Source organism: Seriola dumerili, unplaced genomic scaffold (assembly GCF_002260705.1).
Source record: "Seriola dumerili isolate Sdu_G_001 unplaced genomic scaffold, Sdu_1.0 BDQW01000091.1, whole genome shotgun sequence".
NCBI classification, from domain to species: domain Eukaryota; kingdom Metazoa; phylum Chordata; class Actinopteri; order Carangiformes; family Carangidae; genus Seriola; species Seriola dumerili.
In genome coordinates, this window is record NW_019174346.1 from 6,440,981 (window position 1) to 6,549,472 (window position 108,492).

At 40.6% G+C, this 108,492-nt stretch overlaps 3 protein-coding genes across 4 annotated transcripts; 1 reads left to right on the top strand and 2 right to left on the bottom strand.

The window, feature by feature from the left end:
• The first annotated feature begins 3,737 nt into the window (after positions 1–3,737).
• Positions 3,738–20,309, top strand: fez1 (fasciculation and elongation protein zeta 1). Of its 2 annotated transcripts, none has more exons than XM_022745870.1 (10): positions 3,738–4,029; positions 7,381–7,745; positions 11,858–11,945; positions 13,817–13,909; positions 16,023–16,188; positions 17,590–17,903; positions 18,655–18,735; positions 19,291–19,366; positions 19,452–19,517; positions 19,730–20,309. In XM_022745870.1, exons 2-10 carry the CDS (start codon positions 7,411–7,413, stop codon positions 19,744–19,746), a joined length of 1,236 nt encoding a protein of 411 aa, XP_022601591.1. In that variant the 5' UTR covers positions 3,738–4,029; positions 7,381–7,410; the 3' UTR covers positions 19,747–20,309. The 2 variants fall into 2 exon arrangements, with proteins under 2 accessions (XP_022601591.1, XP_022601592.1); XM_022745871.1 differs by having other exon boundaries at positions 13,817–13,903.
• A 2,221-nt stretch (positions 20,310–22,530) lies between these two features.
• On the bottom strand, positions 22,531–82,475 carry LOC111222294 (endothelial cell-selective adhesion molecule-like). The gene is made up of 7 exons (XM_022745979.1): positions 82,024–82,475; positions 29,358–29,509; positions 27,391–27,592; positions 27,135–27,290; positions 26,203–26,325; positions 25,913–26,045; positions 22,531–25,149 (listed from the first exon to the last, which is right to left on the bottom strand). The coding sequence occupies exons 1-7, from the start codon at positions 82,088–82,090 to the stop codon at positions 24,615–24,617; spliced, it is 1,368 nt and encodes a 455-aa protein (XP_022601700.1). The 5' UTR covers positions 82,091–82,475; the 3' UTR covers positions 22,531–24,614.
• Positions 82,476–86,954: 4,479 nt separating this feature from the next.
• msantd2 (Myb/SANT DNA binding domain containing 2) lies at positions 86,955–92,930 on the bottom strand. Its single transcript, XM_022745968.1, has 4 exons — positions 92,477–92,930; positions 89,770–90,025; positions 89,615–89,678; positions 86,955–88,820 (listed from the first exon to the last, which is right to left on the bottom strand). Exons 1-4 carry the CDS (start codon positions 92,906–92,908, stop codon positions 87,899–87,901), a joined length of 1,674 nt encoding a protein of 557 aa, XP_022601689.1. The 5' UTR covers positions 92,909–92,930; the 3' UTR covers positions 86,955–87,898.
• Positions 92,931–108,492: the final 15,562 nt, after the last annotated feature.

Genomic DNA, 108,492 nt, shown 5'->3' on the forward strand with positions numbered 1-108,492 from the left:
AATATTATACATTTGCCTTGAGATAATGTATTTTATGATTTCGTGCTAAAATGATTTAAATAAATGAATAGAACTCAATTGAATGGAGTTGTTTTAGAAGGGTCTCCCACAGCAGATATATAATGTTTTATAGGAGAAAGGTAGATTTGGAGTTAAATCAACTCATTATGTCGTGTGTGTCGTCGCCCCCCCCCCCCCCCCCCCGTGCAAATATACAAGTTAAAAAATAATAAATTCCCTAGTTACTCCATTCAGGTGTATGGTACAACGATTAGCAGACAATAGGGGAAAAGCTGGTGACGTGCAAGTACAAGGTAGGCAGATGTGCTACCTTGCAAAAAGAACCTCCATCCCCCAAACCTCCTGCCCTCCTCCTCCTCCTCTCCTCCTCCTCCTCTCTTCTCTCATGAATATTGGGGAATTAATGCGTGCAGGGAGGGAGGGAGGCAGGGACAAAGGAGACAGAGAGGATAGTGAAGGAAGAAAGGAGGAGGGAGGAGGGGGGAGCTGATATCGTCAGAGGCCTGGCAGTGCGCAGGCTCCGTGTGAGCTGGGCTGGATGTCTATTGATTGGAAACAACGGGCTGTGGGAGGACAGGACAGACAAGGGTGGCTGTGGGCTAACGGGTGAGGGACGGGATACAGACCAAGCTCAGACCACGCTGCCATCTTTACTTCCCCCTCATATTTTTTTCTCTCTCTATTCACTGGAATGAATGTAACTGCTGCTGCTCATCTGTCCGCTGGAAGGAAGGCACAGATTCTCCTGGTCTAAGAAGATCCTGCCTACCACACCGCAGCCATAACAAACAGCGGCTCGTCCACTGCAGGTAAACCGTCTTCTTACTCTAACCTGTCATCCTGCCGTTCATTCTTCCATACCGAGCTCAGTCATGACCCCTCTGAGGGTCCTACAGCTGAGCATGATCTCCCCTCCAATCCTGCCTTGTAAACATGGTTTCCTCCATCCCTCCGTCCTCCGTCCTCTCTCCTCACTGCTCTTTTCTCCTCCCCACACATCCTCTTTTTCTTCCGCTAATGAGCTGATGACCTGGACCTGCTGATTGAATGATTTCCATTTCTGCCTGAATGTTTGATTTGAGTCAAACGTGCTTCACATAGGACAAAAAACTGAATTGTTTAAAAAGGTATTTTCATTTAGAATATGAATAAATACCTGCTATGTGACACTGAGCCAGCTAAAGGCCATATCAGATATGAGCAATAATTTAATTTTCATATCGCTGATACACATCAGGCTTGAATTTAAATAGCATTTGGCATGTGTTGACAGTTGTTCTTCTCCAAAATATTAATATTAAACCACTGTCTGCATGTGACAGCCATGATCATGTCACAGACAAAATAAAAAAAATGCTTTAATAATCAAATTGATTTGTTGTTTGTATGATAGTTGTAGTCATCCCTCCTCCCCATAGTAAAAACGGGGCAAGAGATTTGGCTCCATTGCATTAAATGACCTCAATCTCTTGTGAATGGCTCTTTTTCATACCTGTATCCTTGTGGAGGAGGAGGGCATACACCTGAGACCACCACCACTCTGTGAAGGTCACATACAAAAAAGGCTGACACACATCCTGACTATGCAGACATTCAGTATGTACAGTGTGCACCTGCACATCACCTCCGCACACCCCTACTGCTTCATACTGCTTCAGCTCTAATGTAGATGCTGTGATTTCACACCTCACTTATGTTTGAATAAAATATTCCAGCGTTTTCCACATCCGCCTTGCTAAATGGACATGGCAGTAAACAGAAAGGCTACAGGATGACTGGAAAGTGCTATTAGGAAATTGAATTTTGTGATTTTTCTACGATGCCAACTTTTCAAGCAGCAGTGCATCACTACATCCTGCAAAGAGTCCCTGTGGCAAGGTTAGAATCAGCTGCTAATTTCCATGTTGTGTTGTAGACCTAACGGCCTTGAGTCAATGATCTATTGACAGACACAAGTTGTCAGTCACTGTCATGTAAAGGAGGCAGGAGTACTTCCATTTTCTCTGCTACCAAATTAAGAAATACTGAGTTTTAAAGCCAATAATGAATGCAGCTGAAAAACACTAATAAAGAAAACACACCAGAGGGACAGACAGAGGGAAAACAAAGCTAGAGAGACAGAGAGAGGATGAGATTGTGGAAAACAATATCCGGCTGTAGACGGAGCAGCACTTTGGCTGAGGTGGTGTGGTGGGAGGAGGAGAGGCTTGCACAAGCTTGTTCCTCTGTGCTCACCCACTTAGGCCAGGCCACGGTCCAGCAAAGCACAAAGGATGAAATTTAGGTCTCAATACTGTAATTACTCTGCGTTGGACGGCCTGACCGCAGCACAACTTCTTTGAAAAGTCTGACTGCAGCAATTACGTCCGCCATGAGAATGAGTGATGCTTCTCTTTTGCTGGACTGCACCCTTTACACACATAACGGTCAAGTAAAAAGATCACCAGCGTCATTTTTCTACAGTTACAGTGATTTGAGTTCTCTTGTATATTCTGCGAAAACCTAAAGATAATTTGATGAATTCTAGTAGGAACAAGTGAGCACTAACTACAGGAGACAATGAACCCCATGTTTCCTGACTGTCCCTGCTCTGATGAGAGTGAAACAATAAGCAGTTTTTGTTGTCGCTGTCAGATTGTGAGGTTCACTCTTTGTCGTAATTTTTGACATATTAGAAAAATATTTGTAATGAAAGAGTAGGACAACTGGAAAATAAGGAATACTGTATTGTTATATATAGGCCTACCACTTTCCAAAACACAGGAGACTTCCTGGTATTCCAAACCATGTGATATATGTCTCCGATAGAACATAACACACACCAACAACTTGATTTTAGTATTTAGTAGTATATTTTTATAATGCAACACTTTTAAAGAGCAGTGTTCTGGAGGAAGTATAATGGTTTCCAAACTCTACTCCAGTTGATTGAGGCATTAGAAGGTATAGAGTGTATCTTATTATTATTATTATTATTATTATTATTATTATTAGTAGTAGTAGTATTTGGTTCTGCTATTGTTGCTGCTGCTGTTATTATTAATAGCATTAACACACCTAAGTATCACTATTATCATCAGTCTGACAGTGCTTGAATACAACAGTATATACAGCTGTTCCTGGTCTCCTTCTCTTTTCTATTATACACAGTATATATATATATATATATATATAATTGCCTTGAGATAATGTATTTTATGATTGCGTGCTAAAAATGATTTAAATAAATGAATAGAACTCAATTGAATGGAGTTGTTTTAGAAGGGTCTCCCACAGCAGATATATAATGTTTATAGGAGAAAGGTAGATTGAGTTAAATCAACTCATTATGTCGTGTGTGTCGTCGCCGCCCCCCCCCGCCCCCCCCCCCCCCCCCCCCCGTGCAAATATACAAGTTAAAAATAATAAATTCCCTAGTTACTCCATTCAGGTGTATGGTACAACGATTAGCAGACAATAGGGGAAAAGCTGGTGACGTGCAAGTACAAGGTAGGCAGATGTGCTACCTTGCAAAAGAACCTCCATCCCCCAAACCTCCTGCCCCTCCTCCTCCTCCTCCTCCTCCTCCTCCTTCTCTTCTCATGAATATTGGGGAATTAATGCGTGCAGGGAGGGAGGGAGGCAGGGACAAAGGGAGACAGAGAGGATAGTGAAGGAAGAAAGGAGGAGGGAGGGAGGGGGGAGCTGATATCGTCAGAGGCCTGGCAGTGCGCAGGCTCCGTGTGAGCTGGGCTGGATGTCTATTGATTGGAAAACAACGGGCTGTGGGAGGACAGGACAGACAAGGGTGGCTGTGGGCTAACGGGTGAGGGACGGGATACAGACCAAAGCTCAGACCACGCTGCCATCTTTACTTCCCCCTCATATTTTTTCTCTCTCTTCCACACTGGAATGAATGTAACTGCTGCTGCTCATCTGTCGCTGCGAAGGAAGGCACAGATTCTCCTGGTCTAAGAAGATCCTGCCTACACACCGCAGCCATAACAAACAGCGGCTCGTCCACTGCAGGTAAACCGTCTTCTTACTCTACCTGTCATCCTGCCGTTCATTCTTCCATACCCGAGCTCAGTCATGACCCCTCTGAGGTCCTACAGCTGAGCATGATCTCCCCTCCATCCCTGCCTTGTAACCATGGTTTCCTCCATCCCTCCGTCCTCCGTCCTCTCTCCTCACTGCTCTTTTCTCCCTCCCCCACACTCCTCTTTTTTCTTCCGCTAATGAGCTGATGACCTGGACCTGCTGATTGAATGATTTCCATTTCTGCCTGAATGTTGATTTGAGTCAAACGTGCTTCACATAGGACAAAAACTGAATTGTTTAAAAGGTATTTTCATTTAGAATATGAATAAATACCTGCTATGTGACACTGAGCCAGCTAAAGGCCATATCAGATATGAGCAATAATTTAATTTCATATCGCTGATACACATCAGGCTTGAATTTAATAGCATTTGGCATGTGTTGACATTGTTCTTCTCCAAAATATTAAATATTAAACCACTGTCTGCATGTGACAGCCATGATCATGTCACAGACAAAATAAAAAAAATGCTTTAATAATCAAATTGATTTGTTGTTTGGTATGATAGTTGTAGTCATCCCTCCTCCCCATAGTAAAAACGGGGCAAGAGATTTGGCTCCATTGCATTAAATGACCTCATCTCTTGTGAATGGCTCTTTTTCATACCTGTATCCTTGTGGAGGAGGAGGGGCATACACCTGAGACCACCACCACTCTGTGAAGGTCACATACAAAAAAAGGCTGACACACATCCTGAACTATGCAGACATTCAGTATGTACAGTGTGCACCTGCACATCACCTCCGCACACCCCCTACTGCTTCATACTGCTTCAGCTCTAATGTAGATGCTGTGATTTCACACCTCACTTATGTTTGAATAAAAATATTCCAGCGTTTTCCACATCCGCCTTGCTAAATGGACATGGCAGTAAACAGAAAGGCTACAGGATGACTGGAAAGTGCTATTAGGAAATTGAATTTGTGATTTTTCACGATGCCAACTTTTCAAGCAGCAGTGCATCACTACATCCTGCAAAGAGTCCCTGTGGCAAGGTTAGAATCAGCTGCTAATTTCCATGTTTGTGTTGTAGACCTAACGGCCTTGAGTCAATGATCTATTGACAGACACAAGTTGTCAGTCACTGTCATGTAAAGGAGGCAAGGAGTACTTCATTTCTCTGCTACCAAATTAGAAATACTGAGTTTTAAGCCAATAATGAATGCAGCTGAAAAACACTAATAAAGAAAAACACACCAGAGGGACAGACAGAGGGAAAACACAGCTAGAGAGACAGAGAGAGGATGAGATTGTGGAAAACAATATCCGGCTGTAGACGGAGCAGCACTTTGCTGAGTGGTGTGGTGAGGAGGAAGAGGCTTGCACAAGCTTGTTCCTCTGTGCTCACCCACTTAGGCCAGGCCACGGTCCAGCAAAGCACAAAGGATGAAATTTAGGTCTCAATACTGTAATTACTCTGCGTTGGACGGCCTGACCGCAGCACAACTTCTTTGAAAAGTCTGACTGCAGCATTACGTCCGCCATGAGAATGAGTGATGCTTCTTTTTGCTGGACTGCACCCTTTACACACATAACGGTCAAGTAAAAAGATCACCAGCGTCATTTTTCTACAGTTACAGTGATTTGAGTTCTCTTAGTATATTCTGCGAAACCTAAAGATAATTTGATGAATTCTAGTAGGAACAAGTGAGCACTAACTACAGGAGACATGAACCCCATGTTTCCTGACTGCTCCCTGCTCTGATGAGAGTGAACAATAAGCAGTTTTTGTTGTCGCTGTCAGATTGTGAGGTTCACTCTTTGTCGTAATTTTGACATATTAAAAAATATTTGTAATGAAAGAGTAGGACAACTGGGAAATAAGGAATACTGTATTGTTATATATAGGCCTACCACTTTCCAAAACACAGAGACTTCCTGGTATTCCCAAACCATGTGATAATATGTCCCGATAGAACATAACACACACCAACAACTTGATTTAGTATATTAGTAGTATATTTTTATAATGCAACACTTTAAAGAGCAGTGTTTCTGGGAGGAAGTATAATGGTTTTCCAAACTCTACTCCAGTTGATTGAGGCATTAGAAGGTATAGAGTGTATCCTCACTCCAAACGGTCTGGTGTTAACTGTTTGTAAGAGGAGTTAAACAATAAATTGCAATGTTTCACTGGTAAATATAGAGATTAGGTAAATCAGTCTTGCCATGGAACAGCATGTGCATGTGCTTAAGACCTTAATTATAAAATAGCAGAGTGGATGAACTCTTTCCTCTCCTCTGTGGGAAAGAAAAACCAGTGAACAAAGGAAACGGAGAATGAAAACTTAATAGGGACTTGAACTTGATAACTTGACATATTTTTTTTGTCTTAATTTTAAAAGGGAATATTTGAATATATTCTTGTGAGCACCAAGGTTTGATTATGTTTTCCTCAGTGGTGAATCGAGTTGCCTTATTTTACAGCTTAAACCAAATACACAAGGGATGTAATAAAATGAAAACAAAAGACCAAAAATACAACCATGGAACTCCCATGGCCTCCTGATTCCCTGTATCTTTGGAAGATGCTATATTTGACCTAAGATTTCTTACCTCTCCAAATATATTTTGAGGTAACTTTCTGAAGTCTGTCTCAGAAACGCAGAGGTGGTCAGAAAGGTGTGATAGTGCTGTAAAATGTACCCATGTTTAAAACTGATATAGATGGTTGCATTGACATTGAATGATGAGTAGAAGAAACGGTTCTCAGAGCAGCATTATAATTATCTGACACATTTTACGACACGATTTGTTAAAGTAAATACATCTTTACACCAGATATTTAGCATCTAAACCCCTAAAGAAACCCGTTCCCATCACTGTAAAATAGCCTTACTGTAATACATGATGTACTTTGACAAATCCTCCTCTAATTTCATGTCCCAGAATCTTGGAAACCTCATCACTTCAGTCCCAGTAGAACTACTTAATTAACTGTGGTTTACCAGTAAAGCCAACTGGTTGGGTTTTCCTTTGGGACCTGGTCCCCTTCTGGCACATCAACCTCCATCCCTCCTTTGTCTAGACTACATGGTGCCAGTCCACCTGAGGTGAGGCAGGCGTGATTTAGGAGACGCCATATAAATCCTTCTGGGATGTTGGTAAATCCACCAGATGGGGACAGATAGAGTCTGATCTGGTCTTTGCCTTAAACACATTTGCTGCAGTGATCTTAAGAGAAACTGACAGCATCAGTTTTTATAAGCGGTGCTGATTTAGCAAACTTGATGCATTAAACACTGTTAAACACTGCACTACCGCTGTGTTTTGTTCAGGGCTCGGACATTAACCGTACGGGGGACACCATGGAAGCCCCTCTCGTGTGTTTGGATGAGGAGTTTGAGGATCTCCGGCCCTGTCAGATGGATGAGCTGGACCATCCAGCACTGGATCACTCCCCTTACTCCCCGCCCCCCACCACCACCACTGTTCCCCTGGCCCCCATCACCCGGGAGGACTTCTCTGAGCTGGAGAACTTCTCTGAGATGATGAGCTTCAAGTCGATGGAGGACCTGGTCAACGAGTTCGACGAGAAACTCAACGTCTGTTTCCACAATTACAACACCAAGACGGAGGGTCTGGCGCCCATACGCAACCAGTCACACAGCCAGGAGGATGAGGAGCGACTGCAGGACGAAGAGTGAGTGACCACTTTTAATATTGTGTAATGAACTGTTATGAGGCCCAGTTGTCTGGGGCTTTTAGCCCTCATGAGCAGCCATCTGTTAATATCCGTTTTCAAGCCTGCTATGTGCACAACTTGGTTGTAATGGAGGCTGAATTATTATAAGTTGTACTTATAACACTTAAAATCCCAAAAAAAACTTTAAAAAGCATTTTCATCAGTATTTTGTGATTTTTATTTATTTATTTTTAGGGCTAGATATTTGAGCAGAGACAGGAAACATACATATTACATCACAGACGAACAACAACAACCAAAACTTACTTCTAATATCCTGTACTTATCAGCGATTCCAGTGTTGTAACAAAATGGGTTTTTGTGATACCTGGTTATGGATTCAAGGTTGGGATGACACAGCATGTTTTGTGCATGTGTATAGATGTGTGAGTGAGAGATCATTACACTTGTATCTGGGTTAGAACGGTGGGTTTGCTGGAGGGAGAAAAAGAGAGAACAAACATACTTTTGCTATCAATATCATCTTTAATTTTTATTTAAAATGAGCTTTGGGATGCCCCCAGACCCTCAGGAGGGTCCTGGCCCATCGCAGGTCTAAACCATGATGGCCTGGTCATTAGGGATAGGCACATATGTTAAGATGAGGCCGAATTCAAGTGAGTTAGGTGGAGTTCTTCTCCAGGTCATCATTAATCCAAAGAAGGTGATGGAGGAGGTGGAGCAGTGTTAGCAGCGCTAAAATAGAAAGATACAACAGCAATAGACAACTAGAAAAAAAAGTAAAAAAAAAAAAACAATTAAAGAGCTCAAGAGAGAAATAAATGGAAGAATAATTAAAGATGCAAAGAAAAATAAATAATAGTATTTTAGGATTCTTTGGGGAGAAGCTGCAAAGTTGGAAATAACAATGAGCAGCTTTGTTAACATACAGAAAATATCTTTATGTTTTTCAGCTCCATTGACTCATAGACTTCAGATAACTGAACTAAAAACTTATTTACTGTATTTTCTTGACTATTTGAACTCTTTAACAAAATGCTGTATTTTGTAGCATTTGGGCTTCATGATGCACCCTGCAGGGCGATCAGGATAATATTAAAGGAACACAAATATAGGAACATAATGAAATACAACAGCCAGACTCTCAGCACACATAAAACAGAACCTACTCCTCCAGCCCTTTATGTTAATCACACACTGGCATACTCAATATGCTGCCATTCTTGCCACCTACAACACAGACTCATGGCCAAAACAGCGGCTCGGCAGCCCAGCGCGACACACATGACAACAGCCAAAATATTTCCACACATAGACCACAACATCCCAAACAACCAGTCAATCAACAGCGTGACCCCACCCTCCCCAGCTTCACCAGTCAGGCTGCGTGCTGAATTATTCATTGTGCAGTTTTGTATGCATCAGTTGGCTTTGGCTCTGTGGGTCTGTCTCTGCCTCTCCACCAGCTGACTGCCAGATCCTCCTCCTTTAGCTCGCAGGCTCTGAGGTGGAAACACAGACGTCCTCACACTGTGTGGATATGAATCAGGCTAAAAATAGCCTGATCGTAGGTGTAAGAGAGGAGAGCTTTTGGAAAGGAAGCACATGATTTTTCAGACGATACTAAATTGCTGGTAAAAATGGGTCTGTATTCCTGTTCTGATATGGGACTGTGGGTGGTTAGAGTTTGACAGTACTACACTAATCTGCATGTTAAGACCAAGACATAAACCTAATTCCTTACACTGATTTGTTATGGCGTCCATAAGGAAACCAGTACAGAAATATTATTCCAGTCAAACCAACTGGTCCAGTCTCCTCTGGATTCTTTGTCCCATTAACAATGTCTCATTGTTCCTTCTTCTTCATAACAATTCTTGCATCAACAATCCATGCTGTGATTTCACAGGAAGTGAGTCTCATCCACTCAATATTTATTCACTACTCACACACAAGTATAAAGCAAGACCATACTGATGTTTATAACACTGAGGACCTTCTGTTTTCTTATGGAATATAAGAAAAATCATCTGTATTCAGTGAAGGATGGAGTCCGATTCAAAGCTAAATCTGCTGTTTGGTTGAAAACAGTCTGTCGTACATTTTGGCTTAATCCCTGCAGTTGCCTGATTAGAAACCCAGATATGAGTGAGTCCAACAAGCTGATGATGGAGAACTAGAATATTAAACAGAATGATTTCTCCTCGGTGGCTGCAGGCCAACAAACACAGCAGGACAGTTTTGTAACATGGAGTTCCAATTCCTGCCGTCCAGATGACCAAACCGTTTCCCTGTGCTATGCAGGCAGTATGTGCTCCTCATGTGTTGTTATGGTTTGACTTATGTGTTTTGGTTTTTTCATTTGAAGAAAAAAAATGACATTTTTGGAAGTACACGTATTTCTTTACACCTAGTTCTTGAGTTGTAACAATAATGGTAGAAATAGAGACTCACAGGAAGAGGGTTGGGTTCAAACAGTCTTTACTGATAATCAAAAAGGTCTTTACACAGGTAGGCAGTCCAAACAAAGCAGGCAATGCATAGGCCTTAAACCAGGGAACCAAGTAAAGTCAAAAACCGAAAGAGATAACACAAGGAAAAAATGGTAGAGAGGTATGAACAAAGGAAGGAACAAAGAACGTCTGGCAAAGGGGCATGGGAAAACAGGGAAGTATACGGGGTTGACTACTAAAACAGCAGGGGCAGGTAAGTGATTGGAGACAGGTGTGGCTGATCAAGGGCGGGAAACAAGTATTTCAAAATAAAACAGGAAATAATGCAAGACACAAGAGAAGATGTTACAACCCTAATGCCTGTCCATTATCTATGAAGCTATATACAGCTAGCTGCCGGTTAGCTTAGCTTAGTATAAAGACTGGAAACAGGAGGAAACAGCTGGCCTAGCTCTGTCCAAAGGAAACAAAATCCACCTAGCAGCAACTCTAAAGCTGGCCTCACATTATGCCCAGCACAACCCTTCAGTCTGATCACAGCTCTAATCATCCAGAAGACGTGAAAACACACAGGTGTGCAGGGCCTTTAAAGATGTAATGATTCTATTATCAGCTGTGTTGTGTATTACATACAATCATTTTTTGATATATCCTTGAGTAATGTAAACTTTGTTTTAATGCTGCTAAATATATGAATCTTCAAACTCAGCAGCACATAAATGCAGTTAAAACAGAAAATCAAGCAATTCATACCAGCGTCTGCATCTCCCAGTAATCTTAGTGTTATCTGCCAACTGTTTTCAATGTGTCTGCCCTCCCTTTGAATACATGGTGGCCAAACAATAGTCTGTTCACAGAGGATTGTAGTCAGTTTTAGCACAAAATTAAATCTAAATATATTGGTATACATTTCCTTTAGTTCATTTTTTAAAATAAAGTTCATTTTATATTTTCATTCAAGTTATTTTTTATTACTTAGTTTTCATTTTAGGGTTAAGTGTATTGAAACTTTGTGCTGTTGTGCACCCATGGCACGCGGACTTGGCTGGTGAGGTAAGCTGCGAGCTCAATGGCGTCCACTGTGTGACTGGGTGTGGGCAGTGCCACTGGGAGCAGGGCAGCAGGCCTGAACCAACCTCTGACTGGAGGAGGAAAAAACACAAAGGCTCTGGGACAAAGGACACTTCTCTTCCAGTTTTATGTCATTCCTACTCAGACAGACACTTGCTCCGGCTGCAGTCAGAGACCACTGGCACAATGATGTGAGAAGCTTTATCTAAATCTCTGCTAAGGATACCTTTTCACGAGTAGTAAGCTGTGCTTTTTTTCTGTTGTGCATTGTTCCTCTGCAGCCTCCAGCTCTGCACATTGACCACCATCATTAACTTGTCACATTGAAATATTGACTGAGTTGCAGGCTGCTGAAGACAGGGCTGAGTAGACCGCCTTTATAAACAGGGAGATAAAACACACTGAACTCTAGTCTAATGCTGTTATATAACTGTCTAATTGCATCATGTGTGGATACACCAACTGAAAACAGACGACAGACTTTAAAGCGTAGTGGAGTTTTGTTTTTGCTTTTCTTTTTTTGTTATACTTGAAAGTTGCCTTACTTACATGTTTGCATGTATGTGTTTGTGTGTAATTTCACAGTGTGTGGGACGCTTTAACTGACAACTACATCTCCACCTGGGACGGCCCTGACTCAGAGGGACTGAACGGCAATCTGTCTGACCAGGAGGTACATGTCATCCACATATTTCTATGTGCTTTAAATCTGGGAAATGTAGAATATAGGCATGTAAAAAACAATATAATATATAATATATCATAAGTAAACTTTCTTTTTGATTTTGTGAATTTAATTGCCTTCCTAAAACTGTCAACTACATGTTTTAAAATTTCTCTCTTATTGAAATTCCTGTTTATTCCTTGTTCCAACTAACTTATATCTTATATGTGATCTACATTGTTTTTAGATGGCCTTAGGAGTAGTAGATTAGTACCATTGCTATACAAACCATATGAACGTTGAATTAACATTATGTACAATTTGTTCTTATTTAGTTGGCATCAAACTGCCTCAAAAGCATTAACCATGAATGGATTCTGAGCTCTACTGTGATGTTTATTTACCACTTGCATGGTGAAATGAGTGTGGTTTTATTAAAACTAATACCAGGTCTGAACCTGACAACAGGCTCACCACCCCAGAAATTTGCTCTTGCAATACTTGTTGAATAATCTTCACTTCTGTCTATTCCTCTAGTTTTAAAGACAAAACATGTTATGGTTTTAGAAATTTGTAAATGTAAGGACCAAAACAATTTGCCATTGTGTTTCATGTCGAGGTGGCAAACTGAGCAGCTAACTGGTTCATTCTGTCTGAGGCTTAATCTCACTCTGACACTTGAAGACATGCTTGACCAACCTTGACTGGTCTGCCATTCAGCAGAGGCCTCCCTCTTCCTCCCCTCCCTTAATTGGCTGTCACATACAACTGGACACCAGCAGCAGGCACTTAGCAGTCTAGGCCATGTTTGGGCCGGTCAAGGCCAGAGCAGACAATTTTGCTCCAGAGGGAGAATGTTGTTGTGACACATTCAGTTCTCATATTTTAACTCCAATTTAATTCTAGTTGTTGGAATTTTCACAAATGACATTACCTCTTCAGACCAGTCAGATCAAGCAATTTTCATTTTTTTCTGTAGGCCTAGATATTGTATAAGTGCTCACATCGTCACATTGCCCTGAACTATCTGTTCTAACGAGGTTATTCTATTTATTTCTAAGATACCAGACCCACAAAATATGTCTGCCTGCTGCAAGCTTTGGATATTTCAGCAAATAGCAGATTGCAAATATTTGATAAACTGTCACACTGTCCCAAGCCCTGTCAGAATCCACAGCCATGCTAGCAGCTCTGTGAGGCTGTAATTTGAAATAAAGGTCCTTTGAACTGAATGCAAACAGCAGAATGCTAACATGCCCACAATGATAGAGGTAACATGCTGATGTTTAGCAGGTATAATTTATAACCATGCTCATCATATTAGTTTAGGAAATTAGGATGCTAACATTTGCTAATTAGCACTAAACACAGTAGAGCTGAGGCTGATGGGAAGTACTGGACAAACTGAACTTTTGACCTCATGATGGCACCAGATTAATGTCAGAGGATCAGGAACATAGTGATTTTAATTCATATTGAATTTCTTGGCAATCCCTCCAATGGAGGAGTTGTTGAGATTTTTCAGTCTGGACTGGCCAATTGACATTGCCATCCCTACAATTAACTTGAATATCAAGTATAACTCTATATGAAAGTCAAATATTGCAAATAAGTACATAAATGAAGTATAAACTATTTAAACAATTTTAAGAAATGCTAAATAATGTAAAACCATTCAAATAATTTAAGCATGAGACTACAAAATAAGACTGATCTCTCCTTTTCACACACTAATGTGGGACACTTGTCTGAAGTTTAGCACAGATTTATATTATCATTCCAATGCAGAAAGGCAGCTTGGACTCTTGTTAGCTTTATTTTCTTAGTAAGACATACTGTAGTAGCCATTTCTTTGTTGTTGAGTTCTCATGTTTCTGCAGATCCACGAAAAAGAGGAGGAAGAGATGAACGAGAAGAATGACAACGCCAAATGCCTGAATGAGGAGCCTCTCATCACAGCTGATCAGGTGTGTGTGAGTATTTAAGATCCAACAGTAGTTTGTCTGTGTCCTGCATTCGATCATTAGAAAAAGAAGAGGCAACATGAGCCTTGTCTGAGAGTGTTGTTTGGGTCCTTTGTATCTTGTCACTTTTCACACATTGGAGCATTTTTGTTTACAATAATTTTGTCTGTGGGGTCACCTGATAGTTGAATGGTTAGGGCCACATACCATGTCGGTACAATTGCCGACTCCGGGCCAGCCAGACCATTTGCTGTGTCATTCCCTCCTCTCACTCCAGTCAATCTACACTACGAGCATCCAATAAAGGCGTAAAAGGACCAAAAATAATAAGTTTGTTTGTCGGATTTACTATAATTACCCTTTTAGATATTTGTGAAGTATATAAATCTGCCTTTTTCATTCAGATTCTTACATTTTTGTTGCTCAGCAAGTGGTGTATAGAGTGAAAAGGTCAATAATGTACGATGGGTCAGAGCCTTTAAGACAAACAGTAAAATTTTGAAGTCGACTCCAAAATGCCACAGGTTACCAGTGCAGGGAGGTCAGAATGGTGAAAATATGCTCAATCTGTCTAGACCTTGTTAGAGCTGCTGTATTTTGTACGAGCTGGAGGCAGATTTCTGGGGCAGGGAGTTCTGGTAATTTAGATGGCTGTAGACAAAGACATGAAAAAGGGTTTATCCATCACAGAATGAATGAAAAGATCTAATCTGGGCAATGCTCTCAAGCTGAGAGACACCTGACGTACTGTTATAATGTTTGGAGAAATTCAAGTCAGAGACTCCTTACACAGTGCAACCCAAATAGACTATAGAGCAATGACTCTAGATAAAGACAACTCCAGCTGTAAAAAAAATTAAGCCAAAATAACCCATCTTGTGTTGGTGACGTCATTTGGAGTCTGCGCTGTAGTGAGTGCGTAGTGGAGCCATGGTATCCAATCCGACCCAATCAGGAGTCAATCACACTCAATCACTTTTAGGGAGCTGTCATGTCATCCGTCTTTATGTAAAATCAATGCTATAGAAGCTCTTTGATTTAGGATCAATCACCATCACTTCTGTTTTATCAGCGCTAAACATGAAAAAGTTACCAGCCATCCAAGGCTTAATGTGTGCAGGACATAAAGTGCACATGTATCTGTGTATCATAGGCATAACAGTCAAAACAACTGCTGGTAGAATAGCATGCGCAGTAGATTGAAAACAGTAAAGGACCATGAATTGACCCCTGTGGAACTCCACAGACAATCTTTGCATTGTTGGTTGTGGCTATTTCACTTTGATAGGTCATAGTCTTGCAGTCAGGTAATCTTTACATGGATTAACAATGTGGATTCATGTGTATGTTTACCACATGTCCCAAACCACTGTATGTATTGTTGCAGTCTTTGTTTCTTACAATCTGGTTTAGGAAAGGCTCTTAATTGAGACTTGAGACTCTCCCTGTTTCCTACCATGAGTCAATGTTGTTGTTTCCACAATCCTTCCCTAACCTTAACCATGTGTTCACTATTGTAACCATGACGATGTAGGTCTCCTAACCTCAACAAAGCAGCACTGTAATTTGAAAACCTTAACCAAACCTTAACTGTAACATTGTACAATCATAAAACTGATTTATTTTTCCTGAGTTGTAATAGCTTTGGAAGGCAAAGACATTAATCTTGTCCTGCTTATAGAGGCGTCAGATCAGAAACCACTTCTATGTGTCGTTCTAGGGAAGAAATGGACCTATGATGTATTTTGTTGCTTAGTTTGGAGGAGTTATTTTCCTTATCATGTCCATCAAATCTATTCATGTCATGTATGACAGTGTGGATTGTTGGAATCCTCTCACATCATGCTAGTAACAGATGCTAAAATCCAACTTAAGCTGGCCTTCACTGCTGCAGCGAGTGAAGACATCAATAATGGATCTAAGTATGATATGGCTTTTGTTTACTCTACTGACAAATGGATGGTTATGGATATGTGTGTTCTTAGCCCTGTCTCCTGATCACTTTCCTGTCCATCCACCTGTCTCCCCATATCCTTCCATCTAACTCTCTCTCTCTCTCTCTCTCTCTCTCTCTCTTTCTCTCTCTCTCCTCTCTCTCTCTCTCTCTCTCTCTCTCACCAAGGTCATTGAGGAGATAGTTGAGATGATGGAGAACTCTCCGGATCCTGGCGAAACTGAGGAGGAGGATGAGGAGGAGAGCAGCCACTGCTCCTCCAGGACTAGCCCCTCGTTGCTGGAGGAGATCAGACAGCTGTCACAGGCCTCCAACAACAACTGCTCCTACGAAGGTAAAACTGGAAATGTATATTTTTTATTTTTTATTAATGCAACTTCCCAACTGACTGACACTTGGTCAGCAGCTGAGTAACTTGTTCAGGAGTTTCTCAGCTGGTCTGGGATGTGAACAGGCAACATTCTTATCAAAACACTGATCCATGTAGTCTTGCTTATGTAAAAGTGAATCTTTTGTGGCCAAAGAAACTGCTTGATTTGCTAGTAGGATGATCAGTCTTTCGCTGCCTTTTAGGTTACAATTAAGCATGTCACTAGCAGCGATAAAATACCAAAGCTGAGACCTTCCTGAGATAGTGAGACATTACAACACATCATATTCCCTGTTTATGGAAGACCTAACATAAAGGCCAGTTATAATGAGTGCATGGACACTATGACAACAATCATGCACAAACTGCATTAATTATGCATTTTATGCAACAAGTTATTTACTTTACGCTCTCTCTCCCTAAATCTTGTTTTTGGGGAGAAATTGGAGAGGATGCCCCCCTATAAACACACACATACACACACACATCAGGTTTTGATTTAGTAATCCCCATGGTTAGATTAGTCACATCATTTCAGCAGGTCCATAGGTCAAGATGAGGCAGTGTTCCCTGCCATAAGGCAGCCCTTTGCTGAACAGATTGGAGATCCATGTGGTTCCTCTGAGCATTCATTTGTCCTGGCCACTGTGGGAACAACATGACTAAACATTGCAGAACACACACACCCGTGTAAATACTTTGATTTGTCCAATGTTGGCGTGTATAACGTCACACATGATTTTCATTCTGATGTACCTCTGGCTTCATTTTCACTCATGGATTGTTGAGTAAGGACTTAACTGGTTAACTAAGTTTGATTATATAAAAAGAATTATGCAGCAAGTTGTCATCATTACATTATGATCGTCAGTGGTTGCCTGCTAAAACAATATGCACAGTTCTTAGGTTTTTCTCAAATTTTTGATGACTCAAATTATTCAAATGAAACAATCTGCAAGGGGAAAATATTCTGTGATTTTACTGCCCACAATTTAACATACAAAGATACCATGTTCTGTTTAGGGGTAAAAAACAACAAAGAGTTGGGATTGGGAACCACTGATATTGTGAAAAAGAAAAGGGATCCAGCTTCTTTATCTTTGTAATTTAATGATATTAACACAGTGTCACAGAAACCAAACAGTCTTACAATAAATGTTGAGTTTTTTGATGGAGTCCTGCTTGAGTCTGACTGATTCTCACTTTTGCTCTGTTGCTTAAAATGAACTACCTACAGTGATTAGCTTAGTATATCATACAGTCTGTATATGTTTAGCATTCTGTCTGAACCTCTGGGTAAAGAAATACGTAATACTTCATGCAAAATAATGCCCAACTGTCTCTCCACATTCATCTGTTGTACAGGCCTGAGCCTGATGCCCAGCTCAGCACTGGTGGAGCTGCTGCACCGGGTGGAGGCTGCCATCCGCGAGTACTCAGAGGAGCTGGTCAGCCAGCTGGCCCGGCGCGACGAGCTGGAGTTTGAGAAAGAGGTAAAGAACACGTTCATCACGGCCCTGATGGAAGTGCAAAACAGGCAGAAGGAGCAACGGGAAAGCAGCAAACGCCGACGCCGGGACAAGGCCCTGAGCCTGCAGGGGGGTGGGACGCAACCTGTGAACGGAGGGAACACAGGCTCCATGGCACGCACGGAGAAGACAGGGAGCATGCCTGTCAAGGTGAGAGTGAGTGATGGAAGGATGGCCTTATATGCTTTATATACACTGTAATTATTTACATTATATGAGTGTATGCGTGTGTGTGTGTGTGTGTTGCTTGTGCTCTCACCAGTGTCACTACACCAGAGTTAACTATGCCAAAATGTACATATCTGCCTCCATTAGGATTTACTTATGAATATACATGTCCATGTTTAATCCTTCCAGTGTAAATTAGAGAAAGGTGAAACCACAGTTCCTGACAGCTCTCCCTCCTCCCTTCCTCTGACTGTTAGCATAATGGATCTTGGGTCCATTAGCCTCTAAAGTATCTTCCAGGAAAGATCCTAAAGTGGAGGTGACCCATTGTCTTCATACAGTAAGAGCCCAGTCCAGTCTGCTCCTGTCCAGTAACAGAGAAACAACCTAATGGATTTTCCCTCCATGTGAACACAGCAGCAGCGTTGATGACTCCTGGGTACCTGAGGCTGCTTCACTTAAGCAATGTAAATGTACAGATGACATAATGATGCAGGTGCAATAAAAACAGGTAGACTAATTGTATCTCACAGTGACTGAGTGTTGATCACCAGTATGGTTTGTGAGTGATGCCAAAAGGTCCGTATTGGATTTGAACTAAATAATGACTTATCCTCAGATTTCAGTCTGTTATTTCAATTAAGGCACTAATTATCAGATGATCAATACCTTATAATAATGTTCTCTCTTTCTGTGTGTGTGTGTGTGTGTGTGTGTGTATCGTGACCTGCAGCGTTTCAGCATGGAGGGACTGTCCAGCATCCTGCAGACAGGAATCAGACAGACATTTGGAAGCACAGGGAATGAGAAACAGGTAAGGTCAAAAGTCAAAAATGGTGTAGTTCTAAAACAAATGTGATCTAAATGTACAAATATGTCCTGACACATTACAAGGACCACACCTCGCTTTGTTGAGTGAAACCACAGTAGCTTAGCAACCTTATCCTCCACCACTTTTCTGAAATCCGATTTTGTGTTTAAAAGGCATTTTGGACACTGTGCTGCTTGCTGCACTTAGCTAACACAAAAACACAAACATAACTGTCACAAGATGACACTAGACATTGGACAGCAGTGTACACAAATTATTTAATTAGTTAAACAGTTCATTTGTTCATAATATATGACATACACAACATACATGTAACATATAGACATCAGAAAATATGTTTGCAGCTTTATAGTGATGGGCAAGATAGCAAATAGGTTTATTTCACATAATGCTGTAATATTGCTTTTAGTCCTTTGTTTCAGTTCTGTTATCACCAGTGATAGAAAGCTGCTTTAACACCAGATCATTACATGTTAACTTGAATGTTAAATGTCCAAGTTTCCTTTTAAACCCACTGAACCTTGACTTTGTTTTCAGTATCTAAACACAGTAATTCCATATGAGAAGAAAAGCGACCCTCCATCTGTTGAGGACCTGCAGATGCTGACAAAAAGTAAGTGTCCAGCACGGAAATAATTATGACCGGCAAATAAAAGTGTATATCCACAGCTGACACATTTTGTATTTCTTCCTTGTAGTTCTTTATGCCATGAAGGAGGACAGTGAGAAGGTGCCTACACTGCTAACTGACTACATATTGAAAGGTAAACACAACAACACGGGGGAAGATTTAAGCAAGAATTAAACAAACACACAAGGTTATGTTCTCTAACTAGAATATAAATAGTATATTCAGTTAATGTGAAAACGAACTTTCTCATTTTCCAGTGAGAGTCACTATAGTAAAGTAACTTTGTTATACAGTATCTTGTCTCACAGTAACTTAACATTACTCTCCACTGTTTCTCCTCTCCAGTCTTGTGTCCTACCTAAAGCACCAGCATGCCAGGGGCCACAACGTGATGGAGACATCTTCCCCCGAGGGCCTTTCCAACCCTCCTCGCCTCTGGCCCCAAGCTGCATGACATCCCCTGTTTTACCATTATCAACCATGGATCCTCACCATCGACATTATCGTATTCACCTCGACTATGACTACTGCCTTTTGCTGAGCTCACCCTCTCCCTCCCTGCACATTACATTCAGGTCTAGACCCACATCTTAATACTTAAACAAGTGGGATGGGCAATCCCATTTTAAAGGACTTCACTAATGGAGCATGACATGTTGTTAACGATCACAACACCACTTTGGTACAGGGATACGATGTTATCACTGCTTTCTTTTCTTTAATTTCTTTCCTTTTTTTGTTTTTCTTTTTTCTTTCTTTCCTCTAACAGAATTTCAGTGTTGCCAAGTTTTGAGTCTTATTCATACACTGATCTCTTAACCACAGTTGTTTATTCATTGATTCATGAGGACTACACAGTGAGAGAAATGAAATGCCATCCTGCATCCACAACCGATCATCCTCCTGTACTGTTTCAGATGAAAAACAAAAGCCATGCACCTTTTTCTGCCAACTTAGTACTGTAGCTCCATGCGAACAAAAAGAAACAACTATTACGGGTGCAGTGCATTACTAAGCAGTTTTTTTTTGTTTCTTTTACTTTTTGTCTTATATCTTCTGACTTTTTTGTAATTTCTTTTCATTTGTATCTAAATATTTGATATAAACTGTGTTGCTGATTTTCTATTTTATTTACCGTCATCAGAGCAACAGGCTTCTGTGCATCCCACCCTGTTTAGCCACGTGCAGGTGTATCACCGAGTTTCCTTGGATATATCATCCCCTGATGAGATGAGCTCATTCCAATAAAGGCGTGCATATTTGCATATTAGCATATTTATGACTTCCTTTGCGCCATGTAGGTGAATGTTACATCGCTAATCGCAAATTCTAATAAACATTCAACCCAAATCATGTGTGCTTGTGCCTCTTTTACACTTTTATTGGGTAACATGATCATCACTGATCACCAATGATAAGATATATGAATTATCTTTTCTTGGAGAAAATATATTCTTCAATCAATTTTTTGAAAGATGTTGGTATTCTGATAGTGTATTAATAAAAAATGCATCGTAATTTTTTCTTGCCTCAGGGCAACAATGTGGATATAAAAATACCAAGACAAATCTGTAGAATAGTGAGTAGGTGAAAACAAATATGTTCAGCTTGAACATGCACATGCTCCCTTGTTCAATATTTCTCTACTTTTCAAATGTATTTAAAGAATCCCTCAGACATGTTTCAGGTCATATATATATTAGGGGCGGCAGTGGCTCAGGAGGTAGCATGGTTTGTCCATTAATCAGAAGGTTGGTGGTTTGATCCCCAGCTCCTCCAGTCGGCATATCGAAGTGCTGGAGGTATAGTAAAAGTGCTATATGCTTGTGTGAGTGAACGGGTGTGGCTTGTACTGTAAAGCATTTTGAGAGTGCAGCCGGTTTACCATAAAAATAATCAGTTGGAATAATTAATTGTGTATTTTTGCCACAAAAAAAAGTTCAATTGATGAGTTAAATTTTTTTTAATGACATCTACTCCTTCTCAATGAAAAACCCAGAATCTATGAATATACAAACATTGTTTTGCAATTTGAAAGTTTGTACAAACAAGTTGTCTCCTACTTCACTGTGAAGTCCATTCTCAGTGTGTGTGACCTGGAGGCTTCAGGTTTCCAGATAACGCTTTGTCACAAGTTATACAGTATATTGGACCATGACTGGCTCCACAATTGGCACTTGTGATGTCCCATAATCCTACATACGTCCACATGTTAAACTGAGACATAAGGTTAGTACAGAGAAACTTCAGCAGATGAATTTGAAAACAGCTTCTAGTTAGATGGATCTATGGTGCATATTTCTCCTAACAAGTAGACTTAACACAACTTTAGTTTGAGTCAACACAAGAAAAACATAATAAATGAATAAATAAAAATATGTCCCTGAATAATCAGTTATTTTTCTTATGAGATTCATGCACACACTTTTATTTTTTATTTTTTCCGGCAAGTTAAAATTGTTAAAAAGTCACACTTATCTTGTCCTTTTGCGGTATGGTGCTGGATGCAGTCTGCTGTCTGAAAAGGTGCTCCTCATAATCTCCTTCAACTCTTCAGGTATTATCAAGTGTAAAACATAATATTAATTACTAGGATTGTCAGAAAAACCACCTGTTGCATCAGAGAAGTGGTTTTCAGTAGAGGGTTCAGTTTAACAGTGACTCAATATTCCGATTTGTTCATTTTCTTGTCTCTCTGCCTGTCTTTCCTAAATAGAGCGATGTTGCTGCCCTCTGGTGGCTGAGTTGCAATGTTAAGATGATGAATAAACCTTCAGTAGTGACTGACTGACCTACAGAAACAGATTGAATTCAGTGTCACCATTGATTAGGTTGTGCACTATCACATCTAATTAAAAAAATTAATGTAGTGGAGGAAGCTACACAAATAGTTCATTAAATATTTGTTACAGTGAATATGAATGGCAATATTCTTGGCTACGTTTACTGGCTCATTATGGCCAAGTTTGATTTCTGATAAATAGACACATTGATTATAAACTCCAGAAATAAGAAACTGAGTCAGTGCACCTCTAAGCTGTGAATCTGACAGACATAATTACTTTAAACAGACATTTTAGAAAATACACACACACACACACTCACACACACACACACATACACACATACACACATAAACACATACACACCTGATCATTTGTAATTTAATTGAAAATATTATACAAAGCATTTTCCATGAACATAAATATGGAGGATACAAGTGCACACTGCACATTAATGTCCACAGTTTAGGCCTACTGTATGAATAAGCACGTTTGGCCACCAGTTAGTCCACAGTAGTTATACAATCCATCAAGGTTCATAAGTCACTGACAGTGAGCCAGATCATAAAACTTTCAACATTTATTATTTATAAATTCTGCTCATGTGCTCTCATACTTTACTGTATAAAAATAAAGGTTTGTCTTGAATACATTTTAATATTCATAATGTACACTTTTTCAATGACCCATCCACAAGTTAACAGTGAGCTGTAACAACCCCTACCCGTCAAAATTATTTCCTCAACACTTTCTTCTTTCCCTTTTTTCTCTACTGCATTCATAACAATACAAACCCTTCACAGCTTCAAGATACAACTACATTTTGCTATCATCGTCCTGCCAAGCTTGTGTCAAACAGATGATATTCAGAATGAGTCTGTAAAGGAAGCTCAAACCTTTTCTTTTAACATCAAAAAACAAACATTACTCCAGTGTAATGACAATCCAGCATATGATGGGGATGTAGATCACTATCATGATACATATATATATATATATGTGTGTGTGTACTTTTTTTTCTTTTCAGACACAAATGATATTCAATGGGTATTTGTGTGACTTTAAAGTGGCCAGATCTCAATGCCCAAGTTGTGTAATAAAATTGATTTGTTCATGTTACGCTCTGGAAACATTCAAAGTAAATGTGTTCAGGCTGGAGCCATTCGGTTGCATTAGGGCTCTGCAATAAAGATCTCACCCCAGTGTGTCTCCCCCATCCTCTCATGACAGGAAATGGTACAAGATCACTAACTAACTAGGCACCTTCACGTTAGTCTTCTCATATCAGCTTTTTGTTGTCAATCAAATGGGAGAGAAGCTTTGTCTAAAAAGCAGAGAGCCTGTAGGTTATGGCAGTGAAAAAACGCTTGTGTCCCTACTGACCCTTGAAAACAAACTACAACATATAAAGAGAGCATGTTGACATAATGAAGTGATACATCCTGTATGTCTTTGGTTCAGTATCCAGTGTTGCAGGCAGACATATCACCTTTATCACATGTTCCATAAAAGCTGTGGGCAACAATATGCTCTGCTGTCTCATACACATTTAACAGAAAATAAATATCATATTTACAATTTCAATGCTGCAGGCAACTTTTAAATTATTACAACCCAGAGTTGTGGACGTATTAGCAAAGTCGTCACACTGCAGTTCTGAATAGTGCTCAATATTATAAGAAGCTTTTGCTAATCTGCGTTTGAAGAATTGAGTCTAAGAGCATTTTATAAGCTGAACCACTGACAGAAATGAAGCCAAAAAAGGATTAGGATATTTTTGAAATGCCAAACTTTTTCATTATATGTATAATGTTGTCTTATCTTTCTTTCCAAAAGTCTGCTCCAGAAACATAGCCATTAGAACATAGATCTTCATATATTACACCCAATTTAACTAACTTCCCTTTGTGCTTGCTCCTATTTTGGTCTTGATGAGTCCTCCTTTAGGTAGTTGTAGAAGTAGAGATGACAGCGCACAGCAGACCTGCATCACCAAGCCTCCAGTGATGATTCGGTTGCTGCTCACTCTGTGTCATTAGTATGGCAGGAGGAAAACAATAAGGTTTCTGGATGAAACATTTTAAAAGATACATTTGAAAAAAATAAACATTAGAAATGCATTGATAAAGTAGAAAAAAGGATACTGGACAGATGTATGAAAATCATGTCTATACACAGTTTGCAATGTATACAGTGCATACAGAATATAAAAGATTTAAATATACTTAAAGCAAGTAAACAGTCTGTGTCTGAAAGTCTTGCCATGAAAGCTTCTTGATTCAAAAGCATAAGTGAATTTGACATTTTCATCTATTGTATTTCTTTGCTAAATAGAAGTTAATGTGTTCCCTTAAAAAAAAATCAGCAGCTGACCCTTTCAGAGAGTAAAGGGACAGTATTCACTGTTCTTTTTGTCAACAGCACTGTTTTGCAAACACTGGCTGGCATTACACCAGAGATCCAGCCTGGTTCTGTGCAGGCACCATAATGGGCACCCCTCCCATACGGGTGATGTTGGAGGTGGTTACACCGGAGGTGGGCAGCAGTGGTGGGGAGGGAGTGGCCTGGAGCTGTAGCTGAGGCTGGCTGTAGGTCTGTGGCAGCGCCTGGGCCTGGGGCAGCTGGGTGTAGCGCTCTGGTCTGGGTAGGGAGCTCCCATTGGTGCTGGCCTCGGAGGAGACGGTCTGTCCGCGTGGCAGGGTGGTATTGTTGTTGTAGCTGTAGTGGGTGGGGGTGGAGGCTCCGTGATGACGGGACGGCCGGTAGCCGGCCATGCTGCCGGTGGCAGTGATGATGGAGGCGGTGTCTGAGGGTGGGCGTTGGGGGTACTGCTGCAGGTGGTGGTGGTTGTTGTGGTTGTGGGAGGGCTCTTTGTGGTGTGGGCTGGAGGCGATAGATGACAGGGTGCCGTTCTTGGAGATGATGTCCGAACCCATGCCACTCTTAGCCCAGGACACACGCTTGGGTGCCTGAGCGTCCTCCCTGGGGGTAGAGAGGACACAGGAGTTTAGCTATAGAAATGCATTAATTAAATCTGAAAGGCTCCCTTGGTCATTTTGCAAACACAGTCCCTAACTTCAGGCTTCAATATCAGATCATGAGATAAAACTTTTAGCCTTTAGCTTATTTATTAACATGTCAAATCTGCTCCTGTTCACACCGTAGAGACAACAAGCAGCCGGATAACTTTGATAACTGGACAAAAAAATCTGAATCTGATGCCTGTGAGCCAAGATCTGAGCTCATAATGAACCTGTTAGGGCCTTCTTCTATTATTTCTCCAGGGATTTATGGACGGCAGAGATCCAGCCACCACTATACGTGAGTGCATACATGAATTTCCCCTAGGGGATAAATAAAGTATCTATCTATCTATCTATCTATCTATCTATCTATCTATCTATCTATCTATCTATCTATCTATCTATCTATCTATCTATCTATCTATCTATCTATCTATCTATCCATCCATCTATCTATATACAAATAATGTACAGTACTGGTTGAAAACCCTAATATGAAACACAATTCACTGTTTAAGAACTTATACTGTCCCGTATACAGCTCTGATTTATAATTTGTACAAGATGTAAATCCTGTAAATTGATAATGGCTTCAAGAAAACTAAACCAACAGTCAACCACAGAACTTACAAACATCTCTGTTCAAGCTCATTTAGCCACCAGAGCATAACCACAGTTAATGTCATTTTAGCTTTATAGCTGCTGTGACCACATGAACTCACTTGATTTCGTTGGCGATGTCGTCCTCGCTGTCCCGTCGCCTCTTCACCACGAAAACGAGGCAGATGAGGAGGAGGAAGATGAAGCCGATCACTGAGCCCACTGTCGCTCCAGCGATCATACCAGCATTGGTGGCTGTTATCAGAGAACACACAAGGATTACATGTCACCAAAAGCACAAGCTGCAAATCTACATAACATTCAAACTGTATTGTTATTGGGGATGGCAAACAATATAACTTCCTGATTTTTATGAACACGATAGTTGTTTGTGTTGTTGCGTGGTACATACAGCTGATGATCTCCAGGTTGATGAAGCAGCTCTCTGAGCCGGCCGAGTTGCTGGCTGTGCACACGTACTTCCCCGACATGTTGCTGCTCAGGTTGCTCAGCTTCAGAGTGCCAGTCTTCTCATCTAGAACAGCATTGAACATGGAGGACTACAGTCAAGGACACAATCTACAACACAATGAAGTGTGCAAAAAGCGAAGGGTTCTGAATACTTCCTGAAACCACTGTACATGCACACTGTGTGGGCAATTTACTCCGTTATCAGTGTTTCTGCTTGCATTTGGGTGCATGCACAAACTACTGATGCTTCCATTTCTTTGACACATTAGACTGTGGACATTGCATATACTTTGTTTTATCTTTTTTATAGAATTATATCTTCCCATCTTCTTCTTTTAGTGTTGGTTTTGATGTCATCCAAAGGACTATGAACAAGACTATGTCAACTATGTGAGAGTCCCTGGAGGAACAGTCTCCAATAAGCTGTCTTAGTATCTAACTTTATTAAGTAGGTAATTTAACCAATCTCAATTTTGTATGCATGGAAATGAACTTAAATGTGAGCTATGTGATTGATGATGCCAAATATATTTTCACAAAGGCAGAAGGAGATGTGTTATATTATTATATATGTATTTTATTATATATTATTCAGCACTGCATTGAAAAATGAAAGAAACATGAAGTTTGGGAACACAATAAACAAGTACTGAAATATAAATAAAAAAAGAACACTAGTTTTTACTTAATATTACAAGCCATATCTTGTATAACACACATCAAAGGAGCACACACACACACACACACACACACACACACACACACACACACACACAAAACAAAAAAACAAAAACAAAAAACAATTCCTTTAAAATTAGCCTATACCCTTTTGAGATGGACCAAATCTTCCAAGTGAAGATTTTTTTTACTCACTGAGCATGGGTGAAAAGAAGACCTCAGACGTGGGACTGGTTTTCCTCCACTTGTACATGGGAAGGGGTTTCCCAGAGCTGGACTTGCAGCTCAGAGTCACATTTCCTTTCAGCACCGGCTTTCCTGATAGAGAGCACTTAGGAACAGAAGGAGGGACTGAAGGGAGGTGAGAGGATTATAAAATGTTAATTTTGTTAGATCATACAACATATTGTGTGTAATTTAGTCTTTGTCATAAGCAGAATCTTTATCTTACCCTTTACATCCAGACTGAGCTCGGCAGTGAGGCCGGGGCCATCAGGAATGATGACCTGGCAGAGGTAGCGACCTGAGTCAGACTCCCGTGTGTTGTTGATGTACAGTGACACGTCCCGTGAAGGCATGCTGGTGGTGAAACCAACCCGGCCCTTAAAATGGAAACTCCCCACACTCATGGTACCTTTGGTGTAGGCGATGATCTGGACGAGAGAAAAGGGAGCCAGTGTCAGACGTAAAGAAACAGAAAATAAAAGCACAAAACTTTAACAACAAGAAGAGGAACCAGTTTCATTGAGATTCATGTCAATATGATTGCATTTGCCAGTTATCCTGGGTCAAAAGAATCAGAGGGATTTTAAATCCTAACATCTCTTGTCCAGGAAATTGTGATTGGCATTTCTCGAACATTTGGACTGATAAAGTCTTCTCACAGAATCCATCGACCTGGGATTTAAAAGACTTGTACTGTATTACCCGTTTTAGGTTGGATTTTAGGAAGATGTGATGTGACACAATGTGACACTGATGTGATGCTGGATCAGGGTTTAGGCAGAAAATAAATGCAAACTAGTGAGATCTCATACTTGTGATTGTTTTTTGAATATTTACTCTCATACACACTGCAGTCGTTAGTCCCCTGAATACTAACCAGCAGCTGAGGCAAATCCCATAGAGGTTTTTATTTCAAATGTGTATTAATCATAGACTGTATATATAGATGGACGTAACCTCTGTGACATCACCCATAGGTTTCTGAAGAGCAGGTTTTGAAGCTCAGAGTGGGCTGCTCCGTCATCACCATCTTGGCAGTGTCTGACTCCACCCCTAACTCCCAAAATAGGCAAAGAGGTGGGGCGTTTAAAGTTGGACATTTTAACATGAGAGTTTAAGGGGATTGACTCACTTTTGGAGTCAGCCTCAAGTGGTGATTTGAGGAACTGCAGCTTTTTGCACTTAAGTGTTGGCTTCATTTTTCAGCCCCAAAGGTTGCCACTTGGTATTAATCCACAGCTGAAAGTAGTCCCCAACAAATGCAGTATTTCCACCAGTTTTTTGTGATGTCTGCTAAAAACAGTGCCCATTTGACTTAGAAAATTATTTAGCTTTCATAAAAAAAACTATGATTTTCTCCATATTAGTAAGTACCATTGAACAGACCTCAAACTTGGACGTGATTACCTCACATTAGGTGCTGAACTGTGTACCATACTTATCTGGCTGTACTCTCTACAGAGATTGTGGGAGAGCTTTGAAGCAGGGAGATTTTGTTCTTTTTATTTGTCTCTTTGGCTCCGAATTAAGGTGAAGCAGAGTGAGACAGTGGACGGCTGTCCAGGCAAAAAAAAAAAGCCTCACTTTTAATCAACTGTGTCTTTTCCAACTCTCTGAGTTCTCTGTTCCCCTGTTTTCTTTTTGATTGTGATCCTCTTTTGGGTCGTCCATCTGTACAGCTCAATAATCTGACCCAGGCAGATACGTAAACTGAGCCACAGCCAGGTCCCCAGACAACGTGTAAAAACACAATATAGGAGGGGTTGAGGTTGAGGAGGGGGCTGTTCAGCTGGGCTTGTTATGCAAAATTCCTCTGCTTCATTTAATGTTTTACTGCAACAGCGATTTCACAAATAATCTGATTTGTAAAGCACATCTACCCTAGCCTTAATGTTATAAAACAAACACATGCACAGTTGCTAGAGTAAAGCAGTAAAGAAATATTACAGTGCTTGTATGAAAGCTTTAAGCCTTGTTTGTCTTGGATTAATTTCTAAGGGTTTACAAAAGAAGAGCTTTGCCAGATTAACAGTATAAGAACAAGCAAACATCCTTCATAACGGTAATCCCAGATATCATAGCCACAGATGGCTAAGTAAAAAGATTTTACTGGTGTGCTGTAGATATACTGTAGATATCACTTCAATGGTTCCATATATGACTGTTAGTAGGGTCCCCCCCTCACTTCCTCACCAGCTGGGTGCTGTTAGAGACAAAGTTCCACAGAATAGTGTTGGTGCTCAGGTCAGTGCCTGGCTGTGTGCTGTATGAGGCCCTCAGCACCACTATCTGACCCTTGATCACATCCATACTGGTCTGGGGCATCTGGATCTGGGCTAAAATGCCTGAGTAGAGAAAGGTGGAGAAAAGAAAACTGTCAGTATGAGCCTTCTGCAAACCTGACCATCTTATTGTCCACTTTTATGAAAGAACGGCACTGAAAACTTGCAAAGCCGACACGGTATATACTGTATGTGGCTTTCAATAACACTAGACACTTTATAGGTCATGCAAAATTGTCCCAAACACACATATAGATAAGTATATGACCTGTAAAAATGAACAGTGGTAAGGACATTTGACAAGCCACAACTGATAACAACATCATCCATATCCAAACACAATTCTCTCTACTTAGCACTGAAACTCTTGCAGGAATAATCCAAACACAAAGCTGAGTGTGAAATGCACAACATAAAACACACATAACAATTAACATTTTTCAACAATTGTCTTTGAAAGGAATTGGGGGAAAAAGATCTTAAGCTTATTTGTCATTATGAAATTCTTTCCTGACTCTGCTCCTACCAACCAGAGTTTGGAGAACATCCATGCAGACATTTTTTAGTACACATCTTCTGAGACGCCGTTACTGACCGGCCGAGCAATGAGCTCTCTGTACAACAGCTTTTTTTTTTTTTCCATCTCTAAAACATTTGATCTGAGGGAATTATAAGTGACGTTGATATGTGACGCTGATACGAGAGCAAAAATTTTAAAAAAAGATAAGAACTCATTTGGGGCTCAAATGCAAATGTAAAAAAGGCAAAGACAAAGGGAAATATCTGAGGTGGTGATGCTGTTAACTGATATTAACCGTTGCAGAGATGATTAAGGGTCAAAATAATCACCTCTCTATTTATTTACCTCACTACAGGCACAGTAGAAATGACCTTAACGGTGGGTCGCACAAATTTCTCATGAAGCATGTTATCACACATCATAGTAATAGACAAGGTGTAATAGTAGTATCTCCTTATGGATGTGATCTTCTTCTTTATCACTGGTCCATTGATCATAGGGAAAACCAATAAGGAATAATGGATTCAGCTCATTAGTATCTCTAATAACATGAACACTGAGTTGATTTCTGCATTCAGCACCTCAGTTCAAGGTTAAACTATAAGCTAAATAAAATAAAGAACAAAGAAGAAGCTTGTGGACTCATCTTATCTGTAGTGGCCTGAAATGAACTACTAAGGGCTCATTGGCAGACGAGAATGTAGTGTGTATTTATGACCAGAAGGGGGCAGCAGAGTCAAAACAGATCGGCTCTGTGGGAACATATGTGAAATACATTTTTTTTTCATGTTTCTGTTAACATTTTTTTTTCTGTTATAGCCACTTTCAAATGATGTCGAAAGTACTGCACATGTTAGACAGAGACAGTGTTTGTTAAATCTCATTTACTTCATTTCTGTTTACCCAAATAAATACCTAAGATGAAGTGGATCATGTTTTAAGTCAACAGAAAATACACATCTCCCCTTTTACTTATGTCCATTGCAGCAAACATGAGAGACAGAGATAGTATAGAAGAAGATGAATATCGCAGGGAGGTGATACACACACTCACTCTCCCCTGATGTCCCCATATTCTCTCTCATCTACAACCTCTCCACCTCTCCTCCAGACAGGATTTCTCTTTGTCTGTCAGTCTCTTCCCCTCTAATTATATTCCTTATGAACAAATCCAACATGGAGGAAAGGTGTACCTGAGTAGTGTTTGATGAGTGTCATGTACCTTTTGGTTAAGTGTGTATGCATGTGGGTGTGTGTTCATCAGAAATATGGCAGGTGAAGGCCTACGTTTTAAAAATTGATGGTACATTTACCCAAACACTTCACTGATTACATTGCACTTCAAAAATAGAGTAAATCTGCACACTAACTATGCACCATGCATACTGCATTAGCCTGCTTCAGCATGACATTCCTACTAATTAGTACCATTGTTTGGGTGCCACAATTGTCACTAACTAGAATATTTCCCCATGCACAGGAAGTGATGCAATTAAATGTAAGTGAAAAGTCAAACCCAAAATTGAGCGAATGTTCTGTCCGGAGTAATCTGTGACAGCTGAACCTCTTCACTACCTCTGCATCTGCTGGACTCCTGCTACAAAAAAGAAACTTGGTCTAACTAATCTCATGGTGCATGACTTCTGGGTATTGAAGTCCCCAGCATTCAAATAGTTGCCTCAGGCTTGCTGTCATTTGGGGCCACCAACTTGGAAAGTTCCCTGGTGCAGATTCAAAGTCACATTTTTAGAAGTGTCCTGCTTGTTTAATCCGTTTTTCCCTCTGAAACTGAATGTTTGTTTTGGTGATTTCAAACACTTTAATTATAACAAAACGAAGAAATAAAGTGAACTACAAAACACATTATTATAGAGCATGTATTTTCTTTTTGTGCATTTTTGCATTTTGCAAAAAATTGCATTTGCAGTTGCATTTTAAATCTTCCATATATGAAAACAGTGAACCTGTAGAACATCAGATAAAGATAGTGGTGATATAAAGCTCTTACTGATTTTAGTTGAGTTTTTATTTACAGCTCCTGTTAGAGTGGACATTATGTCACATTTAAAAAATAAATAAGTATATACATCCTACAACTAAATTTGAGGCAGATTCCCTGAAACAAGATGATTAGCTTTGGAAATAAAGATAGGTTGAAAAAATCTGCTCCCCGATTTTAAAGGTCCCACATTGTATAAAGTGAGATTTCCATGTGTTTTTTAATTATAAAGCAGGTCTAGCTTCTATATTAATACTGTGAAACTAACAAAGCATTAAGTCCACAGAGAAATGCATACAGCCTGTATTCAGACACCAAGCATTAAAACAAGCCGCCAGGACTTTTGTTACTTTGTGATGTCACAACAAAGCAGTCACTGCTCTCAGCCATGCCCCAAACCCCGCCCATCTGGACCCACAATCCAACCTTTCAGGATTTGGTTTCTCTAAGTGTTTAACTGAAATCTGCTATATTATTATTTGATCACTCAGAAAACAGTGGGCCAATCAGAAGAGAGGGTTAGAGCCTCCTCTCTTTTGATTGGCTCATCGACCTGTTGTTACTAGAGCTCCAGAGAGAAGCCTGAGAGAGGAGATGTAAAACTACAGTGAGATGATTTTTGGCTTTTAAAACCACAAATATATCTCCTTATGGATCAACACTTCAAATAAAACACAGAAAAGTGTAAAATATAGAACCTTTAAGTAAAATCCTAGAGTCAATATCAAATGAATGATGTTATTTCTAATGAACACCTCTTATGTTTTCTTGGCACAGGTGAAATTACAACTGCAACAATGCACCATGTAAAGCGATCCCTGCAGAGGGAGGCATAGATATCAGTTTCTCTGTCACCGTGGAGACGGATGGGGCAAATAGGTGACAGAGAGAGACAGAGAACATGTAGGCTTCACTCCTTTGGGAATACTGTTGCTAACAAAGAGTCGAGCTAATGAAGTCATTATGATATGGACAGGTTTAAGAGAGGAAAGGAATCAAGGAATCTTAGTGAAGAAGGAGAGAAATATGAAACAAGAGGAGAGATAGAGGAGAAGAGAACAACATGAAGAGAGAGTCATTGTGTCAGTTGCTCTTTAGACCCTAAGAAGATTTGCTGAAGCAGAGAGAGCCAGACCTCTTGTTGGAGAGGTCCTGACTGATGGGTGGATGTGAGGGCGTAGGTTTGGCTTTATCTTTAGTAGGGACATTTTTTGCCAGATGGTCAAAATAATATGTTCAAATAATATGTTCATTTTCTCTCTGTCTCTCTTGTGAACGCATGCACATAAAGAGCCTGACTCTACAGAAAGTCTACTTGAATGTTGAAATTGGACTTGACTTGTAATCACATTTTTTTTTCTCTGATTTCAAACAGACATTTTAGATCTTTTTAATTAATAGAATGATATGGCATGATAAAAATAAATATAGTAGACAGTAGCAGCGCGCACAACCCCAAATACTCCAGCGATGTATCAGGTGCACGATCATTGCTATCTAAACAGAACAAAAGGATAAATAGTCTTTTTGTTTGATGTGGGGCAAAGACCGAATGCGTTTCTGCTATAGGCCATCACAACCGTCAAGAAAAAAATAATAGAAAATAACAATAAAGGAAAATAAAAGTTTAAAACCGTGCAGGTGCTGGTGAGCTCGTCTATCTGCTGTGAGCCATGTTCAAATTCATGAAAGTTTCATCACAGAACCACAACCATGCTCGATCTCATGCTCTCAATTATATTAAAAAACTATTATAATTCATTGGGGCTAATGCATTGGGGCTAATGCAGCAACACAGACTGACAAACTGTGCTCGCTCTGTGTTGCTGTGTTGCTGCATTCAGAAGAAAATGACGCCTGACATTCACGAACAAATCAGCTGGACGAGCTGTGGCTAATTTACTTGTCTTGATGTCTTAATGACTCATATGCAGTCAGAACTCACGGGAAAAGGAGGAGGGAGGCAATAAACAGTAAATATCTCTACAACTAATTTCAAAAATACATGTTTGACATTGTTAGTGACGGCTGACCTCAGCTGTTACCAACAACTAATGATCATTTTGTCTAGTGAGGATGTTTTCAAGAGGGACATCAGAGGCTCAGCTGTTTCTGGTGAGTCCAGCTTTGCGTGGATATGGTGCTTACTCACTACTCTGGAAAGGAAAATGTATTTTGTTCTTAACCTGCAGTTCAGGACCTGTAGTGACTTCCCACCCAGCCACCAGCATTTCATTGGAGAAAATGGGGCCAAATCTTCAGCTCCTCATTAGTGTGGATGGGCTGCTCTTCATGATTTAGTCTGATCAGATTGGCATTTTTTTTTTTTATATATAAAAATCTTGCCAAGTGCTGCTTTAAGGAGATTTTCTGAAAGAAATCCGATGAGAGTGCACCGGAGAGATGGAAAATAGAGGGATAAATAGAGAAAAGAACAAAGCCATGGGGATCACATTCATAACATTCACTCTTCACTCTTAATTTGGTCAGTGAGGCTTAATCTTTCCCGTTGTGGCAGGTCTGAAATCCAGCCTGCAGGCTCCAGGACGATTGGCTTTAAATATTCCATGGTGACTGATGGCGAGGCAGATGGGAGCGAGTTCGCACAGTGTGAAGAGAATAAAGTTAGTAATGAGGTCTGGATGTGCCACACTGGAGGAAAAAGGGGAATTTCTTTCTGATTCAACAAGGTGTTTCATGGTTAGGTAGGTGCACAAGCTTTTATTCATCTTTCTGTCTGTATAGGTGAGTGTGCACTTGTATCAGGACCTGCTGGTGCAACTTCAAGAAAACATCAGAGTAGGATTAAGGTAAAAACTTGATATAGGAAAGTGGCATTCACTGAAGGTAGTAATCAGGGACATACAGTACGAGTTAAACATGTAAAACAACAGGGACAAGATTTGGCAGTGGATGGTAGTGAAGTGATTACGATTCTGACTGGCACATACAAACAAACCCCCCAAAAGTTTGTTTCTAAACTGTATAACTGTTTAAATTCATTATATGCTTATATGCTAAATAGAAAATGGGAAGCAGAACTGAATATTAAACCATCAGAGGGTGTTTGGCATTCACACAACAATCTTCAACTAGTTCTAAAAGATGGTGAGAATTTGGCTGGAAAAATCTCATTCGCTTTTTCACCACACCTCATATAAAAAGTAAACAAAACGAAAACAGCAGCCATGTTGGAGATTGAGCAGGCACATGAGCCAATCCCTCACATATCTTTTGGTCATGTGCAAAAATACAAACATTTTGGGACAGTGTCACTCAGAGAATGGAAGAAATTTTAAACTACAAAATTCCTGGTGATGTTATAGAAAAGAAGGACACCTATCTCTTTAAAAGTAAAAAGGTCATCACTAGGAACTGGTTGAAATGGGATCCCCTAGGGCCAAGACAATGGCTGGACATTGTAGACAAAATATACTCCACTTTTCACCTGTAAGCTAGAGCGGGGACCTTCAAACAAATGACAAACAACAACAACAACAACAACAATAATAAAAAAAGAACAATAGGGTTGTGTCTAGTTTCACTTGGTGGGGCTAAAACTCAAAATACTGATCTGCGTGGGTTTACAGTCATCTCAGCTACTCAGCAACATCATCATAGTTTCACAGAACTTTATCAGTAATGTTTTAGGTCACCACTGTGTCATTTACGGATGGGTGCTGGCAGAGGACTGAGGAGAAACTCTTACTTCATGAGCCTAAAGAATGACAAAATGACTCCACTCCGTCTTAGTCTCTGATTTCATTAAAGCCTCTGAAAACTTTTTCACTTTTTTCTCAATCAGCTACTAACAATGAGCAACAAGCTCCTACAAGACAGACACAGGTTTCTGCCTCATTTCGATTGGTTTTAGTTGTCATAAGAGGTTACTGTATTTATGTTGTTGACTGTGCTCTCTTCACTGGTTTGAAGTGGGTGGGGCTCCATTGGAAAAAGGTGATGTCACAAACTTCCGTGTACCAATCATGATAGAGCAAAGTATGTAAATTGTGGGTGTAGAAGCAGATTGGCTGAGATTCTGACTGTTCAAATTTTAACAGATTGTAACTACTCACTTACTCTAAGTCATAAAAATGTAACATTTACACTTTAAGTGGTTTATTTAAGCAACACTAATTCAATGGGCATAAAAATCAACTTAAACGTACATTTTTCTACTGATTAGTAAAGTTTGCTACTGAGTATTCAGCAAGATTGCATAAAAAATGAAAACAGAATGAATGAAACAAAAACAAAACTGCACTTGTTCACTTTATAATATTCATGTTGGCACTATGAACATATTGTACACCTCCACCAACCAGAAATGTTGCAGGAAATATGGTCACAATCTCCCTTTATGTTCCTGAGTTACAGCATTGAATAATGACCAGAGGTGTTTCTGCAGAACATTATGATGTCACAGTGAAGTTGCCCTTTGACCTTTTATGATATAAAATGTCATCACTTCATCATTTCATCCTAATAGAACTTTGTGTTAAATTGTGTCATAATTAGCGGATGAATTGGTGAGTTACTTTCAAAAACATGTTTTGTGAGATCACAGTGACCTTTGACCTTTGACCACCAAAATCTAATCAGTTCATCCTTTGTGCCAAATTTGAAGAAGTTCCTCAGGGAGTTACTGAGATAGCATGTTCACAAGAATGGGGCGAACAGACTGACGGATGGGCGGATGGAAACATAACGCCTCCGGCCCTGGCTAGAGTAAGGTATTCAGTTTAAATTTATCATTATCAAATTATCAATTCTATTGTATTTCGTTTTCTGAAAGCTGTTGGGGAAAAAGTTTTCCACAACAATTCTGTTAAACAGGCCAGGATATTACGTACAATTCTACTTTAACTCTTTCAATGTAATGTTCTTCAGTCACAGTAAACTATTTCCTGGTAGCGAAACAATGAGATTGGCTCATAACGTCCCATCACTGAGAGCAACAATAAAGTCCGGCTGTTTCATTGTTATTGAGAGCGGCAGTAAAAACCGAGCTTTGGAAAACAACCAAAGAGGACGACACTGGCCACACATTATTCATGCGTCAGTATGTGTTAAATTCACCCAGTCTCAGTTATGTGTATGATGTGTATGTAGTTGTAATACAGCTAAGGACTCGCAATACGGTGCAAGTATACGGATAGGACATGAGCCAACATCAGATGAAGCTGTCATCACATTCCTCGGTTTCGGCGTGTGAACCTCAGAGCCAAGTGTGTATTGTACATATGAGTCTGTTGGCATTCCTCTGTGCGCTAAGGAGGCTGTTCTTTCCCTTGATGATAGTTTGCTGTGTGTGTGTTTCTGTATGTCCAAATCTCCTAATTACAGGAAACACTTTAAATTGAGGCTGTTTACTTCTACAGGCCTCACTGTAGATAAAGCAGAAGCTTGGCAGCCTTTGATGAGGGTGACCTTAACTAGCGTCTTTCATGTTAAAAAGACAGGCGGGGTGGGTTAGTCGCTTCCTCTGAGAGTGTTATCAGCTACTTTGAGTAAACTTCTATGGTGAGCGAGGTGGAGAGGAAGATGGAAAATACATCTCATCATGGTCTTATATGTGAAGAAGAAGCTTCAGGAAAAAAATCTAATGACTAACTACAACAGCCTCATTAAAGAAGGAGAGTGAAGATATGAAAAGATGACAGGAAGAGAACAAGAGTGATTAAAGACAGAGAGAGAGAGAGAGAGAGAGAGAGAAAGAGAGAGAGAGAGAGAGAGAGAGAGAGAGAGAGAGGAGGAAGAAAGATTACATATGATCTGGATGATCTGCAGTGAGAAGTAGTTCAGTTTGAAAAGATGTCCCCATGGAGGGCGACTGCATCCTCTCTCTGGAGGCTGGGTGGAGATGTGATGCTATGCTCTCTCATGGAGATAAACCACTGAACCAAGTCAACCCAAATATCACCAGATCTAACTTTGGATTACAGGGTCCCTCTGTCATCAAAGCAGGAGCAAGTACGTATGAGGGGTTAGCTCAAATGACAAAATTATGCCATGTTACTGATGTTAAGATGAACGTCTGCATGTAGCAGTTTCATGTCAGGAAGCTGTGGTGACTCTGAGGTGTCACAGAAGCTTTCAGGCGGATGGAAAAGGTTCAGAAACTCAGTTTGAGAGACAGACTAGTGTACTTGTTTGTTTGCCTCAGAAAGCTGCAGCTCTACTTCCGTCCTCGGACAGGTCACAGGTGGTGTCAGATGTGTGTATACACTGTCTTAGCAAAAGTGTGGTTCCTTGTACTGTATGTATTATTAAATGTAAAGTGAGGACAGTGTGAGTGAGACGTCTGTGTGGTGTGGTTCGACTGAGTGGTGTGACGTTTGTGACAAACTGTGTCAACTGGATCTGTGGGGAAATATTACTGAATAATGTATTCATATTCATTCATACATCCCTAGTACTCAAAACTGCTAATGCAAATTAAAATGTGAATTTCCCGGCTCGCTGATTTACTTCCCTTTTGTTTTAATGCACACACAGTTTCCAACCACGCCTGACATATATTACGCACAGCAGTGCTTTATGTAGTGTGCATTAGTTAAGCATTCACATTAACAGAAATAACTTTTATATTCGACACTGAATTATTTAGTCACATCCATAACACCACACTTTTCACTGCTGAAACACAAAGAGAAAGTAGCTACTTTAACTTTCACCCATCACCTCTAACATGGAAAAATGTGAATACACAGTGTATGAATACTTAAGTACTGTAATGATGTGATCTAATTAGGTAATAAACCTTTAATTTCATTTGTCTTCAATGCAAATTTTCAGATTTATAGTTAATACTGTTTAGAGAAGTGACCTACATTGTTGTGCCTGGTTATAAGCTGCAACACACTCACTCAGACAGAAAAGATTGACTTTGTAGCACAGGTTGGTTCCACTAAGATTCAGGGATTTTAGTCAAGCGCAACATTAGCAGCACATTTACACACAGACAGAACAAAAACACTTCATCATGAATAATTGATGGCAGAAAAGTGAGCGCGGAGAAAAAAAGACACACTGAAACATTGGCCCAGTCTGCATGCAATCAAATCAAGTCCAAACGTCTGCTTTAAAGTCAGTCAGAGCAAAAGCTGAAAGCTGGAAACTGCGAAGAGAATTCAGGCTGGCACGAAAAATGTAAATCAAGTGCCCATGTATGATAAGAACAGGTGGTGAACACAAGCCTGTGGGCCCCATTATTGACCCACCTTCCCTCCCAATCAATGGCCACGCTCTACTGACTCCTCACATATCCAGAAATTAACCAGAATTCCTCTCTGTACCGTGAGAAAAAAAAAAAAATCACTTGAATCTTACTATAGTTGTGTGAACATTTGGTTCAAGAGTACTCAAACGCACACACACACACACACACACACACACACACACACACACACACAGACACACACATCACACACACACACACACACACACACACTGAGCTTCTCAGTCACACAGAGGACTCAGGGCTGGAGAGCGAGGCAGAGCTCATCATCTGATAACCGAGCGAGCGCCGGTCTTTTCAGTATAATTAAAGCATAGACACAGCGGTGAGACTCTCAGAGAGAAAGAATGTGTCATCTCTGTCCTCGAGCTGCTAAACTACCAGCCACTCATCAGCTGGGCACACCAAGCGAGCAAGAGAGAGAGAGAGAGAGAGAAGAGGAGGATAGAAACATCTGCTTAATTGGCGGAGCAGAGATAGTGTGAGGGCAGGAGGGTCAGCAGTGTGTGTGTTTGTTGCTGTAGAAATCTGCATGTGTGTTCATATGTTTATGTATATACCTACAATACGCAACTCCACTGCTGGACTCCCCCTCGACAGCTGCAAATGTGTCTTGGGTTGCATACTGAATACTTCAGCATCTGAATTCACGCTGCACTCTGACTGCTAAAATGATACGTAGAGTCTGCTGTGCTGTGTGGAAGGTCCTGTTGTCCTTGCACATTGTCCGATACTATGTTCAGTATTTATCATAGTCACCATGGTCAATGTTTACATGCACATAATAATGTGGCGATGCAATGAGTGACCTTCATTACTGTTTACATGTGGCCTGCACTAATTATAGTTTCTTTAACATTAGATTTTGAAAATTACTATTAAGCTAAATACATGTTTAATTGAAGAATGAGTTAATTTCTTGAGGAGCTGAGTGATTAGAGAAACTTGACTCTGATGTAGAGGGTCAGCCTGTTTGCCAGTGAGGAAAAACTTTCATCACCATTGACCATTAGACAATCAGATGTTCCATGTTTCCCTAGTGTAATCATTTGATTTAATATACAATGATTCTGAGTGTAAAATGAAAAATGGATCAGATGTTAATTGCTGCAACTCACAGCTTCCCAGATCTCTTAAATTTTTGTTAGCAGCACAGGGATGTTAATGTCTGCCGGCCAGTCCACCACTTTGGACCAGACTGAGTTAGCTCGATGATTAGAAGATGAATTGCCATGAAATTTGGTACAGACAGCCGTGGTGCCCAGAGGATGAATCCTACTAACTTTGTGATCGCCTGACTTCTCTTTTAGCACCACCAGCAAGTCCAAATCTTTACTTTTCCAGTGTCATATCTCAATATCTACTTGATGGATGGGCTCGAGTGCAGGGGGTTTCACTGTGAGCTCCCCTTCATAAAATAATCCAGTCAAGTGCCTTGACCACCTCCATTAGCTGTGTGTCACAGTTACCGATGCAGCAACTGCTAATCCTATTGGTAAGCAGGTCAAACTATAATAGTTAACTTCCTGTTTTCAGAACACCACCATGAACCTGCCCCTTTCACCTCACGCAGTGTTTTATCCTCACATCTTTCCCCTCTGCATCCCACCCTTCATATCTCCAGTGCCACCTTGGGGAGGCGGGGCATGCCTCACAGTTTGATAACCTCTGCTCACCACCAGGTTGCCATTTGTGGTTTCGAGGTAAATATCTCACTAACTATTGGATAGACTGCCATTAAATATATTCTGACATTCATGTCAGAATAAATTGTCAGAACTTTGTTGATTCTCTGACTTTTCTTTTCGCACCATCAGAAGGTTCATCCTGTTTATGATCATTTATGGCCAAATACCTGCCAAACTAAAAAATATCCCATCAGCTCTTCTGTGTTTAGTGTTAATTAGCAAACGTTAGTACGCTAACATGCTAAGCTAAGACAATGAACATGATAAATATTATTCCAGCTAAACATCAGCGTGTTAGCATTGTTGCTGTGAGCATGTTAGCATGCTGACACTGTGCCACTAGCATGGCTGCAGACTCTTAGTCTTGTTATTATAAAGACAACAGAAGTCATGACGTTATGTTGGGGCTAGCCTCTGTGCCACCAGCTTCTGTGACTCAGTCTCATACAATCTCTCATTTCTTCCATCAGTCTCTCTGAAAACAGGAAGCTTGTTCCTGGAGTTTATGTTCCTTCTGTGCATCAGTTGATATGAAGCTGAAGAAGTGATTTTAACAAAGTTCAACAACAATCACTACCTCTCCCATGAAAAAACTACAACCTTGGTTTTATTGATGTCAAACTGTGTAAAACTCATCAATGCCTCTTTGTCATTTGTCAACTTTCTAGATGTAATCTCTGCTACTTAGTTCAGTCCTCTTTGTCCTGCTGTTATTACAGACCACAACCCCTTAACTCCATAATCACCTCACCTCCTCTGATTTTTGGCCTGTGAACATCTAGGGCTTATGGGAAATGGTATTCCACAAAGTATTTTCCAGAAAATATTAAAATAAAAAACAAATTTCTTAGAGACTGGAAAACAGTTCAATTCATTCTTGTAGTTGAGGGTACTCAGACAAAGTTTCCTCATTGTTCAATTGAATGCTTATGTGATCAAAATCACAAAAAACATAATCGTATTGTGTTTACATGAATCCTGCCTTAGTTGCAATATTGTCTTGATTCCATTACAGTCGTGCCTTCTGTGAAAAACATGCTCATGCTGAGAAAGAAGATACAATAGCTCCTTATTCCTGCACGTTTTTGTGCTTGACAGATTCTTATACTCACATCTCTGTTCTCATATTCTTACGCAGCAGTATTCATGTGCCAGGCCGATGTGCAGGTTTCGATAGCAGTTTGAGCTTTTAGCAAGAACAGAAAGTGCTTTGGTTAATTGGATCCGAATTCCATCTGATGGAGACATCATGGGAACTGCTAGAGAGGACAAATTACTAAAAATCTGTCAATTGACAGAGCTTGAAGCTCTTATTAAACACATGCAGATAAAGACCCAACCACGTTCTTCTGACGCGATCAGTCTTATCAGGTGACCGACACAATGGAACATCAATTCTAATTCAGCTTTAGACCAAAAAAAACTTAACGGCAAAAGTCTAAAACTGCTCTGCTTTTGTTGATTAGAAATTGGTCTGGAAAAAAAGAAAAGAAAAAAGCAGCAAAAGTTCACATTGTCTACAAAAAATCAAAGACATCCTCTACACACACACACATACACACTTCCTCTGCATTGTGTGGATGATGGCAGGGAGGAAAAAGCTGGGCGTCCTGATAGCACCGTAATGGAGCTTTATTCCAGGATTAGCCTGTTTGTACTGGTAGGAAGTGTTAAAGTGAAGTTCAGTAGTTGGGGTCAGACAGGAAGTAGCCCCACACTGAGACACCAATAGCCCTTAACACAGTATCTGCTTATTGCCTACTCCCACATTTGAACACTGACTCACTAACCTTTATTTAAACCTGCAGTGCACATCTTTTGTCTCCCCCTTCTGGCAGTGAGAGTAATCATACAAACAGCGCACTCCAAGGAGGAAAAGCCACACCAGTGGTAATCCGTGTTTGTCCTCGCCATCAATCGCTTTCCTTTTTAGACTGTAATCCTTCCCCTGAATCCTCTGACTTTCATCAGAAACTTTTCTTGGGCGCTTCCAAGGTTTCTCTGTCACAGGCTCCGCCATACTCCGCATACAAGTTGCTGTAGCCTACTCCGTCTCTGTCGCTACAGTTGCTCCCCTCTTCAGCTCTGGCAAACCAATTGTCACTGGCTGATATTAAACACATTGCTGCCAGTGGGCCAGCGTGGGAATGTCACCACAGACGCCAGATTTAAAACTCAGGGAGAAATACAGAAATATTTAACTGATGCTGATAGACTTAATTAGCATTGTGTGAACTCGTTTGACAAACTTGACCTTAACGTTCATTTAGATGTAAAAGTCCCACACTCCAGCTTTAAGGTAGTAATGTTATCATCAATATCTTACAATGAATAAAAAGCTAATACCATAAAATAAATTGAACATTTCCTCTAAGCCTACTGTTGCTACTGATGCTATTGCATTTTGTCCTTTGTTACTCTATGACTTCAGTGATGAAAATGACATATAGACAGAATGAGGGTAAAATATAGATTTGAAATAATTCTAGGCCTCTTTCAGTACAGAGTACACCATGTTCTATCTTGTGTCTTTAGGAGTTTAACCTGGAAGTAGGACAACAGTAGGTTCGTCAACATCAACAGCTCAGCCAGGCTCTGGCGATTACACTTACTCTGACTTTACATAATCTCAACTCAAGGGTCCCTTTAACTATCTTTAACCATCTCTTTTAGTGCTTCACAACAAGATGAAGTCAACAGGTACACATCTGTTATACTCACTTTAGATGTAAGATTTAATATCATAAGGTGGGTTTTCCACTTATGGTCCATGCACTTTCCCAATAACTAATATCAAGAAACTTTCCCAGTCCACTTACGTATCAAAAGCACGATGGTGGCCTTTCATTGATATGGTTGTATAATGTCCTCCCTTACAAAAATGGACATCAAAACCTGGACTTTGTCGTTGGTCCATTAGTCATAAAATCTCTTGGGCTGCCCCATCCTGATTATTGTCAGTTTTCAGTTGCACACTTTACAAAATGCTGGGTGTGAAACAATGCTGCAGATAAAGCTACCTTATTTAACCAATCAGCGACAATCACAGCTGCAAGTCCCACACTGAATGTTCCTGAACCTTCAGAAGGTACGACTCACCCAGCAGAGACTTTATTGGGGGTAAAACTATCTTCCCAGAAATTAATTTAGATCATGGTTCCTCCTGCAGGTAGGGGGGCTGTGTTCTTCAAAAGGTTTCCGTTTCCTTGTGAAAGTTCCTGTCGTTGAAACACACCTATACACTACTGTTTGTTTTTATTCATTTTACTTGAAGTGAGGTGACATCTGTACTTTTAAAGAGGCAAAAGTTCACAGAGGCAGCATTATTGTACAATGTTAGCTGTCCAATGAAGACATAAACCTTAATATTATTACTAGCTATGATACTTAGTAATAACAAGCAAGCAATCACAGCTACCAAAGCACAACACAATAACTTTCTTTATGTGCTCCATAAATCTATTTGGAATTCATGCAGTACTCAACAAAGCAGGCGTAGTATGTCATGCCCCACAGAAGCTGCCATCTGGACCAATCAGTGATAAATATGCTTCCATGGTTTGGCCAGTAACTGCAGCGACACCCTGGGTTAATGAGTGTCGGGTTGAAAAACACAGAAGTGTGAGGCAGCATTTCCTGCTTTTATTCAAGATCTGAGTACAGCAGCAAACAGTGAGGGTGGGATAGCTGGATATGACTGTATGGTGTCATACCACTGAACATTCACACATGTGCAAAGATACAGTAAAGACTTGATTTTTTTTTTCCTCAAAACATCTTGCTAATGCACTATCCCCTTTGCTGTGGGGTTATCCTATTTGTCCAGGGAGTCAGTGCCAGCTCTGGAGATCAATGTGTACAATATAGAGAGATGACAGGTGACATGATCTTCTAAGGACACCATTGCATCATGTTGAATTCAGCCAACGGTTATTTTACCCTACTCCCCTCCTCCCACTACAATATGACCTGACATGAGAGAGAACCACTGTGTTGACATACAGCGGGGGATCACTTTCCTATTCACTTCTATGGGTAAACGGTCTCAGACTTTTGGACCCTACTCTAGAAACCCAGCGGCCTTCAATCTGGGAGTCTGGGTATCGTTTCTCCACTTTAATCAAAAGACGGGAAACATCACAAAATGACGTGACTCTGTTGTGTCAAGGAAGATGGACGGAGATGTGCTCTCACCAGTGGCAGGCTCTGTGTGTGTGTGTGTGTGTGTGTCAGTGGATGCCATTAAAGAGATGTGGTGGCATGGTTGGAGGTTGACAGGCGGTTAAGTGAAACAGGAGAGATGGGATTCTGCTAGAGATGAGTGAAGTATGAGCAGCTATGTGATTGCTGTGTCGAACAGGGAGGCCACAGAAATTTTCCCAGTGGGTAATAAACTCGCGACAACTCTGATGTGTTGTCTCCACCAGACATTTCACAAGAAAAGACATGTCGTCTTAGTATCTGTAGATTAGAAATGTTACCTCCAGATGCTGCCACTTTCATCGGACAGATTGCCTCATTATTTATATCAGGTTACTTTTTGGCATTTGGGTTTAAAGCATGCAACACAAGCAGCACAGTTACAGCTGTGAGCCTTTGGCTACAGTTAGCAGAAGGCTAAACTAATAGCAACATTCAACAAAACCACTCATCGCCTGCTTTCATGGTAAATCTACCCACACAACCAACCACTTACAACACGTTTATTAGCCTGTTACCTGTCCAGAGACGTATAGCATGTTCTCTCTGAAACCCTTCACTGATGTTTGACACGTGTCCATCTGAAGGGATGTGAACATGCATATGCATTTGTAGAGCAGCCAATAGGAACGCTCTCCCATCACAGGCTAGATTTTCTAAAACAGAGCCAAGAGGAGGTGCAGACGGGTAGTTTGCTCTCAGATATATATGATAAAAAGGCGATTACCCCAACTTTAAATCTGAAATTGCCAAATGGGCACTTTTGCTTTTCGCTTTGAAACAAAATCCTCTGCCTTTGTCTTGTCAGTCAACTCTCCTCTATTCCACTCCTCTGTGATGGGACTCTGCTCTGCTACCCCGATACGTGAAAATGATTCAAATGGGTTTAGGTCTATAAAAAAATGGAAAAAAGCTAGTGGGGCCAGTGGACATTTATGTAATCGGACACCGATTACCGTGTTAGCACTAGTGTAAAACTGTGTATCTCTAATATCTCTAATATCTGTATCTCTAATACATGCTAGCTCATGTAGAGCATGTGTTGTGTGTTGCTGTGTTATCTTGGCCTCATATTTGAACTATAATGCTTGTGTTGCTGCCGGCTGAATACAGAGCTCTGAGCCACCACAAAGCCAGGATGAGGTAAAGCTGATTAGGTACGGTGATCATCAACGTAAACTTTCATTTTAACTCAACCAATTGTCTGATAAAACGCTTTCATATCCCCCCCCCCAAAAAAAAAGCACAGCAAGTCAACCGATCCTTGGGGAAGAGCACGCTGTGTAGAAATATGCTTTAAAGACACAAGAGCAGAAGAAAGAGGTTTTTGGGGAGATGAAAGCGGTTTGTCTGGCACTGAAGGAGCGGACAAGGTCCATGATGACGCCATTTGGTCCTCTCATGGTGCAATGCACACCATGCGCTTGGTCCGCCTCCTCTCTCTCAGAACTAGAAGCAGCACAGCAGATGTTGATGTTTGGATGGTAAGCCCAGTGTGTGTGTGTGTGTGTGTGTGTGTGTGTGTGTGTGAGACGCAAATTCATCTGCCTTATTAGGAAGAAAGACCCCAAGAATCAGTTGTGTGAATGTACACTCAAGACACAGATTCCTCATCATAGTCTGTTTCCAACGGTTTTGATTGGCTTTTTCCGCCAAGTTTATTTAATTTCCCAAAGGATGTTAAGATTCTGACGCCTTCCTCTGATTAGGATTTATAGCTTCCGTCTTATTTTAGGTGTGTTATTTAGTGTCACATATGTTCAAACGTGTAACTCTTTGTTGTTCAAAAATGGGTTTCTCCATAATTAAGGGCCTCGTCTTGCATACCCTTGAAAATGACGAGCAAGGAGAGAGGAGGAAGATGCTTGGGATCAGAGATAAGGGCTCTGCAGTCAGAGAGGGAGAGGCATTCATCTTGTTTTGACACAAAGACTGATAACATATAGCGTCGGGGGGGGTGTGCAGGAGGAGCGAGGATGAGGTTGTCTGCCGTGTAGCGATGCTAATTGAAGATGTCGAACATCTCAACATGCTAATTTGACCTGAAATGCCAGTGATGAAAGTGTGTGGGGGAAACTTTCTCTCTCTTCTTTTCGTAGTTGGAACGTGATCATATATTGCTATGTGATGGTTTCTAACCAACACAGTAGCTTTTTTTTCACAGGGTACTTTCTAGATTATATCACCGCTGGTGGAGCAGTGGTGGACAACAGATGGTGGAAATGACACAGAGCATGGGACAGGCCTACAGGATTATAATACATTCTCAGCAACACATGGCTATCCCATGCCATGTGTGTCAACACTGGAGTGACACGCTTGGTAAACACACTTCCACAGCCACAAAACACACACACACACACACACACACACACACACACACACTGGAATATAAGGCTCAAGCATCTTAAAGAGGATTACGAGTGAAATTTAGACAAGAAAGAGAAATAGCAAACGCCCCTTAACGTTGAGCTAACTTAAGGCCCTTTTAAAAACCTGCTACGATCCGCTAACATCAGGCTTTTGCGGGCGATGGAAAAGGGAACAATCGACATTCACATCCGGGTCAAATTTCTCTGCAGTAGACACAGGGTTTTTATCGTCTCAGTGATGTAAACACAACACCCGGGTCAACACTCTTCCGAGCTGTTTCGTCTGAGCTCAAACACTGTAAACAGACCTGTCACCTGGCAGCTAACAGCTCACTCTTTCAACCTGTAACTGCATGTGATGACATTGTTCCCTGCAGTTGTGTATGTCCTCTTAGGGAAATTTGGCTGGCAGTGTAAAAAGAATCAATCACTTTACCCGCGTTCAAAAAAAACAATAAAAATCTAAAAATATTCCATGTGAATCTGAGAAGACAAAATCTTTTTTTTCCCATCTCAAGATCAGCTGATTAAATTATCAAAATGTTGATAGTAGAGGTAGGGGTTTATTTTTCTGTTTGAATAATGGCACATTTACATTTCCCTATGTGATACCACTCTATAAAACAAAACAGCACTCATATAGTCAACGCAGCAGCTTTGACAAGAGAAATTTGACTCTTGCGTCTCAGTCTGGGAGATATAAACAGGACTACCAGAGCTGACGTGACAAACATTCAATCAGTTGTTTAACTGTACATCTGTCGTGTCGCCATACTGCACTAGGCGCCCTCAGCATCCTCTGATAACATCCTGTCTTTCCTTCTTACAGAATATGTTGCATATCCTAATTAGCAAACTCACAATCCCAGAGAGAGCATGTGGGGGTGGGGGCATCAAAAACAAACAAAACAGCTCTTGGAGGCGGGAAGTGGCAGGCAAAGTTCACTGTCTCCAGAGGAAATGATTATTTTGCTGTTTGGACCCTGATATCCCCTGCAGCCTGAGTGCAGGGGGAAACCGTCCTTTTCTTGTCCGCGGTGGAGAGACTCATCCTCAAAAGAAAAAAAAAAAAAAAAAAAAAAAAAAAACACCTGAAGATTGAGCCACTAAATCAGCATGGCTGGGATACTGTATTTACTGAGCATTAGCCTCAAGAGACAGCAAGAAAACAGAGGAGAAACAGTCCCTTGTGTATTACTGACAAGCTATCAAAGAGTTACTTGAAGATGGATTATTCAGAGGCACATCCATCTCTGATAAAGCTAAATGTCTGAACTGTTTACGGAAAAAATACCACATTGCTCAGTGTCAGCTTTCTGTTGGCGGAGGGCCAGGAGTGACGACTTAGACCAAAGATAGAAATGTCAGAGGGTCAATATTAAAGAAAAATGCAAATGGCTAAAGTGTATGTGGTTCCCTTTATGAAAAAAACATGCTTTTATATTGCAGCTTGGTTACACGTTCAAGATGGTTTAGCTCTCGTTAGATTCCCATAAGAAGCATACAAGCAAAAGAAGGCACTGTATCGTTGTCCATGAAGATCATTTTCTCTCAGCAAGCAACTGTCTGGTTTTTCTGTATTTCCAACTTCCAAAGACTAAAAATACAAGCCTTAAAACTGAGATAAAAGTGGTCTTCATTTGCATGTTAATGTACCTGTGGCTTTGGAAGTGACAGTTAAGAGCTAAAGGAGAAGCCTTTAATCTATGAGCACATGCATCAAGTACTCAGCAGGAAAACCTGACCTGACATGTTCCTCACTCAGAGGATTTAGCACCAAATTCATCTTCAGGCCACAGGTGCAAAGTTCACTTTACTCCAATGTATACACTATACTGACACCAACATGCTTTATGACCAGCAGCTGCAAAGGTAATAGCTGGACAGTGGTGTTAAGTAACTAAACATATTCACCCAAGTTACTTGGGTAAATTTTGAAGTAATTGTACTTGAGTATTTTCATTTTTATTCTCCTTTATACTACCTCACTACATTTCAGACTTTTTGTACATTTGTACATTTTGGATTTTTATTTATTTATATGAAATCAGACCCTGAGTTGACCGTCCCTGTCTATTCCCGTGGCGGGGGTCTCGGCTACTGTCCTGTCTGTTCCTGAGCCCGTTCCTGAGCCGACCGACCCCCCCCCCCCCCCCCCCCCCCCCCCCCCGAGTTTGCCATCCCAGCTGACATCTCAGAGTCGACTGTACTGGCCGACGTCTGTTCCCAGGGCTGCTCCTGAGTCGGTTCCTGGTTCCTGGTTGGTGGCTCGGTTGACACAGCTCACAGCCTTGCCGACACACTGCCAGACTTTCCGGACCATCAGTTGGCCGTCGAGCCTATTCCCAACGCCGCTGCCGCAGCTGAACACAAACGAGGCAGATCATCAGGCCGATTGCCGCATGTTCCAGTTTCCAGCCTTAATTGCATCTGGTTCTCGGCTTCACCTGTCAGCCAGTCCCGGCCTCCTGTCATTGGCCGCCTCCTCTGGACCCCAGTATCCTGCTCTGCCTCCGGAAGGGCTCTGCCTTCACTGTGGGCCTCCAGCTCGACTACCCAAGCTCCACCTGTCTCCGGCCTCTGAGCCGTCCGCCTGAGGTCTCCTGCTCCACCTCTGACCTGCCCCCAGGTCATCCCCCTGAGGCCTTTTGCTCTGTCCCTGCCCAGCCCTTAGGCTGTTTGCCTGAGATGCCATGCTCGAACTTCAGTTCCCTGCTCACTTTGGCCCTTGCCTGCCTCACCATCCCATAAGCCTTTATTTTAAATAAAATCACTAAACTGCATGAGCTCTGCCTCGGTGTCTGTGTTTGGGTCCTATCCTCTATGTATTTGTTACTCCTCTTGCACCAGTTGTAACAGTGTTAATGCAACAATGATTTTATTTTATGAAAATATAAAAGTGACAGTGTGAATATATAAGGAGCCAGAATATTTCATGACACCTGCCTGTCTTATTTATAAGGAGTAAATCAGACTCATAAAAATCATAAGACACTCTAAATTCACTTTTGCTGCTCTCTGTCTCAGTCTGTCTGCAGTTTACTGCAGTTTACTGATGTTATCACTGTGTCCAGGGGATTTTGTGGTTGTCACAAATAATTTTGGCAATAAATATAAAGCTGAACTGTGACTGTATAATGTTTGGAGTCAAGAGCAAAAACACAGTTTGTCCTCCAGTGACTGAGTTCAGGGATGAGGTATGGCACATGTGTCATACTGTGTGTTCATGGCATAAATTGTTCAAAATGTATTATAATAATAGCAATTGTGCCATGCAATTACATGGTTGCTGTAGATGGTGTGGCCCGCAGGAGGGTTTGGGTCAGAATGGTTATAACTGGTGTGTGTGAATACAGTGTAGAAAGAAGGGGTGACAGAACCTATATTTATGAGGTAATTGTTGTTGTTGCTGGAGATAATTATCCCGTCACCACACTATAGGTGATATACAAAATAGTAGTAGTTCCAACATTTTATCCCCTGATTTCTTCTTGTTGCTCTCAGTGAATGTAAAGGAATATTAAGAGTATATCATCCCTCTTTTGATTTGATTTACAATCTCCAAACACCGAACTCAAGTTTTTTACCCTTTAAAAGGTTTTAAACACTATATACCTCTGAGTGGGAAAGTAGAATGTCTTATGACTCTGTAATGACCATCAGAGCTCATCTTTAAATGCCAAGATTATGGCATAATCACGAAATTTAATCACGTTTGCTGCAAGTTTGCAAGTCTTTTACTGAGAATGTGGTTTTTCATTGTCATAAATTCATAGGTCATAAAATGTCTGAATGCATTTGTTCCAGTTTATGTCCAGCCACAGACTCAACTGAATATTTGGAGAAAGTTTAAGAAAAACGTACAGCACACACACTGTATACCCTTGCTATAACAATATGTGCAATTCTATGTGTCCTGCTCTTCCATAAATTTGTATAAATTGTGTTTGTACAAGAATTTTTTAGAGGCTCTTTGGATTTGATAATGCTTTGATACAACTTGTCTTATTGATAACTGTTGTACTTTTTGAATTATTATATGAATCATCAAAGTGTAATGCTCAGTATTGATCACATTTACATCAGCTTGTCATGATGACGTACAGTTTACAGTTAATTATGTTGCATACATCTCATCCAGTACATTAACGTCAATGAGTGTAAATCATTTCAAAGTAGCACCTTTGAGTATACTACCCAGTGTATACAAGATACAGATAAATGCCATCTGCTACCTTTGCTGTGTTAGCTGACCTGTAGCAACTGAAGTCTGATAGAGGCTCCTGCTGTATAAACACTTTATCCAAGTACGTCATGTTTTTCCAAAATAAACAGAGCCTGGACTTCCAGGGTCATGACTCACAAATGTCAACAGCATAAATGCAACCTATAAATTAAACCAATGATATAAAATATGTCTGTTATCCTATAATACCTGTCCAGTATTCATGTTACACACACATACACACAGCTGTATATCACTTCACAGACACGTGACAGTATATTGATGTTGGCAATGTGAATCCAACAAATTCATTCATGTATATTTCATTTTAAACACAGTCATGCTTTCAACTTTAGTTTGTCTAGATGAAGCAAAAACATGACTCGATTTGACAGAGAACAGAACTCAGATGTTTTCCTCTGAGCATATAGAGTGCGAATATGCTCCATATTTTCTGAGAGGATACAACATAAAAGTGTGTGGACAGAGGTGTTGGCATGGTACCTCTTCCTCTCATCTCCGCTGCACTCAGAGTTGATTGGGTTAGATGGCGAGGCGGCGAGGACTCTGTGCTAAGCCTCAACACTCCTAATCCTATCAGTGTTCAAAGGCAGCGCTAAAGGTAAGGCTCCCCAAAGAGACAAGCACATCTGGTGCTGTGGTGGAGGGATGGTAGCAGCAGACAGAACGAGAGTCAGACGCATACATATACAGTATGTATACGGCGACACTGAACCATGCGCTGACATCCACCTGCTAACACACGAAGCTGATGAAACCACCAGCTACAGTGTCTGACAGTAAACATGTCACTGATGGAAATCAAACTCACAGTGAGAAATATTAGCAGCTGATGCCACAGCGTAGACCAACACACAGCTGTCAAGTGTTATCAATCATCAAGCAAGCCGTCAACCTGTCATCAGGAGATATACTTTTAATGAGATAAACTGAGATTAAATGTACCAAGGTGGATGAATGATATTTTTTTCTGAAAATGGAAAAAAAACAGAAGGGGAATGAAATGATGAAGCGCTTAGTGAGCGCTAAGCATAACGACCATCTGTTATCATTAATTAAAGCTACACAAGCTTTCTTTTCATAAATAAATCAGTCAAACCAGCTTATACTTAAAGCGTCTAATCCACCACAGGTAATATTTTGTAGACTTTTCCAGATGTGTCCAAATGAAACCGTATTGGATATGTTGGTGTCATGTCCTTTTCAAAAAAAAAGAAAAGAAAAAAAAGAAATATCTTCATGTGACTGACATGGTTTTTTTTGTACCACAGTACTGAAACCTCAGAGATAATGATTGTCAGTATAATTCACCAGTGCATGTTTAAATGGGAACAGTCATTTCAGTCAGTTTCTCAGGTTTACCATGTTTATCGTAGTTTAGCTAACATTTGCTAATTAGCACCAAACACCGGGAACGTCATTAGTTTTACAGGTATCAGTTCATAAACCAAATTAAAATTTTGAGTTGATGATGGCGCTGGATGTTATTACAATTAATCCTAAAGGCAACATGAATATCTGTATCAAAACATTACAGATATTCCAGTCTGAACCAAAGTGGTGGCTGAATGACAGACTGACATTGTCATCCAGAGAACTAGTATGGCAGCGAAATCTGAAAAGATATGATTATGCACCACAGACAGCTGAGTGTCAGGCAGTATTTGAAGTGTGTGATTTTGGTAGGTACATCAAAGCCATCAGCTTTTATCTCAGTTGTCTATACAGTATTGTTGTCCATGCTAACCAAGTTCATAGCATCAAAGAGAATGCTTGATGGCTGTAATCACTGTCCTTGTATGAGCCATACATCAATCAGCAACGCTAAGGCAATCCTAAGTGGTTTTGTGTGGCCCTTGAGGTAAAGTTAAAACGTGCTATGAAATCCAAAGACGTAAAAAAAATAATTTTTTCAAGAAGAGATGAATGTGAAGAACCAACACCTGTTCTGGAGACAAAAAGTGCAGCATAAAAAATGACATTGAACATGTCTGCTGGAGGAGGTCTTATGAGGTCATGAAAAACTAAAATAGATATGGTATCCAAGGACACAAGGGTAAAGGTCAGAGATGAATAAAAAAAAAACCCTGCTTTAAAATCATAGTAACATCAAGTGAACCCTGAGACCAACAGGTAACCCATGAGGTTGTGGGAGAATTGTTGTGATGTGATCTGTTCTGTCAGCCTCAGTAGACGTCGCGTCTGCTGTGTCCTAACACACAAGAGCCAAGAACACAGAGCTGTAAGAGGCAAAATGTGAATGACTTCCCTCACTTTGCTAAACGAGAACAGGTTGGAGAAGGTGCTTTTTACAATGAAACAAGACTACAATTTATATCTCAGGATAAAAGTGAAATTTCACTATATTGGTCAATAACAAATAAATAAATAAATAATTGTGTTGTGTTCATTGATGCGTTTCCATGTGATGAGACACAGGAAACCTCCCTGTTGGTTCAGGGTGTATAATCAGCTATTAGGATTTTGTAATTTAGTCAGAGTTCTGAATTTTAATACACCTGTTTTAAGTTAAGACAGCTGACACGGTTTGTGTGATTAATGGGTAGTGCAGAACTTAAATAGGTCATAAATGTTTCAGTGTGTGACTTGGTGACAGATAAGAAGTCAGGCTGAAGTCATCCGGCATGTACAGCATTTAATGTCTTCATTTTCATACAACCTGTCCAAAGATTTCTTACGGAAAATAGCCTTTTGGCTATTGATTAACATCGATATGATGTAAATCTGACTAATTAATCTATTAAATTCATCTGTTTTCCTGGATGAATAAAGCTAGAGCTAACTTTTGCTGGTAGCCTGGGTTTATAATTGCTAGTAGCTGCAGATTCTCACAGGAATTTCATGTGCCACATTAGCTATAGTTAACAGATATATTTGTCAACACGAGGAGTGCAGTGAAGTTCAGGAGATGCAAATCTAACTATAAAAAGTAATTCTACTGGTTTCGAGGAAGTGGCTTCATCTGAATACTAAAAAATGTCCATAAGCCAACATGACATCTTTGTCCCCCAGCTATGCACACATCTGTAATAGTTTGTGAATGGGAAACACGTCTTTCTGATTTGTCAGTTCTCTGCTGTCAGCGGCGTTGCAGTCAGTACAATTGTGTCTCTGTGTGAAAGGATTAATCCCTGAGGTTGTCCATATAAAGTTGTGCTGGGGTGGATTTTTTCATTTATTGCATGTGTTATGTTATGAACATTTGTTGTTTTTTTGTTCAAGAGAATCTATTAATTGCCCAAATGTGATTAATTGAAATCAGTTTCCAGTACCATTACAAGCTCATCCTTGGCATTTGTGAATCAGTTTATAAAAAGATCACAACAATCAATTCACGTTAAATGTCAGGAAAGTAGTTTCATGGCTTGAAAGTCTGTCCTATATGCAGGTAATGAGAAAAGCGAACTAAACACGCCCCTCTCCATTTCTGCTAGATAAGGATCATCTGCTCTTCTTTAAAGGAACAGGCCATCACACACGTTGAGTCCTCACACAGTAACTCTCTCTTCACTTCTCTGTTGCTGAGAGCCTCAGAGGCAGCTGGTGTTTGATCCAGAGCTGAAGCAGGAGTAAAGACCTCAATACCTCGCCTTTCCAGGTAAGAGCCTCTGTTTTCTAAATCAAGCGATTGTGTGAGCCACCGTCTGCTCCACTACCCAGAATCCCTCAACAATGGACAATGGGGTCCTACTCAAGTTACTAAGCACCTGTACGCTTGTGCGCATAATCAGGAACAGGAGACAGAAAGTCACTCACACTCTCCCCATGAGTTCAGACCCCCACCTGCCCCCTTCGCTAGCTACTACAGCAGGGATCCAGTTGCAGGAAGGAAGGGTGTGGTGGTGCCAGCTACACACTGGCTAAATTAACAATCCCTGCGCAATTGAGGACTAGCTCAGTCTCAGCGCAGAAGCATTCCATCACCTTAATAAATCCATCACCCCACAAAAGGTTACGAAATATTGATCTGTGCTTGCTGAGCAGCTGAGGTCTCTACCATCTCCACATGATCCACAGTCACTTCTCCACATGTCATTCGGCGCCACATCCCCAGGACAGCTTGTTTTTTTTTTTTTTCCTCCACCGTGCTACTACAATAGAGGCTGTTATTCACCAACATTCTCGTGCCTTTTGTGCTGAGACATAGAGAAGACAGAATGTATTTATTTTGGCGGCTAACTGTTATCGGTGAGATTGATCGCTGTGGGCGGGATCGGTGCTGGATGGAGAGGAGAGCGACGACAGGAAGGAGGAATGTACTGGAAGGCCTTATCTAGGAGCGCCAGGCGGCTGTGACGGGAAGTGGAATGTCAGGAGGGGAAAGAGGAAGTAGGCTAGGATGTAACACACAAAACTCGCACTCACACACATATATGGGCAAATACGCACAAGTACACACATCCAAGCGAGCCTGCACACAAGCACATAGCCCTTTCTGCCTAATCGGCAATGCAAGTGCGACAGACAACTCCCATCTTTCTCCTGTCTCCATGATTTCAGTTTTATTTCCTCTATCTCCCAATTCTATTCCCTTCTCTCTCGCTCTCTCGCTCTCTTCCTATTTCCCCATGTCTTTATCAGCTGGTTTTAAATGAAACAGGGGGACAAAGAGGGAAATTGCAGCATTATGGTGCTCAAGGTCTAGTGAATATCAAACCAGGGGAGACTGCTTTGTTGACAGAACTGGCTACAATAGATTTCATGTGAAAACTGTGCGCACAGGCTGATTTTAGTATGTTCCAATGTCCATGTCATGCATTCACTACTACTATTAAACCATGTTTTTCTATGGTTAGCAGTTGGGGGGTTGGTTGGTTCTTGGCTCCATTCACCTACCTGTAAAAGTCACCGCACAACACAGGTGTATAGTATAGCAGTATAGTATAGTATGGTAATGATATCAAGTTGTCAGGAACCAGTAATGGTAAACACTAACCAAGTTTACACCCCATCCATTTGCGTTTTTGCATAAAGTCAACAAAAGAAAATATGAATTAATGTGAATTTCCATCCACTACTATCACTATTAGGAGCTTATCGAGTTGAACTACTGAAGAAGAAGAGGTGATGACATAATCTAAGACTTCCACTCAAACCTAAAAGTGTAGAAAACTGCAAAAAACATGATGGGAAGATGATATTTCTGTTCGCTTCATGTAATAATTTCAGAAAGTTACAGCCAGTTAAAGCTACAGTTTCATTAAGTTACATATACATCTTGATTTATTTTTTCTATTGCACTGTGTTGCCTTTTGCCTTTATCAACACACAAACATTTGCACTTCAGCCAGAGGTAAACACTTATTTTGTATATTTGGACTTTTTTCAAATAAGGTGTGTTTCAACTGTTTTTTTTACACGCAAATTGAAAATGTTCTTCAACTGAAAAACACAATTGTATGGCCTAAAGCTGGTGCAGGTGGAGCTGATTTTAACTGGTTTGTATTATGTTGGGCAGTGGAAATAGTAAAGTACTTCGGTATAGGTGCTGACTTACTTTCCACCACCTTTAAAACAACATGAGTCTGTGTTGCATCCGGTTTCAAAGCAAATACATAGTTCTACTTCACAAAATGTTGAGTTCACAGTTGAATCTTCTCAGCTGTTTCCTCGGTTGCTTTATGACTCTTCTTGAAAATGTTTCTTTAAGTGTTGAGATATGTTGAGATGAAATGTGGTGACCAAATGTTATCCCAACATCTCCCAAGAGTTCCTAAAAATAACTCTAGACCTTAAGTATATTTAACAAGTTGAAATAATGTGCACATTTTTTTATATGATTAAAAAGTAATTCATGAAAAGTCAAGCTTTGTAGATAAGGAATCCATGTTAAATGAAAGTGATCAGTGTGCCACTGATGAAGTAAAAATAACTGTTTTCCTGAGCCATTTAACCAGGCTCTAATGTCACCTAATATCGCGTCCAATTATAGCGTAAAGTGAGAGCACCCACAACCTAATGATGCATCATTTTCACATTTGAAATTAATGAGTTACTTCTACCGGCAATGGGCCATTACAGAACAATGCAGGAACAAATAGCTCAGTATCAAGGTCATGAAACAAAATAAACAGCTCAAAAAAAAAAAAAAAAAAAAAAAAAAAAAAAAAGACAATCAACAGGAGACAGACCAAGTGCACTGCAGGTGGGTGGATCTGAGTCATGTGGATGACAGGTAAAAGACTAACTGCATCCTAGTGTCAATCATCATTTGAAACGCCTGCCTTTTTTTTTTTTTAGGTTGCATCTCGTCTTGTGTTTTCAGCTTTCTGCACCTTGTTAAAGGGAACCCTGAGACCTGGCATCAGCTCATTGTGTAATTCATCTTTTATCATACACGACCTCAAAAGACTTCCAACAGCTCGACTTAAATCTGTCCAGTTCTAATCTAGGTTATTTGGCTGTGAAGGATACTGTATGCTGGGAGCTCTCACAGTAGCAGTGGCATAAAGCTGGAAAAACATGCACTCACACACACACACACACACACACACGGATGCATGAGGCTGTGTGCACACGGAGACAAACATCCACACATCAACACACACTTTCACTGACACCATGGCGTCTGTTGGCATTTGTGCCTGTGTGCTGGGCTGTCACTTGGTGTGTGAAATAATGCATGGGCTCCAGAGCAGGGCCACTTTCTCCCTCTCATTCTCCTGAGTGGCCTGACAGTGAGGGCCAGCTCGACTTTAAAGCCCCCCCCCCCTCCCACCATCAAACCAGGATCAGAAGACAGGTACAGTTAATGGCAGCCACTGGTTCCTCTGCCTGCCGTTTCCATAACACAGGGAAATAAAGTAATAGAAGGGAGGAGGGGGAGCGGGTTGAAGTAGACACCAAAACAGCAATCTGCGAACACGCTGCAATTTGTGCTGACAGAGCAGGAACGACAATGACGCCTGACCGCACCATGTGATGAAAATAACAACCACCATGCATAATGCAACATACCCTCCTTCTAGTGAACCGAGCACTCTGGACTCTCCAGGACGTCGCTGTCCCTCCTAAAAGGCCATTCACTACTGGGGGGTGGGGGGTGGGGGGTGGTGGGGGTTTACAGTTTGTACATCTCATCTCATAGACAACGATCATCCAATGACAGTGAGCATCCGTTGGGGCGAGGGTCTATAATTATGTGATGGCCAGCAGTGATAGCGATATGCTGCTCTACTCTCAGAAGTGAGTTGTTTTCACTTGATCTGCCCAGCGAGTCCCGAGGGTGGCAGGAATTACCCTCTCATGTTGTTTAACTGTTAAACAAACAAATCAGCAACAAAGAAAGACAAGAGGTAGACTCTGGGCCATCACAGCATGGAGACGGGATCCTGTGGTTGAAAGTGCTTTATGTTCAGTAGTCATACTCAGAGACACAGTGAAATAACAAAATCATTTTCCAAGAGTTCCCTGTGTTAAATCATTTTGTGTGTTTGAGTGTTTTATAGCAAATTTCCTCTGCAATCTGTTCCTGTGAAATAGGAGTTTATGCATGTATCAGTACGACTGATACTGAGCCTTTATTGAGTATTGATATAGAGTCAGTGGGATTGATCCAAAAAAACAAGTCATAGATGTATTAGGTCATCTCCTGAGAACATGAGCTCTCTCTTGCTTTGCATGCCTGACGTTTTGCGCTTGTGCACAGAAATCGCTAATTCAGAAAAACACAAACAACAGGCGCTATTGAAAATTTTATATGTCGATACAGTCCAGTCCAGTCCAGATATCACGATATCTGATATTATCGCTGGGGGGTTGGGGGTTTATAATATAACTATATTGTTGTATTTTATGTTTCAGTTGTTTGTGTGTCTTTCTAATAATACATAATAATACTGAAGTATAAAAAAGTTATTTGTGGAGGGCAGGGGGATCTTTTACTGTATAATTGTATTGTTATATTTTGTTTTTTTAAATAATACATAATTATAGTTTTTTTTATTTTACATATAATGAAAAATATTGCATTTAGCGGAAAATATGATATTCCAAATCAGTGAATATTGGCCAGAGACTGATAAATATGATGTATTTATTATTAACCAATACCAATCTTGTGTTTTAAGATTCTGTACATGATGAATCAACAGAAATAATAAAAAAATATAATAAAAATTATAATAATACACGCAAAGTTGTAACGATAAAAAGTTTTGTTATCAGTATCAGTGATTATTTCCTTGTATTACCAGGATCCAAATATATAGAACTTCCCGCAGTGACTCATCATGAACTCGGTGGTGTATGTAAACGTACGTAATAGCTAGCAAAGTGATATCATGGGTCAGTCATAAAAACTTGGTTTACGTTTCCAAATAAACCTGCCTGTGCTCTAGTTCATTCATTTCTCCCTGATCCTCCACCCTGCGGGTGCAGGCCAACAGTCTTAAGTCATGCCCACTTTGGAACGATCCAATCAAAACTGAAGGATTTCACTTACCTCACCCACATATTTGGTTTGACCTTGAAATATGTAACATTACAGAATAAAGAGCTCAAACTGCTGTTTCACTCTGAATTGTAGCGGGTTTTACCACAGCTTTCTAAACACGATGCTCACCTGTCATATACACCTGGAAAGAGTTACTGGTCACTGTAATCATTGCTCCAGTCCCTGCAATTCCTTCATTACACAACCACACTGTTAAAAACAAGAGACAAAATCCACAGTCCTTGTTCTGTGTAAAAATGCATTCAAAGGTTCAACAGTTTGAGGTTTCTGAGTACCCATTTCTTACAGTGTAATTAAGCCACAAAGGGATCACTTCACAGTCAGTATGAACAGGAGGAATGATTACAGCAACCAATAAATCTCGAAACATACACACGGCATGTGAGTACTGTGATAAGACAGACTTGAAAAAAAAAATCTGAATCAATCCTTTAAAGCCTGTTCTTCTTGCTAAATTTAATCAAATCCAGTTTGTTTGTTTGTAAGATGTGTTGCTATCAGCACAGAAATAAGTGGACTGGGGTTGTTAATGTTCAGTATCTAAGCTGAGCATGCAACATGTATGGGACGCATGGGATGGAAGGATTTGTTTGGCTGGACATACAGACTTTAAAATCTCTGGCTGAACACAAAATAATTACAGTGAACCATATTTACTCTTTGTGGTCAGCGAATCATCAGATGACATTCTAGTCTTTTCCTAACATTCTGTAATTGTTCAGATCCCAAAGGGAACTTAACAAAGAGCAGCTCTGATTGTTCTTGCAGTGTTCTCATTTTTTTTTTTTTTGTCAGTGTCCAGCTCAGCACAGAGGATGAAAAATGGGTTAGAAGAGCAGCAAACAAACACAAGAATTCGTCTAGCAGTGAATAAGTTGCGCTGGCACGGTCTTCAGAAAACTGCTACCAACAAGCCCCGTGGTGAAGCGTGTGTGGCATGGCGTGTGTAAATGTGAGACGATGTCTGCAGCCTGTTAGTGAGCCCTACTGAGCGCTGGGGCAGGAAGTGAAGACGGCGGGTCCTGGCGAACCGACTGTGATTCAACTGGACACAAGGTGGTCGCGACTCCAGGGGCGAGGGACTCCACTCGGAGGGAAACACATCCAAGGTTCTACTGTTGGATGGAAATGAGCTCTTATGTAAGCGACTTCATCTTGTCCTCTATAATCCAACCAACCCCCCCCCCCCCCCCAAATCTTTGCAGCATTAATAAGTCATAAGTCAGATGTTTTGCTCTTCTCTATACCCCATCTATCCTCATTTACTGAGGTGCAGAGTGTGTTAGGCTGAAGTCAGTGGCAGGCAATTCTTCCCCCTCCACCACCAGTAAACCTGCTACCAAGTGTGCGTGTGTGTGTGTGTGTATCACGTAAAGTGTGTGTTAACTGTGCGACACACTCAGGTGTGAGTTTGTGTGAGCTTTTGTACACGGTGTGCAGCATGTCATTGCTGATTATACTGTGTATGCAGGACTCACCGGACTGTTTCTGCCTTCATGGGTGCCTGACCTACCTGCTCTGATCAGGTTTCCTCTGAGCCGGACTGCTCACAGGACTGGAATTATTCACTTCAGTTTAGGTCTTTACTGGAAGGTAATTCCAGCTGTCCCAGTGCATTTACAGCTCAGCGGTTACAAAAAGCTTCCAAAAAGCATTTCTTCTAGAATTGCAGAAATTCTTAAAGCAACATTTGCACCGGGCAACGGTTTACAGTTTTCATGACCTTTAAAGGCAGCAAGAAATTGACTTTATATGCTCCTAAAACAAGTAAAACTAAAGTCAATAGTTTTCCCAATTACATAGTGGTAACAGACATAATCATTGGCAGGATCATGTTCAGAGTCAGTGTTTTGTCTGAAAACAATAGATGTATGATTTGGACCTGAGTTGCAGTGAGGTTGGCAGTGTTGTGACGCATGAACGTGCTAAAAGAGCGCAATCATTTAATGTGCTCATGTTTTGGTGAACGGTGAACTGAAAGTTTGTAACTATTAGACTTGGGCCAATATTCAACAACAACGAATATCGCAATGTTTAGAAAGCCTTAATTGTCATTGTAGGCTCTCCATACAATGAAATTACAAAAAAAAAAAAAATTTCATTTGTTGATATAATTTTTCATTATATCAGTGAAAGAAAATAAAATAAAAAACATCCTAACCTATTTGTATAACAATCCAGTTTTACTTTCTTTTCAATCGCTTATGCACTGTTATCCAGAGGGCCGACAAAATTGTGAGTTCATTTGTTTTCCTGAAATTGTTGGAGTCTATATGTGTAAAAAGGGAAGACTTCATTTGGAAATCTCCATTATACAAGATTCTAATAAGGAAAATAAACAGAAAAACATTTCGTTCTATCAATCAATAGTAAACTGTGACGTTATGATTACAGTGCTGGTACAGCAAAAGAAAACTGGATCACTTTGTGTGTGTGTCTGTGTTTTCACAGACACTGCAAACTATGTCACCTCATTACTTAACACATACACACGCACCCACACACGCACACACACACACACACACACACACACACACACACACACACACACTGCTGTCTGGTCAAGTACTTTGGCTTTGTCCGCCTCTCAGATTAAAGCTACCGGGCTAATTTGCTGCTATATCGCAATTCCTACATAATCCGGCTCTAATCCTCACAGACTCGATTAAACAGCCAAATCTCCAGCTCCGTATCTGGCTCTATCTGCTGCACTCTTCACTCGTACTCGCTCTCCTCCACTTTCTCCCTGCCCTTCCTTTCTCTCTCTTTCCACACCCTCCCCTCCACATCTTGACTCTCAACAAAATCTCCTTTATCTTCTTTGTGGCGTCTTCTCTTTCAGCCGCTCTCTCACTGATTCTCCACTGTCTTTTTTTTTTTTTTTTTTAAACTCTCATTCTGTCTCAGCGTCCCTGAGATGCCTCTGTCACATCTTTTTCCTTCTGGCTTCTGGTTAAATCCCGAAGTGCATCTCCACAAAAACAACTTGACCATGAGGACACCTTCAGAGGAGTTCGAGATACTTTTGGAAAATAAAGTCCACAACTCTTAAAGAACCGTATCATTTTCTACATTTAAAGTAACATATCTCTTTATTTGAGCAGTTGGTTAAAAAGTGGTGTTGTTATGAAGCACATACGGAGAAGTAGATTTTCATATCTTCGTTTTTTTATGTTTTTTTTTAAATCTTCTTTATGAAAAATCCCACAGCACAGGAGCTTAGACTTTCAATGAGTTTGGTGACTCACGTCTCTTCAAAAAATAAAAACTGTTAGCCACACAGTCAAGACAGGGACGATGAAGAGTTTCCCCATCACAGTTTGGGAGGGAACTAATTATTTAATGCTTAAAGCAGCATGAATGGTGTGATAGGACTGGTGACAGTTTCATACCAAGCATCAACCCCCGAGGCTGAAAAATGAAAACAACACTGAAGTACCAAAAACCGCAGTTCCTCTGTTTACCACTTGAGGCTGACTCCAAAATTGAGTCCATCCCATAGACTCCCATGTTAAAATGTCCAACTTTACAGGAGAAATAAACATGTTTACAGCCTGGCACAATAAACGGTTAGCTTTCAAAACAACTGTAGAGGGGTGAATTTTATATAACTCACCTGTTTAAATTTTAGTTAAGTATTAACTAATTAAAGCTTAAATTTCTGCATAATTGAGGGCGAGGTCACTTTGGGTGACAGGTGGGTGTGCGTATGCTTGCCACAAACCGGTATGCACCAAAGTCTCGGCGTCACACATGCTCCACCTCTTTGCCCGTATTTGGATTAGCTGGGAGTTAGGTGGAGTCAAGCACTGCCAAGAAGACGACAGCGGAGTAACTCACTGTGAGCTTCAAAACCGCTCATCAGAAACCTATTGGGTGATATCACGAAGGCTACGTCCATCTTTATTGGTAATATATGGTTCATGCGGATTGTTTATGTTGCCCTCTGTTACTGTATGTTCAGACATGTCTCATTCATGTTATACTTTTTAATATCTTCAGTTTGAACATAAAAACTTTGTGAAATGAGACTGTTCTCGCCAGAAAAATTACATATCATTCGTTTAAGTGAATGCCCTGAACATAACATGTTGTTCAGTCCTAGGTGAAATGTGCTTCCAAGCTCTGGGGAAAGCTAGTTAGGACACTGAGTTAAAATGATTTTATAATCAATTCTTCTATTTTATAAACACTTGTCCCTTGACCTTGAGTTAGATTTGTGGAGAACTTTGTTCAACTTGGATGAATTCATGTGTGAGCAATCCACTGAGCACTGAGAATGAAAATGACCCACATACCCCATCAGGGTGAGCCGCCTCCTCCTGTTTATCAAGACACACAAACTTGCCTCATTCACTGTTATTGTTGTCTCGCCCTTCGATCACAGTCACTGTAATATTAAATATACTCCGAGCTTTTTTTCCTACATCACACCGCCAGCCATTCTCTTCTCTGTGGATTCATGATTTATTAAAAAGCACTGGGTGGTGTCACGCACTGTCTTAGTGTGCATAACCTTGGGCTGACATCACCCCCCTGAGTACAAGTTAAACAGGGCTGGAACAAATCAGCCTCAGTGCAGTCAGTTGTCACTCCACTCCCATTTAGTCAGCTGATAATGAGAAAATGGACCTCAGGAACGAGCCACTTCCTTATTCTTACTAGTCTCAAAGTTCAGCTCATCTACAACAAAGGGAAGGATAGTGGATGCAAATTCTCCCGGTCCTCCCGATGGACAGTCTGACTGTGACTGACAGGATGTCAATGTGTGGGCTGGCTCACAAGTTTCATCTTTTCAGTATCACCTGACTTTATGATTAAACCTCCCCAATAAACAACAGTTAAAACCATCCATGTTCACATTTTTGAGAATGGGAAAACATTCAAAAGCTACTATGAAAATGCAACACGCGAAGTGAATTCTTACTTTGTTTCGTACTTGAGACGTGATGTTTTAAAATAAAACTCAGGAAAGGGAAGGCGGATTTCAGAGGCCGTGTTCAAACGAACAATCTCTATGTGGACGTGCAGACACACTCTTCCTCTGCTGGTGATTTACATAAACCATTCATCAAACAGTGAAGAGATGATAAATGAGCCATCTATTAATCAGATATCTGTGTGTGTGTGTGTGTGTGTGTGTGTGTGTGTGTGGGTGTGTGTGTGTGTGTTTACAAGTTTGAACCTGTGTACTAGTGGTACAGAGACGTCTCCACTCTTATCGCACTTTCTAAATGTTTCTTGGACCAATGGTTGATTACATAACTCCTGTTTCGAAACTTTGATGATGAAACATAAGGAGAAGTTTAAAGAAGGACAACAGTCTCATCACAGTCCACCCTGATGAAAGCAGCGGACATTCCTCCCACACTTGGATTCTCAGCTTTATATTCTTGGAGCCACATGTTCGAACCATGGTTTGGGTCAATCTACTCATAGTAAAATACATGCAAACTAAGGCCAATAACACACGGGCTGTATGGCGTGTGGGTGGCGGCTTGAGGAATGTCTTGGTTTTCATTTTCGGAATAATTCAGAAATTAATTTATAATGAAATAAGAATCTAACATTCAAGTAGCCTGCAAATTCTATGTAGAAAGATAGAGCGGGCAGTCGTAGAAACGCAGCAGGAACGCAGCAAAACGTGCACATGCAACATAGGCAGTGTGTTTCCAGCATAACGCTGCAGTTGAGACAAAAATTAATCTGTGAAAAAAATTATTTTACTGGTTGCGTATATGGAGACTGGATTTACAGGAGAAAAGCTAGATGTAGAGATCACATGCATCCTCACTCTCTCTACTGGACACTGAGTCCCTGTTTTCTATACAGCCTATTTCATAGAAGGTTTTAAAGTATTTAAAGTGAGGAAATATGTTATCTTATGTGCCATTAATTTGCTGTGGCCAAACAAAAATCACAAAAGGCCTTCATGTTTATCCTTCATATTTACCATATTTTCATATTTGACCCACAGCATGACACTGTATCCACAGGCATGTGAACAAAAACTGTTAAAATATAATTATCAGACATTATTTTAAAAAGTTTCACTCTGACCAACAGGGCAGGCTGCAGACCCCACAGCACCCCAACGTTAACATACACATATGTTTAAAAGGACAAAATATCACATATGTGCATCCACAAGTAAACTGTAGTTGTGTGCTCACATTTACATAAATATAACAGACCATATTAGCGGCATCACCTTTTGCTGTCTGAAAGCTTTAGTCTAAAACTTTTCGCAGAACACAAATGCGGAAATGTGGAAAATTACATCACACCGTCGTCAGCTTTCAACACAGGAGCAGAGCACTGATGGACTCATATATATCCCATATAAAAGATTCAGTTTAAAGCTGACACCTAACAGACAGTCAGTGTCACAGATGTGTCCGTGCTGCTGTAATTGTGCCAAACTTCCTTCAGATTTGAAGCAGCTGTTCAACTTGTTTTGCGCACGGCCTCGACAAGCGCACGCGCTCACATGGAGAGAAATGGGAAAACAGTTTGTATTGACAAGTCCATGCACAGTCCTGTCATGTGGCTTGTAATGACCAACAAAACTGCTGAAGCCAGCAAATTATGAACAGCTGAGGACAGTGAGTGAATGAGGGAGAGCGAGGGAGAGAAAGACAGAAAAAAAAATTGTGGTTGGCATTTGACAGCTTGGTTCTATTTTTAACACAGGGAGGAGGTAAAAGACAGATGAGCGACAATTTTCGGCGGTTAAGGGGAGTTCTGATCGTTCCTCCTGCGACTTGCTGTGTGATGTCTTGCTCACTGACAGGTAGTGTCAGGAGGGGAGATGAGACAGAAACTAGTATTCCTCTGTGAGCTATGTGTGCACGCCCGTGCTGTTATTAAACGGATTCTGTTAAGTTATTTTCCTGATGATTGTGATAGCGGAGGAGGAAGTACACGGAAAGGGGGGGGGGGGGGCTCGAGAGAGCGATTGCAGATCAGACAAGGCTTGCCCTCCGTCCTCCTGGAGGATGTGTGTTAAGATGAGTGAGTGAGTGATTGTGTGTGTGTGTGCACGTGGATGGAGGGGGTGGGGATATATGGATGTGCCACTGTGATTAAAGTGGGAATTGGCAGGGGTGTTGTGGCAACTGTGTGGGGGTGTACGACAAGAGTAAGCGAGGCTGAATTGAGGGACAAAAAACAACATAAATGAGGATTTTCATTTCATACGACAGTGTGATGAAGACATTTAATAAGGCCTTTGTGTGCATGTTTGTACGTACGGTATATATGTGCATTTGAATATGACCTACACCATCTGACAGGATCCCTCCAGCACTACCACAACTGCAGTGGTTTCATCCTTTTCCCCTTTATTATACCTTTCTTTCACAGAATCTCATCAGAGCTTATGCGAACTCAACTTTCTTGGGAATTCAAAAATAGACCACTGAAAGGTCAATTGCCTCTCTAATGTAGACTGCTGACTGCCTTCAGGACATCATGCATACATCCACATAAACAATCCTCCGAGTGAAAATTTCTGCACAAAAAGTGAGCACTTTGCCTAATTACTCTTAATGTCTGAGGTTAATGGGCTCTCACGGATGGTTGGCCTCAGGAAATCAGTGAACGTAATGACCAGTCACTAATGAACGCTCAAAACATCAATGATGATACTCAACTGAAAGGCTTTCTGTCCGTTTGTGCTGGAAAAAGAAAAGCTGCCCAGGTATGCCCTAGTGTCCCTGCAACACGAGAGAAATCTGTCGCTTTGCGGTTCAAGTGGTGAGCAATTTTAAATTTCCAGTTGTGAAAGAGTCAGCAATAAGCTAAACTGCTTCAAACCCGGACTTAATCCACATAGATCCTGTTTAACATTCAGTTGAGCGATTTCCACCTCTTCAAACACATGTGAAGGGGAGATTATAGGGGCTTTCTGTGCCTCTGCTGTACTGTACTTCAGAGCCCATGTACAGTAGTGCTGCTGCATGCAGATACATGAGAGGACAGATAAATGAAGGAGGGGCAAGTGTGCTTTTTCAGGAAGTAGGGGACATAGCAAAGGCAACAGTGATATTTAGGAGGAGGCTTGCATTCAGCACAGCACATAGCATTCTGTTAAAGTTAGTATTTCCTTTGCAATTTCCTGTCTGGTGTTTACAGATCAGTTTATATGCTATTGTTCTTAACTAAAGAGTCAGAAAACAAAGCTGACGTCAGACAAGCATTGTAAGGAAACTGATGTAGGCTTTCAGTGGGCCACAGATCCTTGGTGAATTTCACAATTAACAATGGTTGCATGTGAGAAGGGCAGGACCAGAGTAGTGGGGGGATTTACTGTGAGTGAGGGGAAGTGTCCCTGCGAGGACAGAAATACGACCGAAGCTGCTCACTTGGAAAAGGAGAATCGTTTCTGCGACTGACCGAAAATGACATAGGCGTAGGCCTGGAACACACTAGCAGCATGGCGTGATCTAGAGATTCAGTGTCTTGCCTGTTTCTCAAGTGACTCATAGACTTTATTTTTGTAGCATAACCATAATTGGTCCCTAACCATAACCATGACGACGAAGGTCCCCTAACCTTAAAGGTCTATTTTGTATAAAGAGAGATTTCCTCCTTTTTTTTTCTTTTTTTTTGTTTTACAAATTAATTCATTAACAGGTTTAGGTTCAATATTAATACAGTGAAAGTATCAAAGAGCTCAGTCCACAGAGAAATGCACACAGCCTGTATTCAGAAAATGAGCTTTAAAACTAGATGTCAGGACTTCTCTAACTTTGTGACGTCACAACAAAGCAGCCACCACTTCCAGCCATGCCCCCAGCACGGCCCATCTGGACCCACCATCCAACCTTGCAGGTGTGTTTACCTGAAATCTGCATTATTTTGTATTTGATAACATCATTCGAAAACAGTCACCGACCTGTTGTTACTAGAGCTCCAGAGAGAAGCCTGAGAGAGGAGATATAAAACTACATCGAGATAGTTTCTGGTTCTTAAAACCAGAAATACATCTTCTTATGGATCAAAACACCAAAAAAGTGTGAAATATGGGACATTAAACAAAAAAAGACATTTTAACCCAAACCACAATGTTTCCCTAACCCTAACAAAGTCATTTTAATGCTGAAACCTAACAGCTTGTCTACACAGGAGGAGTTTCAGCTGAATTATATGAACAAACACTGTGATGGAGGACTGCAGCTGCTGCTCTGCTAACATGCTGACACTGGGCAACCAAACCTTAACCATAGTGTTGCCACATCATAAAACCACATTTCAACAGTGATTTGTAACAGTAATGGAGGACAGAGATGAATCATGTTCTTTCAAGAAGGCGTGGACACAGAACATATTTTGTTGTTTAATTTGGAGACTGTGCAAATTACTTTCCGTTTGTGTAATAGTTTGTTAAAAGCACTTTGGTGCTTAATCTGATGATGGCAAAGATATTTCTTTCTGAGGGCTGTCGTCACTTGGACCGAAAATGAATAAAGAGAAATCCAATTATGACAGTGTTGGCAGAGATCCCACCCCCCGCGTATTGACAAAGTAGCATATTAGCAGCATATTAAAAACATATCCACTCTCATGACTGAGGGAGCATTAGCCATTAGAGAGAGTAAAGGTATTAAGATATTTTCAATAAATAGCAATTATGCTGTTTATGGTGGAGCTTGGTGAGGACTGGGGGTGTCAGGTGGGTTGGGGAGATAGTGGTGGTGGGAGGCGTTCTGCACCTCTGAGTCATTATCGGAGATAATGACATCAACTGAGTTCTCTCCGGAGTGTAGCTGTGTGTGACAGAAAATTAGATAAGAGCTTATAGTTACATACACCACCCAGGGAGAGGGAGTGGTGTAGGGAAGAGAAATGGAGGGAGAAATGATTTGAAAAAATAAAGAGTAAATGTAGAAAAGTGTGGAGCTTAGGACTGATTACACACAAGCACACACACACACACACATATATATATATATATGTGTCCCTCATCCAATCCCTTCAAGGGATGGATACATGCACTATACACGCACATAATATGTGCAGAAAAAACACAATGCATAATTCACACACACACACACACACACACACACACACATATATATATCCGCTGGCTCGCTCTAACCCTCCTGGCTGACCCGAGACACTGATGCTGATGAGATGCTGGAGCTGCAGACCTCAGGAGAGATAGAATAGAGGAGAGGAGGAGGAGGAGGAGGGTTGCACGACAAGATGAAGAGGAAAAGAAGAGGGCAAGGAGGAAGAGGAGGGGGAGGTGGGGATGCAATAACGCTGATAAAAGACACAGAGAGATGTTTGTGAGCACAAAAAGAATGGAAACAAAAAGGAGATACATTCATAACAGATAATTTAGTCTTCCTCTGTCAATAAACAATGACAGCAAATGTTAATAATGAAATGGCCTGGGGTGCAGGAGGGAACAGAAGAACATTTAATGCAGTGAGTGCTGAGATGACAGGAGGTCCTGCCCTGTGGGGCATCAAAGACATGAGCTTTTGAAATAATGTGATCGGTAGAGGGGCTGCTTTTCCGTGCCGGTGGGCACAGGACTTTAAGGATTGAGGCTGCAGAGAACCCTGGCTTACACTAGTCCTTCATGAAAGGCTCCAGCTTCATTCATGGCTCACATCACGTAGAGGTGAGCAGAGCTCTCCAGGTGTGGACACCGTCGCTATAGTTTTAGACTCAGTAGAACTACTTCACCTTGGACTACCGATCTCAAAATTATGCTTTTAAATCAGATAGATCAATAGTTCAATCAGTTATCATGCTGGCGGGCGGTGACTGTCATCTTTAACAGTGTGAATAACACCTCTGTCTGTGTGTATGTGTAGGTGACACATTTGACAGACAAAATGGAAACAGCTCTATTTTCTTCAATTAGTAGTGCACCTCACACACAGCAAGTGCTCGGGTGGGGGGGGTATAATAATAATTTCATGGTCAGAAATCTGCAGCAAAACATTTTTCGTGGGGGTTTATGCATGCCCAATTAAATTACCTGCTCTCCTTTCTCTTCATGCCAGTGTGCTCAGGAAATCTGAAGACCAACCAAGAGCATCTCTCCTACAAGACGAGAAAGAGATGTGCAGGAGGGGTAGAATCGCCACAAGCGGGGCTTAAGGGATTTATTCCCAAATCTTTTTTATAAATAAATTACAATATCATTTATATGCTCTATGTTTAATGATGGCTTTTCTCTGATCCCTAAATACTGAAATATATCTCTTGTAATTTACACCGATGAGCCAAAACATTATGAGCACTCACAGACGAAGTGAATAATGTCGATTATATCATAACAAGGCCGCATGGCAATGTCTGAGACGGTGAACAGTCACTCGGACTGAGCTGGGCTCCAGAGATATTGTGTGGAGATATGTCTGTCCATATATATATATATATATATATATATAAATAATGATAACTATATAACCTACTATACAACCCTGGGAAAATATTTTGAGTACCATAGTAGTGTGACGTTTAGCTGACATCTTTTCACACCTCTTCACTTTTATATGTGTAATTATACAAACTGGTAACCATAAGTGAATTGCCTTCATTTATTTTGTATATTGTACAATATGTTTTCAATTTCAAGTATTTGTTGTAATGTAAACAAAACAACAAAAAAAAAACATGTTGTGATGTCAAATTATATCAATTATGAATAAAACCCAAATTTCTGTGCAGGATTTCCCGAAATGGATCATATTCAATTAAAAAGTGATCTAGGAATGTGGGCCTTTGTAACTAGAGGTCTGAAGCTCCTTCGTGGCTAACGCCAAAATCGTAATTGCACAATGTGTAATGTGCAAAATTCATGATTTGGCAGTTTCAGGGGCGTGGGCACTGTCATAGTTCCTGAAACTTTCTGAGGAACTTCTGGAGGGGGACTTTTTAGGTCAGCTTTCACCCTTCCTCTCTCGCTCTTCCTGTCAGTGCAATGTTTATTGCAAAGCACACCCCACACACACACACACACACACACACACACACACAAACTGCCAATCATCCCCGCTTGATATTTCAGGGAATACTGCACACTCGTCAAAAATGCATACAGGTTGGCAAGTCTGTACATCTATATCGTTATACACTCCATTTCAACACACACTTCCCAGGAGAGCACTGCACATAACGCTGCAGATGAATGATATTTAGCAGTGTCAGAGCATTTAAGAGGGACCTAAGCAATGTCTGAAGAGGCATAAACCTGTCTCCTACTGTCTTTTCATGGTTCTTCTCGACTCGTTCTGCCTCACTGAACAACACCTACAGCTCTGATGCCCTAAAGGCTTCGGCTTAATAGTGTGACTATAATGACTTTTTCCACATAGCTGCCTGCTGTCACCGTCACCTCATACACTATTACTCTATCTGGCTTTCACTGGGCCAATTATACTTTTGCTAATGTCAAAGGATATTTTTTCTCAGCACACAGGTGTCAGTTGATCTCTGTAAACAAAAAGACTTCCTGTCTGTGTGTGTGTGTGTGTGTGTGTGTGTGTGTGTGTGTGTGTGCGCGTGCAGGCATGATGTATTGGCTCGAGTGTTGTTTTCCTAATGTGACCCTTATATTCACATTTGTTACTGATAAATGAGGTCTACGTGGGTGGTAAATACACCACATTTCACATACAAGTGACTCAACTTCTTGCGACTTGCAACTAAACTAAACTTTAGTCAGCCATGAAATGGATTATCACATCAGTTGAAGGTTTCCTGCAGCGTTTTATGGTGGTGGCAAGTCACCTCACCTGAAATAAAGAGCAGCTCCACAAATGTCAAAAGAAATGATTATGTTTTTATGAAGTAAAAATTTAGTAATATCAATACAAGGATTATACTAGGCTTATTAAGTTTCTGCAAAAATGAGCAGTAACACTACATCACACAACAAAGGCCACATAATCAATGAGTGTTCAAACTGTCATCTAGTAACTACATAAATAGCCAGATGATTCAGCTCAGCAGGTGATTGATTGATCACACCAAAATTTCACATCAGTGTAATTAATCAGAGCAATAGATCGCAACATCAGGAGGAAAGTAAGGGTAAAGATTAACCAGTGCATACTGGAAAATCAATGGTTACATCCATCTACAACCAGAAACTGCACCTCCAGATCCAAACCAAAAAAATCAATATGGCTGTCAAAAAATATCTTTATAAATAACTGCCAACACACCTGTGCCTCCACCACTACTGCTAGCTAGCTGCATTTGTCCAATCACATACTGATTTAAGCCACTCACAAATGTAAAAAAAATGCTGATTATATATATATATATATATATATATTGAACATATTGAAGCTACAGTTCAAAATGTGCAAGTAGCACCATAAAATATGCTGGTATAGCACCAAAAAGCCTTGCTACTTATTCAGCCAAGAAAGCCAGTGAGAGGAGCAGACAACACTTGACAAGTAATGCAAAAAACAAAACACAACACAACAACAAAAAACATGGCAAGCAAACCAAATATAGGTAGCGTTAACAGCTAACGCTAATTTTAACTTGCCCCAAAGTACCCCTGGTTACTAAATTAATGTGGCATTTTTCTAACACGGACAAGGGGTGGGGAAGGGGTGCTAGCAAATCTTTTCTCAAACTTTTCTTGACACTTTCATTTATTGTTATGGAAAACAAGCACTCATATTTAATTATGAGAGCAGGAAAGCAACACAATGACAACTTTTCCATCTAGCTCCACTGATGTATAATGGAGATACACCCATTACTGAATCTATTCTGTACAGCAGGCAGCTCACAAATGGATATTTGATTGGCACTGTGTGATTACAAGCTGCTCAAACACTTCCAGAAGAAAACCAGGATTATGTCATTGTCCCTTAAGTCATAAGTGCATCAGGCTCTAACCCCCACCCCCACCTAAGTACCTCCAAGTAAGAATAATTTAACACAGCCTATCTTGTCTAAGCCCATGCCCTCAATTCCCGTCTGTCCACAGCTTTATTAACTTTTTTTTTTTTTTTTTTTTTTGAAGGACAGGTCGGATGGATATGTGGTTGCAGTTGTTGTTGACTTCTGCCTGCAACATCTGTCAGCGGCACTGAAAGCAAGCGGCGTAATTTCTTTTTCTTTTTTTTTTAACACATTCTGTAAACACCCATCCCTAGTCTGCCTCTGATTGGCTCCGACTCTGATATTCTTCTTTACTGAGTGCGAGTGGGGAAAAAAAATAAACCACACCCTGTGCTCGTCCTCGAGAAACATCACAACCTTTAAACATACCGGTGATTCAAAATGAAGAGAACTATTGATTGTTTTTTTCGTCAAGAAAAATGCTGCAGTCTGTAAAAATGTATTATTACGGTGCCAAAAGCCACGGTTAAAACGGGTGCATCTAAATTATGTGCTGGTACACCAGTGTAAGAAGTTAGCCCCAAGCCCTGAAATATAAAGGCTCTAATGTCTCCAAATTTGGTGACTGTGGTTTAAGAACCTTAGCCGTATGAGACACCTATTACATAACTGTAGTGGGTGTTCAATTAAAAACAACAAAAGGCCTCCTGAGACTGCAGAAATCTGTTTAATTAAAAAAAAAAAGTGTTCATTTTAAATACCAATATGGACCCTGAGCCAATTAGCTTTTTCAGGTGGCTGACAAATACAAAGTTTCTGCTCCTACAATAGACCGTTTGAATATTTTGTTTCTCGACAACTGTTGATACGTGGGTTCATACATCTGTTTTTTTCTATTTGTATTTATCTTTTCAAATATTACTGTGCACATTCTTCTTTTCTCTCTTCTATCTAGTCTTTTCACAGGGAAGGCACAGAGGACATTTATGCATGAGAGATCCAATGAATGCTCTTTTTCTCTAAACTTACAGGGGGGTTATGCTGATGCCGTCTGTGGTGTGTTACGATAAAGTGCTAACTTTTCCACCAAGGCAGTCAGAGGACCAGTTGGGAGCTGGTGCCTAATCTTGAACCAGTTCTTAATTTTTTTGACAGCCGAACAGATGGCTGTCAGCCAGGAAAATGACTTTGTGAGCAGCACTGACACTTTACTGTTCCAGAGCCAAGAACTGCTTATGAAGGGGTGGGCCAGAGGCGGGGTTTTTGTGAACCAACAAACCCAACTTAAACTTTGTGACTGCCATTTTTTTTTTAATAAACAGAGCTAGTGTAGCGTCTTGTCGGCCTAATCCAAAGAAGAAGAAAGAAAAAGAGCCTCGGTATGGATGCGAAATAAAAGTAGTCCGCCATTGTTGTTGTTGTGCTTGGCGCTATAGTGTTAACATATGTGAGACGTTTACCAAGGTAAACAGTGTAATAACATGCCTCTATGGTGGCTATCTAGCCTGTAGAAAAGTAAACCAGTTCTTCGAGGGTTCACAAGTTGAACCAACTCTGAACTGGCACGAGGTTCATGTTGGTGGGGGTAAAAAAAAAAAAAAGAACACCCAGGACTTGTTGCACTATACAACACAAGGCAGAGTTACAGCCACAACAGCACATGCACCTAATGTTCTATTTGATAACCTTTTATAATAAAGGCTTAATTGAATCAATTTGTAGCAGTCCTGTAATTGACTCTTTCAGGATGTGATGATGTGTTTTGCTTAACCTTAAGAGATGCCAGTTTTAGAAAGAAAGAGATGTGTTTTGAATAATAGATCTTACAAGTGTAGTCAAATGAGAGCCATCATGGCTTCTAACTTTTAATTAGCAATGTTGTTTATAATTATTAGGAATGCTACAAACGCCTGTCTTGCCATTCAATTTATGTAACCGTCTGGGAAGTTGCCGGGCACTCACATGTATTTAACCCACAATTAGGATCTTTCTACAGAGCTTGAAGTCAGCATTATCTATCTTGAGCACCAATTCAGTAACCTTTTATTAGTTTTTTATTAATGGTTACTATAAAACTCACTCCAGAGGCAATTATGAAAAGAGGTTTTTTAACATCAGCAGTCTGATGTGAAGCCGAGAGTGGAGGGAGAATACCCAGCAAAGCAGCCAGACTGGCCTAAAGAGCCACCTGATAAGTCTCCTGTGGCTCTCTTGGCTGTAAATAGTCATTAGCCAGTGTACTGTCAAAGCCTGGCTACAGGCAATCCTAAATTACAGGAGCTGGGTATGAGGCTGACACTGCAGTCTTGCATCGTGAAGAGCAATTCAGCAGCATATGCCATTATTATGACTTGGGACAGAGCCTACAGAGATCATGACAATAGCTCTATGAGTATACTATATGTATTTATTTATATACATAATGCTTTGTTGAAGGAAGCTATTATTGTCTGTAAATTGCCAGAGGCAAACATCAGCTGGGAATAACTGTGTTTATGGAGCCCACATACAAAACAATACACAAAACCATGTTTTACTGTCCAAAAGAGATTTTTATCAGAAGTTGCAGACATCTTTCCAGGCATCAATCATTCGTGGGAAAAATATCAACACCCACATACAGTACAATCGCTCTGCCCATGTGTGTAGGCTGGTTCTGCCTTCCATTCTTTGCAAGAGAGGATGAAGAGCAGGGACAGTGAGTAAACAGAAAAAAAGAAAGATGAAGTAATGAAGTATGTGTGTCTGCGCCTTTAAGAGTCCCTAGGCCAGGGCCGAATGTTGGGAAAGTCACCCAGTGCCTTTCTCATGACCCCTGTGAAGAGGCCTTCCTCCTTCTAGGTCCACGGGTGGAGATGGGACGTCACAGAAAACCCAGGAAAGGGACGTCCAACGCATCCACACATCCCAGCTCAAAATACAATGTCACGCCTGGCACTGAGACACCGCGTCTCAGTGGCCGCGTTTACCTGCACACAGCTGTCTTACTGCTGCTCTTTTTTTCATGCGTTTACAAGTGACAACAACAACACACCCACACATCCCCAAGCAACATGTCACACTTCATACATAACCACATATGTCACTCCTATGTCTCTTTCCCACAGTTTGTGCCACACTAAGACTAAAAATACGAATGTTTGTATATACTTAAAAATAGTATTAAGGCAGTGAATGTGGGGCAGGAGTCGCAACTTGTCAAACCTCTCATGGTTAGCCTGAACATGGTCTTTAGAGGTCAGAGCAGCTTTTAAAAACGCAGCTAATACTGCAGTGCTCCACATTCTTTAATCACAGCATTAATCCTGCGAATGTGACTTTAATTAAGGTAATATAATTAGATTAAGGTGTTTACATGACCCCAGGCTTAATTGCAGTATTTTTAGAATCCAACTAAGATTGAAGTATCGATGTACATGCCAGAGCTCCTTTTTGAAGTGACTCTTCACAATTAATGCGGAAAAATGAATCAAACGACTGCTAAAACATGCAAAGAGATGCGAAATGACCACAAAGAGATGCAAAATGAATACGATAATCCACAAAGCAACCGCAAATACATACAAGGCAACACAAAACAACCACAAAGTGATGCAAAATTACCATAAAATAATGAAAAAATGACCACAAGGAGATAAATAATGACAACGAAGCAAAGAGATGTAAAATAACCACACAGTGATGTGCACAGCTAATGGAAAAGACTTGGGGATTAGTGGCTAGAAATGACTGAAATGAAAGATTGTAGGCCAATAACATATCGGCAAAAACAGGGAGATTTCACAGGATATGAGGAAACAGATCCCTTTTTTTTTTTTTTCCTATCGAGCCCTAAAAGCGCTTTACGTCTTGCTCAAGGACACTTTGACGCTCTCTGATGGAGCTGGATACCAAACCAAGAACCTTCCCATTACTAGACGACCGCTCTACCTCCTGAACCGAGCTGCACAGATGTCTCCTACACAGTGATGTCTCTCTCTTTATCCATCACTGAGAGGCTGAACCTGCACTAATCTCCCCTCAGGTTCTTGTCCTCCTGGGCTTTGTACAGAATGCCAGTGGGTGTAAATACATGGGATTACAAGAGGCACTGGCACACTTGCGCAGACTAACGATTGGACAGCAAACTGCCTTGCTGGGAACGGTAAAGTGCACTGCTGTATTTCTCTGTCATTATGTATGTACTGATAAATCCCTCAATCTCCTTCCTCAAATCAAAATTGCACCAGTTGCTGCGGACACACACACACGAGGACTGTGGGCTTCAAAATGCTGTAATCCCGGCATAAAGTGGAAAGGGGCTTTGCCGCACATCCATTCTGTATTATTCTAAGGAATAGGCAATTACAGATAAGGCCATGGTTGTAAGTTGGATGAACTGCATTCCATGGCTCTCCCTTCGGCAGTGTTGCGGGACATATAATATATTTTCAATGAAATGTCGTCAGGTTAAAAATAGAGAGTGAAACAAGAAACAAACTCATATTGTCATATATAGAGTAAATGAGTATGCCAAGCTTTAAAATATTTTATATCATATGGGGGGGGGGGCAGTGCTCTAAGTGGCAGTGTATCAAAATAATACATGTTGCTAAAATAATTCTCTTGTAACCCTCTCATTCACTACTCTAAATCACTGAGAGCTGACAGAGAAGATCAGCGGTGGCTCTCCTCTCCCCCTGGAGCCTTTGAAGCTTGTATGGATTGACCTTGTTAAATAAGTAAAGTCCATTGTGGAACCCACCTGGAAAACAAATGAATCTTTTGCCAGATGGTGTGTCCAGAATAGAAGAGTACTTGTACAACAGTTGGTTAAGAGAAAAAGGCATGGCTTATGTACGGTTTCCATGAATAACTGGCCTTTGATAAGGGGACATCGAGCTTCAAGATTACTGCGGGTGCTCATGTAAATGCATTCATTTCTCTCTCTCTCACACACACACACACACACACACACACACACACACACACACACACACACGCCACTAAAACAATGCTAATGTCAGGCCTAAAATAATACCTCTTTCCATTGCACATTGTCCATTTTATTGAAGCTGTGAGCATCTAAAAATAGTACAATTGGGGTTGTCCAGATTTCCACTTGATGGGACCAAGTGTCAATGCAATCGCCCAAACCATTTACAACCGGCCTGGCAAACGTACCACTTTCCTAACAATTTTGTTTCTGAGTCAGCAAGACCTGTCATATATTTAGCAAGTGAATATTTTTATGTTCCTAATCAGGCTATCCAGATAACACCAGTCATAGGACCTGTACCTTACATTTCCATGTATAAAACCCTAAATCCAGGTGACAAGAATGTCTAACAAAAATTTACTGCCTGTGATTTTCTCCCTGAGTGTGATTTTTTGAGTTACCTTGCCTAAGAAGAAATTACAGGAGGGCAAATCAATTAAAGTAATGGGAATACAGTGCATAATTAAGCACCCTGCTTATTGAACTTAGGCTAATGTAATCAAATTAGCTGATCCAAACACAACTTTAATGAGACAATCATAATGGGTTCATGCGATTGTGAAGTACTGTGAACTATTATGCAGAAAAAGCATAATACATACAAAACCTGCTGGCAGGAAACACTGACATTTAGTGTCACATTTAATTCAGAAAAGTCACAATGAATCAAACAGAGGAGAAGGAGAAGGTCAGTGATTGGCTTAAGCAGTAAACTTGAATTTGAACTTACAATACAGTGATTACTATCAGGACAGTGTAAGTATCAGGTCTTGATTTTTGGCTGGACCACAACAGCAGTCTAATGATTAAATGTTTGTATGGAAGCCCTGTCTGATCGAAATTGTATTCTCTTCTGTGTTTATGACTTAAGAAAAGTAGACAAAAAAGGTTTGGCAAAAGAACAATTTCACCACAATTTTTTTTCACACTTGCCTCTCAGGGTTTCCATTCATTTGGCATTTTTGCTTGAAAAACGACCTAAGCTCATCATAAAATCATTTTTCAAAATAGTTGCCAATCAATTTTCTGTCTATGAATGAATGGACTAATAGCTGTAACTTTACTATATACAGTACATTTATGAGATGACCATGTTGCCAAAACTCTGCTTAAATACTGAATATGCAGACAAATGAGCCAAACAGTCAAAGGTCAGTGGTGCTCTTAATTTGAAAAACACATACATTTGACATTTATTAACACGACCACAATGGCACATCAATTTCTTCTGACGTCGACAGTCTGACAACATTACGCACAGCTCTGATTTTTAACTTAAACAACAAATGAGGTCTTGTCTTGTTTGTCGGACGATGTTTGCTCGCTTCCTGCTCTAACGCACTCAGCTACATCAGGCACTCAAGGAGCGCACAGCTTTCCTGTTGCCACAGGCTGCTATTCATGAACATTTCCTCCCTGTGTCTTGACCACTGAGTGTGTTCAGGACACACCTGCAGGGTGACTGATTGTGAGCTAAACGCTGAGGTCAAGGTCAGCTACTGTGCTTGTATTGTCCTGTTGTGCTGTGACAGTGAATCACAGCCTGCTGTTAAAACTCCAGATTAGTCACCAGGAGACATCACTACCAGTCCCTTGAAATACCTTAAATCACTCCTTCAAATGTCTTAAAAAGGTGTCTAAACGATGTAACGTCACCAGAGGAGCCTGGGTGGTGAAATAGAAGCATTTCCCAGGTAATACCCCTCCCTCGGGGTGAAACGGGCCAGCCTGAGACTGCCTCTGTCAGCGCAAGTGATTGTTTTGGCAACAATACTGAAAAGCAAGCACACATGGGCAACCAAGAGCAGATTCAGGCAAAATGTGAAGCTCCTGCTTGCTTTCATGTCTCACAGACCAAATGCCACCAGCCTGTCTCCTGGAACTAATACGCACTCACCTGAAGCAGATGGAGTCCTCTAACTTAAATGGATATTTCCTGTTTTTTTTTTTTTTTTTTTCCATATGAGAGAAGGATGGTTCATGAGAGAACTCAAGTTAAATCTGAATCTTAGACTCTGATGAACAAAAATGTGGACTAGTTTCTGTTGAAACTGAGAGTTGAGCTGGGACAAGAGGAACGATGAGGATTCAAAATTCATAACGAGATGAATATGAACATATATCAATCCCTTGTTGCTGTTTAAGGAGGATGATTTTCTGTTAAGTCAGAAGTATGCACCTTTATATGACCTCCAGTTTTGCAGTCAGTCTGATGGAGACTAAATTACCTCAGCTTTCTGCCTTTGGAAAGAGGCCATACAAAACATGTCTCAAGAAAACAACTATTTGACTGCCTTTTTTTTCTCGTAATATTTTCCTGTCAAATGTAAATGATGCTCCCTTCTGGATAACGCTGTTCAAATTTTTACCTGAATAAATCATTTAGAACTTATCATTTCTTAAAACATTCGCTAAATCCTTGTGCAGCTGCACCGTGCCCCAATTTCAAAATCAAAGAGATGGCAGGGGAAAAGTAGGCTGCATGTACAGTACAGCTATCAGTGAAAGTAGGAGTTTAATACATTGCTAGAGAGAGTGATGGCTGAGCCAATGTTGCAGCAGCTATAAAGGGATTATTCTTCCCTGGAAGACATAATCATGTGTAACACACTTGTTTCAAATCCTGTGAAAAACAAACAGGTGTTTCAGCTTTAAATCCATCCCTTCATCCTCTGGCACACATACAGGAGAGAACCCCCAGAAACAGACCTCTCCTGTCATTTCCTCTTTAGTTATTGGGTTATGATTATGACTAATGTCTGGATTACTCATCTGAGTAACACATTTCATAAAGGAAGAGAGAAATGTGAGGAGATATTTTTAAAATGATGCTTAAAAAATAAATAAATAATAATATCAATAAAAAACAATTCTAGGTCCAATATTTGCATTATTTAAAAAAAAAAACATCTGAAATATAAAGGCAGGCTTTGTGAAGTGTACTAGGCTATATGAATACATAGAAAGCATGAACACATAGTTATGAATAAATCAGGAAATGTGTGAAAATGAGCTCTTCACTGACCTGAGAACCCCCACAGAAAGGTGAATGAGAGCAAAGTAAGTTTCCTCGAAGTAGTATAGACCTCCATGGTTGTTTCCACTTCTCAATGTGGCAGTGTCCTTCACCCAGCTTTATATGTGAGCTGTGTTTCGCCTCGGGCAAATCTCTTCAAGTCTGTCAAGTGGTTTTTCCTTCAGTCCTCCGGCGGAGACGTTGGTGGGGAAGGTGGGGAACACTTCAGGTGAGGAAATGTGGATGCCGTCTGATCCCGCGGCCGCAGGAACCCTCTTTCCTGACTTTGCGTTGAGATGGTAATAAAGTGGAGCGTAAGCTGGATCACCACTTCCAACACCGAGGATCCTCCACGACTCTTCTTCTCCTTTTAACACTCGGCTGCATCTGCAATTCCCTCCTTATCGACACGGTAGCAGGTACAAGCCCGCAACTTATCATGCCGTGTCCTTTCCTGAGAAAGAGAGAGCGAGAGAGAGAGAGAGAGAGAGAGCGGGGAGAGAGAGACCTAGAGAGAGACAGAGGGGAGAGAGAGAGAGCAGCGTCGCCTCAGCGAGCGAGCTGGCATAAAGTTTGCCTCAACATAATTGAAGAGTTGCGGTTGTGAGCTTCAAGATAAAACCCACTGTGTACGAAGACGGTTTTGGTGAATGTTTTGCATGAGGTCCCGCTTTTATTTTGAAAGCAACGTTAACTGACATCCGGGATTTCTCTACTTGTTTATTATAGCACGACGCAAGTACACCTGTTCGCTGATTATGTGCAGGTGCATAAACGACTTTTCATGTGCAATTGCGGATATATCACTATATTTTGATTTATTTCACTTCATTGTCAGACTGTGAAATTTGTCTTGAGCCCTAAGGTGCGGGCTAAACTACTGTTCTACACATAAATACAAAAACACAAAAACACATAAAATGGCAGATTCTAATGATGCTGCTGAATATTAAAATCGAAAAATAAAAATAGGAGTGAGACAAATAAAAGAATGATCACAATGCTTTGTGAAAAAGTGGATGTGATAAATTGCATTATGATTGTCTCAGTCAAGCTTTTTTTTTGTCAAAAATTCTACTATAGGAAATAAAATGATTAATTGTAAGATAATTTCCTCAAGTGTGAGTTAGGGTTAGTGGTTGAAATGTGTCACCAATGACGTGGTGCAACCCAGACAAAAATAAAAATAAAAAAAAGGATTCACAATAAGCCTATTTTCAAACCCACACAGCTAAAGCTCCAGCCTTTCCCCCAGTCTTTAGCTCCTGCTCCATCATGTGTGAAAAGGTATGGGTCTGAGAGGAGAGAAAGACTGGACTCAGCTTGACATGAATTCCCAAGGTGAGCTCACCCCCTGATGTAAAAATATGGACCGACCTGTGCTCTCTGATGTGGTCAGACCCCTTTATTTCATTTGCTAAGGTTGCCCAGTTGCCTCAGCAACAAGGGTGAGACTAATGCAGGAGGACTGCTCAATTATGAGAGGTGAACAAGGGTTATGCCTGTGATTAAATCCAAAGAAGCAGGGTCCAAACCTTCTGGGGATGAGATTTTTGTTGTGTTGTTGTAAATTGCATCTGGGCCTCCAGATGAAATCTACAGCATTCAGGGAAAAGCTGTCAAAACAAGCCTGTTTTTATTTTGGTGCAAAAATAATTTGTGCAGGGCACTGAGGCTAATAGTGGATTCTGGACCAGACTGCTATAATCCAAATAAACAAAATGAAGTGTGGTCGAATGGTGAGCAAACCTGACACCTGGAGGTCAAATACATTGCTCACAACACTCAATTATCTATTTAAGGATTTGATGTTTTCTAATCTTTTTGCCTTTAGTGATTTTCTCTCAAATGAAAAGAGAAAATTCAATGGAAAAGTGCCAAGAAGCAAATAATATACATCACATACTGTAGGTGTACTCCCCTCATCCTTCCCCCAGATCAAACCCATGCCCCCAACCATCAAAAATGAAATGATCATAATACATCATATAATAAGGAAAAAAAACATTATTATTACTGCTGCCATCTCTGATACTGTAATTAAAAAAATAGATACCATAAATACTATAACGCCAATATGCAATAGACAGACGGGCTGTTTCATATATATTGTACAAACATCAGTTCATCACTCCTGCCAAGATGTATCTCCAGATATAATACAGCAGATCTGTCTGCGTATTCTATATATCCACACATATAAACACACGCATTGCATAGAGCACACTGTGAGCATGGACATTCACTATAAAGCTTGGTAATAGTTTAATATTTCTAAAAGGGATTACAGCCCAGTCCGCCCATTTTATTATGATACGTTTGGAGCTTGTTCACTGTGTTAAATCCTATTCTGAGGAAGAATAGCACAGCCAGAGCAGAGATATCACCAAGGTCTCGAGTGCAATTCAAGTAACCATAAATATGCAGTGAGGCTGTGTGCATTAAGACTGTAGAGTGGTAAGACTGGTCATGTAGAGATGTTGGGTCGAGGAGGTGAGTTACTCCTTTGAGCGCATAAAAGAATAAAACAGATGAAAAAAAGCAATATATATACCACAATGAAAGAATCCACTCTTTTTTGTGATCAGATTATCTCAGATTATAATCTGTAGGGTAGATGTGTGAACTCTACATAAACCCGTGTAAAAGTATCATTGTGTCAGAGTGGTTATCATCACTGTCCTAGATACTGTAGATGTGGTGTAAAGTCCAGGCACATTTTCACTGATCCAAGACCTGTCTTCTGTCTTCTGAACTCACCGTACATACACCTACATCTGGCTTCAGGTCATGTTTTCATATTTCCAATCAGGATTTATGTTCACAGCTTGAAACTGTTCACAGATTCATATTTAAAGGGTTCACTTCCACACATCAACAGGAAAAACAAATACAAAATTTTATTGACTATTTTCTGCAGATCTGATCTAATGCTTTGATGACAAAACACTAATGTGGATGAATAACATTTTCCAAAGAATTCCTGTTGTTTCTTGCATGAATGAAAGCCTATTACACATTCATTGTGAACAAAAGCAAACATCAAATATAAAACAGCAGGGTACAATGAAATATTTATTTCCATTATGTATGAGTAATCTCCGTCACTAAGTCAGAAATACTTTGCACCTACAATGTAAATAAAATAGTGAATGGAAAATGTAACATTAATTATTTACTAACAAAGGGCAGAATACAGTACAGGGATAGTTAATACAGTCTGTGTTTAAACTATAAGTAACTGATTGAGTTTAATTGTAATAATGTCACTTTTTTTTCAAGTTCAATTCTGATTACACTGTTTTTGAATGCAGTGAGTGAGAAAAAGTTCCCAGATGTTTAGTTTTCTAAATGTCAATAGCATCGTTTCACACATGCATCACAGACATGGTCAGCTGTGACTCCGCCTCTCTCAAGGACCGTTTTATTTTATCACATATTAACGCCTTTCTTAACTGTCTTTGATTTTATTTCTCAATGATGACAAATTACAGTATCTACACTACCATGACAGGATTTTCCACAGTGGCTCTCTGTGGCCATCTCCTGTCCACATGGGTGAATGGCACCCTTCAGATCTTAATCCATACTCATTCAGCCACTGCAGTCACATCATTGGTTACCAGGTGTAATGATCGCAGTGTTCACTTTCAAGAGTGATAGCATGCTAAGATTCGCCACTCTCTTGCAGGTATTTGGTTATAAGCCAAACTGTTTTTTTCCTTGACTGGTTTTGGTAAACATTATTCCTACCCATTCAAACATTGAGGGGAAACTTGTTGGCATTGCTGCAGCCCTACCCATTGACCTGATTGGGAAAGTGGTCTCAGACTTTTGGACCCCACTGTACGTACTTACATACATTGCATAACTGTGGACATGACCAGACATCGCTCATCTGTAGCTATTTCTGATACTCTAAAGGCATATGAGAAATCTGACAGCGTTATCAGTACGGCACCGACTGCCCAAACACATACAAATACTCACAAACCCATTTCCACCGTGTGGCAAATGACAGTGAGTGCCCCATTTATTGTTTTTTCAAACATGTAAACATACAAGACGGTGACTTCAAAACAATCACATACAAGACATTGTGTCAACCAATAAAATAGAAAATATCATATTTATCTTTATATACTGTATACCCAAACAAATGAACATTGCAAGTTTTGCAAAAGCCGGAATGCTAAAGAACACTGATATTCTTAAATATATATTTTAGATATATATATAAGGTAGATTTCATATACACAGACTCAATATGGAGTTCTCCATTTGTTTGATTTTTCTCTACACAGTCTTTCCTGGCACATTGCACATAACCTTAGGAATCATGTTCATAAAGAATTCAGTTTGATTATTGGTCAAAAGTGAGTTAACCTCTGCAGCTTATAGTCTTGACCTGACTAGAAGTCATAGATCAGTGCTCATAGGCCTGGTTTATACCTGCATGCAAGCAGATTATCACAAATACCTGCTGATTATGTGTCATCTGCGAGACTGATGCATTTGAAATACCAGTATCTGCAAGGCTGCAACAGCTATACACTGATACACACAACCCCACAACTGCAGCTAGAGATGCTCCAAAGCGCTGGCCACAAATACATTACCATTGGCTCTCCAGTGTATTGTCAGTGATTCTCATTTTGGCTGATAGTGTGACACCAGAAACACATAAGAAGTAGATTAATAATGACTTTACTGACCTGGTGATATTTCAGAGTATTTAGCAAAGTCATATTTCAGTGTTATGTGCAATAGATTTTGCTTGTGCAGGAGCAAAACTCTGAATCCTAACCAACATGATCAATCATAGTAATGTGCATTAGAGCTATAAAAGATCATGCAACAGGATTAGTAAGAGAGCTAAGCACACACATGCTCCATGTGGTCACACCGCGTTTTTTAACATAAGTGCAAGAGCGGTAAACATTTAAATATGAGTGTAGGCAGCAGCTGATAATCAAATAGCAGCAGCTGCTGTGACTTTAATTTAATCTTTTCATAGATTCTAACTGCTGCAAAGACATTTGGATTCAGCCATAACAAGCTGTGTGAAAAATGTTTTCATTAGTCTGTGTTTACTTGCTGCAGAGCGCCATCGTCACTGGTTGGGTAAAAGCGACGTGTCGTTTCACGTGCTGAGCCGATATGTGGAGTGAAAGCCACACCCAGCTGGCACAAAGCGCTACCGTGCCGGTCGGGTTACAGAGTGCATCGGAGTATTCACACTGCTGGATAAACAGCCATCCACGCTGGCCATTACTGATTATTTGCTTTTTGTCTCTAGTTTGCATAGAGGCATCTCTAGCTGCAGTCCAGTTACACGTGCAAAACACAAGACATAAATCACTGTTACTCTTAGACGCTTTGCGAATTCAGGTCCAGACCTCAACAGTCAAAGTAAAGGCAGTTTAAGAATAAATACACACTATGGTCCCCTCGCTGCCTTGTTTGCTACATCCTACTGAGGTAGACAGATGCATACTGCAATAGTCACCTTGCCAACCCCACATTCCCTGATGAGGCAATATTTATCTACACTAAACAAGCAGCAGAAACCTTTGTAGTGCACATTAGCCTAAAATTATAAGTACATACTTCTTGGATGTTGCAATTTTGCAATAGTTAAGCTACTGTTCCGATGTTTCTACACAATATATTTGACATATTGTGCACAGTCATTCTTTTTTATATAAGGATCTAAGGAAAAGTGTGTTGAAAAGAGCTGAAAAGACTGCAAAAATATGCCAGACTCTTGCACACATCCATGCTTTGTAACAGAATTGGTCGCCTTTCATGTTGCCTTTCTGGCTGTAACACTTGTTAATTATATTTAGTGAATACAAATGAGTAACACTGTTGTAGTGTGTTGTTATGATGCTTCTTTGTTGTTGTATTTCAAGGAGTAACCCACAGCAGTTTCGAGGCACTCCACCAGGGACCCTGCTGAGAGGAAGTCCAGCTCCACCTCAATGAATTTTATGTAAATGGCAAAACGTTGAGCCGAGTCTTCACCCCACTCGCCATCCTGACCTGTGACACCACCCCGGCAGTTCTCCTGCAGGAAATGGGTCACAGCGGAGGGTTCACTGTGGATGTAGTGTTTGCCAGAACCCTGAAAGTGCTGGAATAGACACTGCTGTATGGTCCTATCCTCAGCTATGCCTAAGTAGCAGTAAGTGACTTTAGCTCCAGTCCTGTCACCCTGCCCTGCTCCTTCTCCATCAGCCTGACTTTCAGCCCCGTTTTCGGTCTCGCACTGAGGTAAGCTATGGTCTTCACTGTCACCCTGGGGAGAGGTCTGAGCGGTGTAGTTAGAGGACAACATGGCCTCATAGCCAACAGCGTAGAGTCCATACGCCTTGGGGATGTCCCCAGGAAGGAGGTAGTGGGATGTGCCTTTGCTGCAGCCTGCTGCCCTGGATTGGGACACAGGGATCCAGTCCACCTCCATGTGCAGCTCCAGGCAGCGGGCCTCGCTAATGGTAATGTCCAGGAACTTGTAGTAGACATTCTTCCAGTTCATCTTTTGAACTTTGGTCATGATGATGCGGCCCTCTGGCTTCTCTGGGTTGAAGTACTCGCGGAGCCTCTTGCCCAGCGGCACCTGTGAGCTGATTTCAGCGTAGTGGTAACGCACGTCCTCACGCCAACGCGTGTTGTAACCCACGCCAAAGATGGCCAGTTTGTTGGAAAGGTGCAGCCGTGAGAACTCAGTCCACGTTTGGAAGTGCTCCCATTTCAGCTCCACTGACTCAAGGATGCGCATCACAGTCTGCATCATGTCCCTTTTTCTGCAGAGAGCCCAAGAAACATAACAAGGACAAAGTAATACAACGTATTCCCCATTTTTTAAAGTTTTATACAAGCAGTGACCTGCCAGACAAAATGGGCAGCTCCTTATTAGCCTGGATTTGGGAACCATTAAAATATTTCTGATAACTCTGCCCCATTTATTGGTTTTCATTTTTGTCTGGCCAGCTCCCACATGATTATAAGAGCTCAGTTTTAGACAAATAAGAACTTCAATAAATATCTATGCATTATTATCTCTAAATGTGGTAAACTCATAATTAAATGGTCACTCAGTATATGATTTTATGTATCTTGTTTTGACACAGTTTAAGGGGGCTAAAGTAAATTTTTAAAAAGAAAACAACAACAAGGCGAAACATGAAGATTCCTTGAAGCCCTGGCAAGTGAGGTTTTAAAAATTATGGCTTTGGCGACTCCCAGTGGTTGTATCAAGAAAGACGCTCTGGCAAACAGCACTGCACAGATTTGACAATCACCAAACTCAAACCTATTTTCTAATAAAATGGCTAAGATAACCTTTGTTCCACCGTACACTTATGGACTAAAATCATTTTAACCTCTGATCAGTTTATCTCTATCAAAATGAAAGTGAAAAGGGAAAAGCCAAGTGTCACATCCCATTCAGAGTAACATCAAACAAATTATATTGTTGGTTTTTTCAACAGTAATTTGTAATGATGAGGCTAAGTCAACTTACAACACAAAGCTTTATAACAAACATGTTCATTTCACAAAGACTAAGTGAAGTCAGCCTTTGTTCTTGGTGACTTACTGGGTTTGTTCTGACAGCTCTGCTTGAATCTGTAGAGCTCTGTTTTTAGGCACCTGGATTTCTTCTGAAGGGAAAAACACATACAAATATGAGTTCAAACGCACCATGCTTGTTTCATTTACTGCGATCTGACCGCTGCTTGCTGACGAACTCACCAGTCTCCATGTCTCCCTCCTGGAAAGCTGAGTCCAGCACCTGGTTGCACCAGTCCTCCTGGGAGAAGTCTTCCAGGGTGCTGCCATCAGACTCCATCTCCTGATACAGTCCACTGCTGTTGATCAGCACAGGGGCACAGCTCTGGGAGTCCCAGCCTCCCTGACCAAACACCTTCTCCAGCTGCTCTATAGTGTAGCTGCTCTTCCTTTTGCCGATCCCGTGCTCCTTCACACGGCTGTAGCAGCGCCGGAGAGTCTGTATGTGAGGGGAGGAGAACTTGATGATTTTAGGCCGGTCACACAGTGTGTAAACAAGCATTATTACTAAGCTGTTGCTCCAGTAACTTTGCAGAAAGGGTCCTAAAGAAGAGAGATATCACTTCATGTTTTCATAGCTCTGTGAACTGGTTACTTAGAGGAAGTCAATCAGCCCTGAGACTGACTTTAGTAAGCTGAGATGTCACAGATCCACATTCAATACTTAACAGTGTTGTAATGTTAGTATCACTGCTGTGCTGTATGTGCTGCACAATAAATACATAAATATATAAATATTGAAAATACTGACAGTGCTTTTTGTGATTAGCTAGCATTAAAATTTGACTCAGCATAGTTTTACATTTTCCTTTTGTTGTCTGAAACATTGCAAAGACAAAGCAAAGTTCAAATTTATTACATGTGTAATAAAGGAGAGTGGCTCAGAAAACAGACAACAAACATTACTAGGAATTACTTGGTGAGCTCATTCAACACAACATACTGAAAAAAATCAGATACACAACAACATATTAAAATCCCACAAATAAGCTAATAAAAAATGCACTTTAAAGTGCCAGTGGTTTACAATTCAGAAGTCAAATAAACCTAAACATATTGAAAAACATGCAAAATGCCAGAAATAATTACAAAGCCAACATAAACTAAAAAAACCTCAAAGTGCCAGTTTACTATTCAAGAGTCTATGGCCTCAGGGAAAGTGCTCAGATATAAAACAGGGATGTCTGAACCTCCTCCCGGAGGGCATGTCCTCAAAGAGAGGAGCAGCTGGGTGAGAACCATCTCTAACCACAATCAGAGGCTTTTGGTGAAGGCAAACTCTATAAATTAAAGAGAGGGATGGGAGGAAGTGGCTGATAATTTTCTATTTTCTATTCTTCTATTCTGTCTAATGCATTTGATTTCATAGTGGTCAGACTATCAACCCAAATTGTGACTGTGAAAGTTTGCATACAGTCTGCAACAGATGTGTAACACTGGACCTTAGCTTTCCTTGAAAACTCCCTGACGTTCCACAAAAAGTATGATCTCTGATGAGCCGACGTTACAATTTTGTGAACGTTGCTTCCTGTCTAAGGCTTGAAGAGACTATAATACCAAGAAATCTAAACTCTCACATTTTCCACAGGTTTCCTCCTGTGATTTCAAGACACAGTTTCCATCCCTCATCTTTCTCAAAGTCGATGATCATCTCTTTAGTTTTTTAATGTGTCTGACTAACTACTACTCCTACCTACTCCCTCCCCCTTATTGAAAAATCCAGAATCAATGCAAAGATGAATGTGAAAACAGCCCTCTAGTGTCTAACTCTGCACAGACGTCATGCTGCACAGTGAAGCTCAAACATCCAATTGATGAAATGAAGGAAGAAGAAGAAAAGCATATTTCTGAGATGGGAAGTCAGACTGATACATTCTTAAATGTGAGGAAATCAGGAGGTTTTCACTGGAGAATGAAGCACTGTGTCTGCAGTATAATATGTGAAATTTGATTATGTAACGACATTTGCAGGACATGTAAATTGTTATTTCTCATCTGTTGGAATTCAATTTTTGTCATTTCAAACATACTGATGGTGAATGCTTAAATCTAATGCAATGGTTTCAAATTCATGGAACTGTCATGAATATGGAGTATTGACACAATCTATTGCTGGCCTTTCTAAATATACATGTATTACATGTACTAATATGTCTGTTACACTCACATAGGTGGGTGAATGAATGACTGAATCAATCAATCAATCAATCAATCAATCAATCAATCAATCAATCAATCAATCAATCAATCAATCAATCAATCAATCAATCAATCAATCAATCAATCAATCAATCAATCAATCAATCAATCAATCAATCAATCAATCAATCAATCAATCAATCAATCAATCAATCAATCAATCAATCAATCAATCAATCAATCAATCAATCAAAGCTTGAGTTCAGGGTTGATTCCACCCTCATACAGACAACAATTTCTGGGTGTTGGAATGAACAATGTGGTTGTGAATAAAAATAATTTTACAATCCTTTTGTTCACAACCACATTTTTAACCCAGTGGTCAGCAATTGAAAAATAAAAAAACAAACTATTTTATCCAAAGTATTTATTACAATACCCTGCCAGTATTTAGTAATATGGGTACTGAAAACACATGTCAGGGTGGTAAAGAGTGGATAATTAGAGTGGAGACAAGGAGACTTGATTTTTGTATGATCGGTTATCAATGTGTTTTAGCTGTATGTCAGGTCAGCAAGTGAGGATAAGAAAATGTGACTGGATTTATTTTGCCGAACCTCTGTCTATAACCTGCACTGCAACGCTTGACAGCAACTCCCGCTCCGTCTCAGAGCCACAGGTAGAGGTCCTGATGATGGAGGATGAACATGCAGCCTTCCAGCCATTGTTATGTCCTCATAACCTTATTTACCTTCATCCTCTCCCTGCACTGGGAGGGGGTCCTCTCGTATCCCAGCTCCGACAAGGCTCTGGACACCCGCTCGTACATGGCAGGACCGGGGGCCTTACCGGAGAACACAGTGCCCGCGACCTCGAGCTGCTGCATCCTCGCCTCCGTCAGCCTCTCGTTGCCCCAGACCGCGATTAGAGCGTTTGTCTCCGACGGGGTCCATGACATCCCCCGGCAAGCCGTGAAGCTGTTGGAGGAGGATGAGGCCGCCGTCCGGCCCGCGGTCCCTGAGCCCACGTTCAAAGGCGAGAAGCGGTTAGGTGTCGAGGGATTGGAGTGGTATTGATTACTGTCACTCAAATCCTCCGACTCGGGGGATGGCACCTCGGTTTTCGGTATCTTTAACGGCGTCGATATCTCTGGAGAATGCTCCGCGTTACTGGACGCCGCCATGTTGCCTCTGTTGCTAAGGGGAGGGGAGGGAACGTGACGTTGGGCTTTACGTTAGAAAGCGTGGAGAAAAATACGGCGTGGATCCAAGGAGAGGTATAAAGGTGGATCCCGGAAGAGTTAGATCTAAAGTAAACAAACAAACGCCTCTCTACCGAGTTATTTAGAAGAATATGGGAATAAGACGATATACATGTGTGTGTATGTGTCTCCCTATACTACCTCATACTATTCAGGTTGCTCTCACACTTTAATGCAGCAAAATAATCAGAATGTGTAGTTTTGAATTAGTTAAACTATCACAATACACAAAATGAATCACTTCAGAATCCCTCTGTTGTTCCCCATTACTGCACCAAGGGTGAAAAGTCCAACAGGACATAGTCATCACTGGTCAGTGAATGAGACCTTTTATTGGATTTTGAGGGTATAATTGGTCATTTGATGGCCCGATTGATTGGTTGTGTCATTGTTTACTTCATCTTTTCTGTGACAGTGTTTGATTGGCGTCCCTCAGGGTCTACAAGTAATTCCAGCCTGCTCCGCCATCTGTCTAGTGGTTGGCGGCGTGTGTGTTTGTGGTCATCTGGGTCATGACCTGGCCAAAGCGACAGTAAGATCCTTTTTGGATGAGGTTTACACGCTAACTGTCCAAGAAAGGTCAAAGACAGGAAACACTGGTCAGTCAAATCATTACATGTCAAAACTGCAGCTGTCAATTAGTTGTCATGTCTGCTGTCAGGAAGAGAGTATGATTGGATTTGCATTTAGATGTTAAGAAAGTGTGGCTCATGCTCTGATTGAAATTAATGGTGATATTCTGTATTTTTCTTTTATTTCTTATTGTCAACAAATCCCCCCCATGAAGTCAAAACCAGAACTGAACGTATCCTCCATAAGTGTGTGTATCTTAAAGTCTGATATATCTTATTCCTCTGTACCATAGAGCTCCATCGTTGATCACATTAATGAACCACACTGTTGTACTGGGTGACATTCCTTCACCATGAACACACGCACAGTGTAATTTATTTTGACTCAGTCCCACACACACCAACTTGTCCCTGTAAAGCAACAAATGTGTAATAATCCACGGCTGAAAATTTTGCACTGTTTATTATTGTCGCAGAGTGACATTAGCTAAAAGCTACAATGCCCAGCTGATTTAAGAAAATATCCAACCCTTTTTAGCCACGCCAGCAATCTCTTGACTTTTCCTCTTGTGCCACCACATTTTTGATTTGTAGAGAAATTCTTTGAACAACTATTGGATGGACTGCAATCAATGACATTTTGTACATTCATGGTGCTCAGAGCAAGAATTTTAACATCTATTACACAGATTGGGACAAAGTTTGGTACGCCTCACAGAGCTCCTGTAAATTGGAAGTCTGTATTCGTGACCTGTTTTTAAGGATTTAAGTCTTCAGTTCTGGTTGTTTATTTAAACCAGCATCAGCCTTTGTAGAACAAAAAACAATTTACAAATGTGAAAATGTGAGGAAAAAAAATACAGATAAATGTACTTTACTGGATGAATAGATTTTGTTACATGCAGCAATATTGTTGGGGTATATATCTACAAATCAGCAAATGAAAGTTTGAATAATGATTTTAATATTTGTTTTTGTTTAACTTCCAAATAAGCAATGCAGATCAATAACTTGCTTATAACATGTCTGATCACTTATGAGGTTTCCCTGTGCACATGTTTAAGATTGAAGTCGTGACAAATAATTTTCCTTAAACATCCATATTCTGTGCACAATTAACAGTGATGATCGGTCTGCAATTACTTAATGCTGATATTAACTGAGAACTCGATGAGAGATGTTGAAGATGTTAGAAAAGTGAGTCTCGCCGGGATTTTTCACAGACACATCTGAAAGCAGTAAGGTCGAGTCTTCTGTGGCCTCATTTGTGTTTTAATATTCTGGAAAGCACATCTGAACAAAATAGTGAGGATCTGTGTTAATCTATGTACCATCAAGAGGCCGTCATTATATTCTGGAGACATGTACAGACATAACTTAAAGTTAATGAGATGGGACTTTATTTGCACATGTTCAGGACACTGACTTCACCTTTCAGTTCCACCAGCTTTGCTGACGCCTCATGAATTTGAAGTCTGAGAGTAGCTTTTTTTTTTTTATAATTAGAGAACGGTTGTGATAATAATCCTGGTCTAATCATCAGTGGGACAATTTGCTTTTTTCAAACTGTAAATGATTGCTAAGAGATAAGACCTGACATAGATGGATGTTAGTGTGAATATCACAAAGTTCAATGTAGTTGACCTGTGAGAGGATGGTTTTGATTGTCATAATGCATACATTATATATTCCAATATTTCCTTTGTTATAAGTTAGAATCAGGGCTTACGTGAAAGGAGGTGTAAAAATCAATCTTTGTTTTGCTGAAAGCAGCAACATAAATTCACCACCCAACTTCAGTTGGGTGATGGATTTATTTTTGTCTCCATGCTCGTCTTTGATTGGGCCACATCTGTTACCAATGAGCCTCAGTATTAATGACAGTGCCAGGAATGCCCTCAAGTGTTTTCATTTAAGCGTATCTGAGTGCAGTCCTACTTATGGCTCCAAACTCATTACTTTACATGTGTGAAGTGACACGATGATTATGAAGTTAAAGTGCAGCTTGTCATCTTAAATTTGATGGTGCTTCCACCCATCAGATGATCTTTTTTTTGTTGTTGTTGTTTTTCTGTTTAATTCAAAGTGGTACAAGTCATCTGGTGGAGCAGACACATTAAAGTAGCATTTGATACAGCAGCCGGTTCTCATACATGCTGAAAAGTCTTGATATAGACTGATTTCTAGACTGCAGCTGCCCAACATGACCCTATTAGTATTCCACAGCAGTGTAATATATTCATGTATTAGAAATGGCTAAACACCTACACTCATCATATTCACGTTTCAGGTGTTCTTCTCAGCCTTTTTGAATTTCAATGTGTCTCTGTGAGGATTCGCCCCAAACTCCACTTGGCAATGAATTGAAGCAGCGTGAAATACTGTGCATGTATGACTAAATTATTAAAAGTTCTCATTATCAAGTAGCTACAAGCTAACAAGGGTTGACTATTTTTACTGCTTTTAAACTGTTATATCAGGCACACTGATCCCAGAATTGGTCCTCTTCCTTGGATGGAAGGCGTTATTGAAATTAGAATTAAACATGACTTACTAGATTGTCAGTAAAGTGGTTTTGATTTATTGATTAATTAATCCACTGATTGATCCACTCAGGAAAACGTATCCTAACATCATCTGTAAGCTTCCTTAGCATTGTAGCCCAATCTGCATCTGTATCTTCATATTAAAAATTCATCTAACATCAAAATGGTGCTAAAAGCAGTGAGAAAAAAACCGTTTATGCAGTACAACAACATAATGGCTAACACATATTCAGTCTTCTAAACTTGACCCCCTACTGTTTTTCATATCGTCTTTTAAAAATGAGCTATCAGTTTTTGAAGGCTTTCCACATCCTCCATCACTTTCAGTATCACTTCACTCCCATCATCTCAGTGGTCCGATTGGATCATTACTAGTGTGAAATGACTATTACGTGGGCTGCTTCCGTGATACTGATTGCAGTAGACATGTCATCTTAAGCACACCAGGCTAAAAAAAACCAGTCACAGTGGAAATCCTGTCTCCTCTGCCTTCTTAGCAGACAGTGAAATCACCCCAAGATTACAGAAAAGATGGAGGAGTCTATCAAAAGCAGTTGGAGTAGTTGAGCACTTTATTTTTTTTAATTTTTTTAACTGCTCTTTGCTCTTGCTCTTTTGTTGTAACATGTAACTTTTAACTATTACTATTATAGACGACCAAGAAAACCAACACATATTCACTTGTGAGAAGTTGGAAGGAGGGTTGCATGATATGCAAAAAAAAAAGTCATATTGCGATTATTTTTGCAGATATTGCGATTACGATATGAGTCAAGATTTCAGTTGGATTGATTGATTTTGCAAATTTAAAAATGATGATGATGTGATTTTTGTTGGGGCTTGTACCAAACAAGCATGTCCTCTTACAAATCGAGAATATGATTTGCAGGCTGGGGTATCTCTGTAGCACCACAATGCTTATGGTGCTAACAATGCACAATGATGATGTGACACATTTTACCTTTATCAAAAAAATCGCAGCTCGTGTGATTAAGATATTGCACTCGCCAAATTGCGATTTCGATCTTAATTGTGCAGCCGTGGTTGGAACCAGTGAATGTTTGGCAGTTTTCCTTGAGAAATTAAACAGTGTACTTAGCGGGCTCGAGATATGTAGTATTGACCATGACTTACCATGTCCCACGTTCAAGTATGGTTATAAATTATACGAAAAGTTTACAACTTTTCATATAATTTATAACTTTTTGTTATAGTTTTTTAGAAGGGTTTACAACTTGTCTGTACAGCAAAAAAAGAAGTGTGGTCACATATTATATAGAGTGAAAAAGTCTGCGTTAAAGTTTGGTGTGAATGGATGGGTCAATAAAACACAAGAATTTCACACAGACTGGTGTGAGTGATTTGATTTCAATGTGAAACTGGCAGTTTATGTTATCAGCCATGACTGATCGACAACTTTAACCACGCTGTTATTGTAACTTAATTATCATGTATTATGTAATTATCAAGTAGTTTTTATGCCTAAACCTAACCAAGCCATGAACGTTATTATAGTAACCATGGCAACAAAGGTCCAGTACGCCTGCCGCTGTAGGGGCAATATTTCAGGACACACTCCTGTGGGTTGTATGAGGGGCTTGGAACGACCTGTAGGGTTGTTCAGGTTGGAGGACTTGTTGGTGACAATTCATCCTGGTCTGAGCTAAATTTCATGACCGTCCTTGTAGTATTTGTTGAGAGATTTCACTCAAAAGCACAAATGTCAGCATCATGGTGGCACTACAGCAAAACTAAAGGGATTACCAAGTCAGACTTATTTTCTACCATGAATATCTGAACAAAATGTCAAAACGTCTCATAGATATTGAGATATATCTTAGATAAGTGAAAACTTTAAGCTGCTGGTGGTGCCACAGGAAAAGTCATGAGATCTCCAAAGTCATTAGGCTTCATCCTCTGGTTGTAAGACTGTAGATATCTGTATCAGATTCAATGGTTGGCCAGGTATTTCGTTAAAAACCACAAACGCCAACCTACTGGTGGCTCTAGAGGGAAGCTCAGAGAATCACCGAAAGTTGGTAGGATTCATCCTCTGGGGCCCATGAATGACTGCACTTCAATAAAATTTCATAGCAATCCATCCAATAGTTTCAGTTTGGACCAAAGTTGTGGACTGCCCATCTCATAAGCACCCTTTGAAACATACCTAAACCTAACCCGTGCTAATGGTAGAACGTAATCGATTATCAGAATTATTTTTTTGCTGTCCATCACTGAATTGATAAATTGATTAATGCTTTAGCTCTTAGTTACATCTAGCTCAGAGGTCTAGCACAGACTACCTACTATGTATTTTATTGCTTAACATTCACAACACCACAACTCTGGAATTTTCCACGGGACAGATATGTTGGATTCTCCCACATGTCCTCAAACAAAAGAACCCCCACGAGTCCCCCCGTTGACTCTCCTGATGCTGAAACACCTCTCTCATCAAAGCCGTCCCAATCAGCATTTAGCTCTTTAACTTCCTCCAGCTGGGCTCATCCCCCCTCAGTGGATTCCCCTACCCTGAGCTAACCTCCCCCGAGCGACAAGGGGGCCCAGGTGCCATCACTGAACGAGACGTCGGGGTAATTTGGCTCGACATGCCCTAACACACACAGCGTCCTTATATCAGGGGCAGGGAGGGACTCTGGACATTAAACACTGTCTCATTAGGTTTATTTGGACGAAACGGGAGACCTAATGAGAGGCGGTGTAATGACCGAAAACATCTGATCTCCACTCGCTCCAAACAAAACATTCAGGTAGGGCCCAGGGTCAGGGCCAAAGTCATGTCACGCCTCCCTGCCTCTGAGCAAGGAGGGAAGGGAGTGAGGGAATCCAAGTTCAAGCACTTATGACAAAGAGAATAAAGGGATACTTGAGTGAAGAGACGTTCTTTGTCTTCTGGATTCTTTAAATTTAATCCATCTGGACTTTTTATTTGGGTCTCATGTGAATTGGGATTAGGGTTCATGCCTCCTTGTTTATGAGTTACCACATAATTTCTGTGTCTTGAGTTTGTGTTGATCAAAAAGTAAAAATATTCTCCACCATCTCTCTTAGAATCAGCCTTTTTCTGCAGATGTTGCCTCATTTGTGAAGCGATTGTACACGGCTTGGGGGCAGAGGGGGGTGGAGTGTTTATTTTTCTGACCAGCAAACCATTTCAGCCGAAAGTTTTCATGCCATCCAAAATGGTCAGCAGCTGGATACCATTACCCAATTAAATCTGAATATCACAGGCAGCTTTTTGAATTAGGGACATTTCTCAGCTCATTATCATCTCATGAATGTTAAATCAAGAAGCAAATAATTGGCTGGTGATGATATAGTTTGCGGTGTCATCACAATGGAAATTCATAAATCCCAATCTAAATGTGCTTGTGGTCTAGTTGTTTGATTTTTATTGCAACACAGCACAGTTTGTGATATTTTATGCAGAGTTAACATGGCAAACAGATGTACCTGATTTCATAAAGAGCTTTATGCACACTCAAATTAGACACCCCCATTAGGTACTCCTCCAGTCAGCAATATGAGACGGACTGCAGTTTCTCAAATGTCACACATCAGTGGAGAGACAAAGGAAAACAGTTGACATAAGTGGATGAAGGACTGCAAATGGTCACTGCTGTCTCCTGATCCCCAGATCCCCCCACCCCCTCCCCCCCTGAGAGAGGTATGTTCTGGGGAAGGCTAATGCATAAGGTGATGGCAGTTGGAGAGATGGACTCGATGAGGGATGAATGCACCTCTTCATGCTGGAGAGCAGTGCATCCATTCCCCCACCTTATCAACGCCGGACCCCAGGTGTGGAGCAGCTGAACCACCCAGGCCTCTTGACCCACGGCCTGTCCACAGCTCAATACGCCATTAGCCTCTACAGCTGACCTGGCCAGTGTGGCCAACTCTCACTGTCTACTGTCCAGTCTGGAAAATACAATAACTGCCGCCTGGTGTAGGAAAAAGTTTGGCAATGGAGCAGTGTGTATTTTCATTTCACACGTCCCTAATTTGTGAATCATTTTCGGATAATTTCCATGAGGTTCCCTGGAAAGAAATAATTATAGGAAGAATATATATTAGCTTTTGTGCACAGCAGATCAACTGAACATGCGAAAATGTGAGATTTGTGGACAGGTAAAACCCAGCAAATATAAGAACTAGACAAAGCTAAATTTTCTGAAGAAACTTGATGTGTGCTGTGTTTGCTGCTGAAATTCTGCTGATGATCAGGTGTTGGTTCAAATGTATGATCTGACAGTAAACTCAATAGGAAAAGTGTCATTTGACATAAGTGAAAGCAGCTGACGTGACAGTTAAAGTGTAGGTTTAAACAGTGACAGTGTAAACACTTAAATTGGAAGTTAATGACAGTTTAGTGGCTCTGCTGTGACTGTGTGTTCAGACACAACACAAAGCAGATTTTAGCGGCGGCACAAAACAAAGTCAGAGACGTGATTAGAGGCATATTTGTCCTGGATGGCACAGATTGCCACAAAGGGACATCAGTGAAATTTTTGTGAATGACACCAAAATAAAATCTGTCTGAAGACACTTTGAAGCTGAGCAGTTAATGCTCTCAGTTTGCAACACCAATGTCAAAATATGATGAGGTCAAAAAAGAGCAAAACAAAGAGCAGAAACTGTGCCTACATAAAACTAAAAAAAATATTTGGAAAAAATTGAATCTGTATGATAAAGCATTAGGGGTGGTGACTGACTTAACGTTTGGGTAAGATAATGAATAGATATTTACTTGTGTTTTATGTAGATAGTCCTTCAAGGACATTCCTATTTTCCATGTATGTGGATAACGTTACACTTCTTTCCAGGAATCATAGGAAATTTTTAGGAATCTATGGACCTGTCAAATAAACTGTTACCCACTGATGTTGAAAATGTTGATTTTTTTAAGGTGACGGCAACTTTTTCTTGGTGTTTAGACATAAACTTTGGGTAATAACTAGTAAAATAGTAATAAAATTATCAGACCAGTTGTTTGTCTTTGTCATGGAGATCACAGATTTTGTATTTAAATTGTTTAATGCTGATATTGTTGCATTGTTCTTATTCTAAATTGTTTACAACTGAAATACAGCACTGGGACATCTTTCACAGCCTACAGAAGTTTTATTCAAGGGTTAATTCTAAAGACAAATAATTAATAAAGAACAATGTAGGGGTTGTCATATATCATAGGTGCAGGTCAATGAGAACCTCTTCCCTTGGTTTTGGCCTACATAATTTAGCTGATCCTTTTGTTCAGAGCTGTCAAAGTACAGAGGAAGCAAATAAATGCCAAAAAAACAGTATAATGGTAGAATTCAACAGCTCAGAGACTAATTCTGAAGTACTCATGAACAAAAAGGAGCAATGACTGTAATATACATGGTTTTGGATGATCTTAATGTCTTTGTTATAATTACACAGATGAGGGAATGTGGTTGTGCTTTTTCAAAATCCATGTTCCTCACAGAGAAAGAGAATTTTCAGACACAAGGAAAAACAAGTGATGATACCCTTGATGTCCATTTCAATTCCCTCCTTAATGTGACTAAAATGAAATGGATAATACTGTATAATTTTTGACCTTCATGTACCAAAGAACCTCCTCCCTCCATTCCCTGCTTAGTAATTCACTGTCGTGTCCCCTCTACTGATATATACTCATATGAAGTGTACACCTAGCATGTTAAAGTCAGCGCTACTTAGACTTATCCCAGTTCGAGTAAAACCAACAGTTAAGAGTTTAATTTTTAAGGTCTATTGTATCATTTTGACTTTCGGTGTCATGACATGTCCATGCAAGGTTAAAGGTCACTGGCCAAATGTCAGCGGACAGAGGAGTCCAAGCAGATGGCGAGCTGCACTTCACTGCCTCTGTTTCAAAATAACTGATCACGTCAATAAATCTAATGAGCTAAGATACAAAAGTTGATGCAGCTGTGATAGTTTGATGAATGCAGAGGAGAATTTACGGGCTAGTTCCCCCTTTCAGTGTTACATATTTAGAACCTTTTGTTTGATTTTAGGTTGGAAAAATGAGGAATTCTTGCAGGAGTGAGTTCATATTTTTAACATCTTGTCCAAATAACACATAATAACTGATTGCACTGAAGAAATAATATGTGAATCATCACATCACTTCTCCACTTTGTTCACATTTTGGAGGCAGATATTAGATTTGAAAACACTGCAATACCTTAGAGGTTATAAATGAATGCCCTTGAACAGATATGACACCTCTAATCCCTTTGTTAGACAAAAAGCCCACGACATAGCAGGCTTACCTGAAAGAACATCAGTACAGACCCTCTCTGCTCCCCTGACAGGAGACATCCAAACCCCCAATTTAACAGAAAATGGAGATGACACATACACTGGAATAATGAAGCAGAAAAAATGTATGTGACTGTCAGTTTATATGAGGACGTGCATGCATCTGTGTGTGAGTGATGAGCGGTGTGTGTGTCGGTGCAGCGTCCCTGCTGTGAGCCTAATTAAAAGGCAGTGGGTGCAGAGGGGGCTGTCCTGGCACCCAACCGAGCCTCTTTATATCCCTGCTTCCCTCCCTCTCTATACCCTGCCTTTGATTATGGTGGAGCACTAATGCCCCACAAATGCAGCCGCACATGTGACCCTCCTGTAGCCAAGGAGAGGATGGGAGACTGACAGAGAGCACCTTTCCCCCCAGCTTCACTGTGATAGCTAATGGGTAGAAAAGTCCTGTTTCACTCAAATGTTAAAGTGAAATTACTTATCAAACAAAATGCTCAAACCAGAGTTTACTTGGTTAGTCAAAAGACATTGTTACATGCATCAAGCAGTCTCTGAAGTGGCTGTCATGTGCATATTTTCCCTCTTGAATCCGGACCGCCTTTAGGCACAGACACCTCCTAGGGCACCAACAGCTGGAGGAGGAGGAAATATTCTGTAATTACTCCTGATCTACTTTTAAAAGTCTGTCATTGACGTCTGGTGTATCCCTTACATGAGACTAGGTCAAAACCTTGTATATTGCTGGACCGCATCGTATTTGCATTCAGTCCAGTGTCAGCTTGTTTCAGCTCTTTACCTGTTTTCTTTCTTCCTCCTCTCTGTGCTCACATGTACTTAACTTTTTGATACAGCTGAATTCCCAATCAAACTGTTCTCATTTACATGTTTTTCTTTTTCTGTTGTCAGACAACCGAACAAGTATGAAACAGTGAGTGAAACATTAAGACTACATGTTAACCAGAATTCACTTCCAAGCTGCTGCTCTGCAAAAGAAAAAACATATATTAAACACAAAGACTGTGCTGTAATTTCAGCTATATTTACTTGTAAAATGATCACTCAGAGAGAAAATTAGAAGCTCAATCATCAATGTCAGCAGCCGTGGGTCAATTAAGTGGGCGGCATAGAGAGGGAAAGCCTGACCTCATGCTAGTGGGGCAGTACTGGTGACTGAAAGTAGCTTAACTTTGTTCAAAAAGTCACTAGATTTGGCGCTAGGCCCTAAAAAGATCTGAAAGGTCAGTAAATCTAACAACAAAGGTGCTAAGTTGGCAACACTGCTTGTAAACGCTCCCCTGAACTGTTCGTAACAAATCATTTTGAAAGAGCAACGGCCAATGGGGGAACTCCAACAGTTGGCTGACCAATGACATAACTTCAATACTCAATCAGTCACTCAGTCAGTCAGGGACAGACTTTTGTGTTTATAGGGCTGACCATGCTGTTGTGGACCAGCCAAAACACACTGCGCACACTGCATTAAACAGCTGATACTGTGAGGAGACTACAGACAGACTGTGACTCTCTGCTGCTGTTTTTAATGCTTTTCTGACCCTGTGGCTCATTTGCTCACACCGCTATGGAAGAATCACATATGAGTGACCAGTCAGTGAGGTGGTGGCTTTAACAGAAGAAAGACTATAATGAACAAAACACTGAGGCTACCATGAAATTAACATTATGTCACAAGGCAGACAAATCCAGGCATTTTGATACAGGCAGCCCCTTGGTTACATAACAGCAGAAGTTGAATGAAGAGAGCAGGTGGTTGTTTTGTATCTGTAATTAGCAGATGTATCTGATCAATGGACCCATTAAATAAAACACCAAAACGAACGTGTATAAGCTGGTTTTATAAACACAGGTAAACCTGCAAAAAAACACACGCAGACGAGTTTGCCCTTCTGTTCAGACTGAGAGGATGCAGACACACAAATGCAGGGAGCAATCTCATCACATGCAGTTACAGAGCACACACACGCGCACGCACACACATACACACACACACACAGGAGCTGCTTAAGTGGATCTTTAGTGTCTCATCCCTGGGGTGGGTGCTCCGTGTGTGAAACGCTTTGGTCGGTGATTGTGTGTTTTTATAAGCTGCAGTGTTTCTGGTGTAACAGCACCGTGCTGGATGGGTTACTGGTCTGTTTGCAGTGTTTGTGCACTGAAAGACGTCACAGTACGGATAAGAGGTGAAAATTAGCGTCTTCATCCACGGGTTGTGTTTACATCACTGCCAGTTGGAGGCTGCGACTTCTGCAGAGTGGTTTGACTCATTTGGAGTGAATGACGATTGTACCCTTTCACATGAACGACAAAAGCCAGATGTTAGCAGGTGTTAGCGGGTTTTTTGACCACTGTAAAAGAGGTTAAAGACTTGAACCTGACAGACCTGATGGAAACTGAACCCAGGCCTATAATGGGGAACCCCATCAATTTTACATATGTGAAAAAAAGCTTTATAAAGGATTTTATGTCTCCAGAGGGAGCAGTGTGAGGTCTAATAAATGTAAGCTGAGTCTGCATCAGTTGGGTTTGAAGTTTGGGAGTGTGGGGTTTGAAAGAAGGGAACTCACCAAACCTCTGTAGGTGCTCATTAGTGATTGCTAGTAGTATAACAATGGTTGAGTTGAATTGTGGGTAATATAGGTGCCAGGTTTTGGTGAGGGAGAAGAATATGTGGAATAAGAAAGATATCTCTGGTCCGGTCATTCAGTCATTTACTTTATCTCATGGTCAGGATACACACTGAAGGCATTTGCTCCACTTACTTATTTGCTACTCACCTGATATCATTGGTGCAGCAGATGAAAGTTAAGAACCTTACACCTTCACTTCTCATTGTTTTGAATTTTGGTTGAAGTCTTTTCTGTTGCGTGTCTCTGAAGAATGTATATTCATCCCACATCAGTGTTTCATATTTAATCTGGAAATCTACTTCACAATTTTTTTCATAATGATAAAAATGCATATGTAGATATTTGCCCCTAGATTAAACTGATATATTTAAAACAATTTGACTTGAAAAAGTCAAATTGTTTAAATAAATATTTCTTCCTTTCATTTCAGCACTGACACCACTAAAGGAGACACAGTGTGTGTTGTTGTGCCATGCAGAAGTATCACAGCACTTACATCCTGTGTGTCACTTACAACAGTGATTTTATATATTTCATTTTTATATATTTTATGTAATAGGCTCCAGCCCCCCCGCGACCCTACTAGAGGATAAGCGGTAGAAAATGAATGAATGAATGAATATTTTATGTAGTCATGTCTTATAAACATCAGAAACAACCTGATTATCATCACTCAAAACACAATATGAAAGTCCTTTTGACAACAACAGATATTTTTGATCTATAAACTATACTTATTTATATACCATGCACTGTTTTCCAGGGTGCCAAACCAGAAACAGGATGCCAGGCACTGCATTATGAAACAGAGGTGGTGATGGGGGTCGTCAGCTGCCAATAACAACCCCTTCCACTTCCATATGCAAATAAAACATACACTTAAACACACACTGTGGCCAATTTGAGTTTGTATGTCTCACACTGAGGAGTAAGGGACATAATCCCCTGCTGTAATTGCATTCGGGAGTTTTCAGAGAGGCTTGATACACTGCTGAAGCCACTTCAGCAGGGAACTATGAGTCTCAGGTCTCTCCAAGGTCGGTGCTTGACAACATATGTCTCTCCATGCCTTAATCTCTCTATTCCCAAACAAGCTGGCTAAAATACATGCATCAGGGCTGGTAATTAGTCAGCCCCTGTGATGTGCCTCTTGATTTTGACATCATTTGAAATGAGCAGCTGAGTCGGGGAACAATGGCAGACCTGTGAAAATTGACTCAAGGCGAGAGAGAGAGGGTGAAAAGAAAGCTACAACACAGAGTGAAATATGTAATATCCACTGTGATTTTAAATTATAAAAAAGCTTTCAAAGAGATATATGGATGAAAATGGAAGAGATCAAGTCTGTCCTTGGCAGGAATTAGTGTCTGCACTATGTTGGGTTCAATTGTCTGCAAGTTTGGAACAAAGAAGAAAAGAGTGACTTTGACAGGAAGGACTGAATTTGGTCATTACTACCACTGTTTATTCTAATGCCATCATTTGTTCATGTGTCGTGTTTGGACAAGGGGTGTCCTGGTTCAAACCCCAGTGTTGGCAGGTGTCTCCCCTACTTAAAGTAACCTTGGACGCACTTGAATCCATGTGAAGTCCTGAGCAGATCTTTTGTGACTCGCTTTGTGACACATTCCTAACTCTTTATCTCCTTTTCATCAGAATTGTTTCCCCCCTCCCATTTTCTGGTGCTACATTGCCACAGTCTCTTTATTAAGTCCTATGGAACTCGAAGCCCCTATTGTTATGGTGTGAGGGACCCCAGATGATGCCCGACCAGGGTCGTCCATCACCCCTGTCACATGTCCCCACACCCTTCGACTGCTCCACAGAAAAACACATCCCAGCATGCATATTCACAGGAGCTGGTGTCCTGTCTGAGGTAACCAAATTGCCTCTCCCTGCTTCTTTTTTTTTCAGTCAATTTTAAAATGGGCTAATAAAGAGGGGCAAGATTCCCCCGTGGTAATGGCTCCCCAGAGAGCCCTGACTAATTAAAGGGCTGCCCCTTCCAATGAACAGTAATCACTCACGGCTTTGGGTAGACAAACACATGAGCTTTCAACTGATAATGTTGGTTTGTACTGTTAAGAGTTTTAAGAGAAAACATCCTCATTGCTATAAGGGCGACAAGATCTTTTCTTCCACCAGAGCTGATTTCTGTTGTTAGGAAAAAGTTTATTAAATAATAAAAGACACTTAACATATGTTTATGATGAAGAAACACTGATTAAGTGAATCCAGGTAAAAGTCATTGTCCTTTGTAGATTTCACATATTAAACATATTCCAAAAAAAAAAAAAAAATGTAGATAAAGAGAAGTGGTGTCTGAGGAAGATTTACAGAGTTAGGATTGGATGAGGGAGTGCTGATTATAACCGTGATATATGAAAAATAAAATATTGATCTTTTATTAATAATACACATGGTAATAGGGTGATGGCAGATGTTGGCAGTTCATCCTGTTTTCTTTTCACTCTCCATAAAGTGCAATCTTCTTCTTCTTCTTCTGTTTGCTTTTGTCCAGTTATGGTGACAGACGCTCTCTACACCTCCATACAGGTGTAGGAGGCGTAGAGAGCCTCTACTTTGTACTAAGTTAAAGATGAATTTGACTGATAGCATTTAATTATTTTTAAAATTTTCTATAGACATTGCGATAATATTGTTATTGTGAATTGTTTTGGTAAAGAAAATCTGATTTAGATTGGATCGTGCAAGTCTGGAAATAATAGTTAGCCTATTAGATATTTTGTATTTGGCTATATGATAAAAGTTTGTAAAACTGACTGAATTCAACTGTCTTTGTAACTTCAGTTCAGCGTGTCATCGTCTCTGCTGCTGAAGAGAACATGAACAGTTTAAGAGGTTTACCCATTCAATTTAAATATTAGCTTGAGGAAATTATTCGTCCGTGAGAATCAAGAGACTAACAATGTGTGTAACATTTTGTATATATGATGCAAGAGATTTATCATTCCACCACCCACTGTTCAGCAGCGGGTCCCTTCTTTTAAATCTTTAAATCTCGCCAAATGCCGACACAGCTCAAACCCCAATAACAACAGGGAACAATACAAATAAACAGTTTATTTTCTCAGGAAAACAGAGTCTGTATTTCAATGTGATTTTTGTCTGTTTGGGCAGGACCTGCTGTGACCGGATGAATTTAAAACAGACTCTATTCGTGCAGTGACTGTTGTGTTGTTGCTGTCATTGTGCTGCTCTTTGCATGTTGAAAAGCATGAACAGCTGAATAAAGAGGACAGGAACGGTTCTTCAGTCGGGGCCTGATGAAGTAACGAACCAAAGTAACTATCACGCGCTTTGTCGTGAATGACAGAAATATATTTATGATTCTTCACAATTATACTTTAGTATTTGAAGCTTAGACGTGATTGTCAGAATTTAACCAAAAACTGTAAGTCGACCCTCTGTGGTCCAAAGACTTATGTGCA

What these genes read in the sequence shown, in the direction of transcription:
- fez1 (XM_022745870.1), top strand. Translation starts at nt 7,411, where the DNA reads ATGGAAGCCCCTCTCGTGTGTTTGGATGAGGAGTTTGAGGATCTCCGG. An exon ending in CAACAACTGCTCCTACGAAG is followed by an intron (nt 16,189 to 17,589) that starts GTAAAACTGGAA and finishes TCTGTTGTACAG; the next exon opens with GCCTGAGCCTGATGCCCAGC. An exon ending in CCTGCAGATGCTGACAAAAA is followed by an intron (nt 19,367 to 19,451) that starts GTAAGTGTCCAG and finishes TCTTCCTTGTAG; the next exon opens with TTCTTTATGCCATGAAGGAG.
- LOC111222294 (XM_022745979.1), bottom strand. Translation starts at nt 82,090, where the DNA reads ATGGAGGTCTATACTACTTCGAGGAAACTTACTTTGCTCTCATTCACC. An exon ending in TCTCTAACAGCACCCAGCTG is followed by an intron (nt 27,593 to 29,357) that starts GTGAGGAAGTGA and finishes TCTCTCGTCCAG; the next exon opens with ATCATCGCCTACACCAAAGG. An exon ending in GACATCGCCAACGAAATCAA is followed by an intron (nt 25,150 to 25,912) that starts GTGAGTTCATGT and finishes CTCTACCCCCAG; the next exon opens with GGAGGACGCTCAGGCACCCA.
- msantd2 (XM_022745968.1), bottom strand. Translation starts at nt 92,908, where the DNA reads ATGGCGGCGTCCAGTAACGCGGAGCATTCTCCAGAGATATCGACGCCG. An exon ending in GGAGGGAGACATGGAGACTG is followed by an intron (nt 89,679 to 89,769) that starts GTGAGTTCGTCA and finishes TTTTCCCTTCAG; the next exon opens with AAGAAATCCAGGTGCCTAAA. An exon ending in GAGCTGTCAGAACAAACCCA is followed by an intron (nt 88,821 to 89,614) that starts GTAAGTCACCAA and finishes GGCTCTCTGCAG; the next exon opens with AAAAAGGGACATGATGCAGA.